Source organism: Acomys russatus, chromosome 25 (assembly GCF_903995435.1).
Source record: "Acomys russatus chromosome 25, mAcoRus1.1, whole genome shotgun sequence".
In the NCBI taxonomy this organism is placed as follows: domain Eukaryota; kingdom Metazoa; phylum Chordata; class Mammalia; order Rodentia; family Muridae; genus Acomys; species Acomys russatus.
This window is the reverse complement of record NC_067161.1, coordinates 35191224-35316957: the sequence shown is the minus strand read 5'-3', so window position 1 is coordinate 35316957 and position 125734 is coordinate 35191224. Positions and strand designations below refer to the sequence as shown.

Below are 125734 nucleotides of genomic sequence, written 5' to 3'. Positions count from 1 at the left end.
TCTGACAACCTCTTCCCCTCCGCCCCCCCAAAGTAACAAGCCTAGACAGGAAGCCACCTGAGAGAACTCTTTGTTGTTTATGCGTGTGTATCTTTAAAACAATTTTTTTTAAAGTTTATTCACTTTACATCCTGACTGCAGCCCCCTCCCTGCTCTCCCCCCATTCCCATCCTCCCTCCCTCTTCCCTGCCCTCCCTTTTAGTCCTCAGAAAGGAGGAGCCCTCCTCCTCTACCATCTGACCCCAGGCTATCAAGTCTCATCAGGACTGCCTTCATCCTCTTCCTCTGTGGCCTCGCAAGGCTGCCCTGCCAGGGGGAGGTGACCAGCAAGCAGGCAACCAAGTCCATGTCAGAGGTAGCCCCTGCTCCTCATATTAGAGAGATCACATGGAGACTGAGCTGCCTCGTGACTACATCTCAGCAGGGGGTCTAGGTCTTCTCTATGGTCCTTGGTAGGTGCATCAGTCTCTGCAGGACTCGCTGGGCCCAAATTTGTTGGCTCCGTTGGTGTCCTTGTGGAGTTCCTGTCCCCTCCGGGTCCTTCTATCCCCCAACTCTTTCATAAGACTCCCTGTGCTCTGTGCAAAGTTTAGCTGTGAGTCTCAGCATCTGAATTGATCCCTTGCTGGGTGGAGTCTTTCAGAGGACATCTAAGGTAGGCTTCCTTCCGGTGTCTGTTTATTTGCCCTTCTCAATGAGCATTAAGCATCCTCCCTAGGGGCCTCCTTGTTGTTTAGGTTCTTTTGGTCTGTGGATTGTAATGTGGTTAAAACGTATGACAGGGATGCTGAAGTAGAGATCTCCACAACTGATGACCTCTGCAGGCGGCAGGGGTGTGGGCTCAGTTCCATTTAAGGGTCAGTCCACTGAGAGCTTTATTTTTTTCTATTTTTTGTTCTTACCTTTTTTTTTTTTTTTGAGAGAGAGAGAAAACCACAACGGGGTGTGTGTGTGTGTGCGTGTGTGTGTGTGTGTGTGTTGGGGGCGCAGACATGGAAAGGATGGGAGGTGAGTATGATAGGGCACATTATGTGAAAGTCCCAGAGAATCAATCCAAATGTATGTTTAAACAACAAAAAAGAAGAACAACCAGGTATAGATTGCCTTTGTCAACTTGCGTCAGACTTCGGGGAGGGGAGTCTAATGACAGATGTTTTACTTTCATTGTAGTTAATCCCATATAATTTGGAACAAAGTTTCCTGATGTAATACAAAAAAGTGTAATTACATCGGAACTCAACTCAGGGTACTTGTTGTTTCTTCCAAGAAGATGTGCTGTAGAGACAGGCTGCCTGTACTCTCTGAAGGGCCTAAGGGTCTGGCTTGGTCTCAGTCATACAGATAGAAGTCACCTGTGGGGCTGTTAGCTACCACTGGTCCTGGTTGTAGGAGCTTGACATGGCAGACCACTGGCTGTTAAGCATTTCAAATTCCTAGCTCTCTGGATGAACGAACTTTTTTTTTTTCCATATTTCCCATCTTTCTCAAAGACTTTCGTGCTATGCTCCCAACAGTGATCATGTTCCCTAAATGTTTTATGTTTGTTTATTTGAGACGGGGTCTCGCTATGTGGTCCGGGGCTCACCTGGAACTCAGTATATAGACCCCCCCCTGCCTCTACTTCCTCAGCACTGGGAATCAGGGCGTGCGCCACTGTGCCCAACTCCCCCTAAATACCATTTCATATACTCCAGGAAAATATCTAAATGCTAATTAGCTTAAAATGTCCATGACCCTTTTATCTTCCTGCCTCTACCTCTCAAGTGCTGGAATCACCAGCAGGTGCCCCTGTGCCCAGTTATATGTAGACGGGAAGCAAACTCGGGGCTTGGTGTATTCATATGCACAAGGTAAAAATAACTTTCAAATGTTGCCCTCCTACCTCCACGCACTACTGCACACAAGCCGTACAACTAACTATGCGCTTTGCAGCCGAGGAAGCCGTGTCCTAGGGAACTCATGAAGGCAGGTGGTTGTCACGGGTGCCGTAGCTGCCTTGGCATAAGCTGGCCATGCTGGCATCCCTCCTAATGGGGACGGGAAAGAAGTAAGGAAGGAGAGGAGCTCGCAGCCCTTAGCAGTAAGGAAGAGGAAAGAGACTTGAGACAGCAGTGTTCTCTTTACAACTTCACCTAGAACCAGCCTATAAAAAGGACTAGACAGATAGATGGCTAAGTGGTTAGGAACACTGGTTACTCTTCCAGAAGATCAGGGTTTGGTTTCCGGAACACTGTAACTCCAGTTTCAAGGAGATCTGATGCCCTCTTTTGTCCTCCCGGGGTACTGCAACACAGTTGGACTTCCATGTAGACAAAACACCATATACATAGAATAGAAATGAAATAATTTTTTAAGGGAAAAAGAAGCAAGTACCCCACAAGAAAATGAAGTAGGCAGAGACATCTCAACTCAGTCATCTTTCTCTCTTCTCCATCTCCACAGGCAAACTGTCAGCGCCAGTATTCACACACGAGGCTTAACTGGAACATTTTCCACTCGCCCATTTTACTGCTCCCACCCTAGACCCAGAACTCCACTGGCCACATTCAAGTTCAACATATGATGAGACTAGATTGGAATCAGTCACAGGGACACAAACGTCTATGGGGAAACAAGTGTCAAATGTTGAAGAGTTTTCTGAAGAAAAGCCTCCTCTCCCACCTTCTAAAGAACCAGTCTGTGGAGTTTGGAGTCCTTGAAACCCAAAGAAAGTCTTGCTGAACACACACACACACACACACTCTCTCTCTCTCTCTCTCTCTCTCTCTCTCTCTCTCTCTCTCTCTCTCTCTCTCTGTGTGTGTGTGTGTGTGTGTGTGTGTGTGTGTGTGTGATGAAACAATCTACTGAGAGGCTTTGCTTACACTGTTCCCCATGAGCGTCAGGGATCCAACTGAAAGCTAGTTTACATGTGCTTAGATTACTACAATGGAAGAAATAGCAAACATGGGTAAAATATAGCTCCAGATATTGCAGTCTTAAGGCAATGAAACCTATAAAAGGGCCAAGGGGATTTCCCTTTAATAGAAACTTCTTGAACATCTACTGTAGGCTACACTTTTTGCAGTCAGGCCAAACCCTGAAGCAATTGTCCCCGTGGGGATGGAGCAGAGAGACCATCAACCAGTAAATCACTTGGGGAGCCTCTAAGCTTGGAGCTTACTTTTTGTTTTCTTTAAGTACGCATATATATGTGCCTGGGTGAATTTTATGTGTACCGAGTGCATGCAGGAAACTGTAGAGGCCAGCAAGGCATCAGATTCCCTGTGACGGGAGTGACAGGCACTGGAGTTCTAAGCCTTGACGTGGGTACTAGGAACCCAACCCTAGTCCTCTGTCAGAGTGCTGAATACTCTCAACCACTGAGCTGTCTCTCCAGGCCCAAAGGGGAGTTTTCAAAGAAAAATGGCAGAAGTTGGAGGGCAGGGTAAAACAAAGGACGAGGCACAGAGGCAGGAGGGAATACTTGGTATGACTTCAGCCAAGGCTCCACGAGGAAGTGGCAGGCGAAGACCTGATAGTCTTCCTGCACTGAACCAAGGGGCCAGAGCTTTATTCTGAAAACCACTGGAAGGGTCCAGAGAAATAACAAGAAAGTGGGGTGGCCAGATTTTCAATTTAGAAAGATGCCATGGCTGAAATCTGGGCCATGGAGCAAGAGCATGAAGACTGTTTTAAGAAAGCACTGCACTATTTCAAACCGACAGCGAGGGACTCACACCACACAAATAGCTGCGAGAACAGAAAGGAACAGAAGAGGAAATACATGAAGGCAGCATCTGCACAAGCTCAACGTGGCCGAGCGCACCCCTTAAAGACACTGTATCCTTTGGTTTATAGTTGATTAGATGACCTTGTGGATGTGATAAAGACCATCAACATGATGGAGAATTTGAGAAGTTACTTGTTTTTTTTTTTCAACTGAAAATTTCATAAATCCATGACATATTTGATAATAGAAAGGGTTCCAGCAAAGGCTTGCACAAAGGGAATCCTCTGGGTGCACTTAAGTTGTCAATAGTCAGCCATTCTTAACTACTTAAAGTTGGGGGAAACTTACAGGGGATGTTGGAGACGCTGATGCTGAGGCTGCTTACTTCACCATATACACTGTGATTGATCATCATTAAACACAATCCCCACGAGGGAACTACATTGCGTAAGCATATCAAATAGAAAGAGATCATAAACAATTTTGAGAAATAAAAAAAAATCTTTATTTTTTACAAAAGTTTTCATAAGTGCATTTTGTATTTGATGTTCATGCTGTTATAACAAAGCAAATGAAAATATAATTAAGTTAAGACACCTATGCATATTTAAAAAGTAATATTTTAATTCCTTGATTTTCAAAAATTGAAAGTACAATAAGCAATTGTTCAAAAATAGCCATTTTCCCCCTCCCCATGCGATCATTGCAACGAATTAACAAGGAAAAGTAAAATGAGCAGTCAGGTGAATGCTTTCATGGCATTATCAGCTCGTGGAAATCCTTTGTTTGGGACTAGGTTTAGGAATGCTTGCTTACACTTTCAAGTATGCATCACCTCTGCAGTGCAGCCATTACTGTGTTCTCAGTGAAGAGGTTCTCACTCGGGGACTGGTCCTCAGCTGGATGCTCAGCTCATTCCCATGGGATTATTTGTAGGTTCACAGGCAGGATGATGCAGCATACTTAAAAGAGAACCTAAGACTATGAGGATCCTTCTTCCCCCCTCTCATTGTAGTGTTTTCTTAAAATAAAAATTGTCAAGAAAATACAGCCAGCTTATAGCCTACCAATTTTACATACAGTTGTTCATTCTTTTGTCCTGAGATATTACGCGAATTTGTAGTCTATTTTCATGCAAAAATATAATCTCACATTCTTTACATTCATGTTCTAGTATTTTGTATTTCAAATAACTGTGTCATCCTGGTGCTTAATACATGTGAAAAATAAAAAACAATCGATTCATTACGGCAAAAAATTAATGAGCAAATAAATCATGATCTTTCAAGGGTGATACAATCAAATTTTAAGTGATGATTTTAAATTGGTGGAAAAAAAAAAAAAACAAACTCCCTGATTGTCAAACTCTCAGTGGAGATTTTTGGTATCTCCCTGCCTCCCCAGGCTTATGGAGAAGACAGCATATGGCTACTCCTTGGAACTCTGAGTTTGAGATCCCAATACATGGAGCTAGGCCTGCATACTGCACCTGGCCAATCTTATCTGTCATCTGGAGGGCAAGTCTCAAATCTATGTGTAAAGACATATTTTGTGGTAAGTGGGGAGGAATATGTGTCTTACAGATAGCATTTACTCCAACAGGATTGATTTGTAAAAACAAATGTGAGAATTAGTAACACATTTTAATGACAAATAGATAAAAATGCCAAGCATTTGAGAACGTATTTATGATTAAGGAACCAAGCCTCTGTGGCTTCTGGACTTTAAAAAGTATATGGTGCTCACTCGGATCATGACAAGTTTTAAGTACTTAGCCTTTTGCCTATATTGGTTAAAGAGAAACAGAAACTTATTTTTTTCATCCCCTGAGATAAGATTTGGAAATCTGAAGCAAGAGGGATTTTTCCACTGAAACGTGCTGTTTCATTTCTTTCTTGTTACAAACTTAATTAGTATTTCACAGAGGAGAAAGAGGACATACGATGCTCTTAAGCCCACTGTTTACTTTCTAAGCACATTTATACCCGCCACCCCTGTGAAATTTGATGGTTTCCACACAGATTGAGAAGTTCAATGAAAACATAAAAATCGTTTGAGAAACAAAAATAAACACATTGTCTACAATGAATCACATCTAAATACAGTGAGAAATAAATAGAATGAAGATAATTTTTAAAATATCATTTGCTTAAATTGCGTTGTTCAAAATTCTGTTGGAATCAAGGTCAACTATGGGATTTTAGTCAAGTAGAAGGACAATGGAAAATAGCTATTTGAATGTAAAACTCCCTGCCCTGAAGATAATATAGATATCTAATTCAGGTAATGGTCTTCAATTTTAGTTGATCGAATATGCATTAGGTTTCTAAAAAATAAATAAATAAAACAGTGCTCTTCAGATGTGGCTTTGAGTGTGTTATTTGTCTAGCCAGAAATATATTTCAAATGTAATACACACAGGGCTTGGAGTGGAGCTCAGTTGTACAGCACTTGCCTAGCATGTGCAAGGCCCTGGTTTTGCTCCTCCATTCTGTGAAAGAAATTTATGTGCACAGAATTGCTCATCTAGTCAAAGTCAAATTTATAGGTGCAACAGTGAGTCTTCAGACAGATGATGCCCAAGGAACGTGTAAAAAGAAAAGTGCCTGAATTACTGTACCAACTGGTGTTGAAGTCATGACAACGTGACTGAGATGTGTGTGCAGTCAATGATGCAGGTCATCCGACAGGCCTGCACGATGATGCTGGTTCTTATAGCGGTCACTCACAGACAGGTTGGGACCATCCAGCAGACCTGATGATGATGCAGGTTCCAACTGAGAACATTCACTTACAAGCGAGTTGGGACCACCCAGGGCTGAGGAGCTCTTTGTCCTGCTACAACTGATCATATATGTATTTGGACAGATTATGTGAACTGATTGAGTTCTCAATGTACTTTCAGAGTCCTGTTCCTATAGAAGAGAAACGCTTCCTTAGGGACCTTTCCCTCCTCAGGTGCACAATTGAAAGTGTTGACCTCACCTGCACTGTCCATGGTATTGAGGCTTTTTGTGCCGTCAGAATCTTGGCACCCAGATTCAGGATGCATCTAAACATACGATACAATTAAGGTTTTATGGTCAGTTAGGGGCATCTAGAGAGACGATGCATTTAAGGAGCATCTAAGAGTGAAATGAAACCATTAGCATGGATTCCTCTATGTTGGACTTGCATAGTTTTCTAGGGAAACTTTGAAGAAGGGCTTCTGGGTTATGTCAGTGAAGATTGCTTTGATGGTCATAGGAAAAGAAAGCAAAGCTCTTCAGAATTTTAGCCACCTTGGGTTTCCCAGACCATTGTGTTTCCATAGACATGCAGAGAATGGAAAGGGAAAACCTCCAGCAGGAGCATCGGTACATAAGTTGTCACCCACCCTGAGAAATCACTGAGTGCCTTCCCCTAAGTGTCAGCCAAGAGTCCATTTGCTGCAGTCAACAGACGTCTTTTAGGCTTGGTAAGAAGTCTGTAGATATGTGCAACTCCTACCTACAGTTCTGTACATAGATTCTGAATATTCCAGTGAGCTGGACGAAGGAGAACACGTACTGATAGACCTTTGGGGGTTGTTAAAGAAATATGTTTGTTTTAAGAACATCTGCATCTCCACTTTTTGTGACTAAAAGTAAAAATCAGCGAGAAGGCTTTTGAATCAGGAAGGATGCTCACGTTAGAGGATGGGGGTCAGGGCACCCGTGAACAATCACATTTTGTTTTGGCATGACTTCCTACATCTTGTTTGGAGTTTTAAGTCTGCTCTTGACTGTGATCTCTGACAATCAATTATTTAATGAGGTAGTCCACATTGTCTAGACTTTCACTGTGTCTGGTTATTATTTCACAAATAATTAAGTACAATATATCAGTTATGCTTTTCCTTTATGTTTAATGGAATTCTGTGAACATTGCGAATATATTACTTTTAGTGGTACATAGTTCTTGAGAGAGTGTCTTGATTTGTTTTTACATTGCCATTTGAGATATTTTTAGCAGCTTGCTACAATATCATTTAATAAAAATAAAGTGTACTTGGTAATGGTAGAGAAAAATATTGTTAGAGACTTCTCTGGTCAGGAAAGGCTCAGTCGCAAAGTCAGGCGCATGTTCATTGTCAGCCGTGCCACTCTGATTCCTTTCTTTCAAGAATAGCTATAATATTGCTGCGGAGTTCATTAGACTGAGAAGAATCTTCCTTGAGCTTCACATGGAGACTGAGTAAAGCTCTTCTATTTGTCTTCTGAAGTATTCTCTTAGCTCAGGTCTCTTAGCCTTTAGTGTTGGTGTCAGCAAACCATTTTGAACTGAGAACATGTCACAATGGATGTAAATGGCTTTAACCTAAAAACCAAATGCAGAATATATCTTTAATAGGAATAAGACACAGCATTTATAGCATACATGGTAAGAGTAAACAGGCATAGAGGAATAGGCGTCTTGACTTATGAACACCATGCTAGGCCAATTCATTCATTCATTCATTCACTCACTCACTCACTCACTCACTCACTCAGCAACTCAACAGACAGGAACAGTTTGTTCTGCTAGGCACATAGAATACAAGGAGTCCTAAATACCAACATGCTCAGTGGACTACATTAGTGTTTACAGAGCAAGGGATGATGAACACTTTTTAACATGATGTGCAGGGCAAGGTCCAGAGTTAGAGCAGTAAGAGTGGGGCACAGCTAGGGAAGATTTCACAATCAGGAGCGTTAAAAACAACAACAACAACAAAAACCAACCAAACCAACAACAACAAACAACAAGCAACAGTTGAGGCTGGGTATGGTTCTTAGCTGGTGGAGCCCTTGCCTACTGTGTATAATGCATGGGTTTGATTCCCTCACGTCCTATAAAAACTGGAGTGTGGTGGCACATAACTAGCGTTCAGGGGATAGAGGCACGAAGACCAGAAATTCAGCATCACCCTTGGCTATATAACAAGTTCAAGTTCAGCTTGGGATACTTGAGACCCTACCATAAGCAAACAACCAAACAAACAAACAGTCAAGCAGCAAAGGGGGAAAGTGGGTGGAGGAGGGTACCATGGGCACAGTCATCAAGAACAAAACCAGGAGTAGGGAGGAAGCAGGATGTCCAAAGGGACGGCAAAGAGCCTTCTTATTGCCACATGATGAAGCCAAGTGTGGTAGGGATGAGGCTGAAGGCAAAGACAGGCCAGTGGTGGAGAAGGTCAAATTTTATTCCAAGAACCAGAGGAAAGGGCTGGGGCACAGACACGGATGCACTGTAGAAAGGAGATCTCCAGGAGAAACTGGAAAGATGGCTCTGGGAAGAGTTAATAGTGGAAGCATATGTCCCATTTGCTCGAGACAATAGTCTACACATAGGTGGAGGCAGACAGAGAGATATGTAAGCAGTTCAGAGTGAATCAGGGGTACAGTGGCAAGATGCCACATGGCAAGAAGCTGTTGTGAGGCCTCCTTAGTGTCTGCTTTAGATGGCTGCCTGGAGTCAGGGTGACATTTACAAAGAAGGCGAAGGGAAGGGGCGGGGGGCATAATGTAGACATTTTTATTTTTGTTTTTGGAGACATGAGCTCATGTGGTTCAGGCTGGTCTTACTTACTACATGGCTGCACATGCTCTAAAACATAGAACCCCCTGTCTTTCTCCATCTCCTCAGTGCTGGGATGAGAGGTGCACATCACCACACCTGGTTTACCCAGCACTGGGGATAGAACCCAGGGTTCTGTGTCAACCAGGCTGGCGCCCCACCCATTGAGCTACATACCCAGCCTATGCCATGACCTTCTGTCAAGTCATTCAGAGGGCAGAGAGGGATCTGATCTCGTATTCTCACTGCTGCCTACTGCGAGGCAGAGCCCGGGCTCCTCAGGCAACGTCTCCTTGCAAGGCGGATGGGGTACAAGAAAGAATCGAGGGGTTGTCTAGGCGTGTCTCATACGGTGTCTGCCATGTTGGGCCCCAGCAGGAAGATCACAGGCAGTTGTCTGAGGACATTACATCGCAACTGGGTCTGAACACTGGAGCGGCACAATCTCTAAGAACTAACTGGGACCACATTAGGTCATTTTTGTTGAGTTAACAGACTCATTTATTAAATGAGCTGTGCTAAACATTGTTGTAAAACATACTTTAAAAAGTATATCAAAATGGGGGCTGGAGAGATGGCTCAGTGGTTAACAGCACTGTCTATTTTTCCAGAGGTCCTAAGTTCAATTCCCAGCAACCACATGGTGGCTCATGACCACCTATACTGGGGTCTGATACCCTCTTCTGGCATGCAGATGTACATGCAGATAGAGCAAGCATATACATAAAATAAACATCAATAAATACAATATTTATAAAAAAGCATATCAAAGTGTGTGTTAAAACACACATATAGATTTAGGTGGAGCTTTAGGTAATCAATATTCATTGAGCGTCTACAGCATGCTGGGTTCTATGTCAGGCATCAAATATACAAAGAAAGACAAATAGCTCTTACCCATGTGGAACCTACAATTCGCCAAGATATGCCGGTGTTTGGCATACCTACTATGGGGATGAGTGCAGGGAGATGACTACCAGTTGCTTCTCTGATCTCCATCCCTCACAGTAATAGAACTCTCCCGGATATATACCATAGCAGGGCTGTTCTCCGAGTCCTCAGCTCTGCTCTGCAGCCAGAGCATATCCATGAAATCTATATTTGGTTACCAAGAAAACAATTGCTTCCCTAATAAAAAAAAAAAATTCAGGCACAGCTACCTCCATCTCCTCTCCTCTTCCTTTCTTGAATGTGAGCAGTGTTGAGAGCTATTGCAGCCACCGTGTCACCATGCCACCGTGCTACCATGGGGCGAAAAGCCAACATACTAAGCATGGAGAGAAGTGGAAAGGCAGGAAGAGCCCATGTCTTTGAGGGCTGTACTTACCTGGGAGCACCCAATCGTTCCATTCATGTAAAGGAAAGCCCAACAGACTGAGTCAGGCTGCATTTCTTTCTGACACACCACAAACCCTAGGCTTGCTGAGTTATGTTTTGTCACTAGGTTTTGTTGTTATGTCATTATTATGTTTCTTTTCATTGTCATGACCAAAATAACCTACAAACCAGCAGCTCCTGGCTCATGGTTTTAACCGGACTCAGTTCCTCAGTGTCAGCAGGAGTAAGGCCACAGCTTGTTCACAAGGTGGCAGACAGAAAGCAGAAAGGCTAGGTCAGAATGAGAGGTGTTTGTGACCTTCAAAGACCCGTAGGGACTGCCTTCTGCCAGTCAGGTCTCACTTCTTAAAAGATCCACGACATTCGAGATAGGGCTACAGATTGGGAACTGCGCGTTCAAAGCTTGAGCCTGTGAGAGGCATTTTGCATGCAAATCATAACAGAGAAGGGTCTTTTAAAAAGGGATGAACTTTGAAGAATAAGTAGGCTTTGGCCAGAGGTAGAGAGATGGCCAGCGTGAGGTGTGGAGTAGGCTGCCATGTGGCCCTGGTGGAAGTGTGTGCTCAGGCAGAGGCCGTGATGGGCAAATCTCTCCAGCCTGTTACGTGTGTGGGCTGGAGCCTGCAGTGCGTGTGAGAATGGGTGGGTCTAGAAAGAATGGCCCAGGCTGTAAAGAGCAGTAGTACATCTTGCTGACGAGTATAGTCATGACTCTTGTCATAGCTCTTCAACACAGGAAATTGATCCAGAATGGCTGTTTAGAAAGATGCTTGTAACATGGATCAAGGGGCCGGGGAGATGTCTCTGATATCAACAATGAAGCATTCCAGCAGGTGGCTATTTAGAAGTGACAAAGAACTCTTTGCTCAAAAAACTTCATTACAACCACTGTATTTTTATACAAAAAAAAAAAAAAAAAAAAAACCCACATCAATACAAAAAATTTTCTAATTATGAGTGTATTAGCATTGGATCCCCTGAAACTTTAACTACAGACAGTTGTGAACCTCCGTGTGGGTGTTGGGAATCAAAACCAGGTTCTCTGGAAGAGCAGTGACTTCTTTTAATCCCAAAGCTGCCTTTCCAGCCCCATTTGTATGTACGTAAATGTGTGTATGTTTGTGTGTGTGCATTTATGTATATATGTATGCATGTACATGTGTATGTATGTATGTATGTATGTATGTATGTATGTATGAATATATGTAATTTTTGAGACTGGTATCTCTTACTGTGTAGTCCTGGTTGGCCTGGAATTCACCATTTGACTCACAGGCTACAATGCCAGGATCTTTCTAACTGTAAATAAATTTTATAGAAGAAATATGAAGAAAATGCCTAATGTTAGCATTCTTTCTTGAAACTTGTCGTTGGAGATTTACAGAACTTTCATTTTAAAAATACTTTAAAGTTCAAACATTGCATTGGAAAGCAATACTTCCAAAGTCTCCAATTATGTCATCTCATAAGAACATGAACTGGTGAAAATCTACTAGTTTCCAGGGGGTGAAGAGACGGTTCCTTGGTTAAGAGCAATGGCTGCTCTTCAGAGAATTCAGGTTCTAGTACCAACCAACACACAACCATCTACAAAGTCTAGTTCCATAGGATCTGGTGCCCTCTTCTGATCCCTGAGGGAACTGCACATACATGATACATGGATACCCATACCCATAAAATAAAAATACATAAAATCTCAAAAACTTTTTAAAAAGCAAGGACAACAAACTCCATAAACTTTTGTATGTTTGAAGGACCATAGTACTTAAAGTTTTTCAAAGGTATTAACTAGAGTTTGCTTGTAGATAATAAACACAAAACAAATAATTTAAGAGGGAGGACAGACAGAAAGAAAAATAAAACACAAATCAGGAAAGTGATAAATTCACCTATAAATTGATTCAGCAAGTATCCATTTCTTTTTTTAAATTTATTTTTCAAGACAGGGCTTCTCAGATTGAACCATGACCTATTTTTTAGAATTACGTGGTTCTGGAAAGTATGCCACAGTAAACTCATTTTAACAACAACAACAACAAAAAATGTTTAGTATAATCAACCCAATTCAGTAAATCTAAACTCCTAAAGTTTATATAATATAGGATGACTTAAACTCCAGACTTAGTTTTGTCATTCTTTATGTGCTCAGAGCTGATGCTTAATATTCTACCCTCAACCACCTTGAGGCAGAGCCTCGCTGCATAGCCTAGGCTGGCCTTGAGACAGAGCCTCGCTGCATAGCCCAGGCTGGCCTTGGTACAGAGCAGTGAGGAGAATGAGAACAGAGAAAACCAAGACGTAACAACTTTGGCAATAAAACTAAAGACCTCTGGGATGTCACATGACTTTCCTGCATCCGAGGTTACCATGGTGAGGGCAGATTATTAGAGCAGAAACTGCACAGGGCACATGGAAACTCAAGATCTCTCTCCTCTCTTTAATGCTCTAACCAAAGGCATTGGAGAACACTGGGAGGATTTTATGGTTCCTTTTAAAATAACCTTAACAATATCACATACACACAGACACAGAGATACACACACACAGATACAGACTCTCTCTCTCATTCTCTCCCCACCCCCACCCCAGTGTGTGTTTCATTATTGTGTTCTGTAGCTTATGCAGCCTAATGCCAACAGATGACATAGTGTGTAGGGCTTAGGAATTCACAAGGATGTCCCCAGATGTAGCCCCAGACTGTCCTTCAAATTGCCCCATGCTACAGGATCTGGAACCACTCAGGAGTGGCAACTGGACCACATGGCCTCATGTGATCCAATCACACAGATCTCTATTAAAGAAAGACCACAAAGTAAGCTATATTAAATTTGGAAATTGAAATAATCCTAGTGGCAAAAAAAAAAAAAAAAAAAAAAAAGGACTTTCTACTCTGAAAATAAAGCAAGCAGCCAGGATACCTCCACTTCAAGCTGTAGCTGTCCAGAAATGTGTACTGACAACTGAAAGTTTGTTTCTCAAATTGGTTTAATTTAAACATCTATTTCAAGAGAAAAACAATCTCAAATACTGAAACTATATTTAGCTTTCTTTAGCTTGAAATAAAAACAAAAAAGTAAAACCTTATCTGAGTATGGTAGCTAGCTCATGCCTGTAATCCTAATCCTTGGGGGGCTGAGACAGGAGGACTGGAATAAGTTTGAGACTCTCTTTGGTTATGTAGTAAGTAGCAGGCCAGCCTGGAACCATTATATGGCATGAAACCCTATCCAAAACCAAGCAAAACAACTATAAAGAGAAATCTTTGTATATAGGCACATTTTAAGTCAGATTAAACACAAGAGGTTTACATTTACAAACAATTTAAAAATAGTTGTAGGCTATCATCAAACCAGTACACAAAATTTAAAAATTCTTTTAAGCCTTGCAGACCCCTTAGACTATATTTTTTGGGGAATTTTAATGGAAAATGTGTTTGTTTATTTTTGAGACAGGGTTTCTCTACAAAGCCCTAGCTATTCTAGAACTTGCTATGTTGTCTCAGTGGGCCTCGAACTCACAGAGATTGGCTTCCTTCTGCTTCCCATGTGATGGGATTAAAGGCAGGTGCCACCATACCCCAGCAGGAAAAAAGCAAAAACAAAACAGCTGTGCGTCTGTGTGTGAATGTGCACATGCACATGCATGTGTAGAGTTCAGAGGTTAACTTTTAGGAGTTGTTTCTCTCCTTCCATTAGATGGGGCTCAGGGACTGAACTCAGTTCATCTGATGTGTCAGCAAGCACCTTTACTTGCTGAACCATCTCGCTGTCCCCCAAAACAATGATGAATGCTAATTTTATAAAAGACAATTATTCCAAAATCCAAAAGGATAAAACTTTCTTTCAGCATATTCCTATTTTCTGCTTGGACCCTTTTCCTCTTTGGCTTTTACTGCCGAGCAAAGATGATACATGAAACAGGACTGAGCATGCTCGGTCCTGAGCCCAGCAACAGTCTCAGAGGAACTGAGTGTCCTTTGTTTGCGGGTACTTTGTTTCCTTCTCCTTTGCAGAAGGCCACTGGGCTGATACTGCCCTCCTAGCAAGTAAGCTTGCCTACAGCCGCCAAGAAGGCAGTGCCCATAAAAGTAAAAATAATGATCCTGCCCACGTGATCTACCCGTGACGGCAAGGCTTCTACTTCAGCCTTATGATTGCCTGCGGTTATAAGGGCAACAAATACAGCAACCTATTTTAGTTTAAGAGCAGGCAGTTTGCCGCTGGCTCAAGACAAGCCTTTGGAGGGGGGCTTCTGTTGGTATATAGGCTTCTAGCTGGCCACATGACAGAGGGAGAAAAGAGTCTAGGCCAGGGTCACCACGCTCCTACGTAAAGGGATGAAGTGGTGTGCAAAAGTTACCTGTTCGAAAGAATGAAGTCCACTTTCTTTCCCCAGCATCACCATGTCATCCAGAATGGCTTTCTTCAACTCCTGAATTGAACCATGGAAGTAAAACAGTAACGCATTTCAAAACAGAGATGTGAGAGAGGTAGAAGGAACAAGGCTTTGAATTAAGGCCAACCAGTGACAGAGTAGACACAACCTCTCTCTATCCTTTCCCTGTTGCCATGGCAATTGCTCCCTCTCACCAGGAGAGAGAAGGGTGTGAACGGCCAATGAAGTCACTGTGAGTTGGGTTAGGACATGCTTTCTTTTAGGTGGCCTGTTGGTCAGCCTGGAAGTGCTGCCACCCCTGTGCGAGCTCAGAAACCAGGGAGGGAAGGCAGAACCAGAGATGTCAGTCCCTGGTCTGCTGCTGAAACACAGAACAGCAATCCTCTCTAGATGTATGTCATAAGACCGTTCCATGAAGGAAAAATGATGGGTGCTTTTAAGTGGAAAGAGCTGTGCTACTGCTTCCATTCAATCACTACCGCTTGACCCAGTGCACATGGGATCCCCCTTCCCTCGGCAAAGGACTGCTGGTGGGTCACAGAGCCTGTGTTCACATCTGCTTCTGCTGTGACCCAGCTGTGTGGCCTGGGACAAGTCACCTCCTCTTGGACTGCTCCCTTCCAAGCTACTGGAAAATAAGGACTATATATAAACTTGGTGTGACAGCTCCTGGTCCTGAGCACCCAATAGTTTGCTCAGTTTCTAAAAAGAAAGAAGGAATGTCTTCAAACAACTGCAAAAGGACAAACCTGTAGTTTAAGGTTCCGACCATGTGTAGAGTAATAAATACTCTGTGCGTTTAGATGTCAGTGTTGTCGGTTTTTCTGCCCCCTCATTACGTGACTCATAAGATACTTATCGACCTGTCGGGAAGCACCTGGGGGTACAGACCTTATTTGCGCAGAGCTCCTGATAGGTCCCTTCAATTCCTCTCTTCTGAGCCCAGGAAGGCATGACTTCAGGGTCAGGCACGACAATGCCAACCAAAAAGGCCTACAAAGCCCACCAGAAAGCACAGTCATGTCAAAAGCCTTTAGAGGTCTCATTTGTGGTCTAGCATTAAAAATAATCTCTTGGTATCCTCACACTCCACCCTTTCCTAAAAATAAGTCTACAGTTATGAAACATTTGTTCAGAGGTTATAAAACACTTCTACCAGTGTGCCACACAGTCCTGACTGAACAATTCTGATGTGGGACTGATCAGTGGTTAAGCATTTGATTAGCATGCCTGAGGCCCTGGGTTCAAGCCCCAATCAGTCTCACACACACACACACACACACACACACACACACACACACACACACACACACACACACCTCAGGTCTGCACACCTTGGAGGATTCTAATCCAACAACTTTATTGATCCAAGTCCTGTGAGCCAAAACACATTTCCCAGAACTTCAAAACTACTTCAGATTTGTTCTTGAAGAATTGTTTTGATTTTTTCTGGTTATTTTCTTTAGAAGGAATTTAAGGTTTAATTACATAAACAAATGCACAGCACAGTATAGAGTCAACAACTCTGATACCATAGAATTTGTTTTTGCTTTTTTCTGACCGTGATCTAAATAATATTGATGGCAAATGTTTTAATACTAGTAAGCAATATTATCATCAGGACCACTCCTTGCATTACTATACCTGTTTACCTGTACAACTGATTTGCATATTAAAACTACAAACAGTAGTGCTTAGAGGGTGGTGGATCTCAGTGGCAGACTTAATGGTTAGCATGTAGTAAGGCCCTGAGTTCAGCCCATAGCAACACACACACACACACACACACACACACACACACACACACACACACACACAATCAGAAAAGCAAAAATACTGATTTTTTAAAAAAGCCGGGCAGTGGTGGTGCACGCCTTTAATCCCAGCACTCAGGAGGCAGAGGCAGGTGGATCACTGTGAGTTAAAGGCCAGCCTGGTCTACAAAGTAAGTCCAGGACAGCCAAGGCTACACAGAGAAACCGTGTCTCAAAAAAACAAGAAAAAAATTTTTTTAAATATCTTGTTTCAAGAAATTCCTCCTTGGAAGTTAGGGAACATATATTAAAATTAGTGGAAATATTTATTTCTATGTCTTCAAGGAACTCACTTGCCTTGACTGTAATTACCCATACCCTAAGTAATTAAGATTTTTTTTTTTTTTGCATTTTTATTTGAAGTTGAGGCTGTCCTCAAATTCCAGATACTGTAGCCACTATCCTTGCATGTACCACTTGTGGTGCTGGGCATGGAACCCATGACTTCCGGCATGCGAGGAAAGCTCTCTGCTCAGTGGGCTCGATTCCCAAACCCCGTAATTTCCTTTTAAAAAGGAAGTTTTCTCTTGACTTGACATGTATGGGTGAATCCTGGTGGTTGACTAGAAATCAAAATCTAACCTGGCATTTTTGGCAGGCCAGTGTGTGCAGGAAAGCCAAAACTCTGGTGCTCACCTTTAAGCTGTCCCCGTGGACATAGATCTGCGCCACAGGCTCGCTCCGGATGTAGATGTTCTCAATCTTCTCTGGTGCAACGTATTCCCCCTGAGCAAGTTTAAATATGTGCTTTTTCCGATCGATGATTTTAAGTGTTCCCTCCTGTGGGGTGGAACAGACAGCTTCCTAAGACAGCACTCCTCCCATTTTCAAGACGGAGGCCTGCCTCCTCGGTGCAGACTTACCCGGTTCACCCCAGCTCAAGCTGCTCCCCTCTGTGTCTACAGAGATGTTGCATGGGGCTCGACTGGGCCATTGACCATCACAGATGGATGGCATGCCAGTTCTGGTGGGCCACAAACATCCACCATCCTTTTCTTCTGTATCAGTCTTACCAGGCCCTCCTACTTCCCCAGCCATGCTCAGCACTGAAGCAGGCATCATGTGACTCTGCACAGCTCCATCTCTGCCCCACCAGGCCTCCTCCTGCCCAGGCCCATGCTCCAGTTGCACCTTTCCTCACCAGCATCTCCAGATCTACTCTCTTTGACCGCTAGATAGAGTCTATCGCCCCCACTACTGCCTCCGCCCCAGAGTGCCCTTGCCACTTCCAGAAGGAAAGCAGAGTCCTCAGAGGGCCTGTGGCTTCCTCCCAGCCACTAGATGGTGCTAAAAGCCGCACTCTCCCCAGTATCCAATGGCAGGATGGCAGGTACCAATGTCCCTCCTGACCCCCCCCCCCATTCACCTCACTGACCCTGGAACCCTTCTGAGTTCCTGCGGTGATTAAGTGGCACATACCCTACGAATACTGTACTTTTATCTTTGGCAACAGCACACCAGGGACAAACATTTCCATATGCTTAAGTTGCTGGCTAGAGCTCTTCAGTGACTCCCAGATCTTACCATGGTCAATGGCTCCCATCAGGCTGTGAAAATCTGCTCCACCCAGGGTTCACACAGAAGGAAAACTCCTTGAAATCACTGGCCTCAAGTCAGCCCTAGCCTGAAGGTGCCCCCCCCCCCCCCCCCCCTCTTGCTCAGACCCATCAATCCTCCCTCATAGACCTTCTCCCAACCGCCTCTTCTCCCTCCTGTGGAAACAACATCCTGAGCAGAAAGACTCCTGCATAAACCCCCTCCATCCCCACTTCATCTGTTTGGTCCTTACACTAGCTTCCTTGGTCTTCATGGCAACAGCCAGCTATTGTCACCTCTGTTCCTCTAATGAAGAAAATGAGGGTCAGACACATTAGTTAACGCCCCAGCAGCCACAGGGCTAGGAAACAGAGGACTCAGGGCTGAGATTCTAGGCTTTCTTGGTTAGAGGACTGCACCTTCCCCGGCATCTATTACTATAAAACAATAATTTTTAAGGCGCAAATATTTCTTAAACATAATCATTGAAGCTTTGCACACAGTCTGCTAGAAAATGAGGGAGGAAATGACCAAAACATCACTCATCCACTCATTCAAATAAGCTGACACCATGAGTCATATTTTAAAAGAAAAACTACAAATTGATCTTGCTTAAGAATAGAAACAGAGAGGCCAAACACAACGTATAGGAAAATAGTATGCAAGAAGATCACGCCATAGCCAAGATGAACTCAAACCATGAATGCACACTCAGCCTGACATGAGAGGCACAGAAAGAATAAATGCTTATTTCAAATGTAAGAACAATATCAGTGAAAACTCAGCCCTTATTTAGAGATGATGATGAGCTTTGATACTGACTCTGCGGGCGGCTGGCAGCTGTTTGAGTTGCTTGCGTTGGCCACGCCAGCTGCTTCGTGGGAGTTTATTCATGTACACTGCCATGCCCTGAGTGGTGGGAGGCTTCACCATTCATGCTCAGTGCCTCAGCATTGAGCACTTATGGTTTTGAGTCCCTTTCTTTGTGAAAAAATGACATGGAAGCCAAGCACTATGGCACATGCCCATAAACTCAACATTTGGGAAACCGAGGTGGGAGGTGACAGCACATTTGAGTTCAGCCACGGCTGTACAGAAAGACCTTCTTAAAAACTCCATCATCGCCGGGTGGTGGTGGCACATGCCTTTAATCCCAGCACTTGGGAGGCAGAGGCAGGTGGATCTCTGTGAGTTCCAGCCCAGCCTGGCCTACAAAGAGAGTCCAAGACAGGCAGGGCTGTGTTACACAGAGAAACCCTGTCTCAAAAAACAAAACAAAACAAAACAAAAAACCAAAACCCCATCATTAGCACCATTATCAATACATCCAAGCAAAATAAGTAAGTAAACAAACAAATAAAATTGATTGTAGGGCCTTGAAAGGAGCTGTCGCAAGTGCAGAGCCCTGAGTCCCAATCCTCCTTGGTTTATAGGGCAACCCTCCCTCCACAGCTGTCCATGTCCCTCAGGCCTCTCAGGCCAACCCTCTCCTACATATCTGTGAGCCTTCTGTTGGAGCTGACTGTCTCCTGATCCTGGCTTGACTGCCCCTCCATTCTCTCTTGTCTGGTGAGTGCCTATCCTCTGTTTCTTCCCTGGTGTCTGTACCCTCAGCCCTACTCATGCCAAAAATAAACATGAAAGTGAAAACGCATGTCTTCCCTAAGCAGAGTCCCTGCCCTGGGGAACAGACTGAGGACTTGACCTTGTCTGCCACGGGCATGAAGGTTTCTCAATGGCAAAGGCATAGGCCCAAGCAGAGGAAAATTGGCTCACTTGACCCCAGAGCCAGGGAGGGCTCAGTATCACTCATGTACCCAATAAACTCAACACCTCAGATTTTGACCAAACAGTAGCCACTTCCCAGACACACAAAGAGGTCCTCTGGCTGAGTGACATCAGGCAAGGGCTGTGGGTGTTGGCAACAGCGTTGTTTTTCCTTCAAAGGATTTGCATGAGTGTCTGATACCTGCAGGCACTGTGCTAAGTGCCTTGTAGCCATGATCTCATTTGTTCCCTGTGACAACAACTGTAGAGGCAAGCAATACTATTATCCTCATTTTTAAAATAAGAAAATGTGGGCCAGAAAGATGGCTCAGTGGGTAAAAGCAATGTCTGCCAAGGCTTGTGACCCACTTTGATCCTGAAGGCTCCCATGGTAGGAGAGAATCAATGTGTGCAAGTTGTCCTCTGACCTCATGATCGCCATGGGGTGAGCACACACACACAAGCACACAGGCACACGGAATAAATAAATAAATACTTTTTTGACTGAGAAAATGAGGCAAACTGGTTTGGGCTAAAAGCAGGGAGCCATAGTCAAAGAATGAACACTGTAGAGATTCAGTTTCTTATTCAATAAATGGGCCAGGGTATAGCCCAAAAGAGGAGTGTGGCTTTGCTCAAGGTGACAAAAACAATTTTTAGCAGAGAGAGAGAGAGAGAGAGAGAGAGAGAGAGAGAGAGAGAGAGAGAGAGAGAAAGAAATCAAAGGAACCAAGGTATCCCTTATCCACTAACTCCAGGATTTTCCTTTTTCCAGATCCGACCTCTCAGGTGGGGGCCAGCTTCTATGGCTGTGGTGGCTTGAATGAAAACGATACCTATAGGCTCAAGGGAGCGGCACTATTGGGAGGTACAGCCTTGTTGGAGTAGGCATGGCCTTGTTGGAGGAAGTGTGTCACTGGGGGTGGGTAGGCTTTGGGATTTCAGAAGCCTAAGCCAGGCCCAATGGTGCCTTTTCCAGATGCCGCTGATCTGGATGTAGTACTCTCAGCTACCTGCCGATGTGCTGCCCTGTTTCTTGCCGTGACAATAACAGACTAAACCCCTGAACTGTAATCCAGCCCCAGTTAAATGTTTTCCTTTATAGGAGTTGCCATAATCTTGGTGTCTGCTCACAACAATAAAACCCTAACTAAGACACTGGCTTTCTCAGATCTGCCCAAGACGTGTACCTCCTTCTATTTAACGACTGGGCCCCATATACTAGTTAACCTTTTCCTGGATTCCACCAAGGATATGAAGTTGTTTTAAGGTCCTATTTCTGCCCTCCACACAGGCCACTGTCACTTTCATTGGGACCACAGGAGCAGGAAGCTTGGGACGAGGTTGGAGCAAATATGGAGAGGCGCCCCCTCAGTGGACTGGTTCACATACCCACTTATCGCTGACATGTGGAGCACCAGCTTCCAAAGGTACATACCGGCAGCCATTTCCCAATGTCTCCAGTGTGAAGCCAGCCGTCACTGTCCAGGGCCTCCTTTGTCCTGTCCTCATCTTTTAAGTAGCCTTTGAACACATTTGGTCCTTTCACACATATCTGCGGGGGCAAATGCCATGACTCTGCTCACTCACAACATAAGAGATCCAACACTGCCATACTATCATCAGGCATAAGGACAAATGTGATGTCCATCTGCTGGGAGGCCACTGTGGAGACTGACAGGATCAGACTGACAGGAGCGAAGCACCTCTCTGCTGTCTCTGCCCTTTGACCTACCCTTGCCTTCAGAAGGCAGTGTCTTCCTTCCCTGGTCGCCCTTTTTTTCATTTGGCACCTCTTCTCCCTCAGGAGTCCTGGGCCTTGGGTTCATGCTGTTTTGTGCCACTTGCTTCACTGGCAGGAAGTCTGTGTCTCCACCCACTCCCCAGGGCTGAGCAAGAACAGGCCAGCTCAGCCCACTTCAGTTGGCCTACTTGAGTATGGCCATGTTTCTAATGAGAGAAGCTATACTGTAGCAACTCATGCCACAACTGAGTGTATGGGGGGGCGGGTGTGCTTCTTCTAAAGCTCAGAAATGAAAAGTTCTTGATTTAGAATCACTCAGCCTCAGTGGGGTTGGTTGGATCAAGTACATGAACAACTTAGGATGACTTCACACGCAGGTAAGGAGAACACGGGTCCATTCCCACTGCTCTTTTTGCTTTCCCTTGGCTGCATGTGACATCCATAGAAGCAAGAGGCGACATCTTAATCTTACCTCTCCCTCTCCTTTGCGGGTCCAGTAGTTGAGTTCCTCTGCATCAACCAGTTTGATGTGGTTGCAGGGCAGAGGTGCCCCTACGTGCCCTAGGACAACAGAACAAAGTGACACTTGTCAGCGTTTCAGTAGTGATGGTGCTGGCACCCCATGAGATCCCTAGACATCCTGGAACAGTGGAGCACGCCTGCAATTTCCACAACCTTAGGGGTGGAGGGGAAAGTATGAGGAGCCCAAGGCTGTCCTTGGTTGCACAGCAAGTAGTTTGAGGCTAGCCCGAGCCACATGAGACCTTACCGCTAACAAAACAAAGGCAAAACAAAAATGGAAACAAAAACCCCAAGTGGGTTAAAGCAGGGAGCTGTGGGACCCGGGTAACACACTTTTATACAGGTGCTGGCCGCAGGGACAAACTGAGGAGAAAAGTAAACTCCAGAGAAAGCACAGGATGACTTTCACTTCACATTTGATTTCTTTTTATTACACAGGATTGTTTTTGAGACAGGGTTCTCTGTGTAACCCCCGGGTTGCCTCGAAATTCACTATAGTGCCCAGGCTGACCACAGATTTGTGATTCTGTGTGTCACCTTTACCAGTCTTGCAATTATAGGAGGGCACCACCATGCCAGGCTTACATTTGGTTCTTAATTTTTCTACACTTATTAGCATAGTATGTGTGCCTGTGTGCACATGCACGCACACACCTGTGTGTATGTGTGTGTCTACATATACACATGTCACAGCACAAGTGTGAAGGTTGAAGGATAGCTTGGAGAAGTCAGTTCTCTCTTTCCAACATGTGGACTCTGGGGATTGTCAGGCTTGGCAGCACATGCCATTACCAGCCGAATCATCTCACTCATCCTTACATTTGGTTCTTTTAGACTGAGACAGGTATAATGCACCTAGCACAAACCTATATGAGGTCCCTGATGTCCACTCTGCACATGGTTAGGAGGTTTTACAGTACTGCTCAAATCAAAACATTTTCCAGCTAGACACAGTAGGTTCACACTTGTCATAGCATCATCCGGGTGATGGGTACTGGAGGATCAGGAGACTGAGGCTGGCGTGTGCTACGTGTGACTCACAACCTGCACCCATCGTTTCTTCTCCCCTAGTCAGGCTGGTGACTGTTGTGCACAGAGATAACTTAGAGCTCTTGTCACAGTGAGGATTTGGACTCAGGGCTCGGGTGAGGCATAAGGGTCTGTATTTCTCACAAGCACCTAGGCAATATTGGTGTTGTTGGACATGACACTACACTTGGGCAAGCAAGGGACAGAGAACCAGGATGAAGCTACTCGTTCCTGGAAAAAAAAAATCGAATTCCAGACTTTGTTGTTCTACGCACTCCAGCCACAAAATCCTAGGTCATTTACTAGCCTTTGTGGTCTTTACCTCAGGCTTTGGGAAGCCAAAGAATGCTAGGTGGGTGCTGGCCAAGGTCCTGAAACCTGATGTGCCGTGGCTTTTGCTGTTGTTGTTTGCTTTGTTTGTTTTTAATTTTGTTTTTAAAGGCTGTGACACTTGGTTTTTCTTTTAGAAGACACATTGCCAAACATGTTATGATACTATGCAAAGAGACATCAGTTCTCTCACACCCAGCATTCTAGGTTTTCTAGTAAGGATAAATAAAAACTCAACGGTTTTAAATGGGAAAACGTTGAGGATGGCATCCAAGTTAAGTGGGTTGCTGGCAAGCCTGATGTCCTAAGTTTGATCTCCAGAAGCCATGTGGTGGAGAGAATTGACTTTTTGTAAGCTTTCTTCTGGTATTCACATGTGCACTGTGAGGTGCATATGCTCTCAGACACAAATACATACATGTAAGTTTTTTTGTTTTTTTTTGTTTTGTTTTGTTTTTTTAAGGTAAGAATGAAAGTGTCTAAAAGGAATGGGATTTTGTGGAATGGTGGCTCAGTATGACAGAAACAACAAGGAAAAAGAATTAGTGAGCATGGTTTCCAAAGATGGTTCCTGAAGGCTACCTGTCAGCAAGAGGGTGACCAAAGAGCTTACACAGAAAACAGTCTTTATCCAGCCTGACTGTAATGAGACAGATTTCTCCTTATTCAGCCCCGGCAAGTGCAGCTTCTGTTTTGAGTCTACCTATCATGTTTCAAGATGCTATGAAATACTATTGCATTAATCAGCATTTTTTTTTTTTTGCATGCACATCATTCCACATTTTCCAGCCTTGCATTTTGAGCAGACATAAGCACAAACAGTGGCCCCCAGGGGAAGAGTCCTGAAGAATTCTCTTGCTTTCCAAGTTTGTTCAGTGCCTGGTCTGAATCTGGTGATGGGTGACCCAAGGACTAACTACTACAGACCTACTTCTGTCTGCCTATGGGGAGGAATCAGGTCACAAGGAGACTGTGTATGGCCCTCCTTCTTTCTGAGGATGCCCCTGCTTTCTAGATACACTGCAGGAATCCCGTAGTCATGAGAGGGGCTGGAGACATGGCTCAGCAGTTAACCACTTGCTGTTCTTCCAAAAAGACTGGGGCTCAATTCCTAGCACCCACATAGTGGCTCACAACCATCTGTAAGCCTAATTCCAGGCGATCTGACACTGTCTTCTAGCCTCTCCAGGCACCAGACACACACATTATGCACATATGTCCAGGCAGGCAAAGCACTCACACACATATATTTTAAAAAGAGAGTTGTCTGTTACAAGTCACATTCAACTCGTAGCCTGCTTCTTTCATTTTACTAAAAAACAGTTCTAAAATAACTGTAAGCAGGGTAGTGTTGTTATGTAGACTCTATAAAACTGACTGTGTTGGTATTATAAGAATTTACCATATGGAATTCTGGCCCATTATTTATATTTTATACAACTTCTATTTACTTATACAAAACAAAACAGCAACAACAAAAACAAAAACCCAGGCTGGTCTCTTGCGATAGACCAATGGCCAAAGATGCTTGCCGACAAGCCTGAAACATCTTTTTGATCCAGAATCTACATGGTGGAAGGAGAAAACAAACTCATCCTCTGTCTTCTATGTGTGTGCCATGGTGTGTGTGTTTGCACACGCACACACACACACACACACAGAGTAAGTATATAAATGCAATTTTCAATTTCAAATAAAAATTTTAAAATAGGGAAAATACAAAGAGGAAGGTGCAAAAAATTGCAACAAAAAATATTAGACCCACAGTATTACAACCCAGACCACTGCCCCTGACCCTGCCACCCTTCCCCACTGCAAGTTCTCCTACCTGATGTCCAGTCCCCTGGTGTTGTGAAGGTACACCCAGCTGTGCACTCTGTTTGCCCATAACCTTCATAGACCTTCAGCCAAAACACAGAGACAGTGAGTGATGTGGGCCACACTGTCCCAGAGCTGTCTGGTGGCCTTTCTCAGCCAGCTTGCCTCCCACTGATGGTCTGCTGCTCACAGCTGAGGGTGGTGGGAAGCATGCTGCCCCTAGTAGCTGACTCTGGTGGAGCTGAACATAGCAGAGCTATGTTGCTACTTTTGGCCATTGATACTTAGGTTGTGTGGCTTGGGATAAAGGTTTCTGGCTAAATTTCAACCATAGGCTCTATCTTCATTTGGATAAATGGATAATCAAGAAATATTATAGATCTAGTATAGGTCTGATTTTTTTGTTTGTTTGTTTGTTTTTATTTTTTCAAGACAGGGTTTCTCTGTGAGCCTTGGATGTCCTGTACTCACTTTGTAGACCAGGCTGGCCTGGAACTCACAGTGATACACCTGCCTCTGCCTCCCGAGTGCCGGAATTAAAGGTGTGCACCACCACGCCCAGCCACAAAAGTCTGATTTTTTATCTTTGGCATTCCTCTCCAGGCTCTGGAGTTCAAAGAATCTAAAGCATAAAGAGTTATAAAAGCGGTGCACACTTTGAATCCCAGCACTCGGGAGGCAGAGGCAGGCGGATCGCTGAGAGTTCGAGGCCAGCCTGGTCTACAAAGCAAGTCCAGGACGTCTAAGATAACACAGAGAAACCCTGTCTTGAAAAACCAAAAACTAAAAACCAAACAACAACAAAGAGTTAAGCATTGGGGCTGGGCAGTGGTGGCACACACCTTTAATCCCAGCACTTGGGGGGCAGAGGCAGGCAGATGGGTCTCTGTGAGTTCCAGGCCAGCCTGGTCTACAAAGAGAGTCAAGACAGCTGTTGACTGAGAAGGCTGTTACACAGAGAAACCCTGTCTCAAAAAAAAAAAAAAAAAAAAGTTAAACATTTTACTTAAGAAACAGACACGTTAACTTCCCTGGAAGCTATGCTGCAGCCATGACACACTGTCCTGCTCCTGCAGAAACTTGGCAGATTTTAAGTAAATGGATTAAATGATGGGATGGTTTTGTTTGTTTTGCACACAGATGCTCTTGCTTTGAGATGGGAGATGTTTTGAAGGCTGTAGATAGTAGAGAGGCTCGGTACAGTGGTACAGAGTCATGAGCACACTAAGAATGCATTTATATATTTTAGTTTTTAAAAAACACTTATTTCATGTGTATGCATGTGGCTGAATATGTTTATGGGCACCATGTGTGTGCAGTGACGGTGGAGGTCAGAAGAGGACACTGGATTCCCTAGAACTGGAGTTATAGACAGTTGTGAACCACCATGTGGTTATTGGAAACTGGACTCAAGTCCTCTGGAAGAGCAGCAAGTATTCTTAATCATTGAGTCATCTCATCGGCTCCTAACTATGTCTGTATAGTTGATCTGATTTTTTTTCCTTTTGCTAAAACTTCCAAGGTCCCAGGTAAAGGACTGTCCCAGCATGGATATACCTGGGGGTTGCCAAAAGGTGGCATGGCTAGTCTAGTTCTCTGTGGCAGTGGGCTCTTCTCACCCACAGAATGAAAGGCTTGGCCTCCTGGGATCTTCGTTCAGTAGTAGGGAGTGTAATAGCTATACTGCCTGGCACAAATCCCACAACCCCCAAGGAAGGCCTTCGATGACGATACCTGGCATCCCAGAGCTGCTCGTAGGAACCCCAGGACTGTTGGTGATGCAGGCGCTGCTCCGGTAACGATCATTCTTACGTGCCCACCAAGGCTGGCCTGTGGGAAGAGAGAAGCTGCCAATGATGGTGGCACGTGAGATGGTCCTCATTCAGGGTCAGCTTTCAACAACTGGACCCTGGATGCTGGGGCTCAGAGTAGGTAGAAAGCCTCATGCTGAGAAAGTCCCTTCTTCCTAATCCATGTGATCAGTAGACAACTTAACCCACAGTATGGCCAATCCCTCCGTAGCCAGGCCTCGATAAGTGCCATTATCGCGTGAGGCAGTATTTAAACACCATGCTCCCCCTCCTTAAATGACTCAGCTGCCTCCTTGGTCCTCATTATTCCCAGACGTTTACATAAGACAATTTTCTCCAACTTCCATTTTAATGGCATCGCCTTTTTCTCATGTACAAATCAATACCATGCTTTATTTACTATGTTCTGCAGAGGACAAAGGATACTTGAAACACTTTGTTTCTGTAAGTTGAGCCAAGAGTTTAAATATTCATTTTCATGGCTAAAAACAGAACAGCAAGAAAAAGAGTGAGTCAATACCACCAGTGAGCTAGATTCCTTGGGTGGTGCAGAGCAGAGGGGCTGTGGTGGCGATATAGCAAGGAGCACTTGCGGACTGGCTTGACCTGGGAGAGGCTGGAGGGATGGGGCACCAGAAAAGGGAGAGAGGACTCCTGTTCATCTGGTGAGAAGTAAGTGCTATTGAATGCCCACCATAGTCAGTTTACTGGGAACGGCAAGAGGAAGCCTAGGCCTTCAGGTCCCAGTGGTGTCTCAGTGGAGCAATAGCTTCAACACCCAGGCAAGGTGGAGGCTAAAGGACCTACTTTCTAAGGGCTTTAAAAATACATATGTACTTATGTATGTTTATGCTATTTTTAATTAATTCTTTGAGAATCTTTTTTTAAAAACAACCCCACAAGATTTATTTATTTATTATGTAAACAGTATTCTTCCTGCATGTACAGCTGCATGCCAGAAGAGGGCACTAGATTTCATCTGTAATGAGATCTCATCTACAATGAAATCTATGGGGTTGCTGGGAATTGAACTCAGGACCTTTGGAAGAACAGGCAGTGCTCTTAACCTCTGAGCCTTCTCTCCAGGCTCCTCTTTGAGAATCTTAACACATTCATTCCCCCACTCCATCTGTTAACTCCATTTAGTCTACCCCTGATCCTCACCTCTCTCTCAACTTCCTGTCCTCTTTTTTGTTTGTTTGTTTGTTTAACATCCTATGGAGTCCAGCTTGTGCTGTACATTTATGCATGGGTGTGAGGCTATCCACTGGAGTGTGGCCAACGCAGGGGTCCTTCTTGCTGGTTGCTTTTGAGCAAATACAACGCATCTCCAAAAATTAAGGAAAAACAAAAACAAAAACAAAAAACCTCATGGCTTTAAAATTCCAGCTGCAGCTTAAGCTTTGACTTCATGAATACAGAGTTATTTTTTCACCATGTTTCAGATCACTGGTACAGCCTTCTCCGTTTCTCCTATGAGACCACCCGCCAGCCACAGTGTCACTCTAGGCTCTCACAGCCTCATTTCTTTACCTGAATCTTATTAAAGAAGAGCTCATCCCAGATACTATTGTTTCTGATGATTCCACTCCGGACCTCAGCCTGCTTGCGCTTTGCCGCAAACTCCAGGAGCCAACGCTTTAATGACGTGTCTGCCTGGTGGAAGATCTGAGGAACACAAAGCAAGAGACAGCTATCAGCGGCTGGTTATCTTCCTTCTAAACACATCTTCCAGAAAGAGGGTTCCATACTGGCCAGGAAAGGAGCCATGTCCCAGTGTAACCTTGGGAGAGAGGTCACTGGATTTGTGGCATGAAGCCAAAGGTTCACACTAGCAAGGGCCGGGCACATTTTGGAGATGGGGTAGAAAGGAGGAAGGGGAGGGGGCAGAACAAAAGGCAAGGCAAGGGAAGGTCTCTTTAAGCAGAGTTTTAGAAGCTGGAAGAAAACAGGAGAAGGAACCATAGGGAAGAGTTTTCAGATGTGGGTTAGAGGAAGGAAAGCCTTCCTCAGACCTTAGATTTTGTCCACACCAGTGAATAGGAACTTTCTGGTCTGTGGGACGCACCTTGTCATACATTCGATTGAGCAGCCGTGGGACCACAGGGAAGATGGTGGGGCGGAGCGCTTTCATGTCTTCTGAGAGGAGGCGGATGTCTCCCTGGAAAAAGCCCACTCGGCCCCCATGGCAGTAGACAACAGACTGAAGGAAGGAAATAGGAAGGCGGGAGTCATGTAGGGTGGGCACTCCTGGCTGCAGGCCAGAGCTACCTCATGTTTGTCCCTCCGTGGGAAACCCCCAGAACCCCTACTGAGCTCTGGCCGCTGCCATAAGACACCAAGTGGCCCACCCACAACGTTTACACTAAGTCCCAACCAGGCTTACGGAGAAGGCCGAACGGGATGACCCTAAAGTAGCCATTCTTATTGGTGTGGCGCCCACCCCCTCACACCCACTCTCAACCCTAGGCAGACACGAGCCACACCAGCCCGTCCTGGAAACTCAGGTCTATGAAATGTTCTATGATCTACACTCCTTAAATGGGTCTACTCCAGGTCCCTAGAGGCTTTGGATTTCCCATAGACATCTCAGCAGCTGTCGTATGATGTGCCATTCTCCCCAGGTATTAGAGCTGGTGGGAGACTTAGGGGCTCCTGGCTGGTTCCTATGGGGCCTTATATGTTCTCTGTTCTTTAAGACCCAGGGCAGCCCTTTAAGGAAGACAGTATTTCTAGCATGACCACTTGTGGGAGACGAATGCAAAGCTCAGAGAGGTAAAGTGCCCAGCTGCATAAAACTAGTTGACAATCATGGCTGGCATTCTAATCCAGGCCCAGAGAGGCAGAAAGGAAGCGCCATGACACCAGAGGTCCCGCCAGACGGAGTAGACATATATACTTGAAAGATGTATTTTATCCACAGGCTGGTCCTTTGAGTGACGTGTACATGGAAGATTCTTTCACTTCACCATCCTATTTAGATTCCTTTCTTTGCTCTCTCTCCCTCTCCCTCCCTCCCTTCTCCCTTTCCCCCTCTCCCCTCCCCCCTTCCCAACCTCCCTCTCTCTGCCTTCACAAGATCTGTTTCAGGACCAGTCTTACATAGTCCGGAGCTATAGCCCTAGGAGCCATGACAGTTCAATGCTGCATTTTACTGCTTCATTCTGTCTTTTAGGCGTTCCTGAGTTATGGGACAGAAGCATGTTGGCTGTCACAGAGCAGTACCACAGAGCTGGGGGATGGTGAATCTATAATGCTCTTGGACCAGATGCCACCAACCAGGCCCTCTTCCAGACGAGGTGTGTGTGTGAGAAAGGTGAGGTGGGTCTGGGCGTTCCCTCAAGCACCGCTCCTAGGAAGGACAGGTGGGGTGGCCAAGGTCCTCAGATCCCTCTGGCCCCTTGTTCTACCTTCCAAGAATGGAGTATTTAGTTCTGCTTTACACCACCAGGGACAAGTGACAAGTGATACCCTGCGGTGAGTGTGGGTTCTAGGCACGGAGGGTGCCTCTCTGATGCCAGGGCCTTACCTGCACCATTCGCTCAAACATGTGTGCTAAAGGCAAATAGGAAAAGTGCACATCCGCACAAGTGGGAGCCCACTGACTCTGCAAGAAAACACAGGGAGCCCAGGCAAAGTCCCAGTCAGCCAGGTAGGTGTCTTACCTGGATCACTCTCTCAAACATGTGAGCCAGAGGCAGGAAGGAGATGAGCACATCGTCCTGTCTCGGAAAGATCACTTTCTGCAGGTGACGGGCATGGGAGACAGAAAGGAAAGAAACACTGACAGGAAGACAACGAGAGAGTCATAAAACAATAAAGAGAAAAATGGTCATGGGGGAGGGGTGGACAGAGGGTGGGGGGAGGGGGAGGATGAGGACAGAGAGAGGTGAGAAGTGAGGATAAAATGATGAGAGGAGGAGGAGGTGGGGAGGAAAGGTGGAGAGAGAGAGAGAGAGAGAGAGAGAGAGAGAGAGAGAGAGAGAGAGAGGCAGCATAGGAAGCGAAGTGTTAGGTCGCAGCGCCAGTGGGTGTAGGTTATCTGCAGAAGCAAAGAGCCACATGAAGCACACATAAACCAGCAGAGCCAGGCTCCGCAGGGAAGTCTCCTCTCAGGATGGCCTGCACCTCACTTGTAGTCTGTCTGTTGGTGTTAGTGCCAGCCTGGCTCTCTCCCCTCCCTACTCTGCCTATCACATCTGCCAGAGAGACTGGGCCACCTGAGCAGAGATTCATGCGCCCTTGGCTTGACAGCACTTTCTAGACCTTGTGAAGAGAATGGCTCCGAGGGTCCTACACCTCCTTTATGCCAGCTGGCCTGAGTTATGGGCAGATGGCAGAGGAGAAGGGACCAAGCCACAAACAGGTGGCCAGCCACAGCTGGGAATTAGGCCCTTCCTTAAAGGGGAAGGCTCAAGCCAGGCACTAGCCCACCTCCCAGATGGGACTGGTCCCACAGACACAGACTGTTCCGGCCTTGGCGGTGGGGGGAGGGACTCCCTCAGGGCGCCCTAACTGCTCCTTATCTTGTCAGAGAACTCTTTACTCTCCTTTTGCCTTTTGAACCAACTTGGACAAAGTTTGGGATCCTGGATCATGGCTCCAAACCCGGTCTCAGCCAGCAGCCATGCCTCAGTTTCCCACCAAAGCATCTCAGTGCTTGGAGTATATGCGTCACGGCACCACATGGCACACGCTCACAGAGAGGCGGTCTCCACAGTGGAGAAAGGGCCTGGCCTCCTTTCTCCCGAAGGAAGCTATAGCACATACTCACCCCACTTGGGACAGGTGCTCCTTCCTTAGCTGTTTATAAACACTAACATGCTTTTGTCAGACCAAGAAAGCGAGTTTTGGACTTTCCAGTTACCTTAAAGTACAGCCTTACAATTAGCAGCTGCTGCCGCTGTTTCTCAGACTCTAGTAGTCCTTAAACACAAAATGACCAAATTAAACCCTGGCTTGCTTGACAAGCAAGTCATTGAGGCTTGCTTCTGAAATAAAGGTACACACACACAGGAGCCCGGGGAGCTCATTTTTGAAGCAGGAAAATGAAAAACGGGTTTACATGCTCCCCATCCCCAACCCTGTGCTCTGAGAGCTTTTTGATATCAAGTGAATGTTGGGGTGTGGGTCATTTCCACATTGGGGCCGAAAGCTAGTCTGATGGTTTGGGCTTGAAATTCCAGAATCTGGGAGACTGAGGCAGGAGCATCAGGTATTTGAGGCCAGCCTGGAATACATAGTGAAACTCCAAAAAAAAAAAAAAAAAACCACCACCAACAACAACAAACAAAACAAACCAAACAAAACAAAAACCATAAAACAAAAAACAAAACAGTATAACAGTATTGGGGGTTAAAAGCAGTTGTAAAAGTGATGTTTCTCTATTGAATACAGAAGCTCCTGCTTGCAAGCAGCTGCCCAGACCACAAAACTCTAAAATGATGACAACAACAAAACACAACTCCGACCGAATCCAGCCTACAGCCCTTGCAGCACGTTCATCTTAGGAAAACTGTGAATATGGTCCAACGGATTTGAAGGTGAGAGAATCATGTGGCAACATCAAAAGGCCGGACACCCCTGCTACTAAAACTTGAAGTATGTCCTTGAGAAACACCTGCATAGGAAGTTTACTTTATTCACCTCTGTCACTTTCAGAAAGCCTGAGAAATCGGCCACCACGTTCCCATGGGTGAGCATCGCACCTTTGGGGTTCCCTGAAAACAGAAAGCAAGAAAGGGTATTAATTAGGAGCCTGAAAGTTATCCTTTGGTCTCCACATATGTGCTGTGGCGTGGCATGCCAAGGCATGATGTACCCACCCAACCCCTACACAAAGTAAATAAACAAATGTTAAAATATTTAACAACAAAGCGTAAGTGGTTCATTTAAGCTAGACGTGGTGGCCCACAACTGTCGTCTGTCTCAGTTCACTGAAGGCGGAGGCAGGAGAATTTCCATGTGTTCAAGGCCAGCCTGGACTATACACTGAGACTCTGTTTTAAAAGGAAGGTGTTAGCTGGGCGTGGTAGCGCACGCCTTTAATCCCAGTGCTTGGGAGGCAGAGGCAGGCGGATCTCTGAGTTCGAGGCCAGCCTGGTCTACAGTGCAAATCCAGGACAGCCAGAGCTGTTACACAGGAAAAACCCTGTCTCGAAAAACCAAAACCAAACTAAACAAAAACAAAACAAAAAATAAAAGGAAGGTGTTAATTTTATGTGCTATGTGAATTTTGCCTTAAAATAAAAACAAAAAGGAGAGAAAGAAGCAAGATTTGTGAGGAAGATTTCTTTGGAGAGGGTTACATGGAGTCCTTGAGTCTTTTCTCTCAATCTGAAGCCTAAGCTGACACACACGCTAACAGGTTCTAGGGAAGCCAGTGAGAAAAGAGAGGAGGCCCAGTGATTACAAACAGGTCAAACAAACAAGCAACAGACCCCAGAGGCAGTGGGCAATCGACAGTCAGCCTGAGGTGGCAGGAGACAGGGCACGAGGCTGGTCTGCCTGCAGTAAAGTTGCCTTGCTGTGATGGTTAATTTGGACAGGATTTAGGTTCACCTAGGAAACCATCCTTTGGGCAGCTGTACAAGGCTATCAGGGACATTTGGCTGGGATGAGAAGACCCACCCTGAATAAAAGGCAGGGTTATCATGGGCTGTGATTCAAGAGTGAATAAAAAGGAAACCGTGAACCAGCATCAATCGCCTGGCGGCTTCCTGACTGCTGTTGCAATGTGACCAGCTGCCTTGGGACTTCCCATCATGATGGACTCCATCCATCCTTTCTTAAGTTATGAGCCAAGAGGAAACCCTCCCTTCCTTCTTTAAGCTGCCGTTGTCATGTATTTCATCACATCAGTGAGAAAGGCTGCTGATCCACACTCCCTCCCCATAAAACTGGAGGAGGAAGTTAAGTCACACAGAGTTAGTTAGGATGGGGTGGAGGAGGGTTCAGGTACCCCAGGAGAGGTATTGCCTACATCAGAACTCAGAAAAATACCCATCAATCAAAGTATACATTTTAGACATTTTCCCTCAACCATCTCCCAATTTCCACAACACACTTGCAGGTTCTTGATCCCCCATGCCAAATCTGGTGGGAGAGGGCGGAATCCCCCAATAACAAGATTGGGGGGGCAGAGGCAGCAGCAGAGAGGGGAGAAGGATGGGAGATAGTGCCCTCCCTCCATGCCGACCCCCATAGGGACAGGGAGGTTCCTGGTTTGGACTGACACTATGTTTCTGAATTCATTCTCTGTGACTTACAGTGACCATGGGACACTTTATTGCACAATAGTGACCAGGAAGACGTTTATCCACGGGCAGAAAGAGAGAGAGAGAACCTCCCTCCTCAATCAAGTGGAATTTAGTAACGGAGATAAAAATAAATTCTTTCTCATAATTATATCCCCCGAGGCTTGCTTGCTCATCTTGAAGGTGACCCATTTGCCATCAGTCACAGCCTCATCTTCTAGTTCAAGTGACGGAGGTGTTCCTCTGCCTGAGATGTGTGACAGGTGAGGTCCTTGCCTGTGTGTCTGTCCTTTCCCCAGTCGTGTCAACCACAGAGGTGGTTCTGGGAACATGGATGGATATGTTATATAAAAAGTGACTTTTTTTTTTCCTACTAGGTAGTTGCCAAAATGTCTTCCTTTGGAAAAGAGAAAGACCCACAGGGTCTGCCTCACCTATGCTTGGCTTTTCCCCCCAGTGTTCCCTCAGGCCCAAGCCCATGCTGTCTCTTCTAGTTGACCCTCAAGATAAGAATCCTGAGTCCCAGAGCCTGTAAGGCATACTGAGAGTCACCTGGCAATTTTCACCTTCAGGTTCTGGAATTTTCTAAGGATCATTCTCCAGATATCAGATACACAGCAGGAGTGTCACATATAGATCCTTGTGCCACAGAGTTCTGCATCTGTGGGTCTGGCTGACAAGCACACAATCAACATAAACCCAGGGCAGAAGTCTGAGGATCGGAGACAGAGGTTTTACTTGTTTGTTTTGTTTTTATGAAAATTCTCCACAACCTTCTCCCTGAAGCCTAACACTGACAGTGATGGCCGTTCTTCAGCTCTCTGCCGTCTTCTTATCCAGCAAAATGCCAAAGTTCAGGCCTTTTAGAAATAGAAATTTTCCTCCAGGTTCAAGTGCCACTTTACAAACAACCTATAGGACTCTTGAAATATTCCTAGGAATGTTCAGATTATCTGTATGAGCCATCTCTAAGTGTAACCCCAAAGGTTGAAGGAGAAGCAGGTGTCCATCACAGATTCTGGGAGCTGACAACAACCATCTCCTTAGAAAGTGAGAGATGAGCCTTCAGGAAAGCTCTGCCTGCTTGGATCCAGGACAAGTCCACATCTCCGGCAGAATGTCTTTAAAACTGATGTAGAAAGGTTTCCGATTGCTCATTCGAAGAACGGAAATTGTCCTAGACAGACCCACAAGCAATCTGGGTTGCATCACGAAACTGCAGATTTCCTGCCATTGTCTTTGTTGCTGGCACAGTGAGAAACTCTGTTACCCAGGCCAACGTCTCAGTGATGTGAGACTGGCTGCCGATTTCTCGGCTCCCACACAGAGGTTAAACCCACTTTGCACAAAATGTATTCACTTAAAAATCCACGGAAACTGAAGCTGAAGGGGTGGGGGTCACATGATTCCAAGGCTACTATTAGCAAGAGTGCTGAGGTGTCTCCCAGGGCACTGGCAGGTATTTTTCCGTGACTGGGTACAAGCTGGTTCCAGACAGAAGTGACAGATTTTTGTTTTCTTCTGGCTTGAGTAGGGGCTCCAAAGCACTGACTGATTCTAGGACATTCCTATTACAGGCTAGAAGAAACTCTTCCTGGAAGACCCTGCCAAATGCCAGTGTCAGCTCATATTTCCTGCATTCTCCACCAGAAGAATGGCATAGCTGTCATCAAGGCTGACAGCCAGATGCTCGGCATGCAAAGAAAGCATGTGGCTGTGTTGTGGCATTGAGGACAAGTGTGGATGAAACATTGACAAGAGGATGAACGTAATAGGCACAACACAGGCTTAGCCTAAGTCCAAGGAAGTCCAAGTATGTGGTGTAGCAGGATGGTATCAGGCCAAAGGCCTGCTTGCTACCTCAGACATGCCTGGTACCAGCCACAGTCTCAAAGCGGAAGGCCTAGCACACTAACTTCCAACCAGTTTTCCAGCCCCGTGTATGCTGCTCCTCTGCACGGCTAGGTAAGGCCAGCTTGGCTTTCTATGTGAACAGCTGTGTTTTCTAGCTGGCTAACAGCATATTCCAACAATAGCCTGAAGCATTTCCCCAGATAAAAGGGCGGCACCACTGACCAAGTAAGAAACTAAAATCCCAAAGTTAGTTACTCTTGGAAGGCAAAGAGGTCCAAAGCTAAAAGCCACAGCAGTGACTTGCTCCCCAAAACCATGTCACCAGGGGGGAAAAAAAAATCATGCTATAAAACTCAACACCAAAAAAGACTTCAGGAAATGCTATTTTAAAAGCAGCATAAGCCTGAAGGGCACTTTTAAAATTCTGGGCTGGCTCTGGAGAGAGGAGGCTATATTACTTTACTGAAAGGATGTAACAAAATACAGTTTGAAAAAAAAAATCTTTAAACCCACTTGAGGCAACGGGTTTGAACCATTCCCATCCTCTGTCTGATAAAGCCATGCTCCTCAGTACCTACTAACATAGACAATCCAGCCTTTGTGGCTGGCCAGGGGTCTCCCAAATGCTGTGTAGGCTATTCTTGGAAAACAGTGGGGATCCCAGGTCACTGCCCACTGAGATCTATCATTAGGCTGGCCAGCTCTGGGACTGAAAGTGAATGCTGGGAACATCTTGTCCATTCAGGGTGAAGCAAGGGATAGTTTGAATGAGAATGTCTCCTACAGTCTCAGGCTTTTGAATACTTAGTCCCCAGTTGGGGGCAGTCTAGGAGGCGTGGCCCTGCTGGAGGAAGTATGTCACTGGGGACAGGCTTTGAGAGTTTAAAGACTCCTGTCACTGCTAGCTTGCTCTCTCTGCTTCTTGCTTTGCAGTTCAGGGTGTGAGTTCTTAGCTCTCAGCTTCCAGCCACCATGCCTGCCTTGTTGTGTCCACCATCACAGACTCTAACCCTAACTGGAACCACAAGCCTGAATAAGTCCTTCCTTCCGTAAGTTGCCTTGGTCATGGGGTTTTATTGCAGCAATAGCAAAGTAACTAAGACTTTTCCTGAGTCATCAGATGAAAGGGGCAGCAGTGAGAAGGCCCCTGGGAGGGTGGCACAAAGAGTAGGAGGCTGCTCTCGGAGCCTCCTTGTGGAGCTGGTTTGCTGTCAAGCCTGCTAGCCTCACAAACGGTGTTGAGGGACCAGCAGCACAGTGAAAGCAGGGACAGGGCCCTGCAGACTGCAAAGTGCTGCATCTGTACCTTTTCCAGGAAGTGTTTCTAGATTTTTCTTGCTGGTTTACCCCTTGGTCAGCACCGGGCACAGTCGTTTATGCTCATGTCTTCTTCCTGGCAGTCTTGCCCATTGGTGTCCTTGCACACCCCACCCCATATCTTATTTGGTAGATTTGTCCACCTCCTCCCAGGTAAGGACTTGGGGACAGTGACAGTAGAGGGCTTAAGTGATTGGCTTATAGTACGCTAGTGAGGGATAGGGATGGGGTTTTAAACTCATAGTCCACACAAAGGCCAGGCAGGGGCAGAAAGCAGAGGGGAAAGCTATTTGCCACAAAGAAATGACTCCGTGAACTGAAGCCATCCTCCAGCTTGTGACGCGGCTGCTTAGGGTCCATTGTCCCAGGTCTAGGAGATGCTGTCCCTCATCATCTGTCTGCACCCGCCAGGCTCCGCCTTGCCCATCACGGCCAACGGTGGGAGCAGAAGGGAGCCAATGGCAGTAGCAGAACAGGACCAGGCTCAGTCTGCCCCACAGAGGGCACAAGAGATACCTGAAGTCTCCTGCCAGGCAGCCGGGAACGGGGGCACCTGGACCTCAGCTTACCTGTTGTACCGCTTGTGAAGCACACGATGGAGAGGTCGTCAGGCCGTGGGGGCTGTGGGGATGAGAAGAGACGTATGTTGGGGGGGGGGGAATCACGGCACTGCTCTACCCGTAGGCCCAGGTGTGCTCTGTAGCCAGTGATGTGTTGGGCATGTTATACACTCCTGTGTGCTCTAGTTGGAAAGATGGGCAGGTGAGCACCCAGGAAAGAGCAAAGAATCACAGTTCATGGATAGCTGTGTGTCCTACCAACCTCAAACCTGGTCCCCTTTTTCCCTATCCAGCCTGAGCAGAGTTTGACATGGGGTTGGGCTGCAGAAGCCAAAGACCTTCTTTTTCTGGTAGGCGTGGCTTGCTGTTAAGCTGTTTACAATACCCCACACTCTGTATTGGGCCTTAGCTGCAGCACTGGGCCGATGGTCCTAGGTCTCTAGGAGCCCACCTAGTCCATGTGCACACAGGAAGGCCTTCCTGAAGAGGTGGCGTGTAAAGTGAGAGGTAAGAGCCAAGCAAGAGTTATCCGGATGGAGGGAGCTCCAGGGAAGGGACTTGTCTGGGCACAGTCACCATGGTGCTGGACAGAGGGCATGTTGGGGAATCGTGGAGCAGTCCTCTGGGGCTGAGCCTGGCAGGGGCCATGTAAATATACCTGGGGTGCTTGTGGAGGGTTCTAAGAAGCAGAGCACTGGCCTGGCTGGGAGAGAGCTCACCAGGGCTGGTGAGGGAGTAGGGAAGATGGAGAAAGAGGAGGCCTAGAAGCCAGAGGCCTTGTGAGAAACTCCTCCTTCAATGCCCAGATCAGACAGCAAAGACCGTGACTGCAAACTGACCTCGGGCGGGAGTACATGGGATGGCCCCCGGAAAAGCCCAAAGAAAGATAATGAACAAAGAAGTTTAGAATGGTAGCTCAGGCTTGTAGTCTCAGTGCTGAGAGGCAGAGGCCATCAGACTGGGGGGTGGGGGCGGGGGGACTCCCTGACCAGCCAGCCTTGCCCACTTGGCCAGGTCCAGGCCAGTTGAAAAGCCCTGTCTCAAAGAATGGTGCCTGAAGAAAATCAGTTAAGGCTGACGCTGGACCGCCTCACTCATAAACAGCTGCATACGTAGAAACATACGTAGAAACACGAACACTTAAAAACAAAAACAAAAACAGGAAACAAAGACAGCTGATGCCACAAGCCCCCTGCACCACGAGGTTTACTTCTAGTTCTTAGATGTTTCTGTCCGTCTCATGCTCTGTGGGGTTCGCAACATTTGAGAGAGAAAAAGAAAACCAAGACTTCTCCATATAAATGTTACAAGGGAATCGAGGGTGGCAAGGACTGGAAGTCCTTTTGTGTCTCTCCTGCCCTCAGTCCTTGCCTGGGCCCTCAGCCCGCAGCAGCAGCGGTGGGCAGCTGGGCAAGCACTCCTGGGCTGCGTACAGGGGCTGCTTATCAGCATAGAGGTATTGATGTGGAGGTACTTGTTGGACTCTCTACCCAGCGCTGTGTGCTGAGGGGCTCCAAGAGACCAGCCTTACTCACTGCTTTGCTCACCAATGCCTGCTGGGAGACTAGCTTACCACGGGGGCATGGTGATTCTCTTGGCCACAGTCCTGAAAAGAAAGAAAGAAACAAAGAAAAGACTGTTTTTAAAAATGTTCAAAGGTTATTATAAATTAAAAAAAAAAAAAATTAAAGTCATTCATCATAGTAGGCCTCGCTCTTATACCAAGTCCAGGGCTTAGCATCCCTGACCTGACATGGGCTGTGGTGACAAATGCCACTTGAGTGGTCCCTCCTCAGATATATTGTAGCCTGAGGCCCCTGGAAAGAGGGGGGATACTGACAGGGAGCCTGATGCTCAGGGAGAAGCCAGGCGTTATGCTCATGCCACTTCGCTTGGGTCGTACTGGGAAACATGCACAAGAGAATTGGCTTAATGGCCTGGGCTTTCAGATGAGCAGCCAGTGATGGGGGCAGTGGGGAGGCAGGGAAAGGGGCTGCCAGTGCAGCGTGAGGACAAGTGGAAGGCTTGGGGGTTGGGCTCTCCATCTCATACAGCATGGTAGAGGTCAACTGCTACCGAGCAAACCTGAGGTCCAGGAGGCCAGGTTGCCTTGCATCTCTCTATTAGTCCCCACACTGGCACCAGTCTGATGCCTCTGGGGTGGTCATATACAGAAAAATGAATTTTTTTTTAGGTCTTCTGGGAGGGTCTGGATCTTATTTGACAAGAACCTTCCCAGGTTCCGGGGTCATCCAGTCCCGTGGCACACACAAGTTTACACCTTCTGCAAAGTGTAGAAGCTCAAGAGGCCATGTGAGCGCCTCTCGGGCTGGTGTCATCCTCCTTCTGTTGGTGCCTGCGGCCACTGGCTGGACCAGTCTCAGTTTTGTTTTTTGTTTTTGGTTTTTGGTTTTTCAAGACGGGGTTTCTCTGTGTAGCCTTAGCTGTCCTAGACTCACTTTTGTAGACCAGGCTGGCCTCGAACTCAGAGAGATCTGCCTGCCTCCAGAGTTCTGGGATTAAAGGCGTGCACCACCATGCCAGGCCAGTCTCAAAGTTTTAATTGAGAGGGTGCCTGTAAGCACAAGCCCCAGGCCTTCCTCCATCATTCCTTACAAGGTCTGCCTTGTCTTGCCACGGATGAACCCCTAGGGCCCAGAAGGGCCACCCTAGAGTGTGAGAGAGGCAGGTAGCTAGCAGCTGCAACTTGGCAGCCAGCCAGCTATAACCTAGTGAACATCCTAGACTCAGATTCGCACCTCTACAGCCTGCATAGACTTGATGTCCACCCCGCACTTCTGTCCTCTCTCTTTCAGGGCATCCTCAAATGGCTCCATGAGGATGACCAGCTTGAGGCCTGGAGTCTCCTTCCTCTCCACGTGTTCCAGCAGAAGTACAGCCTTCTGAGGTTTGTCCACAATCACTGTGCAGATGTCCGCTGCAGGGGTCAAAGGGGAGAGTCAGGGGAGAGAGCAGGTGCAGGCTGGCACTGAACGGGACGTGACAGGCCACTAGACCAGGTTGTGTGTAAATAAGTGTGTAAGACAGGCTATGAGGGTCATGCATCATGTGTACTGTGAGCACTAGCAGGGGTCAAGGGCAAAGGCCAGGGAGCATCCTAAAACAGACCGTTCAGCTTTTCCTCATTATAGCCCCGCTCAGCCCAGGTCTGCCCAGGGATATTTACTGCAACAACAATGGTGATGCCAAGCTTCAGGAACCTTACATGGCCATAGCCTCTTAAAAAATAGAGAGTGGGGCAGGGGCTAGAGAGATGGCTCAAAGGTTAAGAGCACTGCCTGCTCTTCCAAAGGTCCTGAGTTCGATACCCAGCAACCAAGTGGCTCACAACCATCTATGATGAGATCTGGTGCCCTCATGCAGAAATACATGCAGGAAAAACACTATATACTTAATAAATAAATCTTTTTTTAAAAATTGAGAGGTTCCCCCATGGCATCCCAGACTTATGGAGGGAGGGTTTGGGTGAAACCTGAATAAGGAGGGTTTAGACTCAGAAGGCCAAGTCAGGGGCCATTGTGTAAGGCCCTAGTGTTTTTATTGTTTTTAAATTCTGAGATAGAGTCTCACATAGCCCAGGCTGGTCTCCATCCAACTGGCTGTGCAATGGAGGATGGCTTTGAACTTCTGATCCTCCTCCTCCTCCTCCAACTTTCCAAGTGCTGGGATTTTAGACATGTTCCACCATGTTCCACTAAGGTATGTCTGCCTAATACCTTAGTATTTTCCAAGAGGAGAAGCAAAATGCCTTTTATGAATGTCCAACAATCAGCGTGGCCAAGAGGCTGGAGGATGAGGGCTGCTTGCTTCTTGGGGGGGGGAGGGGTTGGAGGTGGGGGCTCACCTGTATTGATGATGTAGCGGATAGCCCCGGGGCCCAGGGTGTCGTAGAGTGGGACCACCACCATGGAATACGTGTAGCAGGCCAGTTCTGCAATGATCCACTAGAGAAATGCAAAGTTAGGGGCAGGGAGAAAGAAGGTACAATACAAACAGCGAGTCTGTGTGTGCCAAGGCTAACAAAAAGACCTCTAGGCCGCGTTTGCTGCTACCCTAGTGTATAACCCCTGGGTTTCATGTCCATACAGCCCAGATCTGCTCCCTGGCCCTGTGCGGGCCTCTTCATCATAGCTTTTCCTTCCTTGTGGCTCCAGGAACAATGTGCATGGAACTTGGATAGGACATCCATTCCTGCTGCAGGGAAGAGCTGGGCATGCGGGTGGGAGTGCCATGGCCCTAGGTCTCTACTTTTTGTCAGTTCCCAGGCCCTACCAAGAGCGGAAACAAGACTTCCGGACCCTATTCCACTGATGCCTCTGGAAGCAGTCAGACACTCACCTCTGGCCGATTCTGTGCAAAAACGCCAATGAACTGCTCTGTGCCCACTTTACAGTCGTTCTGGAGAAGTCCCGACCCCAGGAATTCAGCTCTGTTGGCCACCTGTGCAGAGATAGGCGGGAGGCGGGGAGGTGACATAGAAAGGGGAGGAGGGAGGCTTCAGTGGACCTTCAACAAACAGCTTTCCAGCAAGTCTGTCTGAGCTTCTGAGCTCCCCACTCAGATGTGCTGAGGCAGAGGAATTTGGTGGGAAAAAGAAAAACTCCTCTGGCTTGTTGACGTTACATCATGGATATGGGAGGGGCTCATGAAGGAGGCACCTATCTCTTGGGAGATATCCATGGTCCACGGCTGGGGGGGGCATAGTCTTCAGTGGTGTAGTCACTGATCAGCTGCTCATGTTCCTGTAACTACACCCCTACCCATTCCCACGTAAGTAACCATACTGAAAAACAGACAGGAAAGTGGGAGGGGGAGCTCGTCAGGAAGGATTTCAGTGAGATGAGAGGGGGGCTATGGGAGGCAAAAGCAACTCATGACACTGTCAAAGAGTTTAAAAGCAAGTATTAGAATAAAACACACCGGGTGTGGTGGTGCACGCCTTTAATCCCAGCACTCAGGAGGCAGAAGCAGGCGGATTGCTGTTAGTTCGAGGCCAGTCTGGTCTACAAAGCTACTCCAGGACAGCCAAGGCTAACACAGAGAGACTCTGTCTCAAAAAACGAAAACAAAAAACAAAGCAAAACAAAACAAAAAAAAAACCCCAAAACAAACAAACAAACAAAAAAAACAAAAGAAGAATTAAACAGAAAGCAAAACAAGGACGGTATTGACATTCTGCGTCAGGCTTCACATGGGGCGTTTTTTTCCAGTGGAACACTTTTCTCTAAAAATTTTGAATAAGAAGACTTTAATGTCACTTTAATGTAAAATTTATACATTTTAGCCTGTGTTGTTTACTTTTATGGCTTCATTTCATTTTTTAAACCAAATTTGAGAGGTTTCTTTTAACTATAGATAACATCTGAAATGACTGTCTTTATGCAAGTTTCCTAAACACAATGTCGCACACCAGATTAGATAAGCCAGACACTGAATTCACATTGTTCTATTTTTATATTATGTTCCATAAAAATATGCAAAACTTTTCAATGTAAAAACTAATTTCAAGAAATGAGGCTCCTGGAACCCAGCTGGGCACTCCAGTGCCTCGCCTAACCCAATAGGGCGTCAGGTCTCCAGGGCTCGACAGGATGGGGCCTGGGCCCCCTTACTCACCTCTTGGTAGGACAGCCACTGGTAAGGCTGATCTGGCTTCCGGAAGCCAAGACAGGGCCCATTCCCTGCAGAGAGACAAGTGGGCCTTGTGTCAAGGAGGGAAGTGGATAGACTCACCTCTTGACCCTGTCCATGAAGATCAGGGTAGATATAATGTCCTCTGGGTCCAGAAAACTTCCCTCAAGCAGTTAGTCTCACCTGCTGTGGCCCAAGAGGGTTGTAAGGCTACAGAAACAGCTTCTACCCAGGGACCTGGGAAGCCGGGAGTGGGACAACGTGGTACCCAGTTCCCACTATGGCTTATGTGACAGTTTATGGGAGATCTAAAAGGGAACTTACAGTGGGAGAAAGTAGCAGGATGGCCCTCTGTGACTGCCTCCCTTTGTCTCATACTCTGGGACCACTGAGGCATCTCAGGGGTGCAGGTTCCAAACCATAGCTGACAGTGTGATGTGATAGTTCTAGGCTCCCCAGGGGCTGTTCATGTGTGTGTGTCATCAGGCGGTCAGTGTGCAGGGGTGAAGCAAAGCCGAAGTCAGCCTTGAGGCGTATAAATCAACTCCTTCTCTAACTGGTGGGAGGACCAGGGCCTCTCTGCTGACCTGAGGCCTGCTGTGTCCCTAGCCCCATGCTGGAGACCTGCTCAGTGCCTGGTACAACCCTCCATACACCCCTCCTCACCTGATATGCTAAGCCCACGGCGGAACACCTGGTACATGGTCCGGGCATCGTCATAATAGTGGGTAAGCAGCTGAGTGCTGTCCCCAATCACAGATCTCCGGGCTCCACCACTGTCCTAGAAACCAAGCACACCAAGGAAGTTGACTGAGGTGGCCAGGGACATCCGGAATGGGTCCTGGTGTGTACACAGTTTGGATGCACTCCTGGTTCATATAGTTGAGGCTTGGAAGTGCTCACATTCATGGCCTGCTCACATCAGAGTATACGTACCCAGTTTACTGGCATTCACACTTAACATAAGGCCCACACACAGGCTCACTTTAACAACGTCTTCATAAATACACACACTCGACAAACGCACAGCATTTATATACCAGATCAGCACACACAGAATGCCCACATTTGTCGGTAACTCTTGAGACATAGCTCCAGAGTAGAATGGAATGCTGTGTCCAGCCATCTATTGCTATGCCCCCAGGACAGTTGTGTATAGCCTTGCGCTAAGAAGTTGGCATCCATCATCGGCATGCTTGCATGGATTTGCTGACAACTGTGTTTTAAGGTACTTTCTCAGGAACTGAAGCCTAAGTGTGTGTGTGTGTGTGTGTGTGTGTGTGTGTGTGTGTGGTGGTGGTGGTGGGGCAGCAGACTGGGCAGCGAGATCCTGGGCCCTCAACAATGCAGAGGACGGAGTGTGATGGGACCAGGGACAGGAGTTGGCATCACATCTGTGCCTTCCTCCTCCCCAAGGCCCCCAAACCCAGAGCTCTTTAACTGCAGCTCTGCCTGATCTCTTAGTGCTATTTGGGTTATCCTGGGATGGCTCAGAGCCAGCCAGTTCTTGGAACATTGAGTCTAAGGGAGAATTAGTACCATGGAACAAACAGCTAAATGCAAAACCACAGGTGGCTCCTGACCATTTGGAGTGGAAACTTCTGCTGGGCCAGTTTTGCCCAAGAAAGACCCATGTGGGAAGTTAGGGCTACAAGCAGTCAGACGTGCTTCATACCTGGGCAGCAGATACAACACTGCGAGAGACTGTGTGCCAGGGACAGGGGGGCCTTGTGTGATGACTGAAGTTTGGTGGATGCAGGCAGACTGTGCAGCAGACAGTAGCAAGCACACACTTATGGCATAGGAGCACAGAGTGCTGAGGAACTGTGGGTAATCTGTGGAGTTCTAGATAAATCTGAGGTAAGAGCAGTCTAGAGAGGGCCACAGACCCAGGCGTGGGAGCTGGAATTTGGGTGGAGGGCAGCAGCCAGCCAGGGGAGGGCTTTAAGCTGGGAAGTGAAACACTCTGAATTATGTGTGTCCCAAGGAGGACCAGCATGCTTGTCTCCCTCACCTCATTTCTTGCCCCTGTCGCCTTTGCCTAGTTCACACAGCCACTCATATGTTCCTGAAGGACAGGGACAGAAGATCTTCCCCAAGGTCTGTTTAGGTTAGTTGCTGTTATAAGCAGAACCAAACCATTCTTAGCAGTTTCTCTGAACCATCCTACCAACTCTTTGGTGCTCTTTTGAGTATGTACTTTACAAGTGAGGACTCAATGACATGGTGGCTCAGAGCCAAGAACTACATAGCTCAGGAAGGCCCTTTCAGGCCTCCAGCCCAGGATTTCTGTTCTCTATTGTCATCACTACACTGCTGGTCTTTTTTTTTTTTCAAGATTTATTTATTATGTATACAGTGTATACCGACACACTAGAAGAGGGCACCATATCTCATTCTACATGGTTGTGAGCCACCATGTGGTTGCTGGGAATTGAACTCAGGACCTCTGGAAGAGCAGACAGTGCTCTTAACCTTTGAGCCATCTCTCCAGCCCCCTACGCTGCTGGTCTTCTCTAGCCCCTCTCCGACTGTCCAGCACCAAACACAATCCACCACGTCCCAACACCACACACTTTCAAGCATACCTGGGCCTTTTCATACACTAATCCTTCCCCTAGGAAGACAGCATGAGAACCCAGGGTCCTGCTCTCCTGTGTTCTCCTCCCAGCTGGCAAAACACTGCCGGCTTGATGGTCACCCCAAGTGTATGATCAAGAATAAAGTGAGGTGCACAAGTGTACATAGCATGATCTCACTTCAAACTGGGGAGCTGAGTGTGGTGACACACACCTGTAATTCTAGCCCCGGGGGAAACAGAGGCAGGAGGAGCAAGAATTTGAAGCCTGCTTAGGTTACATGAGAGCCTGTCTAGGAAACCAACCAACCAAATGGTTAGGAATGGGAGCTGTCTGTCCATTTGTTCCTGACTGGGACAGAACTGCTAACAGAACCAAAATCCCAGCTGCAGGAAGCAGACGTTTCTCAGCCTGGGACCTTTTGTTTAGTATGAACTATATGAATATACTATCCATGGAAAATAGACAGCAAAGTGTAGAACACAGGCAGAATTAAAAACAATACCAAACAAAAAAAAAAAAAAAAACCCAAAAAACCAAAACCCCAAAAAAAAAAAAAAAGCCCCCAAACCAACCAAACCAAACTAACCAACTAACCAAAATCAAAACAACAACAACAACAGCAAAACTAGTTACTCTTCCAGAGGACCTGGCTTCACTTCCTAGCACCCACATGGCAGCTCACAACTGTCTGTAACTCCAGTTTCAGGAGATCTGGTACCCTCACACAGACATACATGCAGAGAAAACACCAGTGCACATAAAAACAAATCTTAAATCTAAACCCAAACCAAAGTCCTTAAGTTCCACAGAGAAGCAGATCTCACTGGCCCCTTGCTAGCAAGTCAGTGCATCTTCCTTGCTGCTAAGCTTCCTGTGAACCCAGGTGCTGCGAGGGAAGGGGCAGGGCCTTGGGATGAGCTCAGCTCTGGTCCCTGTCAGCCAGGACTGGGGGGCAAGAATTTGGGAGTCAATTGACCCTACAGCACTGAGGACCTGCTTAGCCTATTTGGTCAAGGAGCTCAGGCTCTGCCTAGGATCAGTACTTGGCAGAGGCAGGGATAGGGGGACTGGGGGGAGGAATGGGGGTGGGGCAACCATCTTGCTGGAGGCCTTGCCCAAGGCTGCTGCAGAACGTGCAGGCTGGTTACTAGGGAACACCAGGACTCTTTTGGCCGCATGGGGTCAAACCAGCTACAGGCTTAGCTTCTACCTTCTGGAGCTACTTTGCATGATGGGAGAACTCCTGCCCTGCTCACCTCTACTTCTTCCGACTGCATCAGGAGGTTGCATGGCGGTTGCAAGGCCTTTGGCCGGTGAGTGAGCCAGTAGGCGAGAATGGCAGCCAGAGCACCCATACTCACGAGGGTAGTGGCTGAGAGGCTGCGGAAAAACTGGCCCAAGTCCGCTAGCTCGGGCAGCCGCAGGATCTTCAGAATCTCCTGGGTCTGCATCTTCTCCAGAAGTGAGAGGACAATCTCTGTAGGAGATAAGAGACAGGTGATGGAGGAGACTAGACAGGCAGGCCGTGGAGTGAGTCCTGAGAACCACGTGCCCAGGTCTGGGATCATGGCTGACAGCTGTTTCCACATCTCCAGGGGCCAGCATGGAGTCTTTCAGGCCTCAGGGTCCTTCGTGACCCTTTCCTTATGTTTGCTCCCGGGATACAGAGAAGATGGACAGACAGAAGAAGCATCCGTCGTTAAGAACAGGATGAATGGGGTGGAGGGATGCAGGCTGTACCCAATCCATCTCTGAACTCTAAGCCTAGGCTTTGACTCTGAAGGAGAGAAGGAAGGAGGATTTGGCAAAGCCCATGGACTAGCCCAGGTAGATACCTCCAGGCCTCATGACTTGAAGGCAATGCCTATATGACAATATGATCCCTGTGGCTCTGCACTACCACACATGGGGTACCAAGAGGCATAGCTGACCCCCATCCTTGATTGGATACAGTTAATGGAGCAGAGGGAAATGTTTAGGCATTAAACTGCAGGGAAGAGGAAAACAGAAAGCTAAGAGAGGAAGGACTCAAAGTAATAGACGGACCTAGTAGTACCAGTGCCTCCTCTGATGTGCAGGATGGGTGCACCCCCAGCCACCGTCATCCAAAAGAATGCAGTGGGCTTCTCAGGGAGACTTGGAAGATGCTCTGGAGGTTAGCAGGGCATCTCCCAGATAGCTCTTGTATCCTCCTATTAGCTGCTTCCTAGCATTGACCCATTGGCAGAGCAGGTACATCTTTCAGGACTCTGGGTTCTGCACCTTGCTCAGAACTGAGAGGGTACAGAGGAATTGTTCAGGTGTCAGACGCTGGCATTCACACTGGGATCCCTTAGTGTCACTACCTAGTAACACCCGGAACTAGAACCTCCTGGGATATGCACAGATCTCCTATCCTGGTGATTGCAGAGCAGGCTCTAGACCACCCTGCACCATCTACAGGCTGTCTCCTTATGGGCCCTTGACATCATGGAAGCAGTAGGTATGGTTTTCCTGTGTGGAAAATGAAAATAAATGCCAACAGTGGTGACTCTGGAGCCATGGAATGAGAGCTAAACAATCGCTTGACCTCTGTGGGAGGAGAAAGCAGTTTAAATTCCAATAAATAGTACTTGTGTTAAACTGTAACGTTACCATGTGGCATGAGGTCAGCAGTGTGCAAACTCATCGTTGGCAGAGGGAATAAAGTTCTTCAGTGAAAGTCGCTTTTTTGTTTATAAGCTACATATGGTGAAGCACATGCCACCTTTATGAATTGGCACTTGCCTATCTTTAAAATAGGCACAGTACCACTGGGCATAGTCACAGAACTATAGACATAACTAGAAGATATGTTTAAGATGCAGGAGGATGCTCAGCCTCAGAAAGAGAAACAGAGGCAGGCCTGCGTCGGGTGGTTTAAACATTGGATAGAGGCTGCTCAGTCCAGATCCTGTGCTTCCATAGGAGTGTAGTTTTGAAGATGCACAGAGGCTCCCTGAGTCCCAAAGACACTTGCCAACCTCCAGGTATGGGTGTTCCTAGGGACCCGTGAAAGTGGGCGTCTAACCTGGCAAAGGCATTGTCCCCATCTGTGGAGCCTGAAACCCAATTTTTATCAGAAGTCTTTTTGTTGTTTAAATGTGTGTGGTGATGTTTTGCCTGCTTGTGTGTCTGTGTACCACACACATGCATGGTACCCAAATAGGTCAGAAGAGTACATCAGATCCTCTGAAACTGGAGTAATAGTTAGCTGTGAGCTACCACATAGGTGCTAGGAATTGAGTCTGGGTCTCTGAAAGAGCAGCAAGCGTTCTTAACTGCAGAGCCATCTCTCCAGCTCGTGCCAGCAAGCAGTCTTCTTAAGTGAGACCAATGATAAGGACAAACATCCCACAGGAACACACACACACACACACACACTACTGCAGGTCAACCGACCAAATTAGGTTCTCATCATTATCAGAGTCACAGCTATGGACCACAGTGACTTCACCAAGGAAAACCTCTCTAGGGAAGGAGGGCTCTGGGGAGGTGGCCAACTGGCCTTCTCTTCTCGGGACATCCACTTACCTAAAACATAGATGGAAAGACCAAGTTGCAGCCAAATCTATCAGATGAGTGACTCACTACGTAGTGAGAAATCTAGATGTCTCCACCAGCTTTGGGGTAGGCTCTGAACTAGGGCTGTTTCCTTTAATGAAATGGACTGACTCAGTGGGCCCCCATGCAGCACCCAAGGACTCTACTGTATGGGTTAAAACAATATTAAAGAGGCTGAAAGAATATCTTGGGCTCAGCAATCCCTGACCCTTGGCATTTGGTCACAGACTTCAAACTGTAGCACAAACTAGGCATCCAAGGTGGAGGAGGGTGTGATGCTGACAGCATCGCAGAGCACAGCATGGGATGGCCAGGTCACCCATCCGCCCTCCTGCCTGTGTACCTGGCAGCCTCCACGTGGTCTCTGTTCTCACTAATTGAGAGTTGCAGGGTAGACATGAGGGAGTGGGCAGTGTTGTACGGTATGGTCTAGGCTGTGATCAGATGCAAAACTGCAGAGGAGGGAGGTGCCTGACTCAGCTATGGCAAGGCAGAGCAGGCAGCTGGCAGGGAGTGACAGCTGTGAAGGCTGAAGGATAATGAGAAAAAGGGTGTCCCAGGTAGACAGAAGCCAACACACAAAGGCTGGAGAGTGCCTAAAACGCACGGGGAACTGAGGGCTCTTTCTGTTGAGGTAATGAAGTCTTTGAGCCCCTGAAATCCTGTACAGAGGTCATGACCACAAGCTTGTGAGCATAGTTTCTGAGCTTCAGGGACAGTGGGACTTATCTAGACTTCCTGAATTTCTGAGTCTTAGAAAAACCTGTCCTATACACCACACTGTTTGGTGCTGACAATGACCTCTACACACACTGAAAGAACATGGCACAGACTACTTAAGTGAGTCAGCAGCACAGTATACGTCCCCTGGTTTTATGTGGCTACCCTACCAGTGCCAACATGAACCCATTCCCACAATTCTCCTCTCCTTTGCAGTAATGTTGAGCACACAGAAAAGACTATCCACTGCCCGGTCAGAAGGAGCCAGGTTCAGGTCCGGGGAGGTGGCGGGGACGTGCAGAGACACCAGAGTCTGGACATGGGATCGGCCAGTGGGATCAGTCATGTGCTCTTTGCCTTGCACACACCACAGGTCTCCTCCCACCTGGAGCAATAAAGGGAATTAGATGAAGGGCAGCCCACTGCTCCTCTGGGGGCTGTTCACCAAAGGAGCCATCCACAGTGGCCGTAGCTCCTTTGGCCCCAAGTCTGGCCTGTCCCCTTTCCTTGGCAACAAGAGGGTTCTGTTTTCTCAGCTTCACCTCCTCAGACAGTCAGAAGAGCTTGCTTTTACTCTGAAGTTCCCTTCAGACCTGCGAGCCACTGCAGGGCAGGGCTGCGTGTCCAGGTCCTCCGAGGACACTGGCTTCGGGGCCAGAGCACACCACCAAGCCCTTGGTATGGGGGATGGGAGAGCACAGACTAGTCTGGGAGTCTGGTCTCTGGTTATTTTACAGGGCCTTGGCCTCCTCTGACCTCCCATTACCTGGGGTAATCCCTGAGGTCTAAACCCAGCTGCCTCATCCCATGCCCCAGGAGGCTTTTCTGGTTGCAGCAGCCATGATGGGTAGCAGGATACAGACAATACCCCAGGGACTAGCGGTGCTGCTGTTGCCAAGCAAGCTTCTGTGGGTGTTTGTAACTATTCACCTGGCAGGAGGACCCAACCCTCAGCAGAAACTAGCTTCCTCCCAAGCGTTTCCCTCCAGCAAAGACCCTTTTGGAATACCAAGTGGTGGACCAGGCTGGACACTCTGAGACCTCCTCCTACCAGTTCACCTTGGAGGGTGGGGGGTGGCACGAGCCATGCCCCTTGTGAACAAGGGCGGGAGAGAACAGAACAAAGTGAGCCGTGGTGGGGTATATACACCGACTCCAAGGTGATAAAGCGGAAGGGTCAGAGCACCAAACACAAATCCTACAGAAATGGCCCTGGGAGATGGCGAGCTAGCTTTGAGAGACCCCTCTGTTGATGCAGCTTCCCACATCACTACTCCACACCATCCTAGGCTGCTTTTATACTTCAGTACGAACGGCTGCTCAGTATGTAGGGACTGCCCCTATAAAGCTCTCAAACCTGACCATTCCCGTAGCCCGATGCCCCTCGGCCAGCCACTACCCAGCACAGCTCAGACTCTCAGGCTAGCCCTCTCACACATCTCTTTTCTCTAACCTGTGTTTACATTTACACTAAAGTTAATTTCCTGCTACACAGATGTGATTCTGTCACACCACTGCTCAGACACCTCATCTGGTTCCCAATTGCCTTAGAACCCAAAGGCCAAACTCAGCATGCTGGCCCCAAAGACATCCATGGTCCTCTGAATCTTCTCCTGGCTCCTTTGTTACCCAGCATCAGCCAGGCCTGGTCTAGTGGAGTCCTAGATTTTTGCAAATCTCGGAGGCCTTCAGTTATGGTGGGCAACATGAACCAAGCCATCAAACCACCAAAGAACCACATCACCTCCCACTGGAGGGCTAAAAATCACAGTCTCACCAGGCCCCAGGGTGTAGCACTCTAGCAAACAGGTTGGAGAGGAAAGAGCCAGAAGGTGGAATCCAGTGCTGGAAAGATCAGGCTCCAAATCCTGATTTAGGTTCTTGATAGCTGTGTGGTCTTGGACAAGTCACCAAACCCCTCTGGGCTTCTCCTCAAATATAATCATGGGTAGGGAGTAGATGCCAGGCACACAGTAAGAGAAGTGCTCTGTGGAGAGCAGCTAGGACGAATTGGCTACTTCATGTCTTTGCCAGCCACAGGAGCTCAAAGACAACTAACTCACAAAAGGTGATGCCTTCACCATCCTACCTTTCCAGCAGTCTGCGGGCACTGAGGAGGTGGTGGGGCTGGTCCTGTTAGAACTAGCCTCCCTTTCGAAAGGCCTGTGGAGCCCAGGGAAACAGGTCACCACATCTTGATCAAAGAACACAAGTTGCGAAGGCCCCACCCCGGGGACAGCTGATGGCAACGGCTGCCTGCTCTGAGAAGATGGGCTGTAGTAGAGGCATTGACTGGAGGAGCGATGGCTCCCTAGTGGCTGTGGGAGCAGGTCTTGCGGAGACCAAGGCACAGAGCAGCTCTGTGAGGCGCTGTTGGCCCCTCAAGGCCCCCCCTGCCCCCCCTTTGTCTGCACATGGGGCGGTACTAGCTCAGGCCAGCTCAAAGCCAAGCAACCAGGCCTTAACCCTCACTCTGCCAGCCTGCCAGGGCCTCAACCCACGCCCTTCCACCTTCCTTGGTTGCTACATAGTCTTTAGTCTGGGAGGAGAGTTGGCCATGGATTCTCAGAGGATGACTCCTCTTTCTCTTTCTTTCTCTCTCTCTCTCTCTCTCTCTCTCTCTGTGTGTGTGTGTGTGTGTGTGTGTGTGTCTGTCTGTCTGTCTCTTTCTCTCTCTCTCTCACACACACACATACACACACACACACACACCTGAGACATTAATTGGAGGTCAGGGAACATGGCCTTGACATCTCCAATCTGTGAGATATTTCACGTCTTCTTTGGTGGGTCCTCTACTTGATCATTATAATAATAATAATTGTTTATTATTATTATTATTATTATTATTATTATTATTATTATTATTATTATTATTATTATTATTATATTTCCCATAGTGTGTATGTGTGTTTCTGTGTGTGTGTGTGTGTGTGTGTGTGTGTGTGTGTGTGTGTGTATTTACAAGAGTACCACAGTGTGCATGGTCAGAGGATAACTTGCACGATTCAATTTTCTCCTTCCACCACATGATTTCCTGGGATCAAACTCAGTTTGTCAGACTTGGCAAGTGCCCTTCCCTGCTGAGCCATCTTGCCATTGCTCCTCTACTTTCCTCCAGACAGCTTGAGACATGACGCTCAGGAGGACAAATACCTCCTAGGATGCTTCTTAGGGACACTTAAGGGGCAGCAAATCCAGTGGCCCCAACTAGAAGTCCGGATGGTGGAAGCTGCAATGAGCCAGGGGCAAGTCGCTGAGGGGGTAGTTCGAGGAAGCATGGCCCAGTTGTCAGGGTAAGAAAAGCTCCTGCCTCGACACGGTATCTGGGCAACTCTAACCCGCACCACCATGCAGCAGACTTCACTAGGCCTAGCAACTATCTCATCTACACAGGGATCCAAGCTCAAGCCTGGGCTATGGAGGGGCTTCCACTCCATTTTCCTCTTGGGTTTTAATTAGATTTACGGAGCCACCGATGACTGAGCCAAGGGCTTTCCCAAGCCAGACACTGCCAGGAGAGGCCCCAAGTGTACCCCTTGTGAGATAGGGTTGCTGAGTTACCAAGTGGCTCACTTCCGAGATCTCTGGGGAGCCTGATTCTAGCTCTCTCTTAAGGGTGACTAAAGCTCCTTATGTGCAGAAAGGCCCAATTGAGGTTTACTGCCACTAGCCACTTCCCTGGATACCCCAACTCACCGTGACAACGCCTCCATTGTCTGCCTTCAGCAACCTTCATGGCCGTCCTCAGGACAAACGCCTCTCAACATTTTCGCTCACCCCAAACCCTTATGGAGACCATAGCTGCACACTTGTGAAGCTCGGCTCAGACTGCACTTTCTGAGACTCCGAAACAGAAGCAGCCTTGAGATCAGGGTAACAAACAGAAACACAGTATCTTTTTTACAGGCCCTGAGATAAGCCTCGTCCTTACCAGAAGGCAGGCTCAGTGAAACTACTGACTACAGGGATAACAACAGCAATGGTAGCCGCCCCTTTGGAGATATCTACAAGGAAGAACAACCGGAAATGACGGCTGGGATGGAATAAGGCTGTGCGGATAAACTGAAGTTGCATTGTTCCTCCTGCCTCCCTGAGACAGGAGGCAGAACTCCAGGGATACTGGTGAGGGCCATGGCCACTGCACGACAGAGGGACGCTCCTAGCCAATTATCAGTGTGCAGGAAGGCAAGTCCTAACCCATCGTGATCCTTTCCGTTTCAGACAAGTCCAGGGTGGGATTGCCAATGCATTGGCCTCGGGGCCAGGAATCCATTTCACTGCTAGCCTAGACTGACGACGTGCCCTAAATGCTGCAAGTTCAGGCTCAGTGAAGGGCACATCTGCTCTCCTGGCAGGAACATGTGCTCAAGAATCCAACTGCAGATGGCCAAGGTACAGGAGGTACAGCCTTCTCTAGCTAGGACCATGTTCCTTGAGGTAGAGAAGGTCCTGGAAAGACACACTTGGGGCTACAAAAGTGGGAGGGGGGAAACTAAGGGAGGACCTGCTTGCCCGCTTATCATTTAAGGATGCTCTTGTTTTCTTGGGGACGCCTGCTTAGAGAGAAATAGCGTAAGAACAAGGATGGAACTGCAGGATGGGGACCTGGAGGACAGCTAGGCTAGGGCAGAGTGACACACTGAGTTGGTAAGTCACAGGAAGAGCCTGTAAGGTGTTGACACCTGACAAGATCCCTCAGTGTGGGGGAAAGAGGCACCAGGACTGGAGCAGGAAGCTGAGGCTGATAGGAGATATTCACCTGTAGAAGGTAAGCAATTACAGCTGGCACTGTATGCCTCATGCCTTCCAAGGCACAGCCTATAGGTCACCTGACCACTATCTGGTGCCCTGAGGCCTAGGAATACAAAAGTGTTCCGGGCAAGCTGTGTTTCTCTGACTTGGCTAAGGGTGCCACTGCTATAGACTGGAACTCATATGGCTCCCTTACCCATAGTTTCAGGGGTGTGTGTGTGTGTGTGTGTGTGTGTGTGTGTGTGTGTGCGCGCGCGCGCGCGCACGTGCATGAATGCGTGCCCACACCTTACACATTAGGCAATACATCAGTCTTGCCTTTGGTTCAAGGTCACTATGTGACAAAAATAAATTGCTATGCTTTCTCACTGCCACAGGAAGAAATAAAGGGGCTTTTCTTCCACTGCCACAGAAAGCAATGTGGAAAAACAGAAGTCCAATGCCTTCTGCATCTACACTCAGGGGTGGCTAGCACTTGTAGCCTCAGCCTCTGGCCCCATAGCCCACAGGGTTAACTTAAGGCTCAAGCCCTAGGCCCTTGGCTGGGCCTTGGCCTGGGAACTCAGGCCTCCTTTCAAGGGCAGGATGAATGGGGGAATATGCAAATGAATGCCCTGCCTCCCAAGCTGCAGGGGAGGGCCTGCTGCTGGCTAGCCTGTGTCACCCCACTCTGGGCCTGTCACATGAAAGGGTTTGCACTCCTGCTTGCTGCTGGCTCCTGCAGCCAGGTCAGGCTGGGGCTGTTCTCACCAGAAAACAAAAATCTCTTTCAGACTAAGGCAAAGTGAGGCCCCAGCCGGCCGGGGGAATGCTATTGGAGGCTGTTCAGGCTGACCTACTGAGGGTACCCATTCCTGAATCCTGACTTTCCATCGAAAGAAAAGGCCCAACATCTTTTGAGAGGGCCTAGAAGCCTCTGTGGCCACTGAGGAAAGCACAGGGGTCAGGGTTAGGGAAACAAATAGGATTGCCCCTTCTGCAGTTCTGGATTTTATTTGGTTGGTTTTGGGTTTTGCCCTTTTTAAAAACAGTGATGGTCGAGATAGGAAAAGACACTTGTTTTGTTTAGTTTTTGTATAAGCAGACCCTGGTGACTCTTGTAGCGTTCATGGTGAGTGGCAAGGGGAAAACAAAAAGAGCTTGTAGTGAGCAGAGAAGACCTTTAAGGACAGAGGCCACATGTGCTCTCCTCCTGGTGCTTTTGTTGCTTCTCTCAAGGCAGGGTAGGAAGGCATGGAACACTGGGGGACATGAGGAGGGGCGTGAAGCTGCTGACTCTAGAACACAGCTGAGGCCTCATACCAGCAAACAACAACACAGCAAGAATTGCCACGCAGCCAGCAACTGCTCAAGGCCTGTGCTCCTTTCCCAGATGTAAATCTGTAATTTTTCTAGCACTCTCACCAGAAACCCCATTTACATGGAAAGGACACATACCAGTGCTCTCGCGTGCTCCCCCCTCCCCCCAGTGGGGCCTGGCTTCATCTGATCAGTATAATGTCACCCAAGACATTTCCAAGCCGTCTCGCTTAGCAGAAGAAAGACAACTGGAGTGAATGTTTTCTGTCTTTCTTTTATTTATTTATTTATTTATTTTTTCTTTCATTGGTTTTTTGAGACAGGGTTTCTCTGTGTAGCCTTGGCTGTCCTGGACTTGCTTTGTAGACCAGGCTGGCCCCGAACTCACAGCGATCTACCTGCCTTTGCCTCCTGAGTGGTAGGATTAAAGGTGTGCGCCACCACGCCTGGTTGTGGGCTGTTTCTTAATGACCTGCTGAGTTACAACTTGAGAGCAACAGCTCGTACAGATAACGCGGGTGACGCACTGTGACTCTTCTCTGAGATGCCCAGGCCCATGATTCCAGGTGTGTCTCGCCTGCAGCAAAGAGCACTCCCCTCTCTCTGAGCCCTCTGGCTTTTGCCTATGTTAAAGCAAATTTAGTAAGTCTCAGCTGTGCACCATAAGCTGCCTAGTCCTTGAAATTCTTTTGTATGCTAAAGCTAGGAATCCTGGTTTTCATTGAGTGGAGGTCCTTAAAAGCTCTAGGGGAGCTCTAAGGCTGATGAGGGTGACGGTTGCTATGTCTCTGTCCCCTCACCTCTGGCACTCTGACAACCGAGGGTCACCAAGACCTGTCCATCAACCACAGTGTAAATCTTGGATCCCACAAGCACCCATGTGAGGCTCAGAATCCTGCTCCTAGGAACCAGGGGTGCTGCAGGCATCACTAAGCCTGAGAGGACAGCCCGGGCCAGGCCACTTAACAGTTCATCCCATGTTACAGGGTATCTGATCACATTGTGAACACCAAGATTGTGTTGTTTACTGGAAAAACCTGTTTCTAGTGATGGTGTGGCTCAGCCCTGCAGGACACGCACATTTCATCCAAGAGCTTTATGCTTGAAAAAAATTAAATAAAGCCAACCATAGGTCAAGAGGCAGAGCAAGCAACCAGGTAACATGGGATGAACATAGGAAAAAAAAAAAAAACCAGAGGGAGTAAGAGGAAGTCAGGAGGATGGATAGACACACACAGGAAGTAGAAGGGAGGGACACTGAGTTTGAGGAATATTTTGAGGAGTTTTACAGACTGCGTGGAAAAAGAGCCCTTCCTTTGTTCCTTTTGGGACTTGGTGAGTAGGAAGGTCAGCTGGGTGTTTTCTCTGCCTCTCTGAGCTAGTAGGCGTTCACCCCAGCATCTGGATCCTGACTTTTCATTGGGAAAATAGAATGATTGAGATATTGTTAAAACCAAAACAAAAACAACATTTGGTGCTCCAACACATGTCACAACCACACAGGCAGAGAAATTGTGCCAACTGCAGACAAACTGAGAAGCCGTCAGCTTTGGTAAATCACCTGGGAAGTCCGCAAGGAGAGAGTTAAAGATGGGAAACACCAGGCATTAGGACGCTAAATAGTGCTACTTTAGATAGCTTGAAAATAGAAGCAGAAAATGAAAGGATAAATGACTTAACTAAGATTACATAGTGCAGATTACAATTATGATCAGTATGGTAAATCACATTTTATCCTTAGTGGCCATAGTAGATTTCTGTACCCTCTCAAAGAAAAAAGCTTTAGAGATACAGGAAAAATAAAAATATGAAAAGTGGATTAATAACATACAAGCCTTAGAAGAAAAAAAAATAGACTTATAAATAAATGAGAAAAATACTCAGGCATAGGAATTTACACAAGAACCTACCGTGCCACCACATGAGGAAGAGGGGCAGCTCAAGACGGTTAGAAAACCAACCTCAGTTCATCCTGTTACCATACAAGGTCTATGAGGAGACAATAGGCACCCCCACGGTTATGAGGATGTTAAATGGAATCCTATAGATACATTATATTTGAGAAGATTTAAGGAAGCAATGGTTCCGTATGGTATACATTCACCCTGTGCAAGGAGATATTAAATTTGTGGGCAACTCAGAACAGAATTATCCCCAAGACTGGAAAGATTTGGCAACAGCAATATTGGAAGCAGGTCCTTAGTTACAATGGCAAACATGGAAAGAGGACGCTAGGGCCATAGAACAACAAAATGGGGCTAGAGGTATTAATATTTGCCAGGATCAGCTGCTAGGTAAAGGTCAATATGCTGAGTTATACAGGCAGCTTGAATTTGATAGTCAGACCTTGGTGCTGTGCCATTTAACAGCTTTAAATGCTCGGGACACGGTTGAAAAATCAGGAAAGAGGCCTGAGTCATGTACTAAAATGAAGGCCCCAAAGAAGCCTTCATTGATTTTTTTTTTTTTTTTCCGCAAAGACTGACTTCAGCTGTATAGTATCAGATTCAGAAATCAGAGAAATACTAATCAAATATTTGGCTTTTGAAAATGCTAATTCATAATGCAAAAGTCTGATTAGACCTTTAAAGGCAAGATCAGAACCAACAGATTAATGGATTAAAAATATGGCTGATGTTGGACCTCACATTTATGATGGTACTCTGATAGGAGAAGTAATTTCTAAAGATTTTAAGAAAAATTAAAATGCCAGATGTTTTAATTGTGGTAAGCAAGGTCATTTAAAAAGGGATTGTAGGCAAGGCGTTCCTACAAACAATGTTTTTTCTAGAGATAGTTTAAAAAGAAGGCCGCAGCCTTCCTGAGTATGCAGAAGGTGTGGTAAAGGCTGGCATTGGGCTAATGAACTCAGATAAACAAGGGACAGGCAGGGTAACCCTTTGTCATCAAGAAATGCCCTAAGGGGCGTCCTGTAGGTCCTGATATCAAATTCGATTCAGTCCTTCCCTGTCAGCATGGGAGAAACTCATTCATAGAGGCATTAGCAGATTTAATGCCTGTTGTTAAAAAAACAGCACTGCTTTGGACATAACCAAGGACAGAACAGCTTCAGTAGATAAAACAAAAAATTCAAGAGAGACCAGAAAACAAATATTTTGGCAAACTGTTATAAATAATCAGAGACCAGAGCTGAAAATACAAATAAATAGCATTGAAATTGAAGATTTGGTAGACACAGGTGCAAATGTAATAGTAATTTCACCAAAATCTTGGCATCCAGATTGGCCTCTTCAAGAGGCAAATATTCAGCTCCTAGGAACTGTAACTTTATCTCAGGTAAAAACAAAATGCAGGATGAGTTGAGCATATAGGGCCGGAAGGTCAAATAGGCAAATCAATGTGACTAATACAGCCATAAATTTTGGGGGACATGATTTGTAGTAGCAATGGAAAACACAGATTAACATTCCTACAATCTCAGAAGCAAACTATAAAATAAAGAATGCTTCTGAGAGAAATGTTGAAAGGTATTATCAAGAACAGTCACTGACTGTTAAAGTTGTACATAAAAAAAATAGACACTGTGGAATTAAATCAGTCTATATATTTTTAAAATATGTTGACCTCAGGATGGAAACTGGGATATGTGTTATGTTTGGGGAAGAGGTTTTTGCCTTTGTTTCCACAGTAGAAGGAAAGCCATGGGCACCATCAAGATTGATAAAGATTATATTTGAACAGGAGAGATCTCCTGAATAAGGAGAGGTAGTAGTTCATCAGACAGCTTCTTCATTCAGTCCAAACTAACTTATAAAGACTAACAAATACCTTTCATGTCATTTGATCAGGCATAAAAATAAAAAATAATATTTTCAAATCATAATTTACCAAAGGCATACTTGCCTTACTGGCACGAAATGAAAAATGGGTTTTCTTAAACTGTGTGTCTTAATCCCATGTTAGAATGTTAGACTGTAGATTGCCACGTGGCCCGTGCCATCTTGGACATCAGCTTTTGAGTTTTCTTCTTAAATAAAAAGGATATTTTTGATGCCTGGTATTAAAAACACAGTTAAAAGATTTAAAATGTTTTAAGTAAATTCAAAGGGTTACTACAGCTCAGACTTGTATTCTAAATCTCTGAGAGTTGGAGGGATTTGGAGCTGAGGTAAAATATTTGAGCACAGTGGTGGTAGCCTATGCCTTTAATCCCAACAGAACCAAGTGATCTCTATAAATTAGTTGTTTTCTAAATTCCAGAGTCATAGTAAAGGTGGTGCATGCCTTTAGTCCCACCACCCAAGAGCAAAACTCAGATACAGCTCCTAATTGGTATGTCTGCATACTAGAGAAATCACATACCATATATGCAGATTATTTAAGAAAAAAAATCCCTATACAGGGTTACTAGAGAGGTAGCTGATTTCCAATGGGGGACAGAACAAAGGACAGCTTTTGTGACTGCTGGTAAGCTCACCTTTGTGCATGCAACCCTGACTAATATTGAACCAGATGATACCCTAATTATGGATATCATATTTATTGGAGAATTGGCAACTGGGGACTCTTTATAAAGCAAAAAGGAATCCACCAACATTTGCCTGTTGGCTTCTAGTGGAAATGCTTCCCACATATGGGGAATAAATATTCTGAGAAACAAACCTGGATATCTTACGAAGCATGGAGAATTACACTCAGTCATTGCTAGCCACCCTGTGGTCATAAGGGAGCCCCTTACAATGGTGGATTGGATCTCTTTGAAGGCAGAGTCCTTCGCAGGCTTAGCGATGGAAGGAAAGATACTACAGTGGAACTGCTACCTATCTGAATTCCTTTATGGCTGGGATGTGATAGCAAAGGGGCCTTCCCACACTGAGGAAATAACTCAGTTGCCTATAATCCCCATCCCTAAACCACTCTCTTCTCCCTAAAGAAGAAGGACCAATAGAACCATCACAATATTTGGCTGATGCACGGTTTACAGATGGTTCATCAACCACTGATGGAGCCAAAAATAATGGAAAGTGGCAACATATAGACTGTGGGATGGAATAGCCAGTACTGAGGAAGGAACCACAAAATCTGTGCAGTACTGTTGGATATAGGACAACCAACTAGGAAAGCAAAAGGAAAATTTCTATATTCTCCAATTTATGGCTATATGGTCACCAAAATGGAAAACTACTAACTGTCAGATAAACAGTGAAGATATCTGGTCGTGGGAGGCATGAATGGAAATGGAAAAACCCAGCAAAACTTAGTAAAGACAACAAATTTTATGTAGCTTACACAGGCAAGCTAAACAAAAATGTCTAAAAATAACATAATAGTGGACAATTGGCATCAAGTTTCATTAAGACAAGAATATTAAAATTTTCCAGGTAATCCAAAATAAATCAGCAAGAATGATAGATTTACACATTTGAAAAACTTGACAGTTTACCCCTAATACTGAAATATAAGGGGAAATGGAGAACCCAATTTAACCAGGACAACCCTATGAGAATAACTATTATAAGGAATTCACAGCCAGGAGGTAGTCCACAGCTTTAATCCCAGCACTGGGAGGCACAGGCCTTTAATCCCAACACTTGGGAGGCAGAGGCAGGCACAGAAGAATTACAGTGATTAAATTTAAAAGGTGTTTGCAAAAGGTGGGTTGAAATTCAAAGGGGATGTCCACTTTGGATGGATCACCAAGAGCAAATACCCCAAGAAAGAGTAAGCTGGCCACGTGGTATTGCTGCCCTTCAGACATAAGTGGCAAATATGCCAATTCAGTTAAAAATCAAGGCTGGCTGTGGGATTGGGACATGGCTCCCTCCTTCTCTAAGCCCATGCATGCTCGTTAAAGGAAAACCCAAAATCTCTGTCTCCTACACAAAGAGACACCTGGTATGAAGCAGAGGAAAACAAAAAATAAGGGACTATTTTATTGCCACCGATCTCATAGTCTTTTCATTTGACTCTTTAAAACTTTTCTGAAGGTATAACTATTATCTCAAAATCTATGAGATTATTACGTATATACAAACTTTCTGTCACGATGCTAGTAGCCACATAGAGTACTAATTCTAGAAATAAGCTGTATCTAGCTTCCTGTATGTTTTCAGGTTTGAGTCTGAAGCAGGTGACTAGGAACAAGGTTTGTGTGCCTTGGATATACTTGATAGATTGTGGTTCTCAAACCTTCCAGAGATCTGCTGAAAATGGCACATAATATACTTACGTTTTCTACAATAAACCACGACCATTCCTACCATAAGCTTTGAGGCCCCCAAGAAGATGATGGGGCCCTGAAACAACATATGGACTGTGGTAAGGCTAACCACGGAACAAAACTGCCTCATGCCCGTTCTTATGCCAGAGTCTGCACAGAATGGACACCTTTGGGCTGACTGCTGCATTCTACCTCGCTAGGATTGCCACTAAACTGACAAACACCACCTAAAGATCAGTTTCAGACTATGAGCTGCTCAGGACATTCAAATCGCTGAATTCATAGGAGACCGATACAAACATTTTACAGAGCTTTGAACTCAAAAATACTTAATCCTAAAATCCCAAAATAAACCAGGCTGAACATTGTGGAAAGCTTGGCAGAGATGCCTTCATTATTGTACATACTTTTACTGTGTTGAAGTTAAAACTCTTTCCGTTTTATTTAGATAAAAAGGAGGAAATGTTGCAGGGTACTTGATCACACTCTGAACCCTGAGATTGTGCCGTTTACTGGGGGAAAAAAACCTGTTTCTAGCCCTAGCACACACCTTTAATCCACAAGCTTTCTGCTTGAACAAAATTAAATTAAATCAACAATAGGTCAAGAGGTGGGACAAGCAGCCAGTTTACAGGGAGTGAACATAGGAAGAAAACCATAGAGAGTGAGAGGAAGTCAGGAGGATGGATAGAGAGATGCACAGGAAATAGAAGAGATGAGTTTTTGAGACGGTGTCGGGAAGGAGCTCTTCCTTTTTTCCTTTTGGGATGTTGGCTGAGGATATGGGTCAGCCGGTTGCTTTCTCTGCCTCTCTGAGCTACTACCAGGCTTTCACCCTAGCATCTGGCTCCTGAGTCCTCATTGGTAAAAATCAAACACTTGAGATTTTGTTTAAAACAAAAAACAATTCTGGAGCCACACAAGAGGTGAGAGGTGCTACACGGATCTCCTGCAATCCAAGGCATATGACTTTGTAGCCCTGAGAAAAGGCCCAGCCCTGGTAGGTAACAGGCCATTTGCCACCTGCCGTATTTATGAAGTTAAGACACCAGATGTGTCTCCATGAAGGTTCAGAGAACCATCTAGGAAAGATAATCAAAAGGCAGAGGAAGGGAAGAGAGAGAAGACACTGTGAGACAGAAAATGCGAATTTCCCAAGTCACGCCTTATCCTGCTGCCTAGCCTGCATCAGGGGGACTAGGAACACATACATCAAGATCTACTACCCTGCTGGAGAAGGGAAGGACTTCTGTATCCAGACACGGGCACACTTAGAAGATGGCAGAGTGGTAGCTGAGTAGGGGTGAGTTGAAGGTATACCCCAGAAAACCACATCCTATCAGTTGAGATAGGCAGAGTGCTAGAGTCTAGATGGCTTCATGTGGCTCCAGCTTTGGGAGCAGACTAGAGGGGTGCTACTTCTCAAGCTAAGGCGATCTCTGCCAGCTTGGATGGCTCCTACTTGATACCCCACCTCCATGTTGGTAAGTATCCTCCTTCCATTGGCCTGAGAACATCTTGTCCAGGCTCTAGCCACTTTCCTATCTGATCTCGCTGCCTGGCCCACTTCCTACCTTGCTACTCTTTATCTCTAGCTCGGCTCTGACCATCCTGCTATATAGTCTCTGACAGACCTTGCTGTCTAGTTCCTGGTTGACCTCAATGCCTACTGGCTTTTCTGTTCATTCCTTAGACCTACAGTCACTGCTTACAATGGTCTGCACCAAGAGCTAGGGCAGGAATAGGTGGGCAGGCACATCTCTCAGGGGAGTCAACATTCCCAACAGTCCAATGATATTTGAGGGAAAAATAGGGCTGGTAATAGTCCCAGTCCTGCCTCCCAGGTCCATAGGTGGGACAGATAGCGCTGGGAGTGAATTAGTGGGGTTTGTCTCAGAGCTTACCATTCAACCAAGGGTCTTTCTCCCCTGCCTCCCCTCCCCCAGTGGCCACCAGTCACCAGGTTGGTTCCTGGCTCCAACTGGTGCCAATCTGGATTTTCTTATCACAGGGTCTGGAAACTGCAATTCTGATTGTCATTGCTCTAAAGCCTCAAGAGGCAGCCAGCTTGGAAGGCAAGCCTGACTGGACAGAGCGCCAGACAGAGCTAGCCACTCCCAATCTTCCACAGACATCCTCTACCTGAGTGCCTAGGGCGTGGGGATGAAGGACATTTCTGGGAAGAACAGGTGGATAGGGTCTAATGGGTCTAGACAGAATGAAATGATTCTGGATCTGAGATTATAGACTAGATCTCAGAATAGAAAGCGGGTTCAGTTCAGAATTTCTGTCCCAACATGTGTCCCCTGTTCCCACTTCTATCTCTCATAGACCCCAAGTCTCCTATAGTCAGAAGAATATTTGGCTATGACCACATCTAATGGGTTAGTGAGTGACAGGAAGCCATGCCCAGGCATCCTAAGGACCACCTTCAGGCCCAAGGCAGGTTCTTCTCACAGTACTCCTTCCCCCACATACCCTGAGGCCCAGCAGACTGTGAGTGAGAACCATGGCTAGGTCAAGGTAGGGAGCTGGGATGATCACAAGGCCTTCACTTGATCTGCTTCTTAGCTAAGCTGGGCAATGTACTCAGAGCTGTCTGTCTGTAGGGAGACTACATCTTTAAGTACCAAGGAAGCAAGAGCCCTCAGAGAAATCTCCCTTCTACAAAGCCATCATCCTGAAGCTGTGGGACACACATCCATATATATATATATATATATATATATATATATATATATATATATATATTTATCAATACATACATACACACACACACACACATCTTCTGGATGCCCTTCTAGAGCCCCTGGACATCCCAGCCTTGACAATATCAGGAACTAGGCAGAATTTCTTTCTGCAAGGTGAGGCCACTGACCAGAGATTCCTCTCAGCTATGCTGGGTAGAGCAGTCAATGCCCACTTCAGTTTGTTTGTTTGTTTTTTGAGAAACGATATTGTGTAACCCAGGCTGAAATAGAACTATAGAACTTGCTATGTAGTCAAAGCTGTCCTTGAATTCCTGATCATCTTGTGTCTGTATCCCACGTGCCAGGACTGTAGCCACGAGCCACCCGCACACAGCTTTTACCTCAGACACCCCCGTTGCTCTTTCCTCATCAGGACCCTCTTCCCTAGAATGCCTTTATGTTCTTTCTACTGCATTTCTGCTTGTTAGAAACCTGCCTTTCCTCTGGGCTGCCAAGTCTGGGAATACATTCTGACCCTCAGCTGATACAAATCGCCTCCCACTTAAATTTCTCTGGGTCTCAGTGCTTCATGCACTAAGTGGTGATAACAGCAACACAGCATTGTGGGAAGATTGAAGGGAAGCTTGCAGACTCATAGAAACGTGATTGACGTACAGAGTGTGCAAGGTGGAACAGAAATGCAGACAATATGTTTACACCCCCTTTCATTCAAGGTAGTTCTTTTTTTTTTTTTCTTTAGCCTTAAAACGTTTATATTTATTGTTGTAAGCCATAATTCTTCAACTTGTATGAACTCCATGACCCGTGGCTTAGTGTCCAGCAGGATGTTGGCTGTAGATCGTTACTCTTACATTTTTATAAAATGCACAAAATACAGTGAAAATCTGAACTTTGTCCTAGATTTTTAGCAATGAAAAGTTACAGAATTCCTCTAAATGTTAGTTGTGCTATATGCACACCATGATAGTCTCTGTGTTGTTTTAACAACTAGGGTAAACCAGCTGGAATTTATAAGATAGTAATGAAAGACCTTGCGCACACAATGGCAAACTATTTAAGTCACTTAACCAGGGGGAGTTAATCATGAACGTGTGTGTGTGTGTGTGTGTGTGTGTGTGTGTGTGTGTACATATATAATTCAAGGGATTTCTAAGTGCCTACTGTGCGTCTGGTGCTGGCTACCTAAACAGCATACATTCTACTGTACAAAACTTGTTTCTTTTTGCAAACAAGACAGACCTCCTCCTTACTACCCCATGTACAGAACAGACCTGAGTTCTGCCACAACTGTCACCCATCCAAGTTCAGCTTCTTGAGATCTACTTAAGAGCCCCTTGGTCTCACAAACCCCAGAAAATTATCAGGAGAGCAGGATGCTGGGTTCTGCTGCCCCCTGGTGCCAGTGTGCTCTTGCTAGCATAGCCTTACCATGCCCGTGAAGGCTGCAGAGCCGCTGAAAAAAAAAAAAAAAAAAAAAAAAAAAAAAAAAAAAAAAAAAAAGACCACCCCCCCCCCCCACGCAGAGGTCAGAATCTTCCCACAAGGTAAAGGAATGAGTGCAAATTCAAACTTCCTTCCTTTGGGAGTCATGCCCCAAGTGCCTGATTTTCCTAGAGTTCCAACACCAGCCCCACTTTTTAGCATCCTTTTGGGCTTCCTTTGACTGTTCCAGGCCTCAAGCCAGTCACTACCCTAGCGGAAGCCTAGGGCTAGGCATGGAATCTGATGGCGCTGAGCTGAAGTAGGTTGTGTGCACGGTTGCGCCAGACGCCTGTCACTTCAGCCTCTTGTAGCCATGCCTCACTCCAATAGGGCCTGGTCCACGTCACCAGATCAGGAATCAGGACTAGAGGCTCATCTCTCTTTCTAGAGCCCAGGCCCAACTTAGGCCCAACCTCAGCTACATCTATTCTCATAACACAGTGGTCCTGCGCAACACTCCTGTACCCTAGGCTTTTTCCTCCTGACCCAGCCAGGCTACTGTGTCTAAACAGAGGGCTCTTCTTTGCTCCTTGATAAAACCTTCTTCCCCAGTGTAGCTACCAGGTTCCTGCCACTCAGACAGGAAGATACTCCTGAGTCTACTTGTCTCTGACAGGTGCCCTGTGTCCTGCAGAAATGCACACAGGTGTTACTGGTGGGTAAGGTCTGAAGTTAAGCAGGTTGAATCCTGTACAACAAGAGCATAGAGCTATACCAGTCTGAAGGAAGTGGTGCCCTTTAGAAATGTATTTATCAAGAGAGGAACTTCTTTCCAGTCTGCAAAGGAGTCACAGAGGTGAACAGGAGTCCCAAGCCACAGATCCCATTGTCCTCTGAGTCTTGGGGTATGGAGACCATATTTCTTACCAGACTGAGCACCTGTCTCATGATGGACCCATATCATTGTCTCCTTAATAACAATTCAATATCCAGATTAGATCTGGAATGGTACAGTACTGTGCAGCCCAGAGCACATGGCTGCCCCTCTTCCAGGTTGTTTCATCCCCTTTGCCCCCCATCTTTCCCCATGAGCCCTTGAGGTCAACCATTGCCAGACCAAGCCTTGTTTCCCTAGGGACACACTAAGCAGCAAAAAAGCACATCAAGAGTGACATTGCCTCAGGCGTAGCTGCCCGTTTGAGTGGCAGGAACCCGACAGCTACACTGGGTTATAATGTAGATTACAAAGCAAAATTCATCCTTAGGGTGTGTGTTGTGTGTGTGTGTGTCTGTGTGTGTGTGTGTCTGTGTGTGTGTGTGTGTCTGTGTGTATGTGTCTGTGTGTGTGTGTGTCTGTGTGTGTGTGTCTGTGTGTGTGTCTGTGTGTGTGTGTGTCTGTGTGTGCATTCTCAGACACTTCCATCCCAGAAGAAAGTCTGATATCTAGCAAAGTCCCAAGGAAGGCAGACGTATGATCTATAAAGCCCCCACAATGTATTTGGGGTATTGCATACAAGAAAACCCACCACGCATCAGACTCAACCTTCTAGCGAACAGAGCAGCTTGGCCTCTGTGGATGCAGCTGCCACCGATCACAGGGGATACTCTGCTTGACTCTTGGAGGCCCTTCTACAGCCCCTCAGTGGGGCAGATCTTCCCTTTTCTCATGCTAGAAGGCATGAGAGAGTCAGCCGACTCGGTGACTGTCGTATACCAGTTGTAGACAAGAAGCCCTCACAGTAGGGACTTCTCTCACCCCTGACCCTTGTCACAAGTGGCCCTGTAGCCACTGGACACCTTCCTGGAACCACAGAAGACCAAAGCCTCAGAACCAAAGACCCAAAACTTCAAAGCCATGGTGGCTGGGCTTCTTCCTAGAACAGGACAAAGAGGACCAGGGACTGAGAAGGACCTCATAGGCCATTTCATCATGTAGGTAATAAACAGTGGCTGCTCCCACCCCCAGCATTACCACCATCATTATTTTGAGTATTCATGACCCCAGCTCCACCCTGTCCTTTGCCTGTTGGGCACACAACAAGACCCAGAGTGGCCCTGGGCAGCCCGTCACCAGACACTGGCAGACAGAAGGAGCTTAGAGAGCTGAGGGGATTAAAGAGGCCTTAGTCTCCCCAGCTCAGGGAAAATGTCCCTGTGGCCTAACTCAGGACAATTGTGGGGGTGGGGAAAATAATTACCTTGGCCCATCATCCCCTCAGGTTCAGGCCTGATATAACCAAGCACTTGGCTAAAACTTCAGATAAACTCTAACCTGCCATGTATTCTCCATAGGGCATTGGGCAAGTCAGTCTTTGAATCTCAACAAGAAATGAAGTAATACCAACCTGCAAGGTTTCCCCGTGAATATTAACAAAACAAAACAAAACCAACAACACATGGCTCACAAAAGGATCAACCTCTGCCCTTCCTTTAACCTCAGAAGCAACTTTGCCACCACCTGCAGTGGTGCTGACTGAATACCAAATAAGAAATACTAGCATGCATAGGGCGTTTGCCCTGGGCTGGGCCAGGTGTAATCAAGCTAAAGGCCAAGCATTTTCCCACAAATTATCAAGCTAACTGCACAGGGCTGGGGCTGAGATTGAGATGGAGACCCGTTAGAGGTATTAGCTGGAGACCTGGAGAGGGGAGAGGCCAGTGCAGAGAAGTAATATTGGTAAAAGGAGAGAGTCTATGGGTGTAGGGATTTGGGGAAAGTGCTAAGCAGGCATCCATCAGGGGTCCTGTAGCTTCCCAAGTGGGTGCAGGGATGAGGAGGCAGGAGAAGCCAGGGCACAGCCCTGGGCAGAGCTAAGGGGCAACTAACAAGCCAGTCTTGTCCTCTGGCTAAAGGACAGCAGGAACCGGTAGTGAGGAGGCTTCTGGCTGGAGTCAGGAAGCCCAGGTCAGCTCTACTGTACAGTTCACCTACCATGGGACCTCAGGGGCAACACGCTTGGGGCTTAGCCCTGGAGATGGGCAAGGAAAGTCTGCCCTTCCCTTGGCTTGGGGCCTAATCTGATCACTGGTCCTCACCACAAGGGAAGATGGGCTTGAGAAGAGAAGGGAGGCTGTGGGGGTTTCAGTGAGCAAGGCCCTTCCTCTGGGCTGACCCAGCTGCTTTCCCAACGCTGCCCATGGGCCCTGCCAGAATTGGGGTTGGCTCAGGGACCTTGAATGGACTGCTCAGCAGCCGCAGCGGAGGGCTCCGCAAGGTGGGGATGTCACACCCGCACCCTGGGCCAAGATACTACAGCTTCCTGGAGATGGAGGTCGGGATCAGACCGGGACTTACCGGCAAACAGCCAAAGGGAGCCCCCCGACACCAAGAAGAAGGTCAGCATGTCGGTGAGCGGGCCCAGCCCGACCCGCACTGCTTCCGGGCCCGCAGCCCCGCAGTCCCAGAGCCACCGCCACCACCGCCGCCGCCGCCGCCGCCGCCGCCGGGTATTTTTAGCCCCCGCCTCCCCGCGCCGCTGCGGAGACCCGGCGGGAGGGGGAGGGCGCAGCGCGCGCTCCTCGGCCGGGACTCCTAGACGCAGAGACAGCTGCGTCCGAACCGCCGAGCCCGACTGGGGGAGGGGCAGGGCCGCCCGCCCCGCAACGTTCGGGGGAAACGGGCTGGAATGGGGGTGGGCGTGCTCACGAGAGCACTGCCGCTGCCACTCACCCCTCCACCCACGAAGGACCCTTACCTCTACAGGATCAGCCGCCAGGGTTTTATGGTTGGGTAGGCTCAAGTAGCAGCAGGATCCAGGGCTTCTGTCCCAGAAAGTGCACTTGGCTGATGGGCCGGTTCCTAGCTGACTCAGACGCCCCCTAGGACCTGATTTTGTAGACACTGGAGTCTTATCTGCAAGCCCAGGAGGGGAGGGAGTGATTGGGGAGGGGGCCGCTATCTAGATGAGGCTAGATTGCATATTGCCAGACTTAATGAGAATATTCAAGGTCAGGTTGGAGGCCACACAAGGTCATGGGAAGACTCACCAGCTGCCATGTAGTCATCAGTCCCCAGGCATGTCACATGAAGCCACATGGAATCACAGGTGTCTCCCGAGGACACAGTCAGTGATGGTAATGTGTGGTACATGAGAGCTCAAGCTCCTCTTTCGCTATGATAAATGGCCGTACAGCCACCAAGTTGCTGGTGGTCACATTGCTGAGCCAAAGGGTTGGAATCCTTCTGTCTTGGAAGAAAAAGAGGAGGCCTGGTTCTGCGATTTTCCAAGAGAATAAAGGTAGGTATTCTGATGGGGCCTCGATGGACATCTTCAGATGGATTTCCCAAAGTTCCCCCAAGTTTCTCACACTCTTCTTCAAGCAAGCACTCAGGACTCACAAGGCCTCCAGCACCGAGGACAGCGCTCAGGCCGCCTAGCCTTCTCCCTCAGGACCAGGAGTAAGAACGTGAGAAACCAGACAACGGAGATCAGGAAGTGAGGGGTAGGTAGGTGAGATGGCCTGCTCACTGGGCACTTGAACTCATAGCTGAGCTGCAACCATGCACACGTGTGTGTGTGTGTGTCTGTGTGCCCGTGTGTGTGTTGCAGAGGAGACCCTCCTATATCTTTAGTACTGGAATGTTTGTCCAGGCCTATCTGTACGAGCCTTAGAAATGTACAATCTGCTGACACATTTGTGAGTTCCTACAATAGTCTCTGCATCCTTCCCTATTGCAGGAACTGGGTCCTGGGAGGGCTGGCTGCTCTTGCTTGAAGCCAGGTTCTTCCTGGCAAGGGTTTTGCTGGAAACCGAAACTTGGCAGGCACTTCTATGAGAGGACCACAGAGGTGATGTGGCAGAATTCTTCCCAGTGGGTGACACGGCAGTCAGAAATCTCTTCTGTACTCCCAGCAGCAGTAAACTAATTGAAGGACTGCTCAGGGAGACCCAGGCAGGGGAAACTTATAGACTTGGCAGAAGAAATGGATCTTAAGTCAGACCAGCTGAGGGAGTTGACCAGACAATGTCTCCATAGGTAAGGGACTAAGTGAATAGCTATGAGCAGAGCAGGGGTCCTAGGAGCCAAGCAGCAGGCTTTGGGCCCAGTCCTCTGCAGCACCAAGCTGCAGGAGCATCTAGGTACCTGGGTGGCTTTCTGGCAGCCTCTTCTCCAGAGTGATGTCACAGGACATATTTAGCCTGGCCCCTGCAGAACGTCGCATCCAGTTTACTCTTCCTACAGATGTCTCTGTTTCTTGTGAGTTATTACAATTCAAAAATCTGTGCTGGTGCCGAGCTGATTCCAACTTCACCGAGTGGCGTTCTGCTGTCCTCTGAGCATCACTTGGCTTCTCCTGAGGGAGAGGCTCTGGCGGTGGGATCATGGCCAGGTCTCTCTTCACTCTAGGCCTGTCCCCTCCACTGAGTCATTGTAGATCTCCATCATGAGCCAGAGGGCTGTGACTCTGAGACCTCTAGTCTGGGCAACCCTAGAACACCACACAGAGAAGCTAGTATCCAGAGATGTCCAGGCCAGGTGGGATGGAGCCTTTACATCCAGCCATGCAGTAGCCATGGCCTCCTGACTTCTATTCATCCATTTATTCACTCACTCTTTAAGCCACTATGCCTGTGCCATCTCCCAGTAGGAGCTAGGGTGCAGGCAGGCCAGTCAGCAGCAGCCACAGCAGCAGTCTAGCATGGTAAGCCCAGAAGCAGAAGGGCAGCCCTAACCTAACCCTGGGAAGATCTCCTGGGGGAAGAAGCATCCATATTGCACTTTCACCCTTAGTGTAAGTGTTTAGATAGGACGTGTCCCCCGGAAAAGGCTCATATGTTGAAGTCTTGATCCCTGTGAGGTGCTGCTACCAACAGGCGACTAGATAGTGAGTGAGCTAACTTCATCAGTGAGTGGAGTAATACCATAGCTGAGTAGGCCACAGGGAAGTAAGACCTGGTTGAAGGAAGTAGGTGGGCGGGGCATGGCTTTGAAGGGTGTGCTTTATCCTACCTCCTTCCTCTCCTTCCCTCTCTTCTCAGATGAGCAGCACCTCTTCATCTCCACCATGTAGCTCTTCCTCCCTGCAGGCCCAGAAACTTCCGATCAACTGTGGACTGAGACCTTTGAAACTATGATCCAAGATAACACTTTAAGTTGATTTCCCCCCCCCCTCAGGCATTTTGTCAGAGTGGCAGAAAATTGACCAAATCACCGGCTATCCAAGTTGAGCAAAGGATTACCAGTCACACCGCTGCTCTGACTCCGCCACGGTGTGAAGCCTGGGAGAAGTCTCTGGCCCTTTGTGTCTCCACTGATGCAAGTAAATACCAACCCAGAGGCTTCTGGTACCAAGTCACACGCATCCTTCCATCATCATGGGGGACTGGCTAGCCTCGAGGGCTACAACAGCCTCCATCTACACCTCGTCTGGTCTGCTAATGGCCATGAGAAACATGAGTGGGTTCAGATGATCTTGCATGTAGAACATCTGAGCCATGTTTTCAGGCCTGCGGATGGAACCCGGGCCTTCACATCTATTAGGCCAAATGCTCTATTACTTAGAAGCAACCCTAGTCATTCCTACCAGTCTTGAACATGTTTTGATAATTCTCCACACAGTAAGTAATTCTTTCTGGAGGGACCCAGAAAACTTGCTTTTCCAGCCTGCTGTGAATCTAGGAGCTGGTAGGTGAGTTGGCTGCACCAATGATATATGTCTTCACGAGCCTCTGATCCAAAAGTCAGAAATGAGTGAGGGAAAATCCTGCCCATGGCATCCATCTTGCTGGCATCGGGAAAGCAGCAGAAGCAATGGATGGTGGGTGACTATGGGAGCTGTTCTTGGAAAGTTTAGGCTCTTTTTTGAACCTTCCATAAATGCTATGAGTTATGCAACTTTTCAGTCTGCTCTTTTCATGCTAAAAAGAGCCAATGGCCAAGAACTCAGATCGTCACTTTCACCCTCCCATTGCTCAAGGTCTTTTCAGCCCTTGGATGCTTGTGGCTATGGAGCTAAGCACACAGCATGGCACATACTTTGTCCCTAATGGCTGCCTAATAGAAATGGAGGCTCTGGCTGGTGAGGCCTTGGCTGGCTTGAAACTCACTATGCAGAAAAGGTTAGTGTCAGAACTCACAGAGACCCACCCGCCTCTGCCTTCCTAGTGCTGGGCAGTTCAAGTGTGTGTACTACTATGCTTGGCTCTGGGCTAAACTCTTGAAACCCAGCAAAGAATCCACTCAGAAAAGCCACCTCATCTACAGCAAAAACTTTGAAGGCATAAAGCGGCAGCTGGAGAAATGTAATGTCCAAATTTGATGACCTTAGTTGACTTCCGTGGACTCAGATGGGTGGATGAACATACACAAGTTGCCCTCTGACCTCTACATGTGCACCATGGCACAAGACATACCCCTGAAATAAAAATAGATAAGTAAATGTAAAATTAAAAAAAAAACACACATTTTTCCTTAGGCCCAAAACAGGTCATAGTGGAAACAGCTAGAGAAGTTCTCTGCTTCAGGGAACTGCCATTACCCAGGTATCACACTATCTATCACATGAGACTTAAGCCATTTACATGCAAAGGTTTCTTTTAGTTGAAAACTCTTTGATGAGCTGACCAGACAAACATAACTGAAGATACTGTTTTTCTTTATAAGGCTAGTTAAATGACTGACATTCCTGAGCTTTTTGTTTTGTTTTTCAGAGTCACAGGAAGACAAATAGAAGCCCTTGTGGGTTTTCCTGTGTCTACCACCCACTGGTGAATGGTGGTCAAACCACTGCTTCCCACAGGTTCCCAAGAAGGCTCTGATGCATGTGTCTCAAGCGATGCAAGGTTGGAGTTTGCTGCAAAACAAAGTGCAGTGTAAAAATCTTGAAAAGAAAGTTGAAGAAAATATAGATGAAGGTTACATTGGCTGTGGATGGGGAAAGTCTTTCTATGTAGAAACCACAAAGGAAAAGGTTGGTAGACTTGAAGTTCTGACACATGCAAATTTAAAGGCTAACACCACCATTAAAAAAAAATCTAAAAGATGAATAGACTGTAAAAACTATGTATGCCACTCCACAACAAAGGGTTTGACATGTAACTCAAACCAAGGAAAAAAGAGAGAGAGAGAGGGAGAGAGAGAGGGAGAGAGAGAGAGACAGAGACAGAGACAGAGAGACAGAGACAGAGACAGAGAGAGAGACACACAGAGAGAGACAGACAGAGAGAGAGAGAGAGAGAGAGAGAGAGAGAGAGAGAGAGAGAGAGAGAGAGAGAAAGCTACAGATGTAGATGATGCTTCAAGGAGAAGAAATGGCGCCCCTTCTGGCATGTTTGGCACTTCCTTGCTGCCTATGGAGGGAGACATGAACCATAGGAGTCTCCTCCCTCGACCTCTCACCACCACATCTCTGATCTCTGAGAGAGAGGATCCTTGTCTCATTCACCCTAGAACCCCACAGAAGGACCATACTATTCACTAGCCAAATGCACCCCATTTTGTCCTTTTATGGCTCAATTTCTGCCTCCTTAACATCTCCCACATGAGTCCCTCTTTCATTTCTCTGCCTTGGATTCCAGGGATAACCAGGACCAGTTGATAGGTATCTTTATGAGAAGGGACTAAAGTCACCCTCCAACAACAGCAAAGCCAGGACAGATAACCCACCAAATGGAAGCAATTATCTATGATGGCGAGGCCCTGCCCTGGAGTAGGGGCAGACATCTTCAGGGATGACGTTAATAAGAATTTTTTCAGACCACCACAAAGAAACAGAACTGAGATAAAGGCCTTCACCAGGACTGTTTCATTATGCATACATTTTGACCTGCACCCAGTTCATCCTCCTTAAACTTAAGCTCATACCAACATCCCAAAGACAAACTTTGGGTCACTGAGGCCCTTTATCTGTTACTTTTCCCAACACAGCCACTTGGATTAGACTTCCTTTCTCTGTCATTCACCACTACTCAACTCTCTCATTTTAATATATTGGGGAAGGGCACAGGATGTCTTAGGTTGGCCTCGACTTTGGTATGTAGCTGAGGACAGCCTTAAACTTCAGGGCGCCCCCCCCCCCGCCTCTACTTCCCAAGTGCTGGGATGATAGACATCTACCACCACACCCGGTCTACACAGTGTTGGCAGGAGACCCAGGGCTTCATGTTTAATGGGTGAGCGCTGTACCAATTGATCTACATACCCCCAGTCCTACCCATCTTTTTAATTTGTGTATTGGGATGGAGAGCTTAGCTTAGTCCATTGGGATCCCCAGAACTGGTACTTTTTGTATAAAACTCCAATAATACCATCACTTTTTCCATCTGCTCAAGGCCCGGGTTATTTTTCTGAGAAGCCAGTGAGGCATCAACCTCTCTCACCCCAAGACAGGCCAGATGATTTCCAGCAGTAAATCAGAGATCACAAGATAATGTGGGTATTTGAGGATCTGACATTTTAAAGCTCTTTTGGTAAACTGTGTCACAAAGTTCTTACCCACAGATGCCTGTCAGTGGCTTTGCGTAGGAGTTAACAAAATCAGGATTATATGTGCATAACTTATTGCCACTACTACCTGTGGACCCTGCAGCCTCTGGGAATTTGATCAAGACCCCCATGTTCTGTTGTGCCATGAAAGGACCACAGTGAACTAAGGTTGGGGCCAGGGCTGGAGATGGCCACCTTCAGAGTAGCTTATGTCTGTCTAGAAAGAAGAAATGGAGGGAGAGAAAGAAAAGAGAGTAGGATCCTGTTAGGGGTGGAAGGAGGGGACTCATGGAGGTCCAGAGAGGTCAAAGATAATTCTTAAGACAGTGGTGCATGCCTCGGAACTAGAAGGAGCATCCCATTCTCTGAGGAAACTAAGAGAGAAAAGGTCTACCTAGCTTCCTGGCTCCTGGCCAGGGGATGAAGAGGGAGCATAGAACAGAGTCTGTCAAAGAGGGAGGAACAGCATCAGAATACTTGGTCTGGAGACATGCTCAGGGGTTAAGAGCCTATCTCTCCCTCACATCTCCTAAATTTTTGAATAAAAAATTTTATGGGAAAAAGGAGAAAGCAAGAGCTAAATCTTTGCAAAGAAGCACATGGATTTCAGAAGCCACTCTGTATTTTAGCAGCAAGTATAAACAGAACCTTGGTGACCTCATCTCTGAAGCTATTTTAGTGTCTTTGTGGTTTGGGGAGGGGACAAACCCAAGGGAGAATGAAAGAGAATGTCTCCTGCATTTGTAGAAACACCAGGACCAACCACAAGTGCTCATTCATGACACAACAGGAGTGAAGCCACCCGAAGTGCCAGTGCATGCTACGGTTCCATGCATAATAATTTCCAAAAAAGAGAAAAATCAGAATCTGCATAGTGAAAACTGCCAAACAGGAAACATGAAACACTTGGGGGTAGACCTCCATCGGAACTGTGTGGTGATTTCACAAGGTGAATTCCCAGCAGCAGTAGGGTAAGGAGTGAAAGGCATGGCTTGGTCACCAACACCTGTGGAGAGTCAAACTGAAAGCTACAAGGCCACCCTCCTCTGGCACTCTGTCACCCCTGGTGCTCACTGTGCAGACCTGTATGTCACCCATCAATCAAGCACCTCTGTCACACATTGCTCAGCCATCTGGCACTGGTAAAGAAAAAGTTGGTGCAGTAGAATTGCTCAGGGAAAGCAATTCTAGGGTCTTAGGCCCTAGAAACAATTCCCCTGAGGTAGTTAGTGCTTCTTGTGTCAGAATCAGTAGGGGCCTGCTGGATAGGGAGAGGGGGTTTAGTGATTTAAATCCCTAGGAAAGACTATGAAGGATGACACTAGCAAATGGGCTACAGACTGGTTAAAATACTAAGCTTTATAAGCTGGCCATTGCAGTTCATGCCTGCCATCCCAGTGGGAATCAGAGGCAGAGGACAGAGAGTCTGGGCTAGCCTGGAACATACATAACAAGACTATCTCAAATCTTTGGGACCTATCTATATCTATATGTCTGCATATATAGAACATTACAAAGGTGCCAAGTCTCTCCAAAGTCATGTTTATACTTAATTTGTTCTCTTTTTTGAGTTTTTAACAAAAAAATGATTTTAGATTTTATTTGCCAGGGCTGAAAAGAGGGCTCAGCAGTTAAGAGTACTGGCTGGCCAGGCATGGCAGCACATGCCTTTAATCCCAGCACTCAGGAGGCAGAGGCAGGTAGATCGCTACGAGTTCAAGACCAGCCTGGTCTACAACATGAGTCTCCAGGACAGCCAGAGCTACACAGAGAAACCCTGTCTCAAAACAAACGAACAAACAAAAAAGTACTGGTTGCTCTTGTAGAGAACCTGACTTTGATTCACAGGAAACACACACACACACACACACACACACACACACACACACACACACACACACGCTCAAACTCTCTCTAACTTCAGTTCCAGGGATATGATGCCCTCTTCTGGCCTCAGTGGGCACCAGACACACATGTAGTGCACAGAAATACAGTAAAAAGCCAATTAGGATAGAGGCACGGCTCCGCTGGTAGCATGCTCATCTAGCGTGCAGGAAGCCCTGGGTTTGATCCCCAGCACTGAGTAAACTAGGTTGCAGTGGCTGTCTGTCTCATGCTTGTAATTGTAGCATTTGTGAGGTAGAGTCAGGAGAATGCGAAATTCAAGGTCATCACTGGCTATGTAGAAAATTTCAGGGTATCCTGGGCTACATGAGATCCTATCTTAAGCAAAAATAAATACAAATCTTGTTTACAAACTAAGTAAAAAAAATGACAAAACGCAAATGTCTAGTAACTATTAGTTGGCCCCCACAAGTAATGAAAGAAAATGTCAATAAAAACAGAAAGAAAACAGTATGGTAGTTCATTCACAACTCCAGCAGTTGGGAGGTAGAGGCAAGAAGACCAGGAGTTCAAGGTCATCCTCGGCTACACAGCATGTTCAAGGCCAGCCTGAGCTGCATGAAACCCTGTCTTAAAAGTGGACAATAACATGACAGTTCATATCTTTCATCACTTATCGAAAGTAAGGTATGCCCCTGAATTCCAGTGGAAAGCGATTATGGGCATGGGTTGAAATCAAAGAGGACAGCGATTTGGCAGAATATAGACATCATAAGCTACGGGGCACAGGCAAGTAGGCAGATGGCAAAGAGAATGAGGCAAGAGAGCCTCCAGTTTAAGGCCACGTTGGGCTACATCATTGCTGGGCATGGTGGCATCCACCGGTAATCCTAGCACCTGGGAGGAGGAATCAGGTGGATCAGGAGGTCGAAGTCATCCTCAGATACATAGTGAATTCAAGGCTAGCCTGGGCTAAAAACAATTAAGTAAGCACAACAGACCCAACAGGTTCACTGTATAAATTAATCTTTAGGGAACAATGTGCAGAAATATGAATGCTACAAGTGAACATTCAAGGATATTCTGCATACCGTTGCCTCTAAGAACTTTACAACAGGTGCAGTGTCTAACATAGTATGTTAGAGAAATAACTGTTTGTGTACGCACAAGATGAAATACTATGTAACCATTAAAAGTAATTTGCAGGGGGATGCACAATAAGGCCAGAAAATGATTCCTGTGCCTTAACTGACAACAGGCTGTGAGAACTACTCCTCTAACAAATATTTGAGCAACTGTATGTAATAAGACCCTCTTTCTCACGGAGTTTATATTCTATTGCAAAACTTGTAAGCCACAGCACCAAGCATGCCTCCAGCTCATAAGAGAAGGTGCATTTATTTGGAAGGAAGTCAGCAAAGACAAGCCACTGTGTCAGAAGAAAACACCTGGGGCTTTGGAGACAGCTCAGTCAGTAAGGTGCCTGCCACGCAAGTGTGAGGACCTGGGTTCCGCCTCCAGAATAGGGGTGAAAAGAACTGGGTGTGGTGGTGAGTACTGGAGAGACAGAGGCAGGGAGGGTCCCTGGGCTTACTGGGCAGCCAGCCTAGCCTGCTCAGGGTGTGTTTCAGACCAACCAGAGGCTGGAAATGGAGTGACCGGGCCCTGAACAGTGTTATATTGATCTTGTTCTTTGGCCTCCACCTACACGTGCAGGTACACAACCACACATGTGCACAAGGGTGCACAGGTGAGAGGGGGGTCCCTGCAGGTGTCACGCGGGGACGTGAACTACTCAAAGAGATAAGAATGAAAACGTGGCGCAGATTGATTGCAACAGCCTGGATGACAGGTGGTTTCTTCCCAGTGTAGTTAAAGCCCAGCATAATTTCAAAGAAAGTCTCCTGGTGTAATACAATCCCTGTTGCACAAGGAAGCGTGATTACATTGGGACTCAACTCAGGGTTAGTGTCATCTCTTCCATAGAGAAAACCTACCTGTATTAACTTAAGGGCCTAAGGGTCTAGCCTTGTCTCCAGGTTATTTGGGCTATTGGCCACCTCTGGTCCTGGCTGTGGGAGCTTGGGGGAGCCTCTAGCTATAGCAGTCATTTAGGTTGCTAGCTACCTTTGGTCTTGGCTGTAGAAACTTGAGATGGCCTGGCCCCAAAGAAAACACACATCACCAGGGTATTAATCACCTCCAGTTCCCAGATTTCTAGATGGAAAAGGAGATTTTTCATCTTTCCCCACAGGAAAGGTAATCCTGTGTGCTTATCATTGCTGGTTTCTCTGGAGATCTGTGGATGCGAGGACCTTCCTGCTACGTTCCCAACACACAGGCGTGCACATAGGCACACACACGCGCACACACACACACACACACACACACAGAGTGAGTGTCTGAGCTAGGGATTGAAGGTAGGTTTTGGAGTCTTTTAAATAGTCTTCTGAGCTTTCCAAAGTTTTTATTTTATTTCATTATTTTATTTATTTATTTATTTATTTTTTGCGATACTCGGGTCACTCAGTATCTTGTCTAGGCAAGCTAATCTACCACCAAACTACATCCCAGTCAACAAACTATTTTTGTCATGAACATAACTCATATTTATGACCACAAAGAAAAAAGACTAGAAGCTTTAAAAGAATGCGAGTTAAGGGCTGGGGAGATGCTTTAGGGGCTGAAGAGTGCTTACTGCTGAGCCTGATGACCTGAATGCAATCCTCAGGAAAGAACTGAGCCCCACAAGTTGTCCTCTGCTCCCACACATGCGCGGTGGCAGCCTCGCAACCACACCCACACCCCTTTGCACATCCCAACACAAATACATGAGTATAATTCAAATAAAAATAAATAAATAAAATAAAAGAACCTAAGTTGTGCTGCTGCTCTTGCAGAGGACCTGGGTTTGACTTTCTATGTAGGTGGTTCACAACTGTCTATGGATCCCATGCCTTCTTCTGACTTCTCTGGGTACCAGGCATGAATACGGTGCATAGACATACATGCAGGTGAAACATACACACAAATAAATCTTAATTTTTTTTAAAGCATGCAAGCTTAGACCTACATCATAGTTGGTTTTTTCCTAATGTGGGATTTTTTTTTTTTTCACAATGTCCATCGTCTACAGCTATAGAGAAGATGGTCAGGGTGTTGTTGCTGTTGGTAGGACAGCTCCAGTTCTGGGAGTGGGGGTGTACCCAGGGTGTACCCAGGAAGGGACCTGGCAGAGGAGTGGGTGTGGGATCCTGATAAGAGTGAGAAGTGGGAGGAAAGAAAAGCCCAGGCCAAGAACCATCTTAGAGATCTCACTCTAATCCCCTCACCCTATGAAACTGCCCTGGTCCTCATCACCTACTCTTTCCCATGAGTCACTGTGAACTCATCCCCAGGCCTGGCCCAGGTCTGGAATCCCCGAGCAGCAGGACAGGACTGTGTACCAGCCTGACTCAGTTCTTCCTAACCTGGCCTTTAGTTTTACTTTCTCTTTCTTTTGTCTGAGAGAGGGTCTCACTACGGCTCAAGCCTTAGTACACACCCCTTACTTGATTCCAAATATCCTCCAAATACCTCTTTTATCTCCCCAATTCCCACTCTGGAAGAGCCGTCTGTATTCCCCATCTCTGCTCCTCACTTCATGTTGCTGGCACGTCCCTTGTTAAGGTCGCTCATGGTTCCCCTGCAGCCACATTCCAGGCACTTCTTTTTTTCCCCTTGATGGGAACTGTTTTCCCTCTTTTTTTTTTGTTGTTTTTGTTTTTTGAGACAGGGTTTCTCTGTGTTAGCCTTGACTGTCCTGAACTAGCTTTTGTAGACCTGGCTGGCCTCGAACTCACAGCAATCCTCCTGCCTCTGCAACCCAAGTGCTGGGATTAAAGGCATGCGCCACCACCACCTGGCCCTGTTTTCCTCTCTTAACTTTAGACTTAACCAAATACTCTCGCCCTGGCTCTCCACCGATGCCACTGGCTGCTCCTTTGTACTCTCAGCTCTTCACCTCGGGACCTGCTGGAGCTCACCAGGGCAACTCTCGGCTGCTGTCTTCTCAGGCTTGTGTGAGTAAGAGCTATCTGTACTCCAGTGACAGCAACAGTGTCATCTCCCATCCTGGCCTTTCCCCCCTCCCCGCCCCACCCCACCCCTTGGTAGCTTCCATTGCCTATGTAGACAGCTGTTGCAGTGAGCTGTGGTCTTCCAGATGTTTGCACCAGCATACTTCCCTAGGCCCCATTCCTCTCTCTTCTCTCTGGTAACCATATATCCTACATGAAAACAATCAATGTAGCCCATCCTCCCTGTCATAATGGCAGGTGATATAATGAAATAAAACTGAACAACAGTTCGTGGATTTTATTACAGGGTTGGTTGATAGAGGCTTCTACTTGTGGGTGTCATGACTTGAGCCAAAGCAATCTTTTCCCCATTGAGAAAAGAAAGGCTGAGGATGGATGAACTCATGGAGAAGCTGGCAGAAAATGCCGAGATTCTGAACTGCAACCGGACTTTGCAATTATTGGTGTCAGGATACACTACTTGATGGCCAAGCCAGGTGTGTCATGCTTTCTGTGATATGTTGATAGCAACAAACTGATCTGTGCAATTGTACAAATAGAACTCATAAACTCTTGTTCTTCTGTGGTCCTCATTTCAGTGCACAGGACCCCATCTCTAAAGGGACACAGCTGATCCTTGGATACATCCTCAACCCCTTCCATGAACGTTAACACAGCTCTGTTTAAAACATGACTGGGGGTGAGGAAGGAGAAGTGACTTAGCAGTGGAGAGCACTTGTTACACTCCCAGAAGACCTCAGCTCATCTTATGACCACCTGTGGCCGCAGTTCTAGGGGATCTCTCTCTCTCTCTCTCTCTCTCTCTCTCTCTCTCTCTCTCTCTCTCTCTCTCTCTCTCGTAACAATAACTCTTAAAATATTGCAATAAGAGACTATGCATTTCTCACCAGGAAGCCACCACCAACCCAGCCTAACCCAGTGGGTGTCAGTCCCCGAGGTCTCTGCCTGAGGAACGTTTTCACTGGTAACCCGGCTCCTAATTCTGTCCCATTCTGTCCCATTGCTGTCTGCTTTGTCATGGCATCCAGATAGCTCTCTGAAACACGTAACTTAGATCCTGTCACTAGTCTGTCTAAAAATTCCTGGCTTAGAAGACCAAGTCATGTGACTTCTCTTGGTCTCCTGTGTAGGCTCAACCTCTTTCCTGCCTGCTGAGTACATTGGTCCATTCCTCCTCAGATCCCCCTGACTATTCCCGCCTCTGCTTTTGCATTAACCCTCATTTGTCATGTCGAACTCAGATGTCCCCTTCTGAGGCAGGTCTTGCCAATGACTCAATCCAGTGCGACCCATCCAGTCACACACTGCCCTGGTCTACTGTACTATTTTATTGATAACATAGCATTATCCAAACTTCTCATTAATGTCCCTTGCTAGTCTCCCCCCGCCCCCCGCTGGGACTCCCTGGTGAGAGGCTCAGTGCCAATCATTGCAATAATTGAGGGCCTAACACTGTGTTTGGACCAACCACAATTTCTGTCTCACTGCAGTAGACACATATTCCCTAACAGGCTTCTGGGTAAAGTGAGAGTGTGGAGGCAAGTAAGAGGTTTTGGGGGAGAATCTGTGAGGCTTTCAGAGGCCAGGGTTCCAGAGGATGGTTTACAACAGTACCCATTAGTCTATGGAAAAAAATGGCAGAGAAAAGGGGCCTGAGAAACTACTGTGCCTGCAGTCATGGGAAGTCCCGACTCAGAAAGGCCAAGATCTCAAGTCACTCTGAGGCCTTTAGTCACAGATTCCTTGTCTTTGGGCAGCCATATTTCTACCTTGCCCACTATGGGGGTGGATGATGCCATGTGCGAAGGAGTGGTCACTGCTGCCGTCACAAGCCTCAGATGACATCTTAGACTTCTCGGGACTGGGCCGCTAAGGCCCAGGCTAGGGAGGGGGCTGCCACACGTGCTTTCTGGTAGCACAGCTTCCTTTCTCCTGTCTGATGGGCAAGTATTACTGGGGCCTTGGCCACAGTTTCCTGTCTCCTTCTGAGAGCACTAGACACAGTGTCAGCCATGGCCTACCACCTGATGTTACACCAAGACAGGGCCAGAAGCCCCCAGAAGTCAGACTATACATGTGAGGATGGTCGTTCTGCCCTAACTCACCTATCTCATGCTGGGCACCCCATGACTTGGAGGTATACTTAGAGGCAAGACACCTGATATTTTTGGGGGTGGGAACTCTGGGCAGACTTGCTCTCAGCACAGTCCTTTTGAAGGGATCTACAGGCTTTAGGGCTTTTCACAACTTCCTGATGGTGCTGGTTGGCTCTTGTCAACCTACCACAAATCAAGACATATCTGTGGGGAAGGAATCTTAATTAAGAAAATACCCCGGTACGAGTGGGCTGCAGGCAAGTCTATGGCGTTGTCTGCACTAATGACTGGTGTTGGAGAATCCAGTTCCCTGCGGGCAGTGCTACACTAGGGCTGTGGTTGAGAGTACTATAAGGAAGCAGGTGAAGGAAGCCACAGAGCCAGCCAGGAAGCAGCACTCCTCCATGGCCTCTGCATTAGTTCCTACCTTCAGGTTCCTGCCCTGCTTGAGTTCCTGCCCTGACTTCCCTCAGTGATAGACTATTACCTGGAAGTATAAGAAGAAATAAGGCCTTTTTGCCCCAGGTTGCCTTTGATCGTGTTATTTATTACAACAATAGAAACCCAGGTAGGGCACTGACCAAGGGGTCTGTGTATTGGGCTCAATACCCCTGGTCTGTGACCATTACTAAAACACTCACTGGTCGTAGAAGGAATACATGTCACTCATGCACCCCCTGACCTTCCAAGTATGGCTCTTCTTGGATCCCACTGCTCCCTGACCTTCCAAGTATGGCTCTTCTTAGGTCCCACTCCCCCCTGACCTTCCAAGTATGGCTCTTCGTGGATCCCAGTCTCGTTCTCTTCCAGACTGCATCCTCTGCTGATGTTCTTTCATTGACGTCTTTTCCTTCTGAGTCATCTCATAGGGCTCTGCCCCCTAGGAACCTCTTTAATCCCCCCCATCATAGAATGCACCTTCCCTCCTCCCTCAGCCCCTGAACACTGAGGTTTTCCAGGAGGCTGCCGTGGATCTAAACTATAGCCGCCCTTTCCATTGTGTTCGACATCACTGTCTCCACCTTTCTCTAACAAGCCTGATTCATTTATTTGTTTCTGATTCTTCTAAGGCATAAATTAAAGCCTTACATTAGGAGTACATGTCTTTTTAATTTTAACATTTATGCACGCACATATATTTGTATGTATATGGGTACACATGCCACAGGAGGTATGTAGAGTTCAGAAGGCAACTTCCAGAAGTCTGTTCTCTCCATCCACCCTTATGAGGGTGCCTGAGATGGAGATTAAGCTCAGGTCATTACACTGGGCGTCTACTGACTTCATTCACCGAGCCATTGTTCTATCCCAGGACTGTAATGTTGATCTATCTCTTTCATGCTGAGTTTTATAATGGTGGGTGAGTAGGGCATTTGTGTATCTTAAGCCTCTTGAACTGCCTTTGGAAATGAGTAGGTCTTTGTTTAGCGTAGGGGTTGAACTAGGCCCTTGAACACGGTTGGTAAGTGCTCTATAGCTGAGCTATAGTCCCGACATCATGGAGAACAGTAGACAGTCCGTGAGCTTTAGGGATACATCTTGCTGTGATACACCACTGCTTGAAGACAAGGTGCAAAACTAAGTCGTCACTTGGACTCAGCACTTGGTGCAGGACTGAGTGCGGAGCCGGCATCGATAAAGCAAAGCCCTTGTCTAACATTTGAGGACCTCGTCATCCATGACTAAGCTTAGCTTCTGGCCTCCCCAGCAAAACAGTGCAGGAAGAAGGTTTGGTTGAAAGGGTGGCCCGCTGGGTAGCTTTGCCCTTCTCACTGTGGACCACCCTTGGCTTCCCAGCTTGCCAGTTACGGAGTCATTGCATGTCTTTTCACTGAGAACCATCTTATATATGATGTGTGGGCCTGCGCCTGCCTCTGAACCTTTACACACACACATCCTTGTAGAAGCAGGACTCACACCAGAATGTGGGATGTTGCCAGTGTCCTGGGAGTTTCATATCCTTTCCTACTCCCCTAAAAGGCCAATAGACCAGTAGATCTGCTACCATAGAAGCACTAGACAGAAGAAACAGGCCCACAGATGTCAGCTTTTAAAAACAGTGATGTGAGCCAGGGGTGGTGGCGCACACCTTTAATCTCAGTACTCAGGAGGCAGAGGCAGGTGTGAGTTTGAGGCCAGCCTGGTCTACAAAGTGAGTCTAGGACAGCCATTTGAAGAATTAGGGAATAGATTTGTGTGATCCATTAAGTTAAAAGATGAAGAAGAAAATATGTATGGAGACCTCACTATCTGTGGAACAATTAGCCCACGTTTACCCTAAAAATTCCTGGCAGACCTAGGAGTCAAAGGAAACTTCCTTAATCTGCTGGCACGTATCTGCCGTTCTCAGAGAGGAAACATTGCGCTTAACGGTAAACCAGCGAGATAGTTTCCTCTGAGGTCTGTAATGAGACAAAAATGCCCAAGAGCACAACTTCCTGAAACAGCAGGTCCTGGCCTGTGCAAGCAAGGAAAGGAAAAGCAGAAAAATGTATGAAAACAGAAAAGGTAGACATGAATCATCCTTTATGGATGATATACATATGCAGATCAATGGAAGCTACGTGAGGTTTTAGTTCAAGAGTATATTTTTTTAACTTTGGTGGACATGAGATCAATCTATATAAAAAAATCAATTATGTATATCTATATACCCAGAGGTTCATTAACACCACATTTAAAAAGATATGTAGTTCTTGGTTTTGAGCCTAGCTTTTAGTATTGGAACCATCTCTTCAGCCCAGAGGAAGGGGATGCGGGCTGTCCAGATGAGACCTGATAGGCTGTGGTCAGACAGTGGGGGAGGAGGACCCCACCAGTCAGAGGTCTAGAGGAGGGGAATAGGACAGAAAAGGGAGGGAGATAAGAGCAAGGGTATTACAATTGGGATGTAATGTAAGTAAATTATAATAAAAATGTATGAAAAAAGAGATGTTGTTTTTTAAATAATATCCCTAAATACCAAGATTTAAATCTGATGAAACTTGTATAAGCCTTGTTCTGGGAGAAAAATAAATTCTTTTCTGAGATATTTTAAGATTTACTTACTTTTATTTTATGTCTATAGGTATTTTGTCTGCGTGTATGTATGTGCACTATGTGCATATCAAAGAAGCCAGAAGAAGTTGTCCGATTTCCTGGAACTGGAGTTATAGAGGTTGTGGGTTGCCATATGAGTGCTTGGAATCAAATGCAGGGCCTCTGTGACAACAAATGCACTTAATGGTGGAGCCATCTCTTCACTTCCAATTGAGAGATTCTAAAAAAATGAAACCAGACACGCCATTTTCTTTCTTTTTAATTCTTCTTTTCTCTTCTTTGGTTTTAGGGTTTCTCTGTGTAACCCTGGCTGTCCTGGAACTCACTCTGTAGACCAGGCTGGCCTTGAACTCAGAGATCGTTCAAGTGCTAGAATTAAAGACTTGCTCCACCCCCCCACACCACCACCTGGCTCTTTTTAATTTCTAAATTACAGTTATTTAGTGTGTGTGTGTGTGTGTGTGTGTGTGTGTGTGTGTGTGTGTGTGTGTGTATGCACACACGGACATACATACTCACACACAGGCACACACAAACGTGCTGGCCACTGTGCACTAGTGGCAGTCAGAGAATTACTTGTGTGAATCAACTTCATTCTTCCTCCATGTAGGTGCCAGGGGTTGAACTGAGGTTGTCAGGCTTGGTGGGGAGCACCTTTGCCCACTGAGGATGTCATCTGGCCAGATGGTTCAGTGGGTAAAGTATTTGCTGAACATATATGAGGACCTGACCCTGAAACGCATGCATGTATGCACTATATATACATATATGCATGTATATGTATATATGCACATGTGTGTGTGTCTGTGTCTCTGTGTATGTGTATTCTATGGAGGTACAAATCCATAACCTCAGAGCTGATAAGGGAGGGGTCCAAAGGGAAGCAGACTTATGTTTCTGTTGGCCAGCCAGTTGGCAAGCTCCAGGCTCAATGAGAGACCTTGTCTCAAAACTGAGGGTGACAAAGGAGAATGCCTGATTTTGACCCCTGGGGGGTTACACCCCCCACCCCCACCTCCTGCATACACACACACACACACAGAGAGAGAGAGAGAGGGGGGGGGGTGCGGGGGGAAACCCTTTAAGGAAAAAGACAAGATTGGAGAATTTTCTCTACTATATACCAAGATGTGTTATTTATAAAGACATTTATAGTGATATCTATGGAATACTACTCAGCTATTAAAAACAAGGAATTCCCGAAATTTGTGGATGAATGGATTGAACTAGAAATGATCATAATGAGTGAGTTAACCCAGAAGCAGAAAGAGTCAAATGGTATATACTCACTTATATCTGCATACTAGCCCAAGGGGCATGTCCCATGAAAATCTTCACTTATCAGGAAACTGGGACAGAGGGGAGGACATCCTATTGGGACTCTAGATGAGAGAAGCATGGGAGAATAGCAAAGTAGAAGGATCCAGAGGGTTCTAGAGACCTACAAGAAGAACATTATGATAGATAAATTTGGGCCCAGGGTTCCCGCTCAAACTATGGCTCCAGCCAAGGACAATACGGGCCGTAAACTTCAAACCCCTACCCAGATCTAGCCAATGGACAGAACATTCTCCACCGTTGAGTGGAGAGTGGGGTATGACTTTCACACGTACTCTGGTGCCACGTCCCCTAGATGGGGAAACCTGGTGGCACTCAGAGGAAGGATAGCAGGCTACCAAGAAGAGACTTGATACCCTATGAGCATATACGGGGGGGGGGGGAATCCCCCTCAGTCACAGTCATAGGGGAAGGGAGTAAAAGGAAAATGGGAGGGAGGGAGGAATGGGAGGATACAAGGGATGGGATAACCATTGAGATGCAAAAAGAATAAATTAATAAAATAAAATTTAAAAATTAAAAAATATAAAGACATTTATAGTGATATAATGTTATTATTTCAAGGAGGGATGAATGGAATAGTGTAACAGAATAGAGAGCAATGAAAGGCCCACACCCACACAAACCTTTGAATTGTGAGAGGCAGCAAGGCAAAGCAGCAGAGAAAAGATAGCCTTTAAAAAAATAATGTTGGAACGAATGAGCATTACTATGGAAACAATTAAATCAAAGCCTAGTTCACACACCCCAGATTGATTAAAGGCTTCAATATGAAAGGTAAAACCACAGAGATTTAAGAGAGTTCAGAAGAAAAGATCTTAGGACTTCAGGTTCAGATGGAACTCCTACACAATAGAAGCTCAAATAGTCAACGTTTGAGGGGGCTGGAGAGACGGGGGCCTAGTTTGATTGCCTGAGGCTGGGATAAAACACCAACCAAAAGCAACTAGGAAAGGAAAGGGTTTGTTTGGCTTAGAGATTACAGTCAGTGATGTAGGAAAGTCAGAGCAGGAACTCCAGGCAGGAACCTGGAGGCAGGAACCTGGAGGCAGAACAGGAAGCAGAGACTATGGAGGAATGCTGCTTTTTAGCTTGCTTCTTGTGGCTTGCTCTGTTTGCTTTTTAAAAATATACAATTCAGAACCACCTGTCCAGGTGTGTGGCACTGCTTACAGTAGACTGCCCCTCCTTCAATCATTAATCCCACATGCCCCATAACTATACCTGCAGGCCAACCTGGTGGGGGCAACTCAACTGAGGTTTCCTCTTCCCGGGTGGCTCTAGTTTGTGGCAAGTTGGCAAAAACTAATTCAAACACATGGCTCAGCTCCTGGGAACAACTGGAGTTCAGTTCCCAGCACCCATGTCAGACACACACAACCATCTGTAACTCCAGCTCCAGGGGACCTTTCACCCTCTCCTGGCCTCCTCAGGCACCTTCCCTTATGCACACATACCCATTTACAGACACACAGACTAAGCATCCAAAAAAAAAAAAAAAAAAAAATCCAGGCACACATCTGCCATCCCAGCACTAGGCAGGCAGATCTCTGTGAGTTTGAGGCCAGCCTGGTCCATAAAGTGGGTCCAGGACAGCCAAGGCTGGACAGAGAAACCCAGTCTTTAAAAAAAAAAAACAACCAATCAACAACAAAAACAAAAAACAAAAAATGAAAGAAAAAAAAAAGAAAGGAAAACCAGAAAAATCTATGAAAAGGCTCTTGACATTGTTGGTAATCAGCGTGGAGCAAGTGTGAGCCATCATGAGATATTTATGGCCATTACAAATAAAAATAATTTGGTAAATTCAAACAGTTTTACACACTGACAAAATATGAGGCCAGAGGGATTCTTAAATTCCACTGAGCAGAGTATAAATTATACAAGTCGGTGAGACTGTTTAACATTATGCAGTAAAACTGAACATATATAGGTCATAAATATGTGATATCTGTAACATATAACACTATAATATATACTAACACAAAAATTTTGCCTTCCAGTTTCAGAGGTGAGGGAACTCTAAAACCAAGCAACTGACAGAACTGCATTCCTTTGGGAAGAATCTTACACACAGGAAGAGGAAGAACTACAAGGGCACTGGGTGGGCGGGCATTGCATTCTGGGTAGGTGAAAGGCCAGAGGAGGGACTGCCAACTGAGGCTCAAGACAGAGAGGTGTTTATCAGGCCAGAAAGTAGACGAAGGTTCCCAGGCTGCGAAAAGATCAGGGACCAGGCAAAGGCCACCTGAAGATGGGTGCTCAGATTCCCTTGGCTCTATGCTGAGAGACTTAAGTGGTGGGAAACCCTAGGAAAAGTCTCGGGTTCTGCTCAAGGAATACCCGGGCTAGATGTATGTGTGCATGCATGTGTACAAGTGTGTATAGCTGACTGACATGAAGCAGGATCTCACAGTGTGGTCACCACCACCCACCTCCACTTTTTTCTTCTTCCCAAAGTGAAACTCAGTCCCTGTGAAACATCAGTGCCCCATGAGTTCTTCCTGCTTGTCCCTGGTCACCATCCTCATTTCTATTGCTGGGAATTTGGTCCTTCTAGCCCTATAAAGTAAGGACTACACAGTCTTTGTCCTTTATGTCGGATTATTTTATTTAGTACAAAGTCTTCAAGGTTCAACCACATGTGTGTTAGGATTACTTTTTCAAGTCTATCTACTGCATGTTGTTTGTTCTGTCTCTCACCTGCTGAGGGACACGGGACAATGGTTGGCTTTTGGCTGCAAGGTTGGTGCCATTGCCTGAATGATGTTGTCTCCACAATTCACATAAACTGAATTCCTGGTGTCAGGGGATTTGGGGCAGAGCCTTTGGTAATGAGTGGGTCATGAAATCCAAGCCCTCATAAATTGGATTGGTATCCTTATAAAACAGACCCCAAAGAACTCCCTTTCCTCTTCTTTCATGTCAGCTTAAGGAGAGAAGATGGTTGCCTATGAAGTATAAAGTCGGTCTATCCTTACAACAATCTTCAGGCATAGATGGCCGATTCCCAATCCCCAGAGAAGGGAGATATAATTTTTCTTTCTGTTCTTTATCAGCCATCCTGTCGATGGTATTTTGTTACAGTAGCAGAAACATGCCAAAGGACAGTAGCTATGAAAAATTGGTTTCAAAAGGAGACACAGATGACTTAAAGATCAGGATGAAGACAATGACCCAAACCAGAAGAGGGACTCTTGGGCTGCAAAACCACCTTCCACTTGCTGTTGGTGGCTTCATGACCCTGCTGACATGGACATCCAGGCAGAAATGAAGTGTGGTCATTCTGGAATCATGGGCTCCTAAACACAGTTAAGCCTCACCCCAGCCTCATTAGAGTGCTTGACGTGTGCTGAGTGTGACTCAGCAGTTCAGTCTGAAGACTTTCTCACTGCTGAGGAGGCCCATCACAAGCCTGTGTGACCCAGCACATGCCAGTCCTTTGCCACGTTAGTGTATAGCAGTTAGGCAGATGTTTTACACTGGACTCCTGCAAAGCAAAGGTGAGCCCTAGAAGGAGTCAACTGAGTCTTTCCCTGGCTGTGACCACCTCACTCTGGGTCACCTGGAATGGTCCTCACTTTATAAACCTGAAAGTCATTCCCGTGTGCCAGCCCAGCCTGCTACAAGTACCTCTCACTTTTCATCAAGACCGCTTTGTTCTGCAGCAGAGAGAGAGACAGTCACAGAAATCCACCGCTGGTCAAAATGCAGACAAATGACTTTATAGGGTGCCCAGCGCCAGCACTGATGCACTCAGGCTCCGGGCTGCTCACTACACATCCTCAGCTGCTGCAAATCACAGCTATCCGCCATGTGCACTAGAACCCAGGGCTCATGAGTGGACCTCACTCCTGGACCTCAAGATGCCTGAGCCAGGTCAGCAGGGTTAAGCTAAGCTTGGCTCCTCCCTAGGGATAGATTCGTTTCCTACAAAGGTGGAGATTTCTGGCAATTTTTAAATTAATTAATCAATTAATTTTACATCCCAATTGCAGCCTCCCCTCCCTCCTCTCTTCCAAGCTCCTCCCCCAACCCCGCCCCCATCCACTCCTCTTTTGTTTTTCTTCAGAAAAGGGCAGACCTCCTGTGGATATCAACCAGCCTTGGCACACCAAGTTGCAGTAAGACTAGGCACCTCCCCTCATATTTAGGCTGGATGAGGCAACAGTAGGGAGAAAGGCTCCCAAAGGCAGGCAACAGAGTCAGAGACAGCTTCTGCTCCCACTGTTAGGAGTCCCACAGGAAAAACAAGCTACACAACTGGAACATACGTGCAGAGGACCTATGTCAGCCCATGCAGGCTCCCTGGTTGGTGGTTCAGGCCCTGTGAGCCCCTTTGGGTCCAGGTTAGTAGATTCTGTGGGTTTTCTTGTGTGTAGGTCTCACGTCTATTTTCATCAGTTGCTGGGTGAAGCCTCTCTGATGACAAATGGGCTGCGCCTCAATCTATGAGTATAGTAAAATATCATTTGGAATCATTTCACTGACTTCTTTTTTGGAGGGGGAGGGGGTCTGGCAATTTCTTGAACTGAGTCCTTACAGATGAGCAGGTCTGAAAGAAGGGCTTTCCCTGAGAAGATGGGGACAATCTAGAATCTTCTGTCTTGATGGTCTCCTATTAAATTGACATCTTTTTTTTTTTTTAAGCTTTATTTATTATGGATACAGATCTTGTTATAGATGGTTGTTGAGCCAACATGTGGTTGCTGGAAATTGAACTCATGACCTTTGGAAGAGCAGTCAGTGCTCTTAACCTCTGAGCCATCTCTCCAGCCCTTAAATTGACATCTTATAATTAATTATATAACTTATGGAGTACAGTGTGATGTTTCTCCACACCCAATGTATTATGGCTAAATCAGGGCAGCTAGCATATTCATCTCCTTAAATATTTATCAGTTTTTAAGATGAGGCATTAGAAATCCTCTCCATTGGTTGAAAAAAGACACTACTCCCTGTCACTCACAACTCCTCCACTGCATGTAGACCATTAGATACTAGCTAATGGCTGGCTGCCTCCTGTGTCTCCCACAACAATAGCTCAGCTCATACTCAGCATTCTGTTGGATTCTTATCTAATCTCGAAGGGGTAAGGTTAGCAGCCTCCGGGTCACAATAACCTTGAACTAAGACATCACTGAAGCCACCCAGTATCTGTCTAGGAGAGTTGCTTTACACAGAGTCTCGTGGGAGGGTTTTAGAATATGAAACAAATAGGAACATGGTTCATACTTCATGATGCAGGGTGTGGCTCCAGGCTCCGGTGCTCAGAGCTGGAGAAATAGTCAAACTCTTCCTTGGAGCTAAGTGAGTTTGGAGGGCAGCATTACACTATAAAAGGGACGTACTGTTCCCCAGACAGCAAGCAGCCCTATGAGTCCGTGGTGGTATGTCCATACGAAAAAAGACTAGGCTAAGGTTCTCCTGAGGCCTGGCCTGGCCCTGATAGGCCAGCCATAAGTCACTGGAAAGCAAAAGCAGAGCACAAGTATCTAGAAAGGCTGCCAGGGTGGCTGAAAGAGCAAGGCCTGGGAGCTGGGATAGGAATTTGGGTGGTCAGTCTAGGGCCACAGTGCAGGGTGACTGAAGGGACCATAAGAAGTGGGGCAGAGGGGCACTAGGGGGGTGATGTAGCAATGAGGAGAAGCACAAGGCAGGGTGGGGCTGATGGTGATGATAGATCCAGGGACAGGGCCTGGGTGAGCCCATGAGGTGACAAGACAGAAATACCAGGACATACCTGGAAAGAGAGAGTTCCAGGAGGAATCAAAGCCACAGAATCAAAGAAATGAACTGTGGAGCAGAAAGCATGACCTTGGCTGAGTCAAAGGGAGACAGCTTCTGGAAATGCAATGCAGAAGACAAAATTACTCCTTACAAAGCTTGTGAGGGTACACTGTTGACATCTTAAATGCAAATTAAAACAGCTGTGTGCTTCCTCTGAGAGTTCAGGGACTCCCCAGCAGGCTTCACTTGCTTAAACTAAGTATGGGCACAATAGGGGGACAATAACTTAATGGCTACAAACCCCGAGACTACATTTGTGGCCTCAGCTCTGAAGCCAGGGGCTTAGCCACCACCAGCACATGTGTCCCAGTGACTTTGCTCCTGGCATAGCAAGGAGGACTGGCACCCAGATTCTATACCTGGCTCTAGGCCATGAGAACTCAAAGGACAAAGGCCTGGGAGAGTTGCTCAGCACTTTAGCACAGCTTTGGGAGATAATACAGAGTTTTCAGAGAAATACTCAATTTCCTTGACTAAGCTGAGTATACTAGAAAGCCAGATGAGGGCTGGAGAAGGAGGAAGGGCAGGTAACATGCTGAGTCCAGGGCAGTGGTCAGCCCAGTCCAGCTTGTCGTATATTGAAGGTATACATGTTGCATAGCTGATCCAAACACAACCAAGTCCAAGCATGTGGCAAGTGGCACTATGTGGGCATCTGAGGGGTCCTGGCTCACATCTTCCCCGAAAAGCCCAGTATTGGGGGTATGGGGAGATGGGGTGATGGTGGAGCTTGAGGAAAAGATCCAGAAGAACCCAGAAGAACTAATTAATATCTTTTCTTGGTATGTAATCTTTCTCACAAGGACACTCACGTATTCATCATTTTCTGGAACTTACTATAGGTAATAATAATAATTATAGTTATAGTAATAATAATTATTATTTTAATTGAAATAGAATTGCATCTGTTTTCCCCTCCTTTTCCTCCACCCAGTCTCTCCATGTCCCCCCTCAAGCTGATAGCCTTTTCCTTTGATTACTAGTGTTACATACATATATGTGCATGTACAAATACATACAGTTACAACCTGCTGAGATGTTTTCATTGTTTGTCTATATATGGTTTCATGGCTAGGGGCCCTGGCAGAGGCTAACTCTTCTTCTCTTAGCAGTCATTAGCTGCCTTTAGTTCTTTGTTTAGGGGCGGGACCCCACAAAAATGTCCCCCTTTCACATTAGCATGCCCACTGACATTTGCGCAGCCTTTAGACTAGCCAGCTTCCCAGTGCTAAGTGAGGTCTTGGATCTTATAAAAGAATGCGTTACTAGCACTTGGCTAGGCCAGCATAATCCCTTACTATATTCCAGGCTTACAGCTACAGAGAAGTGTAGCTACCACCCCTCAGCCAAGAAACTTCCCTTTACAAATGGAAACCATCACAGAAAGCCAGAACTGGACACAAGGCAGAGACTGTGGGTAGCCCACCCCACAGCCCAGTGGGCAGACCTACATCACAGTTCCTGCATCTATGCTCAGGGAACAGCAAGGAAAGAGATGGAAAGTTTGAAAGAGCCAGAATACCAGGAAGTCGACTGCGAAACAGCCCCTCCATGAATAAAACTGGAAAGGGCATTTGCAAAGGTCTCTCTTACCTCCCCAAGGGAAGGAAGAACTGGCTGTCTGATGGGGAGGATGGGCACAGGTGAAGAGCAGCCAGACTCCACACTCACATGGGCCTGCCTTTGCCCAGGCTCAATCATAGTTTGCTCCTGTCCTGCCATCTTGAAAGGAACTCTGCCCCTCAAGCTGTTCCATCTGTCTCTGCCTAGGAGGCAGATAGAAGTTTGCCTGGCAAGATCATCTGCACAGCTACTGAGCCACCATTCCTCGGAAGGCTCGCCCACCTGGACGAGTATTCTCTGGGGGCCTGAATTCATGATTTCTTGGCATCTACACCTCAAATGTTCACCCTTTGAGATGATCTGAGGACTGTGTCTCTTTGCCCTTTCCTTGGCTCTTGGTTTTGTCCAAGATAAATAGGACAAACACAGTAAGAACGTGTGTTCCAAACCTTCATAGCCTAGGTAGGAAGCAAGAGAGTGACAGGCAGTGCCAGAGAGTAACAGGTGTTAGGGTCAACAGGAACAAGATGGCCATTCCCAGTTACCGGATTTTTGTTTTGTTTTTGTTTTTGTTTTCTTGTTTTTTGAAACAGGGTTTCTCTGTGTAGCCTTGGCTGTCCTGGACTCACTTTGTAGACCAGGCTGGCCTCAAACTCACAGAGATCCACCTGCCTCTGCCTCCCAAGTGCTGGGATTAAAGGCATGAACATGCCCGGCCTCAGTTACCAGAATATTAGAAACTCCTGCAGCCTCAACCCCATCTCTGCTTGGGAGCACTTCCTCTGCCTTACCCCAGACCATCCTAAGGGCTTAGTGGTCCCTTCCACCGCCAGACTTCTCAAGAGTCGAGGCTTTGTTTCACTCCTCCATACTTGAGACACTAAGACAGTGGCCAGCAGGAGGGCAGTGCGAGCCCCAGTGTTGGAGTTCTGAGCTCGCCCGCATGAGAAGAATTTGTTCTTGGACTCTTCTTTTCTGTAAGGCAAGAGCAAGAACCCAACTGTGCCCCTTAGGTGCAAGTCAAGTTGCCCAAGCGCAGCATTTCAAATACAGATTCTGTACCTGCCTTTGCTATCAGAATGGCAGCCAGTGGACGAGTTCTAGGCTCAGATTGGGGCCTGTGAAGCCTTTGTCCGTGTAGCACGGGATGGAAAGTTGAGGGAGGATGGGTGAAGTCCCTCGAGGAAGGAAGGGCTGCAGATTCTGGTGGGGCAGCAGTGTCTGGACCACCCAATGGGCCTTTTTCTGAGCCCCCTCACTCAGGTGGGCACAAGATACCCTGATGATACCACTGAACCATCCTGGGGCCCCAAGCTGCCTGCTCTAGAGACAAAACCATGCTGTGTGGTCAGGGCTGGCAACGGAAGCATAACTGAGGTCATGGGCAGACAATATCTGTCATGTGATGCCATGGAGAGAGTGTCAGGGGAGCTTGTCATAGCGACTGAGGCCTGAATCCCAGCCAGTGATAGATACCTCAGAAAATTCCACTGGGCTATGGGGGCGGGTAATGACAAGAAACAGGTGTGACTCTCTAGTCACAATGGGGCCCTAGGGTGAGAATCCTGACCCTGCGTCACACAGCAGACCCTTGAGGCCGAAAGAGATCACACAGATGAGGCCTAGAGACCACAGAAACCTCGAAGGCCTCTGTGCTACTGGCCCCCAGACAATCCCTTTGATGCCTTTTGGGGTTCCAGCCTAGCCCAGTTCTCTGCCAGGCATGCCTTAGCAGAAAGCACGTGAGGCTGTGGACTTGGAGATAGTAATCTGCCTGCCTGTGGAAGAAGCTTCCCTGGGCTGGGCTGACGCAAGTCTTAGGGGTGGAATCACTATCTCCCAGAGGGTAAGACAGACCCAAGGCCCACGGGGAAGGGAGGAAGTGGGTTTCTGTGATTTCACCAAAGCTGTTCCTGTAGATTAAGACCTCAAAGGAGACTCCCAGGGAGGCCCAGGCTCAGCTTCTTGCTGAGATGACATCACAGGGGTGATGAGTACCTAGCTACCTGCAACGAGGAATAGCTGGGTGGCCCCCTCGTGATCACAGTGGCATTTAGGAATAGGGTTTTTCATCCTTGGACAGCAGAAAGTGTGGAAAGGTTTCCTCTGGGAGCTGTCTGGCCACATCTGCCTCCTTTGAGCATGCTTTTTGCGCCCTTCTTGCTTTTGTGGCCTATTCTCTTACGCCCAGCACCCTGCCATTCCTCTTACCATCAGAGGCCTGGGTCTTCCCAACTGGCTCCCTCTTGGCCACTTGGCTGTGAAAACCCCTCAAGGTCACCCCAGACAACAAGCTCAAGCAATGCAACGCTACTGTTCCTCTCCCCGTGACTCCATCACCCTCATCTCACAGAGGACATTCTTCCTCTCTTCACACCAACCAGGGCCCCCCAACACACTCCACCATACAGATGGGACTCTCACAGGCAGCCTTGTCCTAAGGTCTCTGCCTGGAGGGCGCTATGACCTCTGGGGAGGGACCCCTCCCTGTGTAGGTCCCACCAGGTGTGTTGTATTCACCAACCACCCAGCTTAAAGCAATTAACCATGACAAGGACTTTGCTCCTGGCACTTCCTAAGTGCCACTCAAGTGCCAGTCAATAGATTCAGCTCAGCTGAGTGGCAGTCCTCAGCACCATCTGGATCTCTCGATTGGCATCAGCAGAACTGAGCCCAGCCTCCCTTCAGGTCCAGAGAGAAGCCCTCACTAGCTGCTTCTTCCCAATGTCTCGGCCATCTCAAACTAGACAAAGCTTCCTGGAAGACTTTATTGTACATCCCCCTGCCCGCCCCCCCCCCACAGGCAACCCACATGCTTCAATGCTACCAGTATGAAGCTTTGGTCACCTTCAATACATTTTATAATTGCCTTTATTGATTAAAAGTGTAGTTATTTGTGTTTGAGATAGCTTCTTGTCACATTGCCCAAGCGGCTTCAAACTCCTGGGCTCAGACAAGCCTCCTGCCTCAGACTCTGAGTGGCTGGAACTACAGGTGTGTGCTGCCATATCCAGCTTAGTAGCATGTTTCAAAGAAGGAACAAACCTACCAATGCCAACGTTCCCTCCTTTCTCTTTTTTCTTAAAAAAAAAAAAAGTTTCTTTTGTGTGTGTGGTACATGTATATATACACATATGCATACGTGTACATGTGTGGCATGTGAATGCATATGTGTGCATGTGCAACAGTGTACCTGTGTGTGTGGTGTATGTGTTCTAGTGCTCTCTCTCTCTCACAGGAGGGCCTCTTGTGTCCTGCCCTACCATTCTCCGCCATAAGAGAATATCTCCCTATTCATACTCGGAGCTAGGCTGGCAGCCAGTGAGCCAGGCAATCCTCCTGTCTCTGGCTTACAGTGCTGGGGTGACAGACACACATGGATATGCCCGGCTCCTTATATGGCTGTTGAAGAGTCAAGTGCTTTAACCCATGAGCCATTTTCCCAGCCACTGTCATTAAAAAAAAAAAAAAAAAAAAAAAAAAAAATCACAGCCAGGCATGTTGGCACACGCCTGTAATCCCAGCATTCGGGGAGGCAGAGGCAGGAGAATCTCTGTGAGTTTGAGGCCAGCCTGGTCTACAAGAGTGAGTCCAGGACAACTAAGGCTACAGAGAAACCCTATATTGAAAACAGAACAAACAAACAAACAACATGGAAACCCCACTAGTTTATATTCGTTGTACAAAAGGGAAGGACTCAGGGTGACATTTTCATAAACAGATCCCAAGCCTTGCTCCTTCTCTAGACTTTCCGTTGTCTCTACACTTCCAACAGGGCTGCTGAAGGCTTTTCCTTGCTACAACACAAAACCAGGAGTTTTAAGGAGGTAAAGAATATGTGTAAGAATATGTTTAGTCACTATAACTTCAAAATTCATTGTTTTGACTCTCTCTCTCTCTCTCTCTCTCTCTCTCTCTTTCCTCTCTCTCTCTTTCTTTCTCCCTCTCTCTCCCTCCCTCCCTCTTTCTAAAAAAAAAAAAAAGCTTGCTTATATAAAGATAGAGAGTTTTTTTCCTTAATGAGGAATCACATTGTGCATGCTTTGGTCCCCAAAACGCTTACACCAGAAGTAACAGCAAGCAATAGCGGATAACTCAGGAAACAAACCCTGGTCCTTGGGGGGCACTGGGGATCTTGCCTGAATTACAGTCACTGGTAGATTTAAGTCAGAGCTCCTTAAGTGTCACCAAGGGTCTTATCAAAATGAGACTCTTTGGTTCTGAAAGCCGAGAGCATGGTGCTGACACTGCAGGCCTGAGCACCGCTGGAAGAGGAACAGGGCAACAGCGTGCATTTCCCTGGAGGCTGAGGTCTGCTTTATCTAAGGTGCCTGCGCATGGCCATTGTCTAGCACAAGCTGTTTGGCACAGTAATGCCTCCTGATCACCCAAAGTGGTCCCAAGCCTCTGTGTGATGCCTAGTGAGAGTCCCTTCAATTATGGAGGATCTGCATCTGGATCCAGGAGTCCAGTCTCCCAGCACAAGGTCTGCTTGGCTGGGCTGGGAGTGTAAGGGCTTGTAGATGCCATTCCCTTAAGTCAGTCTTTGTTTCACTTGCTTATCTGTCACCATATTTGCTCCTGCTTTGAGACAGAAGCATTCTGTTTCCCCTGCCTCAGCAATAATGTGCTGCCCTCCACCTCCTCACACTGATCACACATACCACAACCCGACCCAAAGCCTGCCTTCTCCGCTGTGCCTCTGCTTCCCTGCACCCCAGCCTAGTCAGCATGAAGACTCATTGCACCCATCTTTTACTAAAAGTCCATCCAGCTCCCCAGGGTGTGCTGTGACCTGCTAGGATACCTCATGGGGAAGGGGCCCCACCTCATCCTTCAGGGACTGGCCCCTGGCTCGCACCCTCCTGGCTTTCCCACTTTCTAGATGTGGTTTCTGGGGTTCTTTGTGGGTTTCCCCATAACTGTTCCCTTCCCAACTCTGCAGGTCAGCACCTGTATGCTTCCATCTTTACCAAGCCTACTTTATTTGGGGTACTTTAATGCTTAGACCTCCCTTCCAACCCAGCTACCCTAGATAGGAGAGAAAAGAGGTTAATGGGAATGGGAGAAGCAGACCTTGTTGGATTCTGTTCCTGGGAACGATTCCCTTGGTGTAGTTGGCAGGATTTCCTGCAGACCAGCAATTCCACCAAAGTTGCAGCTGGAACCTGGAACAGCAGCCTGACGCCGTGAAGCCTATTGTGGAGTGGTTCTCTCTAGGAGCATCTCGAAGTGGAGTCATGAACAACCAAACAATACCAAGACCAAAAAAAAAAAAAAAAAACCAAAACCCTCCAGCCTCCTGTTTTGGGCTCGTGTGTGTGTGTGTGTGTGTGTGTGTGTGTGTGTGTGTGTGTGTGTGTGTGTGTGTGTGTGTGTGTGTGTGTGTGTGTGTGTGTGTGTGTGTGTGTGTGTGTGTGTGTGTGTATCACCTCTCAGAGTCTATCCTAAGATGTATTTCAGCTGGCAAAAACCCCCATGAGGTGGTTCATCTTCTAGTGGATAAACGTCACCTGATCTCCCACAAGTCTGTTCCCCATCCCACCCTTGGGATCAAAACAAACACATGTTTACATCCAATACCTAGTCCACCCTTGGGATCAAAACAAAAACATATTTACATCCACTATAAGCCCCTACTGCGTTCATGCTCCAGGGAAGACTGGGATACAAATTCCTCAACATAGCTTTCCTCCTTCCATTGACCCTCCCTGCTCAGCCTTGTCTAGGCCACCTGCTAAACCTTCCAGTATAGTGCTTCCTCCAGCTCCCAGTTAGCGCTGTTTTCAAGGGCCACCTTTGCCCTTAGGTCCCCAAGCCTAATTATACGTGCTATCAGAAGGATGGCCTAGCTCTTGCAGCCACATCTCCATCAAGGGTCCTGTCCTCTAGATGTGGGCCTCAGCACATTGTCCCACTGCACTGAAATTAGACCAATGAAAGCGTGGGCTGAACTCCATCCTTCCACGAATAAGGGGTCAAGGGCAGAGGCTGCCTAGAGATGTACCTAGCTCTAGCTACCACCCATGGATGCTTGGCCGTGTGGCAGAATGCCCACCAACTTCAGGTCTGTTCCCGTGACTCTGGTGACCACCTCCACCAGGTGGGGGCCTACAGTGAGAGTCAGGTTTGTACAAGGGGTGGTAGATGTAGTTCCACTGCGCAGAAGGCCTGAGCTGGCTCAGAGCCAGGCTACTCCCACCACCTGTTTCCACCCTGTCCATCTCGACAACAAAGGAAGAAGATGGCCTTTGAATAAGCATTCTTGCTTCCCATGTCGATGATCTCGAGGACTAGAAAGTGATGAATAAGTCTGTGGTTTGCTATGGAGGTTCCATGTGAGATAAAGCTCCTTCCGATGCCTGTTCCCCACCCCGGCCCCGCCCATCTTGTCAAGTTGTGAGCATATATAAGGTGGAGGCTACTGCGGCTTCTTCAGAAACCCCTCGGAGGACCAGAACGAGACAATGGTTTTTGCCAGCTCTACCGCCAGCATCCTCTCCAGGCTGCTCCTGGTCACAATGCTGTTCCACCAGGGACACCAAGCTCCAACTCCGCCCTCAGAGACCACCTGCAGTTCGCCCTCAGGCAAGACTTTGACTTGCAAGTCTATTGCCGATGAGATCATAGGTGAACTAGATAAGAACCCGGTGAGTAGGCTTCCCCTGGCTGAGGTTGGCCTGGTGCCCTCTAGCTCCAACAGATGCCTCAGACCAACCAGCTTCATGATTCTTTCTCCTTGTGTCCCCACAGGTCCCCGAGCTTGAGCTCTATGATCAAATGAGAAGGCTGGAGGTAAGAGCTCAGCCCTGCTTTGAGGCACTCTTGGTGTCTCCTGTCCGGGTGACTTCAGCCATGTCACTGCACCCTACCTTGCTTCGGTTTTTGCATCTATCTCAGTGGAGTTGTTAAGAAATTCATCAAATGCCTCTCCTGGGCCTCACATTGAGCTGGAGTCCAGTACCTGCCACAGCCTTGGCTGCAATAATGAAAGTTAGATTTTAGGGTGTATAATGAAAAGACAGCTGTGGGCGAATCCTACCACAGGCCTCTGGCTCCTCTTTCAAGTGGCGAAGCCAAAGGCAGATGAGTTAATTGCCCTTGGTGCCAAAAAATGAGCTTGTGTTTTCTACTTCCATCAGCCCCGGGCACCACCATCCACAGTTATTTTCCTAGTTCCAGTTAGACGCAATGGTTCTGTCTCATCTTTGTTTGTTTGGACCTAACATGAAATCCTTTCCAAGCTTGCTAGATGTCTACATTTCCCCTCCCTAGGGACATGCCGGGTCTGTAAGAATTTTCTTCTAGGTATCTAGAAATTCTAAATTAAGTTGAAGCATTACCCTTGGTGTCTGGCATTGTGGGCATAAGTACTTCCCTTGGCCAACCCTCTGCCTTGTCTAGAGCTTGTCTGGAGAGATGTGTTATCCTCAGATACAGACAGATCTGCCCAGGCCCTTCACACAGCCCACAGGCTGCCATGGTTAGGACTTAGTGCTTCGAGAAGCAGGCCCTCGCCTGGGGATGCACACTTGCCTTTAGGTGCAGGGTAAGGAAGGAGTCAGGAAAGGGGCTGTTCAAAGAAACTTCTAACAGCAGGCTCAACTCCCCAGCTCTGACCTCCCCCCAAGCTCTGATCCCCCCTCCCCCCAAGCTCTTACACTCTCCAGCTCTTACATGGAGGATTCTTTGCCCTCTCAGGATGAGAACTTGCAGAGAGAAAACCTGTGCGAATTCCTGAAAATGCGAGAGGCATTGGACCCCATGGACAACAACATTACTATCAAAGCCAATCTTGAGGTGTGTGAAGCTGCTGAGGGCTTGGGGTGGGGGGTCCTGCCTTCACGCTTTCCCAGCATTTTGTTGGAGGAGGAAAGTTGGGTCTTCCCCCTTTTAGGGGGATCTGACTGTGCCTTGCTGTCTCTCCACAGAAACTCAAGTGCTGCCTGTCCCCACCTGTGGGCAGTCCTAAGGTAAGTTGCAGGTAGCACCCTTCCCCATGCCCAGACTTAGAGAGCTTGCTATGCCCTGCCCCGCAGCCTGTTCACCTCTCATGCTGTCTTTTCTGACTCTTCACAGTATGCAGCCGTTGTCATTCAGAATGATTTGGTTGACTTCAAGAGGAATCTGAGGTTCTTTGTGGACCACCTTACCAATCTGCTGCCAGTACCAAGATCTGACTCTGTCACTTCAGGCCCCGTGATCAAGGGTTGTCAGAAAGGCAGTGATTAGAGTCTGAATGTTCCTCATGGTCCATGCCCAGCAAGATTCCACTCTCCCCTATGGCATCAGTCGAATTATCAGTTTATCTACTTTCTGAAATGTCCTTTGGCTTTACCTAATTATGTTCCTATTTTATTCTATTGAGGCTATTTATTTATTTATGTATTTATTTATTTATTACCTTCCGCAATGTGAAGTATAGGTTTTAGCTGAAGAGGAGTTTCTCCCTGTTATTTTGGGAAAAAATTCAAGGGAGGCTGGGGGCATGTTCATTTGTTCCTTGTATTTTAAACAGGCTTTTTAACACTTGTGGAAATAAATAACTTTGAACAAATGGGTTTTGTTTTGTCCATTGTCTTAGTTTGGTGTCATCTCTGGGACAGTCCTAGATGACACTTGTGGGCCATGATTTTTGGGTGCAGGGTAGAGGCTGCCCACCCCAGAGTTCCGTCTCCCATTGTCTTCCTGCCACGCCCTGCGCAGAGGAGTGAGATCCAATCAACATGTATCAGATTTTGGTCTGGACGTTTAATCTGTACTATTTAACTTATTCCTTACTCCGAACCAGAGTGTGATCTCTGTTTTATGGGGGATAGGGAGGTCTAGTGCGGCAAAGTAACACCAAGTAATCGCAGCTTCTAAATAGTGCCTGATTCTAGGACGTGATTCAGGCTTGGCTTCTCCGGACCAAGTTGAGGAGTACTGAAATCCCGTGGAATGCCGCCCCTAGTGGTCACACTCAAAACTGCAGCAGTACCTGCACCTCCTCCCATAGTGCAAGTCCAGTTCCCACATGGCAGTACTCTCTGAGGAGGCAGGTGACTCAGACCCAAAAATCCTACTCCTTCCAGACGTTTCCATGCCTGCCTGGGCTTCCAGCCTCTCTCGGTTGATTTAGTTTCCCAGCCTTGTACCTGACTCCAGTCTGACCCTGGGATATATGACCTATTGAGGTGGATTGAGCTTTGAAAATGCATCTTTGACCCTTAATCCCAAATCTTTGTGGTCTTTAGGGGCTTGTCCACAGACTTTATCCTAAGGCTGTCATGTGGAACCCCACCTTCACCTCTTGCGTGTGTTTCCCCAGGTTTATCAACTTCATGGGAGCTCCAGCAAACAGATGTACTGTGGCTCCCCGACCCCCCGCCCCCTCACGCTTTTCTTCCTACTTCCAAACCTTTGCCCACCTTCAGCTCGGTCCTATTGGAAGACCACCATTGCCCATCTCTGGATTGTCCAAGATGACCTACAGCGGGGTTCTTCTTTGAAAGGGAAGAGTAGACGGGGACCCACAAGAAGTGCAGCATCTGGTCTCAGAAACCTCCCTGTCTGGTTCCCTGAACCCTTCCTGGTGAGTCCTCCAGGCCAGGAGCTGGGGGGGGGGTGAGGGATAGGGGATGGAAGGTGGGGGTGGAGACACGGGAGAGGAGGTGGTGCATGGCATTGGACAGACTAGACGCCAAATGAGCCTTCTTCCTGTGTCACCGTGCTGGGAGCACCACCCTCCCTGACTCCTCAGGAGTCCCATAAAGGCAGCTTTGGGTACTGACATCAGATCCTGGGGAATAATTCCTTTTTATTTTTCCTTTCCATCTTTAAGTTCCAAGTGAGGAAAAGTTCACTTGCCTGAAGATGTAGGAGGAAGTGGGCACTTTATCTGCTGAAAGCTCAGAAATGTACACTTATACAAAACCCTTCCAAATATACTTTCAAATTCCCAAAGAAATAAATCTCTCCTCTCCCCTCCCCAGTCTTCCTCCTCCCTAGCCTGACTCACCTGAAGGCCTTAGGGTGCTCAGAGGGTAGAGAAATGAGAGACATTACTGCAGTTCCTGAAATGACCATTAGAGGGCAATATGCCCCTAGTTTTAGGATGTGCCTAGGCTCTGTGGGGAATCAGGTAACTTGGAATCTAGCCTGGATTCCCCATCTCCTGAGTGTCCACCTCCACCCTCTTGCCTTCATTTATGAATTTTTGTGTCTGGTCCTATTTCCATCCCATCTGTGCTCTACCCATGTCCCTATGAGGAGTCCCAGTTGACATCAGCCCCACTTTCCTCTGTGGTCCACCTTCTTGATGCCTGCTGCCCTGATCAGCCATGCTTCCCCAGTGACTAGTTCACATAGGGCCCAGAGACAGCGGTGAGCTGAGACCAGCTCATACTGGCTCACGGAGCTGATTGTTAAATGTTTAAAAGAAAAGGTGGCAGATTAGAAGCTGCGTGTGTGTGTGTGTGTGTGTGTGTGTGTGTGTGTGTGTGCATAGATGAAAACTAGATTAAAAACACAACAGATCTATTCAAATATAAAAGGAAATATTTCTAAAGAAAACAGAAATAAGCCGAGATGGGAGTTTCTCCACAAAGAAGGAGCCAAATCACCCGTATCAAGCACAGCTCTGCTCCTGTTGGATACCTGCACACTGAGTACAGGCGGATACCTCAAGAGCTAGAGGGAAGAAGGTCCAGCTCTGGAAACACAACCAAAAGCTGGATGAGGCGCGCACAGATCGTGGCTGGTGCAACTAGGAGACGCAAGGCTGAAGACCAAGAGATATTTAGCCAGAGAAGACAACTGCCCGCCACCCCCCCCCCCAGCTGCGTGGTGACTCTCACTGGACTGTGAGAGTGTGCTGTGGGACCTGTGGAACCTGCTACAGTGCCCTGATTCACACAAAGGTAAGCTCATGTGTGCAGGCCACCCCCCACCCCCCGAGCCTGCCACCCAAGGCCCAGTCCTTAAAACAGCAGAGGCAAGGTTGTAGCTCGCAGCAGCAGGCTCAGAGCGTGGAATGCTAGCATAGAGTGGACCCTGGCGGCAGAGATATTTGTCTTTCAGAAGAACACTCTGACTTAACATGTTTGAACTAGCAGCCCCCTCATCACATGTGGAGACTAATATGCCTATAGTACTTTTTTCTGCAGTAGTTTCTCTACTCCAAACTCAAACTTATGTCTTTTCTTCTCATTCTTAACTTTTCCCATCTTTCTCCACTTCTTCCCTATTTCACCAGTTGCATATCGATGCCCTCACCTCAAACAAACAAACAAACAACCCCTCCCCCCAAAAAACCCACTACACTTTCCCCAGACACAATAACCTAACAATATGTTGTCTAAAACCTTATCGGGACACCCCCCACAGTGCCCAAATATCTTCTGCAAGCCAACATCTGGACAGCTGTTAAATGGTGTAGGTTACCGCAGTTGCCTCTTGCCTTAATAACAGCGTGTGTGCAGACAACTCACCAGGAAGGCTCACATAAAATAAAACAAGCGAACAAGGGGAGTGGGGAGAACAGGGAACGATAACTACCAAGAGACACATCTACCCCAACAGATGCATGAAACACGACATAGAATCACAGAAGGTAGGAGACACTGCCCGCTCCAGCGTGATCGCTAGCTCGCAACTCCTCAACCTAAAGAAAATGAAGTCGCTGAAATGCTAGATCACAGAGTCCAAGCCCACAAAGGCTAAGTGGCCAAAAAAGCGCCCCTGCTGCTGCCGCCCACAGCAGTAAAGAAATCAATCAATCAAGGACCGGAACAAAAGCCAGTCAAAGTGAAAGTGAGCAGGAACTTGGCAGAGAAACTCAAAACCAGGGAGAAGACGGGTTCAGCAAGGGAATGGAAATGCTGGGAAAAAAAAAAAAAAAAAAAAAAAAACCAAGCAGAACTTTTTAAAAATGAAAGGATCAGCAAATTTAAAAAGACAGTGGATAGACTGGTAAGATGGCTCCGTGGACACAGGCACTGGTGTGCGAAACCAGCAACCCAAGTTTGATTCCTGGAATTCACATACAAGGTGACAGGAGACACCAACCGCCAAGAGTTGTTCTCCGACCTCCATACTTGCACGGTGGCAACCATGCACCTGCATTCTCACACACACACACGTGCATACACACGCACGTGCACACACATGCACATGCATGCGGACACGCACACACACATGCATGCACACTATGTTAAAAATCACAGTGGGTAGTGTCAGCAACAGACAAGAGAAAGCTGAAGAAGGAGTTTCAGAGGGAAGAAGAGGGCCATGACCACACACTCAGATATACATAAAGAAAAAAAATGAACAGACATGACCAAAACTTCCAAGAACTCTAGTACACATTCAAGAGACCAGAGACTGAAGCAGCAATACAGAGCCTCCCACTAAAGAAAGGACCTGAGCTTCTACAGGTCACTGTCAAATTCTACCAGACCATTAAAGAAGCCCTAACCTCAGTGGTCCACGAACTGTTTATAAGACAGAAAGGGCACAGGCACAGCGCTACAAAATTCATTACAAACCCAGTATTACCCTGACACTGAAGACAGATAAGAACACAACAAACAGTAAAAGTGTAGCCAATTTTCCCAGTGAATACACACACACACACACACACACACACACACACACACACACACACCATGACAGATTGGTTTCATAGCACCGATACAAGTTTGGGTCAGCATACACAAATTGATCAGTACAGTCCACCACACAAATAGATTTAAAGACAGAATCATACTATCATCTCAATAGATACAGAAAAGGCATTTGGCAAAGTTCAACATGCCTTCATGATGAAAGTCCCAAAGTAATTTACAAGGGACATACCACAACATAATAAATGCTACATCTGTCAAACCTATAGTCAACAATATACTTAAAAGGCAAAAACTGAGAACATTTTTTTCAAAGTCTAGAGCAGGATGGGGCGGGGTCCACTTTCTCCACTTATTTTTTGGTATAGGCTTTCAAGTCCCAGTCCAAGCAATAGACAGGGAAAGAAATAAAAACAGATATAAGTAGAGAATAAAGAAGTCAAATTATCCCTATCTGCAGTTGGCATGAATATGCTTAAAAGATTTCCAATAGAAATCCTTAAGTTTGACAAATATTTACAGCAAAGTTTCAGAACACAAAATCTTTACTGAGCTTTTCTGAGAAAGAAACTAGAAAAACACACCATTCACAATAGCTCCAAAATTTAAAATACCTAGAAAGCATATTAAACCTAGCCGATGAGATGACAGAATTCTACAATAAAAACTTTAAGGCATTGAAAATAGAGATTATTAGCAGAATAAATATTGTGAAAATGGGTACGTTGCCAAAAAATAGTCTACAGATTCGTTGTAGTTTTCATCAAAATTTCAGTAACATTCTTCACAGAACCAGAAAAAAATTCTAAAATTCTTATACCTCACATAGTTTAGAGAACCCTAGGCAGAAAAAAAAATGACGCTAGAAATATGATATCGAACCTCAAATTATACGACAGAGCTGTAGTGACAACTATAGCTTTAAACAGATGCATCCACCAGTGGAACAGAACAGAAGACCCAACAATAAACCAGTTACAGTCACCTAATTTTTGACAAAACCATTAAAAGATACACTGGGCAGGGGCGGGGGGGCGGGAGGGAAGGGGGGACAGGGGAAGCCTCTTCAAAGTGGTGATCAGAAAACCGGCTCTCCACAAACAGAATAGTGAAAGTAGACCTGTATCTCCCACACTGCACAATAATCGATTAAAAACACATCTAAGACCTGAAGATAAAGTGCTACAACTGCTAGAGGGGAACACTCTAAAGCACAGGCACGGGCAAACCCCCAGAAGGACCCCAGCAGCACAGGAGGTAACCGACAAACAGCACCAGTGAAATTAAAGGGGTCTACATAGCCAAAGAAACCATCAACAAAACGAAGAGACAGACTATGGAATAATAGAAAACTTGAACTAGCTATGTGTCTGACAGAGGGTTAATATCTAGCATATATAAAGAACTGGAAAACAAACGAACACCAAGCCTCCACATCTTCCAAGCAATAAATGGAATGGTGAGTTCCCAAGACAAGAAACAAGTTGCCAAATAAATATTTGGGAATGTGCTCAACATTCTTAGCCATCAGGGCAACGCAAATTAAAACTACTTTGAGATTCCATCTCACTCCCCTTGGAATAGCAACACACACACACACACGCACATGCACATACGCACGCACGCACAAACACATGCACACACAATGGTGGTCAGTGTGTGGAGGAGAAAAAAAACCCTTTCTTATTGAGAGTATTAACTGGTACAGCCACTCATGGGAATCAATATGGAGGCTTATCAAAAACAAAAAGTAGAACCACAGTATGTCCACTTTTGCGTTTAAAATTCTCTAAGACCTGTCACAGAGACACTTGGACATTTGTGTTTATTGCTGTACTGTTCACATTAGCCAGGAAACGGCTAATGTCTAGATGTCCATCAACGATGGCTAGATAAGGAAAATGTGGTTTACATAGTGGAGTTTTATGTGGTTACAAAGAAAAATGAAATCATGGGGTTTCCGGTAGGGGAGGGTAGGGGGATACAGCTGGAAATTACTATGTTAGGAGAAGTGACACAGACTTAGAAAGACAAAATGTCACATGCTTTCTCTCTAATGAGGGCCCTGCGTTTTAAATTGCTATGGATGTGCCTATATGTGGGTGTGGTCATAGGTCCTGCCACTAGAAGGGGGACCATGAGAGGGGAAACAGAGGTCTTAAGAGAGGTGAGAGGGGGGAAGTGGGCAACAGAATGCAGTGCCATCAAAGCAGAGGTAGGGATGCCAGAGGGAGGAAGAGGACGGGGGTGGCGTTTCAAAGAAAGCATGCTTGAAATGGCATTAATGAGATCCATGACCTTGCATGCTAAATTTTTAAACTCTAAAAAAAAAAAAATAATAATAATAATGATATGACACGAATCTCAGTGGCAGAATTTGCAACTATGCCAATTGGGAAACATTTCCTGTATTAGTTTGCTTCTCTGTTGTGATAAAAAAAAAAAAAAAACACTGACCAAAAGCAATTTGTGGAGGAAAGTTTTTTTTTTTCAGCTTATACATCAGTCTGTCATCAAGGGAAGCCAAAACAAGAACTCAAGGCAGGAGCCGGAGGGTGGGGGGGTGGGGGGTGAGGTGAGGGGGGAGGGGGAGGGGGTGAGGGGGAGAGGCAGGAACTGAAGCAGAGACCAAGAAGGAGTGCCGCTTACTGGCTGGCTCAGTTTGCCTTCACTGCAGCTCCGTCTGCCCACCCACAGTGGACTGGGCCCTCCAACGTCAATCATTATCAAGAATGACATGTCCACAGGCCAATCTGATAGAGGCATTTCCTCAACTGAGGGTTCCTCTTCTGCAGGCGACTCTATTTGTGTCAAGTTGACAAAAAGCTAATTCACATACCTCCCCTGCAGACTCCTTCCTGGAACCCTGTCATCCTTTTGCCAGCTGCCAGAGCCTCCTTCATGGAAAGTGGGGCAGGCAGTGGTCCATCAGCTTTTTCTTGCTGAGCCATTTTGCGGAAGGATCCACTTCTTGGAGCTCCTGTCCCATGGCTGTGAGCTCACACCTTCTCCAGCACCTAGTGATTAATGGCACATGCTGACTGAGCACCCATGTCCAAGGCTCTGTACGTGTTGTGTGGATCTGACAGTGAACTAAATAGATGGAAGGGACTCTGGTGGGCTGCTTTAGATTGGTTTCTGAAGGTCTCTCCAAGGAAGCTGACATATAGCTGGGGACCTAAGTGGCAAGAATGTGCCAGCTGTGTGACGATCAGAGAGGAAAAAGCTATGGGCCACCGAGGGAGCAGTGGCTAGGTACCACCATGTGCTGAGAGCTTCATGGGACAGAAGGACCTAGGATGAGAGTGATGTCTGCCACTCTCCCTAGTCTCACTCTCTCCCAGTTTTGGGCTGGGCTGGGCACTGGTGCAGCTCAGGTCCCTGCTGCTGCAGTAACTTAACTATAAGCAGAAGTTAGTGGCTGGGTCAGTCATAGACATGGTGCAGGAGGGTGTGCAGGAGTGAGGAAAGAGGTCAGAAACACAGGACACAGTGCAGGCACCGAGGCAAAAAGAGGCGATGTTCCTGAGGCGGGACCAGGCCTTCTCAGACATACTGTGGCTACATTACTGTCCTGGAATTGTCCAGTCTGCAGCCTAGAGCCAGCTTGCGTCAGAAATGACCACCGATGTGTCTTAGGTTTACCTTTGGCCTCAAGCCTCACCTAACTCAGCCCTGGGTTGGAGTCCAGAATCGAGTTGTGGTTTGCATCTTGGTAGGATTTGGGGGATTATCTACATGCTTTGGACTTAGATGGACTGGGTACCCTAAATACTTGTGTAATGGTATTTGATAGAGGGTTACTTGAGATTAACTGTAAGAGGGTCATAAATAAAGGACTTTTGGGCTAGAGAGATAGCTTAGTAGTTAAAAGCACGGACTACTCTTGTGGAGGATGCAAGTTCCTAACACCTTTGAGTGGCTCACAGCTGCCTGTAGCTCCATCTCCAAGGGAGCTAGTGCCCTCTTCTGGCGTCTGAGGGTACTTGTGCTGAAGCATACAGAAGCCCCTACTCCCACACACATAATTAAAAACAAATATTCAAAAAGGACCTTTGGAAGTCCCTTTCCATGCGAAGACACAGTGTTGCAGCTGTCTGTGAGCCAGGAGGTGGACTAGTGAACTGAGCCTACCGCTTCCTTCACTTTGGGTTCCTCAGCCTTTAGACAATTCCCACTGTGTTTAATTCCTTGTTATAATGGCCCACAGGGACAGGCCCTTTGTCATACCCAGCCACTGGCAAGAAAGGTGCTGATCCCCTGATCCAATAGCATTGCCGAGCTGGCTTACCTCTTCCCAGCAGTTGTCATGGCCCCCAGACTGTCTTTGTGCTAGGTCAGTAAGTCCAAAGAGCAGCAGAGGGCAGCAACACACCATGGCAGATCCATCCTAGAATGCTAGCTAGTGGAGGCCACCTTCCAGCATCTGCAGAGTGCAAGTCACACCAGCCAAGAGGAATTTCACGTCTATCTTTTATCTTAACTTTACAAGTACAGCTTTTCATCGGGAGGGCAAGATAGGAAGCGTATCTTTTCTTTGCCTAAAAAAGTATGGGAATCCAGAAAAATGAGTGAAAGAGAAATTTCCAGAAAGGCAAGTATCTAAGGAAGGTAAAAGCAGAGAACTTACTTGCCTAAATTCACTCCACAATTTGGACCCCTCCCCAGACAGGGAAAGGTTCTTTTCCTCCCTGGCTTTGGATTATCATTTGATTGTCATTTGGATTATCAATTGCTGAGGGCCTCCATGTCTTCCCCATGCAGAGGCAGAGTTAATGAGATACAGGCTAGTAGGACCTTTCAGGGGGTGCTCCTGGCTCTGTCTAGTCAGCTGACAAAATGCAGGGGGTGGGGCGCTCAGTAGAGGAGGAAAAGGGATGGATGGGTGTTGATCCCAGGTGCTTCCCACCAGGAGGGATGCTCAGGAGCTCCCCCAAGAGGCAGGAATCCACCAGGCAGTGTAAGACATAGGGAGGAGTCCAGCAGATGGTACCCAGTAGCAAAGGCGTAGACATCTAATAGCGCAGGGTGAATTAGGCACAGCAGAGTCTGAATAGGTGAGCCATTCAGTGTGATTGAGTACCAGGGGACTAAGTGGAGGCAGGACCCCTTCTGGCCTCAACTGAGCCCTTCACCTCATTTGTACTTCTGCTGCTCCCAGGATAGCTCAGCCAGCATGACAAGCACGGAAGATGATGAAAGCACTGGATGTCCAAAGCATGGGGGTGTGATGGGTATAGAGATGTAGACGATTAGGTTGGGGCAGAGGGAGGGAGCTACAGGTAGAAGCAGAAGCCAGTCCTGCAGAAGGGAGGAGGAGGCGTTCCAGGTGGTGAGGAGGGGACTTGGAGGAGAGGGAGAACCAGGTTGACCAAAGGGAGTTCTCATGGGCTGAGTAGGGCTACTTTCTCTTTCGAAAACTGGGGCTCATGGATGTGGGTGTGTATTTGGTAGAGATGCTGTCTTCCTAGAGTGAAAGGGGGACACAGAGAACCCCAAGGACTGAGGAAGTCTAGGACTGGCCCTACTGTGAAGGTAGGGAGACTGAGGCGCGGGGAAAACCATACAGTGGGACTCATCACATGCTTGCCGCAGTGTGTCTGCTGGTGCCACTGAGGCACAAGAGGCCACCATCCAACTCAGTGCCCTTGTGGGGCCTCCCCGTGTCCGAACATGGGCCTCCACTGGTATCTTATGCTATACCACATAAAAGCTGCATTCTGAGAGTGCTCCTGTCACCCCGCGCCTTCAGTACTCACTGTACCACCTCCATATATACTTTCACATGTTTTCTTGTTCCCCTTTTCCACTTCCCTGCCCCCCCCTCCCGCACACCAGAGCTTAAATCCTTCTGTGATTTCTTCTGTGTCCCCAATGCCCCCCCCCACTCCATGCCTCTGAGAGCTGTATTTATTAACTCAATGCAACCCCTACCGTCATTGGCAGTTATGGCTGCCTCTGGTTGGAGACCCCAGGCTCACCTTCCACTTCCTGGGTCATGCAGACACTTCCCCCTCCCTGGGTATTCTCTGATCCCCAGGTTGTATAGATTTGTAGTCTTGGGACTTCAGCTCCGACTCCTGGAACTTCCTTTGGCAGATACCCCAGTTACAGAGACCAATCAGGGCAGACAAACAAGTAATGTGGAGATAGGGTGCCTCTACGATCAGGGAGTTGGGGACATACCAGAAAGAAGGCCACATCTGGGTTTCACATCTGGCAGCATTACATGGGTCTCCCTTCTTTTCCCCTTCTATAAACATATGCTGTGGCATATTTTATGTCCTGGCCCCATGAACTGGGATGAGTGTGGTAGCAAAAATATTGCACAGCCAGGCCAATGAAAAGATTTGGTGGCACTTATGGCCAAACATGACCACCGGAGTTTGGTTTCTAGGACTTGCAACAGTGGGTAAAAGCACTTGTCACCAAACCTGATGACCTGACGTCTATCTTAGGCACTACACACAAGCCATCACATGAATGTGACCACGCAAATAACTAAGTGAATATTGAACAAATTAATAAAGAGACAGCCACTACTAGCCCTTGGCATGACTAGAGGCTTTGAATCCAGAGGACTGGTAAGCCACTTAGGCCAGGCAATGTTGCTAATTTATATCCCTGCTCTCCTCAGGTAGACACTCAGGCTGCTTATTGCTACAGAGCATGACCCTGGGTCCCTGGCCACCTGGAACTGCCTCCTCCTAGCCAGGATAGAGAGCAGACATACAGAAGACAGTCTTGTTTCCTAATTGGCTCTTTATAGGAAAATGGATGTAGCTTGGCCACTTTGTAGTCCACTCCGAGCCCTTCACAGTGCTGTATCCTGGTCTCTCTTTGCCTTTGCCTCTCGGGTATGCATAGAGACTCTAGGACAGGTCTATGTGGTGATGAAATTTCTCCAATTTAATCTATCTCACCTTCATGCAGAATGCTGACCCACACAGACCCTGGTGATGACGCTCTCTCTTTGGCAGTTTAGGAAACTGAGGCTGCTGGAATGAAGGTCTCCCACTTAGTCCAAACAGAAAGCTGAAGCAGAAAATCTTTATCCATTTGGCTTTTTGGCAATATTTAAGAAGCACCTTCGGGTGCTAATCCCTAGGCATCTCCTCAGTGACCTGCAGAGGTCTCCCTCCCCTTGTGAAGATGGCATGGAGAAGGAACGTGGTTCCAAAGCACAGTAGCCAGGCCTGAAGGCACATCTGCACCTACAGCAACTTACCCCGTGACCATCGTGGCCATCGAGGCTGCTGTGTCCCTGCGTGGGGTGGGAGGAGGGTTATAGAAGGGACTTGGCACTGTCCTTACAGAGTATAGTAGTCTGCGAGTGTGGGAATGGATGTGAGTTTAGAGGGAAGTTAGTTAGGAGCTGGTGGTCCTAGAGGTGGGAGGTCTTCAAGGACTCCTCCCTGCCACCTGAAGGCACTCTGAGGACCCTCTCAATTTATGATTACCTTTTATGATCGCTGTTGGCCCTTCAGCAGGAGTGTGAGGAATCTCCACAGGGACTCTGCTGAAAGGACATTGGCAGCTGCGTAGGATGTGAGTCTCTCTCTCTCTCTCTCTCTCTCTCTCTCTCTCTCTCTCTCTCTCTCTCTCTCTCTCTCTGTGTGTGTGTGTGTGTGTGTGTGTGGTGATGGGGGTGGGGGGAGAGACAAGGACCCCTTGAACAAAGTTTAAGGCCAGAGCCTTCTGGGATCTGAAATCCCGAGAGGCAATTGACATGCCCTACCAGTCAGGGGCTCCAGGAGAGTGAAAGAGCCTGGAAGACCCAAACAGTCCTGTGAGTGGCTCCTCCCAGGACCCTGTCCTGCTGAAAATATTAAGCAATAACTCCTGCTTTGATTGTCGCCCTTGGTTCTTGAAGGTGGCAGATTTCAGAGCCAATCAAGGCTCTGCGACCCGCCCCCCCCACTCCCTCACTGGACTCCTGCACCGCACTCCTGCACGTAAGGCAGGAAGAAGGGCTCGCTGCCCTCCAGGAACATGTAATGGCTTCTTGCTTCATTTTTCCTCCTTTCATTTTTTTCCCCATGCAAGCCCATTGATTCTTTCAAGTAGGGCAAATACAGGCATCTCTGGGTGCCCAATGACCTCTCAATTTGAGATAAGACTTGGGGCAGAGGTTCCAGGGTGGGGTCCATTCCTAACCTTGGAGGGAGAATACTGGGTAAAGAGAAAGCCCAGGCAGTGGGGGATTGTGGGAGACAGACCTGGTTGTGTACCCATAGGACTTACCTGTCTTTGTGGGCTTGGCAGAGTTTCTAGGTGCTGGGGAGACAGTAAGGAGCCCTAAGAACAAGAAATAAAGCCAACAAGGAGGTCTTATCACCCCTGGTCCATTTGCAAAAGTGATGTCCCAGCAAGATCCATTCCATGCAGCTCCTATGGTACTAGGGCACCCCAGTGACCTCCCGGGCCAGGCCTTAAGTGCTGGATTTATACCACAACAATTGACCAAGTATTCTGGAACATTACTGTCTTTTCCTTTGCCTCATTCGAACCAGCTTGACTGACACCTCAAATGTTACTGCTAGCCTGTGTTCTCCCCACTGAAGCAAAGGATACCTAACCCAGCTGACGTGGGCCCTGAGCTCCAGAAACAGACTCCCTCCTTCACCATCTGCCCCATACTCACTGCCCTCAAGGCCTTCACGTAACTCATTTTACTCTCATTTCACAGCTTTCTCCCTGGTGGGTTGTTTTTTGTGCACACCTTTGTTGGTACTCTCAACCACGTGTCTATGACTCTAGGTCTGGTGGTCCCTGTCATGTGCCCCACAAGGCCGTAGATGTGAGCTCTCTGAGAGCTAGGGCCATATCACCCTCTTGGTGGCTTGGCTGAATGGATGCTGCCCACAGGGCCCCCAGATTTGTCAGGACTCGCCAGTGCCAGGGTCCTGGGGCTACTCAAGTAGCTGGGACAGAAGAAGAGGGAAACTTGGCCTTTTCAAATGTATTGGGGAAGGGGGGAACATGTCAAAGAGTGAGAATGTGGGAGGGGTCATCCTGGAGTGGAGACACCAAAGGCCAGAGCTGTGGCTCCACGTGTCTAGTGTGGCAGGAAGGGATAAGATCCACCTTTTCAGGGAAGCACACGCCACCCATGGTGTTATGTTGTACCATGGCTCTCAAAGCAGGGCAAGACTCCACTCCACTCTACCACATCTGTCTAGAAAGATGCTCCCAGGGGTGGAGACAGGACGAGGCACAACAGTCCTTGAACATTCCAGAAATTCTGGGTCTTCTGCCAGGTTAGGACTTCCCCGGGATGGAGAAGGTATCAGAAAGCTGCCTTCCCCCCGCACCCCCCCCACGGGAAAGTCTTCTCACAAACTTTCCTAGGACAGATACAGCATCCATCAAGTGGATGATGCAATGGAAGCAGGGAGGGGTACTTTCCTGGGATATTCCAGAATTTATGGTCATTGAGTAGGGAGACAAGAGCCCAAGCCTGGGGTACAGTGATATTTAGAAAGATGGCAGATGGCAGAACGGGCTGGGAACATTCTCCTTTAGCTCCAAGATGTGCTTAGGACAGTTACAGGCCACTCCTGACTTCCCACCAGTGCACAAGTGTCCCTTTAGAGCTGCCCTGATGGACAAGTGTGGTAGGGCTACCATTTTTCTGCACTAGGCACGGGGCCAGAGTTTCCTGAGTGATGCGTCCTCCAGGGCGGCAGAGTTCATGTGTGGGAGTAGTCATGAGTTTAGGTCCTGGCTCTGCTGACATCCTTCCAGTGTGGACAGAGTTCCAGGTGGTCTCTAAGATCTCGGACCCCATTGAGGACAAAGACCTCCCTAAGGAATGTCAGTCATAACGATGGGCCAGACCATCTTAGATGCTCATGTGTCTGTCCCGCGGGATGTGAGGGACCTTGGGGCCCATTTCCTTCCCCCCTGGTGATGACTTCCTCTTGTGATAAAGATCCTGGGGCAACCACACACTTCTGGTTCCTCCAGGGCTCATGCCGAGGGACACTCCCAGAAAACTCCTTCCAGAGGGTTCTCTCTGGCCCTTGTGGGCAGGGAGGCCAAAGAGGGGTCACTCCACCCATCTGGTCCCCACCTCCGCCCTGCCACAGCTCCATTGAGGCTCTTGAGTCAGCAAGGCTGTCTGATGCTATTGCCGTTTCTTTCCACACATGCAATCTAGGAATGCCTGCCTGTGTCACCACCTCTAATTCTGATGTCACCTTTCTAGGAGAAAGATGCGTATCTGCCCACAATCTGCAGCCCCAAACCCTTAGAGTTATGTCCTACGTGCATCATCTTCTGCACCTGGGCACCGTATGCCTGGTGTGAGTCTTGCCTCTGTGGCCTCTGCTTTCCTTCCTTTCTGCCACTCCCTAAGTTTAGGCTACCACCCTGCCACATGCTCTGTCCAAGGAGCGTATCTCCAGTTCTTCAACATGGCCATTTTGGCTGTCAGTCTTTCTCTTCCTAAATGATTTTTGTGGCCTTGTCCTGAGTTCTGCCTGTTGTCTGACCCTCAGAAGTTCTTGTTCTTGTCTGATTTCATCAGTCTACCGAACAGCTTCTTGGGCCCCAGTCATGTTGCTTGGGGCCTTCTCTCATATCAGAAGGACACCGCTAGAAGCCCAAAGGTTCTTGCAAAGCAGGCGAAATAAGTGGGGCTCACCTCCTCCACTCTGACATGTTCCTGTGAGTACACATATACCCAACCTCACTAGCTTACACACATGACTAAAGACACAGACACATGTAGCCCCCCCGCCCCTCCCCCTCCCGGCCCATGGCCTTAAACTTCCTGCACAGGGAGGTTTGGGCCAAGATCCCTTGTGCAAACACAAATGCCCATGCTGTTTTCTCCAAAACCCGTTGTGAAAATCAAACACTTGTTAGCCCCTCAAGAGCCTGCCGCTTTTCCAGAAGCCGTTTCTGCTTCTACAGAGAGACCTCTGGAGCAGGACGTGGGCTGGAGTGAGGGGCTATGCAGGAAACTAAGCCCAGAAAAACTTGCTAGAGCAGCCAGAGGCCCCTGGAGCTGGTACCCAGCAGTTACCGTATTGCAGCCAGCTTCAGAGACTCCAGGTGCCCACTGGTGGTACAGATAGCAGCGACCTGTCCTCTTTGAAGGGGCAGGTCTCCCTGAAGAGAGCAAAGAGGTTCATAATACTCAAAGGAAGGCTTACTTGGCCAAGTGGGGGTAGAATCAGCAGTCAAACTGGGGAAGGGGCCGCGGGGGGGGGGTGCTGCCCTGCCTCAACCAGGAGCTCCAGCCGCGCTTTGGGAGTAAACATGCCTTGGTAAACTGGAATTGTAGAAGTCTCTTGGGACGGCACCCTAAGGGAACATGCTGTAGCCTGGATGCTTTCTATACCCGTCACTGCCATTCTTTCTGTTCTCAAGGTTGTGTTGGGGGCGGGGCTTTGCTGGGCTGAATTTGCCCATGACTGTGTCCTCAGTGGGAGTCTGTGGAGACCACCATAGAACTGTGCCACTTGCCTGCACCTTGTCTAATTAGATAGTGGGACCGGCCTGTGAGAGGTCCATATCTCAGGAGAAGGCTAGAAAGAGAATGGGCCAGGCCTGGGCCTGGAATGAGCCACCAGAGTGGGTATAGCTTGCCCAATGGCCTCTAGGGACAGCAGGTGCTATGGAAGCAAGAGCCCCACTCAGTGTCTCCCGAGCCCCGCCCCAGCCACTCCAGGCCAGGAAGTCCAAATATGCTTGGAGGCCCCTCAAAAGGAGAGGCTTAACCAGAGGCTGGGTCAGACTGCCCAGGCAGGGCGGGAGAGGGCCTCAAAGAAGCCAGCAGGTGGGCTGCCAGTTCTAGGAAGGGCTCATTAATGAAAACCCCCAAGCCTGACAACCTGGGGGAAAGGCTCACTGGCCCCAAGTGTAGCTGATAAGGGCCAGGAGATTCCACAACTCAGGTAGTTCCCCCGCCCCCCTGGAGTTCTGTGGTCACCATTAATCATTTCCTCTAACTGTGTATATAAGAGCTCTTTTGCAGTGAGCCCAGTATTCAGAGAGAAAGGCTAAGGTCCTAAGGAGGATGTGGCTGCAGAGTTTACTTTTCCTGAGCATTGTGGTCTGCAGCTTCTCAGCACCCACCCGTTCACCAGTCCCCGTCACCCGGCCTTGGAAGCACGTAGATGCCATCATAGAAGCCCTGAGCCTCCTGAATGAGATGCCTGTCACGGTGGTGAGTGAGGGAGGGAATTTGGCTGGTCCCAGGCCACCCGTTCGCCCCTGCCTGGCCCTGCCTGTCAGCTTGGTAACACGGCACTTTCCTTTTACAGACTGAAAACGTAGGCGTCGTCTCTAATGAATTCTCCATCCAGGTAAGATGCTTCTCTCTGGTGTAGCTTCTCTGGGCACCCCTGCAGGGTTGCTTTAAGTAAATAGCCCCTTGCAGTGCTGTCTTCACTCTTCCATGTTAGGTGGCTACTACGGGGAGGGGTCAGAGGCTGCATAGTCAAGAACTACATAGCTGTTCCCCTGTGACAGTCATGCGCACGCTTTTATCACCCGTAGCCATGCCCCTGAGGCGGTCACGTGCACTTTTTTTTTTTTTATCAAGCGAGCAATAAGTTGGGGCAGAGCTAGCATTCAAAGGTCAGAGATCTGCAGGGGATGATGGGAAAGTAAGTATCACTTTATGAGATGGTCTTGTTGACTTGGAGTTCTCACTGTGCCCTGTGACCATGGAGAAGAGGGTGTTAACTATAGAAGCGGCACAGGAGAGGTTTCTGGAAAAATGCTTGCCCGCTCAGAGGTTTGGGGATGCAATGGTCTTCGCTCACAAACTTGGGGGCTTGGAACTGGGAACTTCTTGAGGTACCAGGCTATAGAACATGACTGTGCCAGTTGAGGGTGGTCTGGGCAAGGCAGGGAGAAGGGCAGTGGTCAGGACAATATTATGACCAGACCCAGCCTGTGCCACTTGGTGGGAACTGACAGGAGTGGGGAGAAGGTAGACTGTATTCTATGGGCCCTTGGCCTTTGCTTAACAATAAATGGACACTTCTCACAGAACCCAACATGTGTACAGACCCGTCTGGATCTATATAAGCAGGGCCTACGAGGCAACTTCACCAGACTCGAGGGTGACTTGACAGTGATAGCCAGCCACTACAAGAAGAACTGCCCCCCAACCCCGGTGAGTATGCAACATCAGGGCCCAGAGCAGGAATGTCTTAGTCTGGGAGGGTGGGGCCAATGAGGAGGGGCTTCTGGCTGTATCTGTTCAGGGTCCCAATAAATGGCATCTGTGTCATTAGATGTATCACAGGAGCCCCTCAAGAACAGGGCATGGCCCCTAGCCACTTCTAGATGCTAGGCTGAGGAGCCGTAGAGCCCACTGCTCTCTCTAGCAGGAGCTACCTGCCCTTGTCATACATGCCCTTATCAGTCATGAGGTCAGAGGTGAGGCAAACCCAAGGTGGAGAAGAGCCAGCACCTGGCAGGACTTTCCTGTGTGGATGCCAGTATTCCACAGATACAAGGAGGGGGCTCCCAGAATGGGCAGACACCCCAAACATTCCCATTTTCTTTCCTCGCGGAAGAGAGTGTGCCTTTTAGGCAAGGAGATGCCTCGGGCTGGCTGCTTGCCTCTCACCTGGAACCAAAGAGGCAGCCCAACAAACCTAAAGACCGGAGGAGGCAGAGGCTTTCCAATAGGCACAGTGCCTGGATGCCGATGGCCTTAGGCAGCTGTAGTGTCACCAGATCCTTTCAAACAGGCTTCCAGCCTCTGAGTTCTTAGCGGAAAACAAAGAAATACACAGCTACCTCCCCGTGTCGCCCACTCACCTGGACTCATGAGCTTTGTCTTGTTTTTTTGTCCCCTTCAGGAAACTAACTGTGAGAGTCAAGTCATCACTTATGAGGAGTTCATAGAGAACCTTAAAGGCTTTCTGATGGTCATTCCCTTTGACTGCTGGAAGTCAGTCCAGAAATGAGGCAGCTTAAACCAGATCCGGATCCAACTTCTCACATTGCTGCTTTTGCGCCTGGCCTGCATTAGCCAGAAACTCAGGATTTCTGCCTTGAAGGGACCGAGGGGTGGGTCACAGCCACAGCGGGGGGCAGTGCAGACCTCTGAAAATGCTAACATGGCCATGGGAGACAAATGAGGGGATTATTTTCTACCGTTAGGGACCAGTAATATTTATTTATATATTTATATATTTAAAATATTTATTTATTTATTTATTTAAGCTCACAACTCTATATTTATTCAGGATGTCTTATCATCTTAATAAATTATTTTTTAAAAACCATTTGTTTGTGTAGTTATCTGGTTTATTTTTGAGAGGGGAGGAATTTGGGTGGTAGGTGGGGGTAAGGAGGTTATCGGGGTAGGGCATTAATGAGGGACACTGCTGTCATGGCCAAGGGGAAATGAGTTCAAGGCCTGGACACAGAATAGGTCTGGGAGCAGTATCTCAGGTGCCTTGGTGGACCTTCTGGGGTGCTCAAGAGCTTCTACCCTGGAGAGAGAACTCTAGGTTCACCAGGAAGTTGAAGTAACCCTTGCACAGACCTGGCCCAGAGAACTGATATCATCCTTTCTAGGGACTACAGGGCTTCTGGGGCTGACAGTCACTGTCTTTAAAAAAGTCAGCCCTGGGATCCAGCAAAACTGCTGTCGCCTTCTGAGGCCACGGACCCTGGGTCCCTACTCTGCCTTCACACTTGGGGCCTCAACCACTCTTAAAGCAAATCAGCAAATAGACTAACTGTTCAGAGAAAAAGAAAGTAAACCACAGGGGTCAGAGCTCAGCGTGTTTACTCAACTTTCCCCAAGATGGATGATCTTAATCTTCAGTGGTCAGAATGTCAGGATGGTGTGCGTTGGGGCACAAGTGCTCTAAGGTAGCACTTTTCTTAACTTGTTTTTATTCTCCCATTAAACTTTGAGCTGAAAGAAATGTAATTATCCCCTGACTTTGGTTGACAACCAGGCAGAGGGTCTTTCCCGCAATCTATTACCCTGTGTCCCTCCCAAGGGCCACCAGGAAGTGAGTGTGTTCCCAAAGCTGGGGGTTGGGCAGTGGAACCAGTCTTCTTGCAGGTGGCCTGGAGAAGCTGGCTGTCTGCAGTTTAAAGACCCTGCAGGTACGAGGATGCAATGGCAACCCTCTGTCCCCTGTGCTCCAGCCTGCACACAGTCCCAGCTCGACACCCACCTCTGGCAAAAAAAAAAAAAAAAAAAAAAAAAGCCACAACACCATCTGCAATTGCAAATACAAATTCTTAGAACAAGCTGGAATCTCAGCAGAGAGAAGGATCCATGGAGTGTGGCATGACACCAACATGCATATAAAGCACATCTTAGGTCCCCTCTGTGTCCTTCAGAAGCCACTGATAACTGGTAAGCGGCATCTGCATTTCCTTAGACTCATAAGTGCACACACACACACACATATATATGTATGTATATAAAATATATATGCCTTTCCACTGAAATGCTGTCAAGCAAGCTTGAATTTATTGTGAGTCCCCTCTGAGACTATGAACCTGTGTGTGTGTGTTCTTGGTTTTTGTGCTCTAGGGGGTCAGAAAAGCATTGTGCCCCTAGTGAAGGTAGCCACTATGACTCCCCAGGGAGAAAAAAAAAAATCACACGAGTCTCTGCTGAGACTCAGCAAGAACCATCTGCCCTCAAGAAGACATACTACGGAAGTCCGACTTTCCATCAATCCCCACTCACAACTGTGGCCCTTCATGACCAACTTCTCTTGCTTGCAGAGCTACCTCAGTCAAGCCCTGCACACCAGTGAGGAAAGAACGGTCTAACTTCTTCGGCCTTTCTGACCACAGCTGAGCGGGGAGTGGGGCGTTGTGAACAGGATGGAGATAAGAGTGAGAAATGCCAGGGATTTGAGAGCTGAGCCTCTGGCTCAGTTGATAGAGGAACCAGGAACCAGGTGGCTGACTTTGCCAGGCTCCCCAGCCACCATCCCAACATAGGCCTCAGACTAAGGGGAAAAGAAAGCATCTGTTGCTTCCACTGCGTAGCCTGCAGGATCCACAAGTCTCTGGTGGAAGAGTCAGGGTAGGGCCTTTGGGCCAGGGTTCCATAAGACTAGGGTGAGCAGGGGGTGGGTGAAGAGGGGTATCTGCTGGTATCCCACTGTTCAGGCCCACCACTCCAATGCTTCTATCCCTGTTTGAGGAGCTCTTCACCTCAACCCTGAAGCAGCTGTCTGACAGATATCATAAGCAGGACCCACACACGACAAAGATTTATGAAACTCCTCACAGAAAGCTGCACAAAGCTGCAAGTAATTTGCTGTTTGCTTTTAGGGGAGCTTGCGATTCCATTTGCTTGCACTACAGCCAGGGGTCCAGTAAGGCAGAGGTCTTTGTCTAAATACTACTTGCCTCCTCCAAGGTGAGGGACTTAAGCCATAGACTCATCCTCTGGGCTCGTCTCAAAGCCAAAAGAAATCTCCTCGTGGACAGGGCTGGAGGATGAGGAGTAGCAAATTGTACAGGATACTTCTGGGGGGTGGTCCCTGTCTGTGCCCTCTTCTAAACTTTTCCTAAACTTACCCCGGGTCCATGTGGGGCAGCTCTGAGACAACTCAAACAGGCTGGTCCATCCAAGCCCATTTCAGGCTGCTATGCCCTTGGGACCTCGTCTGGCCTGAAGAGCCCCCTGGGGAGCCTATAATGTGAGGAGAG

General features: G+C 47.4%; 3 protein-coding genes across 5 annotated transcripts; 2 read left to right on the top strand and 1 right to left on the bottom strand.

Annotated features, from left to right (window-relative positions):
* Positions 1-7304: 7304 nt before the first annotated feature.
* Positions 7305-70710, bottom strand: Acsl6 (acyl-CoA synthetase long chain family member 6). 3 transcript variants are annotated; one of them, XM_051168157.1, is made up of 21 exons: positions 70580-70710; positions 47871-48091; positions 44699-44813; positions 44018-44082; positions 42740-42841; positions 42246-42345; positions 41140-41318; positions 39954-39986; positions 38390-38441; positions 33040-33113; positions 31059-31136; positions 29462-29596; positions 28927-29061; positions 27317-27412; positions 25593-25665; positions 22356-22444; positions 21578-21694; positions 17473-17616; positions 15914-16015; positions 14987-15058; positions 7305-8050 (listed from the first exon to the last, which is right to left on the bottom strand). In XM_051168157.1, exons 1-21 carry the CDS (start codon positions 70626-70628, stop codon positions 7913-7915), a joined length of 2169 nt encoding a protein of 722 aa, XP_051024114.1. In that variant the 5' UTR covers positions 70629-70710; the 3' UTR covers positions 7305-7912. The 3 variants fall into 3 exon arrangements, with proteins under 3 accessions (XP_051024114.1, XP_051024116.1, XP_051024117.1); XM_051168159.1 differs by lacking the exon at positions 31059-31136 and adding an exon at positions 30923-31000; XM_051168160.1 differs by lacking the exon at positions 70580-70710 and adding an exon at positions 53006-53262.
* Positions 70711-102928: 32218 nt separating this feature from the next.
* Positions 102929-104693, top strand: LOC127207909 (interleukin-3-like). Its single transcript, XM_051167272.1, has 5 exons — positions 102929-103111; positions 103215-103256; positions 104163-104261; positions 104393-104434; positions 104541-104693. Exons 1-5 carry the CDS (start codon positions 102929-102931, stop codon positions 104691-104693), a joined length of 519 nt encoding a protein of 172 aa, XP_051023229.1.
* Positions 104694-120497: 15804 nt separating this feature from the next.
* Csf2 (colony stimulating factor 2) lies at positions 120498-123051 on the top strand. Its single transcript, XM_051168177.1, has 4 exons — positions 120498-121244; positions 121342-121383; positions 122076-122201; positions 122896-123051. Exons 1-4 carry the CDS (start codon positions 121095-121097, stop codon positions 123001-123003), a joined length of 426 nt encoding a protein of 141 aa, XP_051024134.1. The 5' UTR covers positions 120498-121094; the 3' UTR covers positions 123004-123051.
* The last annotated feature ends 2683 nt before the right edge of the window (positions 123052-125734 follow it).

What these genes read in the sequence shown, in the direction of transcription:
- Acsl6 (XM_051168157.1), bottom strand. Translation starts at nt 70,628, where the DNA reads ATGCTGACCTTCTTCTTGGTGTCGGGGGGCTCCCTTTGGCTGTTTGCC. An exon ending in TGTTTGAGAGAGTGATCCAG is followed by an intron (nt 29,597 to 31,058) that starts GTAAGACACCTA and finishes TCCTTCCTTCAG; the next exon opens with TCTGTTGTCTACTGCCATGG. An exon ending in TCAATCGAATGTATGACAAG is followed by an intron (nt 29,062 to 29,461) that starts GTGCGTCCCACA and finishes TGTGTTCCTCAG; the next exon opens with ATCTTCCACCAGGCAGACAC.
- LOC127207909 (XM_051167272.1), top strand. Translation starts at nt 102,929, where the DNA reads ATGGTTTTTGCCAGCTCTACCGCCAGCATCCTCTCCAGGCTGCTCCTG. An exon ending in ATCAAATGAGAAGGCTGGAG is followed by an intron (nt 103,257 to 104,162) that starts GTAAGAGCTCAG and finishes TTGCCCTCTCAG; the next exon opens with GATGAGAACTTGCAGAGAGA. An exon ending in CACCTGTGGGCAGTCCTAAG is followed by an intron (nt 104,435 to 104,540) that starts GTAAGTTGCAGG and finishes GACTCTTCACAG; the next exon opens with TATGCAGCCGTTGTCATTCA.
- Csf2 (XM_051168177.1), top strand. Translation starts at nt 121,095, where the DNA reads ATGTGGCTGCAGAGTTTACTTTTCCTGAGCATTGTGGTCTGCAGCTTC. An exon ending in ATGAGATGCCTGTCACGGTG is followed by an intron (nt 121,245 to 121,341) that starts GTGAGTGAGGGA and finishes TTCCTTTTACAG; the next exon opens with ACTGAAAACGTAGGCGTCGT. An exon ending in AGAACTGCCCCCCAACCCCG is followed by an intron (nt 122,202 to 122,895) that starts GTGAGTATGCAA and finishes TGTCCCCTTCAG; the next exon opens with GAAACTAACTGTGAGAGTCA.